Source organism: Globicephala melas, chromosome 13, assembly GCF_963455315.2.
Source record: "Globicephala melas chromosome 13, mGloMel1.2, whole genome shotgun sequence".
Taxonomy (NCBI): domain Eukaryota; kingdom Metazoa; phylum Chordata; class Mammalia; order Artiodactyla; family Delphinidae; genus Globicephala; species Globicephala melas.
In genome coordinates this window covers 78,001,931-78,145,424 of record NC_083326.1, presented here as the reverse complement: position 1 = coordinate 78,145,424, position 143,494 = coordinate 78,001,931, and the positions used below count along the sequence as shown (strand labels likewise).

At 49.2% G+C, this 143,494-nt stretch overlaps 1 protein-coding gene across 2 annotated transcripts; it reads left to right on the top strand.

The window, feature by feature from the left end:
* Positions 1 to 29,892: 29,892 nt before the first annotated feature.
* On the top strand, positions 29,893 to 142,898 carry NOS1 (nitric oxide synthase 1). 2 transcript variants are annotated; one of them, XM_060310405.1, is made up of 30 exons: positions 29,893 to 30,073; positions 55,020 to 56,161; positions 70,357 to 70,483; positions 89,782 to 89,910; positions 91,250 to 91,395; positions 92,603 to 92,765; positions 93,768 to 93,859; positions 96,836 to 96,977; positions 99,570 to 99,709; positions 101,929 to 102,103; positions 105,216 to 105,317; positions 107,154 to 107,348; positions 107,764 to 107,849; positions 110,131 to 110,275; positions 111,715 to 111,819; positions 112,357 to 112,415; positions 113,499 to 113,600; positions 115,809 to 115,925; positions 119,892 to 120,066; positions 122,688 to 122,826; positions 123,047 to 123,125; positions 129,691 to 129,884; positions 131,146 to 131,315; positions 133,744 to 133,954; positions 134,837 to 134,924; positions 136,341 to 136,462; positions 137,768 to 137,916; positions 139,342 to 139,536; positions 141,310 to 141,428; positions 142,403 to 142,898. In XM_060310405.1, the coding sequence occupies exons 2-30, from the start codon at positions 55,458 to 55,460 to the stop codon at positions 142,416 to 142,418; spliced, it is 4,386 nt and encodes a 1,461-aa protein (XP_060166388.1). In that variant the 5' UTR covers positions 29,893 to 30,073; positions 55,020 to 55,457; the 3' UTR covers positions 142,419 to 142,898. The 2 variants fall into 2 exon arrangements, with proteins under 2 accessions (XP_060166388.1, XP_030716271.1); XM_030860411.2 differs by lacking the exon at positions 113,499 to 113,600.
* The last annotated feature ends 596 nt before the right edge of the window (positions 142,899 to 143,494 follow it).

The window sequence follows — 143,494 nt, the reverse complement described above, 5'->3', positions numbered from 1 at the left end:
TCTCCTCACGGTCTTCCTTAATCTCAGATATGCCTCTTCTGTGAAAGCTTCCCCTCGTTTCTTAGGTGTAGCATCCGTTAGAACTGTATCAGGAACCTGAACTAGAAATTTGACAAAGTTTCTTCTGATTTCTTTTAATCCCTGCCTGCCATGAGGACGCATCGTCCCATGCTCTTGGATGCACGATCTCATGTTTAATATTGTTCCTCTGCTGGTACAATGTAGGGTATTGAGTTGGGCTTTTCTAAGATTAGGCATCCTATTGGTCCTTTCAGGCCCAGTGGAAGTGAGAAGGAGAAAACAGAGGTTGTTACAGAGCAGCATTTCTGGTTTGGAATTCCAGGCACCTAGGAGAGCAGAGTAGAGATTTGCACCATGGCCAACTTCATCAGGAAGCTCAGCTTCGGGTCAAATAGTGTCTTGTCTCTGATAATTGTGGAATCAGGGGAATAGCAAAGGCAATGCCCTTAACTCTCCGCTAAGCCTGGCTTCGCTCAGTGACAGCCAGCCGCGGCAATGCTCTCAGATGACTAGCTCCCCCTTGGGGTTCCCCACAGCATGGCAGCCCATACTACACCCAGGCACCAGCTGGATATAAATGAACTGCTTGTTACTCCCCACCCCTGACAGGTATGCTCTGGGGTCTTTTCCCCAGACTTTCACACATGACCTTCCATGAATCTGTTCAGGTATTCCTCCAATCTAATCCCATCTCCACACTATTTTGCATAATTATCTGAAGTTTGGGGCAATGTGGATGCCAACCGTCCCTAGTTTCTAGATCCAATAAAGGCTTTTCCCTGGTTTTTCTATGCCATTGGTAATTTCAACAGATATCCCAGAGAGAAACACAGAGAGACTTGCCTGCCAAAGGCGTCCTCTGCCCGGAAGTCTTTTCACCATTCCCTGAAGCCATATGAAGCCAGCATCTAATTAAATAGCGATCAGTCAGACCTCACCTGTTAACACACTCCTTGTATTTCATTACACCATCCGAGAACCTTCTTATTAACTGTAAATTGCACACATAGCTAAGTGTGCTGTAGAGGTGTAGTCATGGCCCAGGGCCTGTTTTACTGCTGAAACCAAGGTACTTTCAGGTTTTGAGAAAAGGGAAGAGGAGTTACACAAAAACCCAAAACCTTGGAAGGGTTTTTGTTTCTAAAGGAGGGGGGGGGGTCTGGGGCCGGCCTCTACCTCAGAAATAGTTTCCTTCTTCCCTGAGCACCTCGAAGTGAATGCTGAGTCCCCCCCAGCTACGTGAGCAGCCCAGGCTTTAGCAAAAGCATAGATCACAAGACCAGCCAACACTGATCTCCTTCCAGGCTTTGCTATGTGTTCCCAGCAGCTCCATCGAGTACGTGCATCGAATGTCCCATCCTACAGATGAGGAAACTGAGGCTCAGAATGGTCCAGGGAGGGCCACACAGCTAGTGAGAGGCAGAGCTGGGATTTGAATCCGTGTTTATCTCCTTTAATTCTCAGAGCAGACTGATGAGGTAGACATCATTATTTCTACTTGAAGTTAAAACAACTGAGGCCCCAGAGAGTAAAGTTGAGAGGCAGGTTCCCTTCCACCACACTCAGGTACAGTAGAGCCAGGACTCAGCCCAGGCAGGGGTCTAAGGACCTGCTGGGAGCCCAGGATGGAGGTGCGAGCTGATGGGAGACCTTGGGGACATGACAGCCTGTAGGTGACGGTTGAAGCTACTGGAGTGGGGAAGAGGCAGCTCAGGATGGAGAAAAGAAGAAGGACTGAGGGAAAACCCTGAGCAAAGAAACATGTGCAGGATGACACCAGAAGAGGCATCCACAGAGGGGATGGGACAGGGCAGTGGGTGAAAACCAAAGGAGGTTCTTCCCAAGGATGGGGGTCCTCAGAGGCCAAACTTCCTCTGGCAGGGGCTCAACATAGAGTTGCTGGTCCCATATGGTGGGGACCCTATGGAGGTCCCATATGGAGGGGGCGTCAGAATTACCCACAGGGCTTATGAAACTCAGATCCTTGGGCCCCGTTCCCGAGTCTCTAAGTCAGTACGTCTGGGGCAGGGGACGGGGGGCAGAGGGGGGCAGGAATTTGCATTTCTAACATGTTCCCACTTGACGTCCATCCACCTCATCCACATTCCAGAGGGCCAGCTTTTGTAAGAGGAGGGAACATTAGCATGGATGGGGTTCAAGGTGCTCAGCCAGGTCCCTGAGCTTTTCTTCTTCTCTCCCCTCGCTCAGTCCTTTCTGCAAACTCCCCCGACCCTCTATTTATCTACAGCTCTCTTTCTGAATGGAAGTATAAGTACACCCAGTAAAGTGCACGCATCTTAAAGGCACACACTGGATGGATATTTACATGGATGTACACCTGTGTGTCCACACCTGGACCAAGATGCAGAACATTTCCAGTGTACCTAGCAGTCTTCCTCATGTGTCCCCATAATCAGTACCCCACACCTAGAGGTATTCTAGGGAGGAACGGGGTCCTTCCTCTTGAACTTCATGAGATGCAATCACACAGTATGCTCTCTTTGTGCCAGAGGCCCCTTCTCGATAGTTGACAGGTTTATTTTTTATTCCTCACTCACTCCAAACATTCAGTCCAGAAAGTGCAAGTGACTACATCCATGAATACTTCCCTGTGCCTCTTCCTCTGTGTAAGGCGCGTTTTCCTCGAGATCCTCCTACTTCTTTTCAGTTCTCAAAACAGCCCTGTAAGGAAGGTGTTTATATTCCTGCCATTTTATGAGGTTCAGAGAGGTTAAGACATTTGCCCCAAATCCCATAGCCTATAAGAAGCAGCCTCGGGTAGTTTGAATCCAGAGCCTGCCTTTAACCATGAGACCATCCTGCCTCCCTCCCAGTGGAGCCTTATGACCCGGTAGACATGCATGTCAGTGTTTGTTGATTGACTGAATGAAGTGATGAAGTGACCTTCCCACCCCCAAAGCAGCTGTTCTGCTGATCTTTGGAGTTGCTACATTAAAAAGCAGCCTAGGATCACTTCCCAGGGCTCAAAGTCAGGCTAGCTTTGCTCGCGGGGTGAACAGTGGATTCACATCCCCAGTGGTCTAGCCTCAGCCTGACTCAAAACTGAGCTGGCCAGTTTGGGAGGCTGAGCCCCGGGACCTGGAGGTTGGGCTCAGTGAGACATGCCCCCCGGAGCCATCAAACGCCAAAGTCGACTGCACTGCCTCTCTTGAAGCATCCTAGCACCTTTCAGGGTCCCCAGCTGTGGTCCTTGTGTGGCATTTATACCAGCCAGAAGCACGACTGCTCTATTAAACCGCAGAAGGCAACCTCGAGACGGTTGAACAGCCGATAGCCTTTGCGCTAGCAAAAGAGATACAAAAAAGGAGTCACAAATGGATAGCTTTTTTCTTCCCTAATTTTTCAAAGTGGATAAAAAGAAAGAGAGCGAGAGGAAGAGGGGGGAAATGGGCCTAATTATAAACGAGTGGCGTGAAGTTAATGGTGACTCACATTTTAAATTGGTATTTGACAAGAACAAGAAAGAACCGAAGCCAGAACAATTAGGAAGTAATGAAGAGCTTACAAAACAGAGAGAAAAGCGGGTGAGGGAAGGACCCCTGAAGGCCATGCCTGGAAACGACTAAGTGTGTCTCAGGGCCAGACTGGGGGTGGGTGACCCATAGAGGGGCCACCGGCATGATTCTAAAGAGTTGGTACAGATGAGAGGGGCTCAGAAAGTCCAGCCAGACCACCAGCCTCAAATCTGCCCACTCCTTGTCATGTCCAGCTCCTCCACGCTGATCCAATCCCCTGACCTCTCTCCCTGGAGCCCAGGAATGACCACCTTGCTGGTGCCCTTCCTTCCCCTCTCTGCCTCTCTCCCAATCCATTCATCTCAGGAACCAGAGGAATCTGTCTAGAGAAAAGGTGACTGCCATTCCCTTGTTCCAGATCCTTCTGTAGCTTCTCAGTGCTTATCAGAGAAAATCTCAATGTCTCGCCTTGATCTCCAAGTTCTAATCTAAGTGGTGAGCTGATGTCTACCTGTCCAGCCTCATCTCAAGCCAGGTGGGCCCTCACCCTGTCCACATCAGGATTCTGGCATCCTCAAACATATCACATTTGTTCCAACCTCAGGGCCTTTGCACATACTCTCTCCTTTACTGGAAATACCCCACCTTCACATGAGGCGCAGAGGGACCCATTCAAGTTTAACTTCATGTCAGAATAAATGTTGCAGAATACCTAGCTGAAGGAAGTCTCCCCAGTCATTCTCTTTCACTACACCCTATGGCATTTCTTCATAGCCCTTATCATGGCTTGTAATGATAGCTTTTATTTGCTTGCTTTTATGTTGTCTAGCTCCTCCTCTGGACTATGAAGCCAGGGACTGTGGATGTTTTATTTACCAATGTATAACTCAGAATCGAACACAATGAACTACATGTAGTAAAAGAAATGAGAAAGCCATCTTATGCAATGATTCCAGTTCTGGCTTCAGGCACAGCTGGATCTAGGTGATCATTGTCATCAGGAATCTTTCTCTGTTTACCTAGATCTGCTCTCCTCTGTGCTGTCTTCATTCTCAGGTGAGGTCTCCTTGGGGCAGGCTTTAGCAACTCCAGTGGGAAAGGAGGCTCTCCTTTCAAATCGTTTCAGCCAGAGTTAAGTTGCCATTTATTCATTGGACAAGTCTTTCTCTATTGAGTGAGCACTTAACTATGTTTCAGGCACTATTCTAAAAATCAAAGAGTCATCAGTAAACAAATGGAGTCCTTGTCCTCTTGGGGTTTACATTCTAGTGGGGGAGACAGACAATAAACAAGTCAGGATGATGAGCCCCTTCAACCAATGATAACCGGGAGGGGGTTGGAGAGTAACGGGCAGGAGGTGGACAGGTGAGAATTCAGCTGATGTGTGGGACCTCTGACTGCCCCAGCTGCAGGTGCCTGCTCCTCAACCAATCTCATGGCAATGAGAGCAAGGGGAGAATTGTCCCAAAGGAAAATAATGAGATACTTCCAGAAAGGGGTGGGATGGAGACAGTCAGGCAAACCCAGGAGGTGTCCTCCTCAGACCATGGAGGGAATAGACTCAGGGACTCAGGACCCAGGATTGCTGACCCTACACCAAGTCTCATGCTATGTACCCCTCTGTGCCAGGCACTGTGGAAAACACTCTAGGCACTGGTGGAGAGAGGTCATTTCTGGCCTTGTAGCTTCTCACCTCCAGGGTGGGACAGTGGTGTGTCGGGATCAAGCAAGGGACCCTGGAGCACCTGAGCGTGGCAATGTCTGACTCAAATCAGAGCAGACTCTAGGAGGTCCCTGAGAAGCTTTCACAAGCAGGAGAGAAAGATCTGGAGGTACCACAGATGCATGAGGCTCGGCCCCCATTCTCCACCCCATTTGAGCCACACCATGCCTGACACCACGAGCCCCTGACTGGTTGGGGGTCGGTGGTCCTCGTGGTCATTGGCTATTGCACTGCTTTCCTTCTCTGCAAAATGTTTCTCTGGCCTTAAGATCAGGTATGCCCATGAGAGTGCACTGTCTCATCTGTTTTGTGGGTCTCAGAAAGTGAGAGCTGAGAATTGCAATTTAGTGGGACTGGGGTAATATTTTCTCCAGAAAGGGTAACTTCCAGAAACACTTGTGTCTGGGGAGGAGGCCAAGCTTCGGGTTGGGTTTGTTTTCAACAATCTTGGAAGGGTTTTCAGGTTGCCTCCATGTTATTGGGAAGTCATCTGAGGCCCTGAGATTAGTGTCCAAGGGATTAGAAATGTTGCCTTGTCCTCAAGATGACTGTCTCAGGCAGGGGTAAGACCTGGCTTTCATCTCAAATGCCATCTCAGAGGGGTCGGTAATGACTGCCTGGACCACCGTGTTGAGCACAGATACAGGCTCGGCAGGAAAGTGTGCCATGATCCACTAGTAATGTCTGCCAGGGATATAGGAAGAGTGGGTTGTGCACGCATGCCAGATATTTACCACACCTGATCAAATGGACAACATTGTGCTTCCTAGAGAAAAATGTCCCACTAGAAATAGAGGCAGGGTGAGAACGGGCATTGTCCCAAGGTCACATGTCACAGTAAAGAGCGGAGTCTGAGGTCAGACCACTCCTGGTTCCACCACTTGTATACTGTGTGACCTCGGGCCAGTTATCTACCTCTCTGAACCTCAGTTTCCTCTTCTCATTATTATAGCAATAACATCACTCCTATCACATAGGAGTTTTTAAAGATAAAATTGGATCACATATGCAATATGATTCAATAATCCCTGTTTCCCTTGTTTCCATCCTCTCCTGCTGTGGCCATCCATACCAAGGAGGTGAGAAGTCAGAAAGGGGAGGCAGAAGACCTCCTGGCATAACCGGCTAAGGAATGTGCAGAGGGGCTAACCTGGAAATGAACTAAAATTGGAATAATTAAGGAGCAATGGGAAGTTTAAAAAACCAACCCCAAAGCTTCCACTAGAGGTACAAGCTTGTCCGGCTGGCCCACTGCTTCCTGGAGAGGCTGTTGGGAGTGGTGGTTTGAGCCCGACCACACGGGTTAAAGCCCAGCTCTTCCTCCTACTGATTGTGTGATATCACCTCTCGTGTCTCAGTTTTCTCATCTGTAGAATGGGAGTGCTGGGAGCCCCTTCCCCCAGGTTGAGATGTCAATTAGGTGAGACCTAAGGAAAGTACTGGCACAGTGCCTAGCACATAGTAAATACTATTCGAATTATTTTTATTATTATTGTCTAGCAAGTAGACAAGGTTCCTCTGGAGCCTGGAAGCCTTATCACTAGGCTTCTTTCTTTCTGTCACATCATGACCACATGATAATGGGGGATGTTGAAGCAATCACCCCAGAGGAGAATTCCTCCAGCTCCGCCCAGGAGATGCACCCTTCCTGCGGTCTGGGGCTGGAGGACGTCCAAGGCCACTGGGTGACCACGCCATGCGGAGGCTTCTGAATCCCATCCGGGCAGATGGTGTCCCCCGGGTCCTTCACTAATTATCCTACAGCAGAACCTTGCTGCTTCCCACTCTAATGCCCAGTAATCGGCCAAGAAACCTCGCAATCCACTATTTGCAAACAATTAGCCCAGTTCACGGCCTCTGCAGCATCAATTAATGTGGACGTGAACATAATTTATGGGGAAGCAGGGACGGACACAGGGGGTTGAGGTCACAGCAACCGTAAACCTCTGGCTCAGATGAGGTTCCCTAGGAAGGGGGCTGACAGTGGGGATCCTTCACCCTTCAATTTTACAGGTGTGGGCCACTCCCCACCGGAGGCCTCCAGGGACCCAGAGTCAGAGGTCTGTGGCCAGGGCCTCAGAGCTCAGGTCCTGGTCATCCAGGACTCAGACAGTCTACCTCGGCCATCCCCCTGCCTCCACGCAGGCTGCCCCGGCACCTCTTCAACCTGAGAGGAAGATGCTGCAAACCCACTGATCTCTCGGTCTCTTGGGAACAGTCTCAGCTTTGGGGAACCCTTGAGGAAGACAACACAGATGCCCTTCACTGACCCCACCTCAGGCTAAGGGCAGTGCTTGGAGGGAGAAGGGGCTCCCCAGGCCCATTTCTCCGAAGGCCCAACCCAAATATGTCGGGAAGCAAAGGCTCAGAGGTGAGGCCAAGTCTGGCTTTAGTCCCAGCTTGGCCACAGATTGGCTGTGTGACCATGTACACGTCTCTTAACCTCTCCAAGCCTCAGTTTTAACATCTGCAAAATGGGGATTTAAAAAATCAAGTGGGCAAATGGGTTCAAGCCCTGTACTTTGGTCACTGGAGGCTTCTGTTGGTAGCTGCTGGAGTAATAGTTAACAGAGAAATAGCAAATCCCTTAGAGGGCTTCAGAGCTTCCAGAACACCTCAAAACCACAGTCCCCACGGATCCCCCTGAAGGGTGGGGAAAGGCAGTAGCCCAGTCATCTCGAGACTCCACCGCGGGAGGATCCACTTCCCAGCAAGTCACTGGCTCTCTGCAGCACGGGTCTCGCTGCCTGTTGCCAGGAGACATCAGCTTCTCACCACGTGGGCCTCTCCACAGTCGACTCCCAGCTTTCTCCCCAGCTTTCCCCAGGGCGAGGGGTCCGAGAGACTGCCAGGGTTAAACACTTTGCAGGCATCATCTTACCTGACCCACACTAAGGCAAGCGCAGGAGAAGGCAAGAAGAGAGAAGCCTCCATCTCTATTGGAACCAAATCTCGGAAGTGACATCCATCACTTGAGCTGTATTCTCTTCGTTAGAAGAAATCACTAGGTCCCAGCCACACTCTTGGGGGGAGGGATACAGGGATGACTCCGGGAGGCAGGGGTCACTGGGGGCACAGTGGAGGCTGCCTACCCCGAAGGGACAGATAGCGTCATTACTGAGCGCCAGGCACTGGATTAAATGCTTTGTGGCCATCACCTATTCAGTCCCCACTATGGCCCCGTGGGCTAAGTGTTACCCGCCCCTCAGCAAGGGCTGAGCAGAACAAATGATCATCCAACAGAGAAAGACAAATTGACCCCTTAAAAGATGCTGGTAGGAAAGGAAAATACATCCTAAGAGGCAAAAAAAGAAGTCTGCCAAATACTGTTACCATCCCTACTTTATGGGTGAGGAAGTTGAGGCTCAGAGGAGTTAGGTAACTTGCCCAGAAATTGGGAGGAGCTACTGGAATTCGAACCATGTTTTTATCGTTGGCCTCTCACTCCACAAAGGTCAGGCCACTATCCTTTGGGATCCAGCCACAGACTGGCTGGGCCACCCTGAACATGGGAAGTTGAATATCTGATTAATGGGGTCAGGAAACTGGCCTACTGGCGGGTCAAGGGAACTTTGCAAATGAACTGTAATCCAGTAATGTTATTTCCTTGCCTGGGGCAGACTGAGTGCTCTGGGCCAGCAGAAGCAAACTCCTTAGCTCATCTGGCTTGGTGCATTGGAGACTTGAAAGTTACTGGAGAATTGTAGCCAGCCAGCACTGCTTGCTCAGGTTAAAATTGGGAGAGCAGAGCTGATCCCACTGGAAAGAAACTGCCTTGAACTCCCAAAGGTGGCGAAGCACAGGAGCAGAACCCAGGAGGCCAAGAGAATGGTCTTATCCCTCCCTGACCCCAGCAAGCCAGCAGGCCAGCCTTCCAGAGCTCATACCCAGGAGGGATGGGGACTTGGGCCCCAGCCGGGCCTGGTTCCCTGTCCCAGCTCGGCCACCATCTGACTGTAGGGCCCTGAGCAAGCCACAGACACCTGTAAGCCCCAACTGCCAGGACTGGAAGCGATGGTGATCCAAACTCGCGGGACCACGGAGAGGATGAGAAGGCGTAAGACCTGCAAAACACCCCTCAGAGCGTGGGTGCCGAGCCCACACTGGCTCTTCTCGGCATGTGGGACGTGCCAGACAGAGGCATGTCATCGTTGTGCTTCTCTCCCTCGTGCTGGGCACAGACTTGGCTAATCAGTTAGACCAGCAAGGAAGAATGCAACTTCTGGACAGGGTGAGGGCTCGAAAGATGCAAATCCAGGAATTGGAAACATGCTCAATCATGGAGTCACTACGAAGTGGGTCATGGCGCTATTTCTAAAGAAAGCTTTGGTCCAAAGAGTTATTGATGGCAACTGGGTCTGTCTCGACACCTCAAAAGAACAGAGTGCCCCCGACACCTGGGAGGTAGCCAGGTACAAGGCAGATGGGGAGCAGTGCTTGTCACTCATTGCAGAGGGCTTCCTAAGACCCCACGGGGACGTGGATTGATCTGCGGTCTCTGCCGTATGCCAGCTCTACCCTGGACCCTTCTGCATGATCTGTGGCAATTCTCGACTTACTAGAAAACCGTGAAATGATGTACATGCTCTGTGATCTTGGGAGAGAGACCTAACCCCTCTGAGCTTCAGACAACAGGGTTCATATCAGAGCTGTCCTGAGGACTTGAAGGTGACACACGAATCGCAGTGCCTGGCGCCTGATATAAACCCTCCATCATTGGAGTCCCCACTGCTATTAAGGGATGTCCCTCTTTAGAATGACTCGTCTCAGGACCCGGGAGTCCCAAGGAGTGAAGCTGGTTGTATCTTCCCAGAAACGGATCAAGGGAGCAGAGTGCTGGCTGACAGCTCACAGGAGGGGAGGGGACCCGGCCTCTCTGAAGGCTTAGGGTGGGCCTGGGACAGGTGAGGGACACCGCCCCCTTGCCACTCACGAATGTCCCCCTTGGATGCAACCAGAAATCTTGGTGTTTTCCCTTCAGCTTGGCACAGGGGAAAAAGACCCCCTCCACCATAGCCCAGTGTCCACCAGGGTCCTAAGGAGTGGGGGGGGGGGCACGCATGTGACAGAGAGATGCATGGCTTCAGTGCCCAGCAGGGCTCCTGGCACCCGAGGGACAGAAGCTGTGTGTGTGTGTGCGCGCGCGCGTGCGTGCACACATGGCGTGTGAGACACTATATCTTCGGTGGTCGGGTCTTCTAGAACCAGCAGTGAAGTCCACAGGGTTGCCGGAAGACACTTCCATCCACCGGGAGGGCTGCCTGCAGAGTTTGGGGGCTGCTGGCTGCAGATGGTCAGATATTAAATTCCACTCGGCCTCCCATCTGGTGGTGGCTCTGGCCGGCCGGGAGAATTCCCTGCGGGCCAGCTCTGCGCTCTGGTAAGCCACTCTGCCCCAAGCCGACCCTCCGGTGACCCTCAGACAGGGCTGTGCTCAGCTAATCAGAGGGGTCCCCCACCTCCAGCCGAGCATCCCCTCATCTCCTGCCAAGGTAGCCGCCTCTGATCTCCCCTCCAAGTCTGCTCCCCCAGAGCTGGGGCTGAAAGAACACAGGATGGGGCATCACGTCTACCAGGGGTCACGTCCTGGCTCCTCTGGGCATTTTCCAGGACCTGAGCCTCCATTGCCTCCTCTGTTTTTCCTGCGTCCCAGGGCCATTGTGCGGATGAAGTAGGAGATCACACAGGTAGAGCAGCGTCTCTTGACCTTGGCTGGCCCTGTTTATATATTGGTCTGGATAATTCTTCGTGGTGGGGGGTTGCCCTGCAGGGCAATAGGCACCGTCCTTGACCTCCACCCACTAGATGCCAGTGGCACCCGTCCCCTAGTTGTGACAACAAAAGTTGCCACGCGTTCCATGGAGGTCCGGCTTCCCCACCACCCCTGCCGAGAATCGCTGGTGTGGAGTGCTCTGCGCCATGCCTGACACGTGGTCAACACTTGACAGACAGAGGCTGCATCAGACCAGTAGCCGCTGTCTGAGCTCAGAGCCGTGGCAGCTCAGAACACGGCAGGATGCGCAGTAAGCACTCAGATGTTCACGGCGCTTGTGGTTGTCTGGCCAAAGGCCCTTCTGACGCCTTGGAAAGGAGGTTGTGAAAGCTGTGGTTCGACAGTCACGCACCACGCATGTACGGAGAACTATAGGCCAGCTTGCGACAGACACATGTGTGGGCCCAGGTCTTTTTTTTCCTTCAATTTGTTTTATTGAAGTCTGGTTGATTTACAATGTTGTGCTAATTTCTGCCGTACAGCAAAGTGATTTGGTTATACAGATGCATACATTCCTTTTCATATTCTTTTCCATTATGATTTATTATAGGATATTGAATATAGTTCCCTGTGCTGTACCGTAGGACCTTGTTGTGTATCCATTATATATATAATAGTTTGCATCTGTTAATCCCATACTCCCAATCCATCCCTCCCCTACCCCCTTCCCCCTTGGCAACCACACGTCTGTTCTCTATGTCTGTGAGTCTGTTTCTGTTTCACAGATAAGTTCATTTGTGTCATATTTTAGATTCCAAATGTAAGTGATATCATATTGTATTTGCCTTTTTCTGACGTACTTCGCTTAGTATGATAATCTCTAGGTCCATCCACATTGCTGCAAATGGCATTATTTCATTCTTTTTTATGGCTGAGTAGTATTCCATTGTATACATGTATCACATCTTCTTTATCCATTCATCTGTTGATGGACATTTAGGTTGTTTCCATGTCTTGGCTGTCATAAGTAGTGCTGCTATGAACATGGGGTGCATGTATCTTTTTGAATTATAGTTTTGTCCAGATATATGCCCAGGAGTGGGACTGCAGGATCATATGGTAACTCTATTTTTAGTTTTCTGAGGAACCTCCATACTGGCTGCACCAATTTACATTCTGTGGGCCCAGTTCTTAAGTAGGTGAGAGAGAGGGACCAGGGGACAATGGGGGATTGTCCTGGTACCCCTAAAAGGTCGCTTCTCTTATGCGCCTGTTGTGTGGACAAGGAGACAGAGGCATCTCAGGAACTTGCCTGTGGGCACCAGCAACACGATGGAGGGATTTCCACGGGGTCCCGGAGGGGTTGTGTGCTGGGAGGGGTTACTGCTGCTCTTCCCAGAGCGCGGCCGCCCAGCCGGCAGGTCAAGAAACGGGCTGAGAGTTGAACTGGTTGTTGAGCCATGAGAAGGATTTCTTTTGAGGAAAGGAGGGGAGGGAGGGAGGTCCAGGCAGAGGGTACAGCCTGAACAGGCCTGCGGCTGGAAAAGTCTCAGCTTTCATTTTATAGGCTGTCTGACATTTGGGGGGAATTTATGCAAAAAGAGAAACAGCAGCGCCCTCCCCCTGCCGGCCCCCGGGGTGCTGAGAGCTGCTCCTCTGCCCGAGACCAGCAGCGCCAGGTGCGTAGCGTAGCCCATCCTGCGCCTCCAGTAGCCACATCCCGTTCTTTCTCAACCTCATTATCCCGGAAGTGTTATGGTCCTGTCCAGGGGATGTCTGCTGTGCCAGGGTGACCAAAAGTCCCAGGCCAGGTCTTCTGGATAAGCAGAATAATTTCCATTTCTATTTAAAGCCGAATAATGATTTTAAAAAAAAAAACAACTGAGGTTTATCCAGCTCTTCCTACACCCCAGCCCAGCACTGAATACTTGACTGGCCTCACAGCACTGAATGCCCATCCTGAGCCCAAAAGTTAATACTTTTCTTCTCAAAAGAAAAGAGGGGGAAACTGAAGCACAGAGAAGTTAAATGGCTTGGCCAAGGGCACCGAGCTGGGTCATAGTAGAGTCAAGATTCAATCCCAGGAAGTTGGACACCACAGTCAGGAAGTAACCACTGCACCACACAGCCTCATAGGAACAGCCTCTTACCCAGCACCCAGTGGCAATGCTGCTGACAAGTCTGACTTTGAGACCCTTGCAAAGTACTGGGGTGTGTAATGAACACAGACACACACAGACACACACACACAGACACACAGACACACACACACACACACACACACACATACACACACACACACCTTTCTGGGTCTTTTGTCCCATAGGATGCTCCCCTGACACCAAAAGTGTCACACACTTTTGTGGGGTCTCTACCTGAGGACCCCCGAGAAGGGGGCAATGCTTACATTTGATCGTGACTTGCTCGTGGTGGTGGTTCCTGCTCTGTGGTTGATTAGAGCTGTGGGGACATGGGGTCCCTTCCACAGCCTCTCACTCCCTACCTTGTGGAGGACCATGAACTCTCTCTGTAATTCACAGGGCCCTGAGGGATGGGAGAAGACGGGAAAGGAGAGATGGTATTCATTCAAAAGTCTTTACTGCAATTCCGTTAGGTATCAGAGAGCCAGCCAGTGCTGAACATGACACGGAGACAGAGACAGGCAGGGAGCCAAGAGCAGTGTGCTCTGTGCCGGGTTGGACGTGAGCCCAGGGGACTCAGGAAACACAGACTGGGGGACTTGACCCAGTCTCAGGAGGTAGGAGAGGACTCCTGGGGGTGGGGAGGTCTCAGCTGAGATGTGAAGGAGAAGTAGGATTATAGCCAGGTAAAGAGGGGGGTGGGGGACTTCCCTGGTGGCGCAGTGGTTAAGAATCCACCTGCCCAAGCAGGGGACAAGGGTTCGATTCCTGGTCCAGGAAGATCCCACATGCCGCGGAGCAGCTGAGCCCATGCGCCACAACTGCTGAGCCTGCGCGCTAGAGCCCACGAGCCACAACTACTGAGCCTGTGTGCCACAACTACTGAAGCCCGCCTGCCTAGAGCCCGTGCTCCGCAACAAGAGGAGCCACCGCAATGAGAAGCCTGTGCACCGCAACAAAGAGTAGCCCCTGCTCGCCGCAACTAGAGAAAACCTGCGCACAGCAACGAAGACCCAACGTAGCCATAAATAAATTTATGAAAAAATAAAAGAGGGGGTGGGAAGGTATTCCAGGCATAAAGAAGCACTTGTGCAAAGGCCCTGGGGTGAGCGCATGCTAACAACTGTGAGTCTCTGTGTTCAGCTGGAGGCTAGATCATGGGGTGGGGGAGGGGAGAGGCAGGGAAGGAGGAGTGGGCGGGGGCTGCATCGGGTGGGGGTCTGTAGCTCATTCTATTTCGAGGGCAATGGAAGGCCACTGATGGGCTTCTTTTGAGAAGCCAGAAGACCCAGTGATACTGGACTTGCATTCCACGTGGCAAGGATTGGCTGGAACCACGCTGTATCCAACCCTTTAGACAGGACCTGTTCTCTTCGATTCTCCAAGTCCCTATGTGACCCACTTCTTTGAGTCATTAACTGGCTGGTTCCTGCAGGTCCAGTCGGCCCTCCATGTCCGGTTCTGCCTCTGTGGATTCAACCAACTGCCAATCCAGGCCCTTCATATCCACCTGTTCCACATTTTTCCGTCTGTGGTTGGTGGAACACACGGATGCACAGATACTCAGGGCTGACCGTACTACACCATTTTATATAAGGTTGAGCATCTGCTGATTCTGGTATCACTGGGGAGGTCCTGGAACCAATCCCCCATGGATGCTGAGGGGCGACTGTATTTGCTTTTGCTACCCTTGGGTTAGAGGCCATTGGGTGAAAATGTCAGCTTGCCAAGGGGTTTCTTCCAAGCTTCCTCCCCAGTCTTCCCAGAAGACCTTCCCTATGCAGCAGCCCCTCCCGAACCCCATGGAGAAAAAGACCTATAGCCCAGGGAGAGAGACAAGTGGCCTCAATCAGAGGGAGGTGAAGCCCAGCCTTGCTTTTTCACACTCTGTTTTCACATCCTAGCCCATTAGGTGAAGCTGCTTGAGGGAATAAAAAACAGATACAAGTGGTTTTTATTGCATCAAAGATGAGTGTTTTCCTCGACATGGCATGAAGGCAGTTTTAAGCATCATAAGAATTACCTTCATTCAGGCTTTGAATAGCTTGATTCTCAAGCTTCTCTGAGCTCAGAGAGATTCTTCAATGGGCATAGGAGAGCCAAGCAAGGAGTAGGTAGTTCTTCACCTTGCTGCTGTGGTGGGGAGTTGGGGGGGGGGGTCATTCATCACTTTTGGATGATTTGCGCTCACTGACTTCCAAGAGCTGAGTAGAAATGAAGAAGAAATGACTCACATTCTGATTCAGAGAACGTTTATTGAGGACCTACTATGTACTTCAAACACTGTCTACAAGACAGCAAATCCCAAACTATGTCACCAGCTCAGACCTCTTCTGAATTCTTGTATTTAACTTTCTACTTAACGTCTCCATTCAAATGTGTCCCAGACATGGCAAACATCCTGTTCTAAACTCAACTCTTCACTCCCACAAAAATAGGGAAGGAAGAAAGAAAAAAAGAACTCTCTCCATCTTCCCCAGCTCAGGAAACATCAACTTCATCTCCACAATTGTTCAAGCTAAAACACAACAGTTATTCTTGACCACCTCCTTGCTCATCCACAACAGCCAATCCACCAGCGAGTCCTGTTGGTTCTTTCTTGTAACTGCTGCCCCCAGTGCTTAGTTGAGATAGTGCTAGCTGCTGTAACAGTTAGACCCTATAACCTCAGTGGCTCAGTAGAACAGAAATGTCTTCTTGGGTCAAATAAAGTCTAATTAGGGATCTAGAGGGTGATTCAGGGACCCAAGGGGCTCCCATCTTATGACTCCACCATGCCATAGGGCAGCGGTCCCCAACCTTTTTTGGGCACCAGGGACCAGTTTCATGGAAGACAATTTTTCCACAGACGGGGCAGGGAGGGGGGATGGTTCAGGCGGTAATGCGAGTGATGGGGAGCGACGGGGAGCAGCAGATGAAGCTTCACTCGCTCACCTGCCGCTCACGTCCTGCTGTGCAGCCCAGTCCCTAACAGGCCGTGTACCAGTACCGGCCGTGGCCTGGTCCTGCCATAGGGCTTTTGCTTCCAAACAATGGAAAGGAAAAGAAAAGGCAGGGAAGACACACCTGCTCTTAACTGCTTCTGCCCAGAAGTGACACCATCACTTCTGCTCTCACTTCATTGGTGAGAACAAGTCACATGACCTCATCCAGCCACAAGGGGCACTGGGAAGTGTAGTCTCTGGTGGGGCAGCTGCTTCCCAGCCACAGCGATACACTGTGGAAGTGGAGCTTTGGTGGAGAGCAGGCCATCTCTGCCTCAGTTCATTTCTTCCACCTTCACTGCCACTTCCCCAGTCTGAGCCAGTGTCCCATCTCACTTGGGCGACTGCAACAGTCCCTTTCTGGTTTCCTTGACTCCATTCCTGGCCCTTCTCTAGTCTGTTCTTCACACAACAGCCAGAGTGGTCCTTCAAACCATAAATCAGACCACCCATGTTCCTTCTCATGCTCAGAATGAAATACAAACCCGTCACTAAGGGATGCAAAGCTCTGATTAGCCTGGCCCCTGCCACCTCTTCCGCCATCGTCTGCTTCCCCCATCACTTGCAGCTCCTCCAATAACTACCTCCATCCCTGATGTGTCCTGTTGTCTTGGCTAACCTTTCAGCTGGTCTACCTCATCCTCCGAGACTCAACTTAAACACTAGCCGTTTCCTCAGAGAAGACTTTTCAATCCAATCAGGGCCCTTCGTAGGAGGGCTTTCACAGTGAATAACTGGATATCTATTTGTATGGTTCCTTGTTTATGTGCCTTTTCCCACATAGGCTGTGAGCTCCTGGAGGGTAAGAAACAGTATCTGTTCTCTTTACTGGTGTCCTGGCAACTGGTGAATGGCACAGTAGGGGCTCAATACATATTTGTTGAGTGAGTGAACGAATGAATGGATGAATAACATGATGTCATGGACTCCCCAGCACAACCCGATGCAGTAGGTTCTGTTATCATTCCCATTTTACAGCTGAGAAGATGGGGCTCAGAGACAGGCAGTGGTTTTCCTCAAGATCACGCAGCAGGGAGTGGTGCACCTACAGCTCTGAGCTCGTTCTAGCTGGGTCTCTTCTTAGCGCTCCCATTTTGGGGGTACTTTAGGAGATTCTCTTTGTCCTGTCCCAGGCCTTCCATCCCCATTGCTGTGCCCATGCTTTCCATTGGCTGAACCCCACTGGAAGCTGGATACAAGGGACTCGGCTAATTGGGTCAGCCTCCAAGGGGCAGGAGGGTCCAAGTGGGCCTGGGGAGACAATAGTCAGCTCACACCCCTTTCAGGCTGAAAGCTGAGAGGTGGTCCCATCCATCAGGGTTTCTTTGGTTTCAAGCACCATAAACTGACTCTGGCAAAACTCCCGCAAAACAAGGGATGTATTGGAGGGATGCAGAGTAGCTCCAAGATTTCAAGGAAAAGCTGAACTACTGAGCCTCAGGGAGGAACCAGAGTTCCAAGACTGCGTGTAAAAGGGGGGGCTCCCCAGAGAAAACAGTGGTGCCGTTGCCAGAAGAAGGGATGCAAATGCCGGACCCACAAAAACAAGAGATGTCCTCACAAGACTCACTCCTACCAAAGGGAAATACGGCCTAGTCAGTGGAGAAGCTGATGCCTCACCAGACCTCAGAAGGATCATTCATTGGTGCTCAGTCACCATTTGCGGGTTGGAAGAATTAATGAACCCAGGAATGCTAGAGAATCTGGGCTTCATCCAGAGGACACTGGAGACTTGGACGCGCGTCAAGCTCCAGAGGTGACGTGGTCAGATTTGCATTTTGGAAAGGTGAGTCTGATTTGGGTGGGAAGACTGAGTTGCAGGGGGCAGGAAGCCTCTTGGGGCTGATGGAGTGTCCCAGGTGAGGAAGATGGCAGCTCAGACTAGAGAGTGGTCGTAGAGAAGGGAAGATAGGGTTACGTCAGGCATTTGGGGGGCTGCGGGCACGGTCAGAACCTTTGAGACTCTATACACGTGACTGTTGGTCAAGCTGCTAAACGTAGCTCACAGCCCCCTCGGAGGGCCTGGGTTGGGGGCTGCAGCCCTGGGTATCAGTAGCAGCACATGCTGACAAACTCATCAGATGCTGTGGTCACGCCTAATCACTCGTCGCAGCTGTGGCCTCCCCAAGCTAACCCCGTGAACCAACACGAATAGCCCTCTACTTGCCGGGATGTTGGAGTCCAGTCACTGACCCCAGAGATCTTCCGTTCTGTTGGCCCAGGGAGATGGGCACAGGGATAACCTTGCCTCCTGAAAGAGGACATCACCCACAGTCACCCCGAAGGTTCCCTCCCCATCCACACAGCATTTCTGGAGAGTACCCGCCAGCCCAGAATTACACTGGCTCCAGAAGTGTGACCTCCATCCAGCTAAACCCCGAGCCACTCAAAATGAGGCAAGGGGTTAATTCCACCTTTGGCAAAATACAACCTCCCGGGGCTTCCTGAATGTGCCCTCACTTCCGGGGCTTTGCATACTTCTGGAAGGCTTTCCTCTCCCTCCTCCATGCCCACCTTTCCCGGACCCTCTCCAACCTTCTCCAGACCTCAACACAGAAATTATACCCAAAGGGATAGGAGTTCCTTTGCCCCAGGCTGGGTAGGCGTGCCTCCTTTGTGCTCCCACCATCCCCGCCCCTATTATCCCCCTTAACGTACTGCATTGTCATTGCGTGTCCTTGAGCAAGTGAAGTATTGATACTTACCCTTCTCTGAGCCTGCGTTTCCTCCCCCTGGAAAATGGGGTTATAATAGTAGCCGCCTCATAGGGTCATTGTGAGCCTTCAGTGGCTGTGGCCCATATAACGCCCTTAGCATGGTGCCCAGCACGGAGGAATCGGGCAGCCACCGCCTGCTTTGCCACGTCTTGGTTTTAGCCACTTCTTGGTCGTGAGACTTACTGCAGAATCTGCTCCAGACCTTGCTTTTCCAGCGCCGTGTGATTTCCCAAGACCTCAGAGACCCCCTCTTTGATTCGGGCCGCACCCCTGTTCGTATTGATCAAATATCAAGGCTGCCCTTCCTCTCAGGGGTGTTGATTGGCCCAAGTACTGTGTGCGTTGGGCACCTAACAGATTTCTGAACGAAGTCGTTGAAATCTTTCCTGTGGCATCGACTCAGACGGGGGTCAGCGGGGTTTGAAGTGCTTGGAAAAGTTTTCTGTGTTGAAGATGCTATTCTCATTGTGGTATTATTCATTGGCTGCAAAGCTAAAGATTTTACTTCCTGCGATCAACAACCGTTTCCTGAACACCAACGGTCTGCACATCCTCCAAGACACTCTCCCTGCCACATTATCTGAAAGTACCCCCTGCCCCAGACTCCTCTCTGCCCCATTGCCCTGCTGTCTTTGTCATTGTGTTTATTGCAGTTCGCTGTTATATTATTTATCTGTTTACTTGTGGATTTTTATATTACGTATGTCTTTACTTGTTTTTGGGTCAGCCTCCCCAACCAGAATGTCAGGACCCTTTTGCTCACTGCTGGCTGTGTCCGCACAGCCTAGAACATACCCTGAGCGCTCATTGAATATTTATTGGGTAAATGAACGCCAAGCACTGGGCTAGGCATTTTGCAGGGGGGAAGAAATGAACAAGAAGATGTGGATTCCGAGGAGTTCCCTGGTGGTTTACTGGTTGGGATTCCCCACTTTCACTGTCCTGGCCGAGGTTTAACCCCTGGTAGGGGAACTGAGATCCCACAAGCTACATGGAGTGGCCAAAAAAAAAAAAGGAATGCGTGGATTCTGGCCTCAAAATGCTTGTGCATTGGGTGATTAAGGAAAGACTTGAGAAGAATAATTGTGATTCTTGGATGTGTTCTAAGAAAGAGGCCTTAACATTCTGGAGGCTCACGCACTGACTGCAGTTAAAGCTTTACAGGCTTCCTTGTTTTCTGTCTGTTTCTCCAGTGGCCTGACCATATGTCCTGTGGTAACAGCAGGGACCCTGTCTGTCCAGTTAATCTAGGCACAGGATGGCATCCGGTGGCTGGCACATAGTAGTTTAGTCACTGTCTCAGTTTAGTTTGAGTTTGAGTTTCCTGGAAGTAGAAACTGAGGTGCTGGAATGCAAGGAATTTCTTCCGGAGCTAATCCCAGGAAACACCTAGAGGAGAGTGTGGGGCTGAGACAGGGAAGGGGAGGGGCCAGAAGAGGGTGCGATATCCAGCAAGTTGCAGCTGAAGCCTGTGGGGATGGCCTGGGCGCCAGTGTAGACCACGCATCTCAAAGTCACCCTACTCAGGGGTCAAGGGAGCTGGGGCCCTCCAGCTCCTGTCAGGCATTGGTTGAAGGTACTTCAAGGGGGAGATGTTAATTTCCTGATATTTCTTCTGCGAAAGAGCTGGAGGTGCTGCCAGCTGGAAGTTGGTTAGGCACGTATGGGCATGATGGGTGCCGGGGTGATACAGCTGCCACACTGCCAGAAGGTACTACGGTCAATATTTGTTGAATGAATGGCATTTGTAGTAGGACATTGGTTGAACGCCTACTACCCGCCAGGTGCCTTGTAGCTGTTTGTTAACGTGATTTTCAAAGCTTTTGGAAGGCAGGTAGTTACTGGGGCTCAGAGACATTAGGTAACTTTCCCAAGGTCACACAGCCAGCAAGAGGCAAAGCCAGGATTTGGCCCAGTCTTGCTTGGCTCCAGTGCCCACGCTCTCGCTCTTTTTCATAATGTCAGCTGGTGGGATACAACAATGACGTGGATTCTCTGGGCTAGAAAGTTTAGGAGGAGCCCAGATTTTCTCATTCACCCTCTTTGTCTCTCTGTCTTCTCTTTGGCTCCAAGGCTGGGTCAGCCCAACCCTGTCCCCAAGTCTAGTCAACACACCGCCTTGCCCTGAGGTCACTCCAACCCTCTAAGGCTTCACTTCAGCCAGAATTTCCCCTTAAGATTAATGGGCTTTGAAGTCCAACAAACCTAGGTTCAAATTCTGGAGCTGCCACTGCTTAGCTGTGTGTCCTTGAGCAAGTAATTCTACCTCTCTGTGACTCGGTTTCCCCAGAAAGTAGGCCAGTATTTGCAGAGTGACTGTGAAGATTAAGGAGGGTTAACATGGCCCATAGGAAGTGCTCTAGAAATGGTAACCATGGTGATCTTGAAGAAGTGATGCTTAGCTTATTTTTCAGTTGCTACCCCATCTTTCTAAGCCCCAAACTGCTGCCTCTCCCCACTTGCTTCTCAGTATCAGCGACCATCATGTTAATTACATAGACCCTGGAGCCGGTCTTCCTGGGTTCAAATCCTGGCTCTGCCACTTACCAAGTGGGTGAGAGGTAATATACGTGAAGTGCTGAGATGTAGTAAGTGCTAAGAGCTACTGAGTGTGTGGATGCGTGGATGAGTGGGTGGCTAGATGGGTGGGTAGGTGATGGGTAGGAGGATGAAAACTTGTAAGGCTGTGCTTTTTTTTTTTTTTTTTTTTTTTTTTTTTTCGGTACGCGGGCCTCTCACTGTTGCGGCCTCTCCTGTTGCGGAGCACAGGCTCAGCGGCCATGGCTCACAGGCCCAGCCGCTCTGCGGCATGTGGGATCTTCCCGGACCGGGGCACGAACCCGCGTCCCCTGCATCAGCAGGCGGGCTCTCAACCACTGCGCCACCAGGGAAGCCCAAGGCTGTGCTTTTTAAACTCTATTTCCAGAAGTCCTAAGTGCTTGGGGGCTCCCAGGAGGAGGACAGGCGGGCAGGGGTCTCGCCCTCACCCCATGATTCCTAAGTAGCTTCTCTTTCATCTATTTTATATCTTGGCTTCTGCATACAATTCCATTTGGAATTTTTGTTTTTAATATTGCTAAGTTTCAAAACAAGTTTGAAAATCATCAGTCTAGAGAAGTGATTCTCAAACTTAAAGGTGCATCAGAATCACTGGAGGCTTGTGGAAACCCAAGTTGCCAGACCACAGCCCCAGAGCTGCTGAGTCAGGAAGTCTGGGGTGGTTCCAGAAAACCTCCATTTCTAACTCCCAGGTGATGCTGATGCTGCTGGTCTGGGGACCAGACTCTGAGAACCACTGTAACAGAATCTATCCTGATTTCTCCATGCAATTAAATCTAGCTACTGAGCACCTGAGATGCGCCAGCCAACTGTAGGCATATTGGAGAACATCAAAACTAGATTCGGACATGGCCCATATCCCTCAAAGAGCTTCTGATCTCAAAACGGAGACGAGGGCTTCCCTGGTGGCACAGTGGTTGAGAGTCCGCCTGCCGATGCAGGGGACACGGGTTCGTGCCCCGGTCCGGGAAGATCCCACGTGCCGCGGAGCGGCTGGGCCCGTGAGCCATGGCCGCTGAGCCTGCACGTCCGGGGTCTGTGCTCCGCAATGGGAGAGGCCACAACAGTGAGAGGCCCGCATACCGCAAAACAAAACAAAACAAAACAAAAAACAGAGACGAGAACCCCACACAATTAATAATAATACCAAAGATAATAATAATTGTAAAAGGAGGAGGAGCTACCATTAATTGAGCATGTACTGTGTGCCAAAGACTGTGCTAAGTAAGGGCTTCACAAGCATGATCTCATTTAATCAGCACAAGCCTGTCAGGTAGGGACCATCATCATACCCAGTTTTAACAGCTAAGAGAGCAGAGGCTCCGAAAGGGTAATTAACCTGCCTCAGGTCACACAACCAGGAAGCAGCGAAACCCAAGACTGACTCTGAAGCTTTGAAATCACACCATAAACTTGCACACTCCTCGTTTCCCCACAATTAGAGAAGAGTATCAGACAGTTTGCTCGAGTGTCAGTTTGAATAAATCAAATGCCAAAACACATGACACTAATGAAACTCTGGGCTGTCAGGCTAGGGAGAAGGAAGTGGGTTCTCTCATTATGGCTTTAAAAGTCAGAGTGAGGCCAGCGGGATCCCTTTCTGGGGTTCGGGGAGGTATAGGCAGCGCAGTGCCAGCACGCCAGCAGGCTGGGTTGTCACCGCTCATGGCCTGGGAGCTTGTCTGATTTCCCCACTGGACTGAGTGTTCCAGGGGCCAGAAATCCTCCCTGGGGTCTCAGTTGCCCCAGCCCCTGGCCCACCAAAACAGAGGGGGCAGGGAATGTCTATTAAATGGACCATAGAAGATGCCATGGAAAGCGTCCAGACCCATCGCTCACATTTCTTTTTCAAATGAAAGCTAAATAAGGAAGCTAGATACATAGATTAGAAACAGATCAACTGGGAATGGAAGGGGAGTCCACAGCACCCTCCCCCCTCCACCTGCACAACTGGCAGCCCCCAAGACACTGCTGCAGAACCCCAGGGGGGTCAGAGAACAGAGGAGGGAGCTCTGCGCCAGTCCAACCCCTTTAATTTTATGCAAGGGGAAACAGCGCCCCAGAGAGGGGAGGGGCCTTGCCCAAGGTCACACACACAGGGGATGAGGACAGAGTCAGATGAGAGGTCACACACCTTGACCCCAGTTTTGGTAGCTCTCTGGAATACCGAGCTGGAACTGTACCTGCTCCTCTCCCTACAACTTCCCCGTTACCCTCTCCCAGGGACTGCTCTCAGAATTTTCCTTGATTCTTAGAAATAAGCCCAGGTGTGTCATCTTTTCTATGCATGTCTGCAGTATGGTGCGGAGGGGCAGAATTGTGAGAGAGGGCTGCTTCGGTGGGGGAGGGGCGTCACTGTTGCTGAGATGCTGTGTCATTGAACTCCAAGCATCTGCAGGCTGAGGACGAGGCCCCTACCCAGCTCACCGGAGCGGACGGACAGGCACAGGGTTGCCATCTTGGGACCAGAAGACTGCCTGCCTCAGCTTCCCCCAGGAGCTTGCTAAAAAATTACCACCACCCAAGACCTACAGATTCAAAAGCTGTGGAGGCAGAATCCAGGAAGCAGTAGTCCTCTTCTCAGGCGATTTTAATGTACCTGACAGCTTAAGGAGCTCTGCTTTTTTTGTTCTGATTAAGACCTCCCTTGCGCTGAAACACCTCCACTCAGGTGCTAAAGTTCATATTCTTGGTCAGAGTTCTCACGCTGCTGGCCATAGCAGTTTATTTTGGTGGAAGGTCGCTTTGAAAACATTTGTGTGTGAATGCCTTTAGTTGGGGCACTCACTCCAGTTAGCCCCAGGCCCCACTACTCCCTGCTGCCTGACCCAGCCCGCTTCATCGGTTCCCTGGTAGCATTGGCTTCTCCCTGCCATTGCTTCAAGATGCAGATATTTTAATTGGCCCCTTACACCCCAGGTGTGACAGGCCATCAGACACTCCAGGTTTAGAGGATTTTGAGATATGGTGCCTTGAGTTGGGATGGGGGAAGCACAGGTAGGAGGTCCTATATTGGCAGTGCAGGAGATATGAACAGCAAACTTCAGATTCCTGCCTATTTTTCAGTTGGTGCCCTCAGGTGCTGGAGACGTCCACCCCTCTGCTCCCCCCACCCCCTAATGCCCCTACCCCTCACATCCTTTTAGATGCCTCCTCTGTGGACAGACGCTGCAAGGTAGGGTGGCAACCAGAAGATACAAGCAGTCCCAGGGGTGGCCCAGCGCTCTCATCCCACTCAAGTCAGCCTCACGTACTCACGTATCAGGGACCCAGGCCCCAGGTCCCCAAAGCTGAGTAAACAGAAGCACGGACCTATCTGGCAGGTCTCCGGAAAACAGGAAAGCTACAGTGAAGGTTTAGCGCCATCTGTCGGCTTTTCGGGGAACTGCCGCTTTGCCAAATAGGCTGTGCAGGGCCAAGGCGCCAACAAACTTGCCCGCGGGGTTTCTCAGGCAAGAAGTTGCCTCCTTTTTGGCCACTAAAGCGCCCTGAGAGACCATTTGGTTCTGTTGCTCTTAACCTTTTCCAGGTCTCAGCCTTCTTTAAATAGCTACCGAATACTACATATCCTCTACCCCAGAAAAATACACTTGCACTTGATTTTGCATTTAATTCCAGGGAGTTGGCTATCCTTGGGTTTAAGATCACCTTCTGAGACCCAGAGATGCCAGGAGGTTTGCCCAAGCTCACACTGCCCGTTAGTGGCAAAGCCAGGTCTGAGAGGTAGATGTTCCGGTTTCAAATCTAGTGCTTCTTCTGCTCAGGCTACCTCTTTAAGCCTTAAAGGGCTGCTCCTTATTGCTTCCCCGTCAGAATCCTGCAAATGTCTACGAGGTGTTTGACCACTCGGCAGCCATCCCGGGGGCTGTGACACCCCCCATGCCTCCCGGGGGTTCCAGGCTCTCAGATAATCCTGTCTCTGTGCCCTGGCCCTGTTGGCCTGCCATCTCCCAGACACCCCCCCTCCCCAGGGCCGCAATGGTGACTCCTGAACTGGGAGCCATGACAGGGATCTGATGGGCCTCTGACAGGCTGTTGCCCTTGGATGAATTGCCAAACCTCCCTGGACCTTGACCTTCCTATGTGTAAAACGCCAGGGTTGGGGACAGCCATCTCCAAGGGCCCTGCCACAGTGCTTGGCCTCTCTAACTTTTCAAGACTGACCCACGGGCTCAATCCTTCACAAGCACATCTGACTGACTTCCCCAGCCAAGAACCCAGGGGCAGGATCGAAAGCTGAATTCTTTTCCAGAATCAGGAGCCCTGGGTGGGTAGGGTGCGCTAGGGTGGAGAGGGGTGAGGGACTACTTGGGGGAAGGGGAGCCATGTGCAGTGGGAGCAGGGGGGACACAGAAGAGGCACCCCTGGGTCTTCCAGCACCCCTGTGAGCCTTCAACTCAGGATGGAACAGCAGACCAAGGGGCATTGCTTGGGGATGGAGCTGTGTGTGGGATGACAAGGGGTGGACAAGGGCATATGGCCAGGAGGGTTTAATGACATAATGCACAGTTCGGTGTACAGCTGATGGCTAATAAGGGAGTTAAGGTCATCGCATAGCTGGGCCCCAGTAAGCTCTTCATCCATTTATTCACCAAACATTTTTTGGGTTTGGGGCTGGAGCAGAGGTTCTCACACTTGAGTGTGAATCAGGACCACCTAGAGAGTTTGTGCAAAACACAGATCGCTGGGCCCCAGTCTGAGTGTCTGGCTCAGCAGGTCTGGGGCAGGACCCAAGAAGTGGCACATTGAATACATTCTCAGGGCGATGCTGAGGCCTCTGGTCCAGGGGACACGCTCTGAGAAACACTGGCTTCCAGTGACAAATGAGACAGACCCGCCATGCCTTTGTGGAGCTCTTAACAGTCCAGCTGAAACAGTAAATATTCCGAAGTGTGTTGTGTTATGAAACACAACAGAGTGTGTGGGCAGGGCGCTGTGGGAGCTCAGAGCAGGGGCACCTCCAAAGAGGGGCTGTTTATGCTAAGACCTGAAGGCTGAGTAGAGCTGGCGGGGGAGTGCCGAGGTCTTGTTAAACACTTACTGAGTACATGCCAGGACCCGTCTCCCATTTCTCATCTATTCCTCCCAGTCAATGGGAGGGAGGCAGTATTAACCCCATTTGACAGATGAGGAAGTTGAGGCTCAGACAGGCAAAGGACCAGCCCAAGTTAATGGCGAGAAAGTAGCCCCAGTCTGTCTGTTCAGAGGACACCTGTCAGCTGCCACACCCCCTCTTCAGCTTCTGCCCCGCACCCCATGCCCCCCTCCCCTGGGGGAGCCCCCACCTTGACACAGATGCAGGGCCCGGCCAGCCGCCTTCTGCCCACTCACCCTGCCCAAGCCCTTCAAGTGTTTTCACTGCTGGGTGAATTCAGCAGATGCCTTTCGATCGCAGCCTATTGAATTAGCCCCTCTCTGCAGCCAAAAGAAGATAATTATGTTTTCATTAGCCCTGGATAATGTATTACCCCCTCGGTGGCAGCACATCGGCCAACCTCCTCCTTCCCTCCCCTCCCCGTGCCTGCGCCAGAGCCCTCTGCTCCCCTGGGCCCACCTCTAAGCTGCTGGGTGGGGACTGGTTAGGGTCCAGGGTGGCAGAGAGCGGGGAGAGGGGACCGCCTCTCTTCAGCTGGGAGAAGCCTTTTACGCACCCGCCGTCCACACAGGGATGGAGGGTGTGGGCCCGAGAGAAGATCCAAGAATGATTGTTATCATGGTGACCGTTTATGGAGCGCTTATTCTGGGCTGACCCCTGGATGGGTCTCAGCTGGTTGAGCTCAACAGCACTTTGTGGGGGGGGGGGGCATTATCAACATCTCCCCTGAACACCAAGGAGGTCCTAGTGGAATCAGGTTAGAGGCAAAGCCCGAGCAGCCTTTAAGCTGGAGAGACTTCAGAGGGTACCACGCCCGAGGAGCTTTCGGGGGACCATCCCTCCGCATAGTCCGAGGGCCACCACATAGCTATGAGGCTCTGGTCTTTTAGCACCAGTTTTTGAAGCCCTCTGGCACAAGCGAGGAGGGCTCCCAAACCCCAGACACTCCCCTACCCTCCCTGAAAGACAGCAACAACATCTTCACTCTTTCTCCACAAGGCAAAAGGGGAGTCGGGAAGAGCCCCACTTTGGGGTCAGTAGGACCGAGTTCTAATAGCTGTTTTTACCACCAATTAACTGGAGCAAGTCACTTTGCCTCTCAGAGCCTCCACTTTCCCGTCTGTAAAATGGGAATAAGTAAAAGCAATCATCCCTTACAATTTCTGTGATGAGTCAGTGCGGTATACCTATAAAATCCTTGGCTCAAGACTGGCAAAATGAAAGGTACTCAATACAAGATAGCCGTTATCCTTTCCGCTGCGACAACTAGTATGGTTACTAGTCCCCTTAATGCTAACGAAAGAACCAGAGTAAGCGAAGGGGAGTCTCTATCTGTCTTTCCCTCTTCCTTTCCCCTCTCTTTCTGCCTCTCTCTTCCTCTTTATCTCTCTCTGCTGATGTCTCTCTCTCTCTCTCTCTCTCTCTCTGTCTCTCTCTCTCTCTGACACACACACACACACACACACACACACACACACACACACACACACACACACACACACACACACACACACACACACAGGACTCCGGTTGTAACTGGCTCCTTCCCTGGTCTCAGAAGCCCATCTTCCCAAATCTCTGCCTCTGGAGAGCTGCATTACCGTGCTTTGCCCTCAATGGCGCCAGGACACCTGATGGCGAAGACAGAACTGGGGGAGTGGGGTTTCTGTCCCCCTCTCCCCAAACCCAGGCCAACTCTGCCTTCTGCGGGCACAGTCCAGCCTTGGCCCTGATCCCACCATCCTGTGGCTGCCCACCCCCTACGAGCCACCCTTCTCCCCATTAAGAGCTTTGGGATAGAAGGCACCCTGACCTGGGGCCGCCTCTGGCCCTGAGCCACACATGGGCAGGCACGCACAGGAGCTGTTTGGAGCAGGTGAACGGCCAGCCCAGTGGAAGAGCAGATTCTCTTCTTCTGGCTTCCTGATTTTCCCCAGTTGCCATGGTAATTGAGGGGAGCAGTGCTCTGAGTCTGACTCTGATACCACTGAAGCCCAGCGCTCAACTTTGAAATGTTTCAGGCAGGGGAAGCCGCGCCCAAGCTGGATGCTTCCCTGGGACGCCCCATCCAGCATGTATGTCCCTGTACTTGTTCTCATCATGGTTATTGTTACTTGGGGCTACTGTTTACTGAGCATTTACTATATGCCAGGCACTATGCCAAGAGCTTCACAGCATCACCTCATTGTTGGCATCTTCATAACGATCCCAGGCCCATTTCACTGCTGGGGAAACTGAGGCTCTGAACCTTGCACCGCGTGTCACAGTCAGGAGGTGGCAGAGCCCTGGGGCTGAGAGGGAATTTCTTGCGTCTTCCTTTCAGCGTGTTGAAGACAAACAGACCGCGGCACGCCCACTGCTCCAACAGCGGCTTCATTCTTTCCTCTCCCACCTCATCCCCCCACCCCTCTTCCTGCCCCCGAAGTCACACCCCCTTCTCCCGGTGCTTGGTGTGAAAGACAATTAGAAAAGCATTTATTAGTGACAGGAGGGGGGATTCCTCTTTGCCTCTTCTCTGCACTACTCAGCACCTGAGTGGGCTTGCTGCTGTACTCAGCAGGGCTGGGAGGGGGAAGATCAAGCCACCCAGAGCCAGGTGGGGGTGTGTGTGTGTGTGTGTGTGTGTGTGTGTGTGTGTGTGTGTGTGTGTGTGTGTGTGTGTGTGTGTGTGTGTGTGTGTGTGTGTGTGTGTGTGTGTGTGTGTGTGTGTGTGTGTGTGTGTGTGTGTGTGTGTGTGTGTGTCAATTCTCCTCTCTTTCCTTGGTTTTCCCCCACTTCCCCAAGAGTGTGTGAGCAGCAGCAACAGTGAAATGCAAAATCCTTTGCAATCTGCCCAGGAAAAGACAGCTTTTGAGCCGGGTTTATATGGTTACCCATATGTTAGGGCCCCTAAGAAAGGAAGGAGATCTTGCTTCCCTGCATCTTCCCCTCCTCCCAGCCCAGCCCTAGGCCTCTCTCACCTGCGGGTTTATCAGGCCACAGGTGAGCCTGTCCCCTCCATCCTTGCCCCTCTCCAGCTGCCAGGCCTAAGCGCTGCTCCAGGGAAGGACAGAACGAGGCAACATTCCCAGAACCGGCCGCCTCTCTCCCTGTCTGCCCACCCAAGAGCCGGGCTCAGATCTCAGGCTCATTGGGGCTTCCAGCGGCGCCGAGCGTGTCCCACTGTCCCATTAGGGAATGTTATCCCAGCACTGATGTAGAGGCAGAAATAACCAGCCCTGCCTCCTGTGGGGCCCTCTCTGCCCAAAGGGAGCTGCCCCCTCCAGGCTCCCAGAAATTGTCACGGGGTGTGTGTGTGTGTGTGTGTGTGTGTGTGTGTGTGTTTCCTGATAGAAAAAAAATGGAAATTGGGTTACATAAAAGATGTGTGCTTTGGAGCTCAGAGCGGCTCTTTTAATGAGGGTTGCGACGTCTCCCTCCCCACACCCATAAACCAGCCGGGTTGGACGTCACTGCTAATTTGTTTCAGCGATGATAGGATAAAGGAGGGACATTAAGAAATAAATTCCCCCTCGCGACCCTCGCTGAGCTCACGGCTCTGCCCCTACATATTTATGCCGCGTTTCCGGCCGCTGGGCGAGGAGCTACTTAGCCCCGCGGCTCCTCGGGGCAGCCAGGCGGCAAGCGGCTGCCGGGCGGACGGGGTGAGCCAGGGGCGCGCGCAGGGCGCCCGGCACTGCGCCGGGGAAGCCCAGGGCCTCCGTCCCGAACTTGGGTTCGCTGGGGCGGAGGGAGGGGAGGGGACCTGGGAGGGGTGGGGCTCGGGGAGAGGGGGCGGGAAGGGATCAGAGAGGCACAAAGCGGAGGGGAAGGGGGAGGGATGCGCGCGTCTCCTACCCAGAGGTGAGTGGGTGCGACTGGCGCCTTCCAGCCGCGCGGGGCGGCCGACCGGGAGGATCTGGAACCGGGAGCGCGGTGGCTGCGGACGCCCGGGGAAAGGAGGAGGAGGCGGCGGGCGGGCGGGTGCGCAGCGCAAGAGGCAGCCTCGGCGCTGCCCGGCTCGGCAGCAGGTGAGTTCTCGGCCCAGGCGTCCCGCATGCCCTCGCTGGCCGCTAGGGATCCCCCCGTGCTCGCGGGGAGGCGCAGGCTTTGCGCGCGTCCCAACTTGGTCCCGGCGGCCTCGATCTCCTCCCAGCAGGCAGCCCCAGGCCGGGGGCTCCGCTCCCGGCCGTTGTCGCGCCCGCCGCGCTCCAACTTTGCAGGGACCAGTGTCCCTCTTCCGCCGCGCGCTCGGCTCGGAGCTGCGGTAATGGCGGCCCCTTTGGGCACCCCGCGCTACCCCCTGCGGGCAGCCGGAGGCTGGGGGACGCCAGTCCCGGGGGATCGTTGCACCTGCCCAACCTCAACTTTCAGCTTTCCTCCGTGCCCGGCTCTCCTGAGGCACTGCCACCGCGAGCCCGCGGTAATGGCGGACTCTGGCATCGCTCGCCACCCTCGGTGGGGGGCCCGAGGCCGGGAGGGCTCCGCTCCTGGGAAACGTTGCTGCTCGCGCCTGGTTTCCAACTTTGCTAGGGCTCTTACTGCGCTCCCGGTAATGGCGGGACCGCCTGCACCTCTTACTTATTGCGTCCGGGCGGGATTGGGGTGCAAGAGCGCTGGCTCCTAGAACCTAGGAAAGTTGTGCCTGCTGCTCGAAGGAGGCTCTAGAGCTCCCGGACGGGCAAGGGGCACACTCTGCTGGAATTCGGGGCCGGACAGTGCACCACGAGTGGTGGGTTTACCGCCAGGTAGCCAAGGGTCGGAACAGGGTCCCCGTGAGATCCAACTTCCAGAGCCATCCGAGGGGTCCTTGGGCCCGAGAGTCCGGACGGGGTTCTCCGAACTGTGCTCTAGAGACCTCGAGACCCTCGCCTCCATCCCCAGGGCACTGCGGCCGGAGGGCTCCCTCAGACTGCGCCGTCTCGGGCGGCACGCAGAAAGGAGAGGCGCGCGCCCCGAAGGCAGTAGAGCGAGGGAAGGCAGCTCTGGAGTGATACCACTGGGTTCTAATCCTAGATTTACCGTTTACTTGCTATGTGGTCTTAAGTTAGTCCCTTTACTTCTCTAAGCCTCAGTTCTCTTGTCTGTAAAATGGGGGAAACAATACCTTTCTAGTGTGACTGTCATGGGGACCTCAAAAAATCACAAATGTGAAAGTACTCCCATAGCCCAGCTCAAACCCCAACTTCGGGCCCCAGAAGAGCACACGACTGTGAGAGACAGCATCCCTGGGCAGAGATGCGTGTGGCGCTGGGAGGGCACCCAGGACGCATCATCTGGCCTCTGGTGATCCAGAACCTTGGAAGAGAGAAGGAAGCAGCTGCCCCTCAGGCTGGTCCCCCAGAGGAATGAGGGAAAACTTCCCTCTTTCTTCCACGTTTCTCTAATTGGTATTGGGGCAAACATGTTGTGTTCACAAAGGTGCAAGGGAGCATTGATTTTCCTCATTGTTGTTTTATTTTATTAACATCTTTATTGGAGTATAATTGCTTTACAATGGTGTGTTAGTTTCTGCTGTATAACAAAGTGAATCAGCTATACATATACGTATATCCCCATTTCTCCTCCCTCTTGCGTCTCCCTCCCACCCTCCCTATCCCACTCCTCTCCCATTGTTATTTTGAACTTAAGATAAAACAAGGAAGGGGCCTCTTGTGCCCCAGCCCGAAGCAGTCATGTCCATTCTCCTCTGCCCTCAGGATCTCAGATTTGAGAAGCCTTGGCATGTAACCAAAGGGAGTCGTTCTGTCCCACCATTTCCACCACCACCATCCCAGTCCTTTCCACCCCAATCCTTTCCACCAATCCAGTTTCTGGGAGCCCCCGAAAGAGTGCACAACTTCGTGCCACCTCCAAGGTGCTGTTACACACAAGGTGTCCTTGGAACACCCCCAGGAATACTTTCAAACCTCCCCAGGTCACCAGCACAGCAATCTGAATCCCATTTTGCAACTTTGGAAACTGAGGCAGGGCAAGCCAAGCGACCCACTCATAGCCACCTACCTGGTAAGTGGCGCAACTGGAGACCTCAGTCCCAGTTTTTAGTTTCTTAATGTGGAGGGTTTTGCCACATCTGGGCACGGAAGCAGTCTGTGCTCCTGCTTCAGCACCCACAGCCTCATTTCCTGCTACGTCTGCACGGCTGGAGGCCACGCCAACAGTCAGGGACATGACTGTGTCTCCAGAAATTGTGAGTTCCCCCAAAGGCCCAGCCATGTAGGGAAAGAGCAGGCAGCATCATGGTAGAGAGATCTGGTAAGGACCCCTGCTTGAAGCCAAGCTTAGCTCACTCCATTGGCTGTGTGACCCCTGGCTGATCACTTAACCTATCTGAGCTTCAGTTCCATTATCTGCGAAACAATAACTTCCACAAGGGGTTGTTTTGAAGATTTTGTGATAACGTATGTGAAAGGTGGTCTGGGAACAATACTTTTATGCCAAGATTGGTGATTATAGAAGAAAGAGAACCCAGAAGGGAAGTCTTCTGTGGTACCATTTGGGGCCGGTAGTGTGGACGTGGTTTCTAGATCAGCCTGCCGTTTGCTTGCTCCTCCTGCCTCTTTGTTTTCCCCAAATGGCCAAAGCCAGCCCTCCCTACCCACCCCCAGCCCCCGCAAAGGCTCTATCTTCCCTGGGGAAGGACCTCACCAGAAAGGCTGAGAGGCTAGGGGTGGTATAGTTGGGTAGGCTGCTGTCTGAGGGTCTCTGCAGCTGAGCCACAGGGAGCTGTCCAAGGTACCAACTGGAGAGTTATCCAAAAACTTTCCCACCCACTGGTGGGGGTGTTAATTTCCTAGGATGCAGGAAGACTTGGGGGTCAGTTCATCTGCCTGTTGTGAACACACACAGGTCTGGCTGTGTTGCCTTCTTGGGTGTATGTTCTGGAATGTCTTATGACAAGACTCACTAGGTTGCCTGTCACTCAGGTTCTTCGGTCTGTGCATACCTTGGTGAGCCTTGGAATGTGGTTGAGAGGGGCAGGCAGCAATCATGACCATTAGAACTGGGGCTTTTTCCTGTGAGCAGTCAGAATACTCAGCAGTTGAATCTGGCGTTCCGAGAGCAATTTTCATCGGGTCAGTTTGCGTAAAGGGGCATGCTTCCCACCCCCGGTCAGTGTGGGTTTATGTAGTTAACAACACAAAAGCTGCAACCACCATCAACATGACCACTGCCCTCATTCTAATACAGGATAGCTTTGGGGTATATCTAATCTGGCAGATGCCAAACATCAGCCCAGTGGACCATCAACGTCAGAATCCACAAAGAACTGGTCAAAAGCAGAGGCACCAGGTCCTACCCCAGGGCTAATGAATCAGTGTCCCCAGGGGAGACTTGAAGTTTCTGTATTTTTAACAAGACTTCTGCATGAGATTCTAATGCCCTCAGCTCTTGTCCAGTACCCTTAGTTTACAGCAGGAGAACCCAAAGCCCAGAAAAGGTACATGACTTGCAGAAAGTCACGCAGCACGGTATTGTCAATGCTAGGACAGAACCTCAGTGTCCTGGCTCTTTGCCCAGTGCCTGTTTATGATAACGCCACATTTACTTCAGTGTAAAGAATCCCCATAGATTCTGTACTGAAAGGAAATTTAATTCCATCTCTTTCCTGGTTGTTATCATAGGTTGGAGAAACTGTTCAGGAAAGACTGAGCGTGATTCCACCCACCTTCACCTTGCCGCACATTAAGACCCGAGTCCTCATCTAATGTTGGGCATTAGCCCCTTTGATTGATCCGTCTGTCCTTTCAGAGAGGAAATTCCTTTTTAAATTGACCTAATGGGTATAACTTTAGGAACCAGGTAATCACAGGGGCTAATAAACCCTGTCTACTTATCATTGATTTCACCAAAGCCATTGGTTTGGGCTCATTTCAGCAGCCAAGTCAGCCCCCTCCCAACCTTTGCAAGCCCTACGTATGTTTATGCTGCTCTCATGTCCATTCCTAGGGAAGTAGAATGATGAGCAGGACCCTGCAATGCTGGAAAATTGAATCCACATGAGTCGATCAAACGAAAAGGATCTATCGACAGAAAATGCCCCTGAGTCCACAATAAAAGTGTAGCTGACAGGGTTCAGCAGACATGGGTCTCGGCATAGTTGTATTTACCAATGAGCGGCCAAAGATGAGCAGCAGTTATGTGTGGCTCTGCAGCAGACGTCAGCGCATTTGTCAAAGATGTGATGGTGAGTGTTAAATGGCAGACCCAGTGCCGGGCCCCCAGGGCAGGCGCTCGGATTAAAGTGTGAGCCCTGCTCTGAAAAGCCTGCAGCCTGGTCGGGTAGTGGGCGCCAAACAGACCCTATCCCAGGCTTGAAGTCTCGACAAGAGAGGTAGAGGCGAAATGTTGCTGCGGATGGGTGACTGGAGGTATCAGGGAAGACTTCACAGAGGAGGTGGCATCAGAACTGGTAGCCCTCTGATTTGTAGCACCCTCTCAGTGACAAGGTCTCCGATGCTGAACTGGGTCAAGTGCAGCCAGGTTGAAAGGCAGAGCACGCACCGGAAATCAAACGAGGATGTCCTCTGGGGAAGCATCTGACGCCAGGCTCGGGCACTTGTGGATTGTGACTCGGGGTGAGTGAGTGAACCTCTCTGAACCTCAGGCATGTCATCCACTAAACGGAGATTATAACTGCTGTATGGGGTTGCTAGAAGGATTCAGTGAGATAGTGGAAATGTGATTCTGGAAAGGAGACAGACAACATCAGGCCCGTGTCAGTGATCAGAACAAAGAAAAGAAATGCAAAAAAAGAGAGACCCGTTAGTTAGCCAGCTCATGTGGGCCATGCCCCTTCCCCTCAATCAGCCCTGATTTTCTATCTGTGAAATGAAGGAGCTGGCATTCAAGGGCAACTCCATTCGGAAATGTGCAGGTATGTTCTATCTCGCTGGTACAGGGTTTGCGTTTCAGTTTGGTTTGGTTTGGTTTGGTCGTTCTTCTTGTCTTTAGGTCACAGGCCCCCACCATTAAATACTGTTTGTCACTTGCCTACTTTGAGACATTTCAGTTTACAACCCCTGGACTCGCTTCCCTCCAAGGTTTTTTCCACCTTACATTCTATGCCTCGCCAGAGATAAACATTCGCCCCATTCTTGTCCATCAGCGGCATTCGTGATTTCTGCCGACAGTTCCTAAAGAAAAAAAAAAAAAAAGTTGCTCTGTTAGGATTGAAAACAGATGCCCTTTGCAGGGGCAAAGTCTCCATTTCCAGCCTGGGCAATGTTTTCTTTCTCCTCACCTCTGGTTTGCATATTCCGTCACCTACCATCATTAGACCACCTCTTCTCAAATGGGATCCCCAGAAAACACAGACCTTCTTTTTGGTCATGCAAGATGCTTCTGGAGTCCTGGGCTAAAGGCACCTGAAAGAAATTCCATAGATTTTCAGGGGTTCCTAAAAAGTGCCTCAGCTTCTGCCAGGAACCTTTGCCCACCAGCATTAAATAACACTCAGGAATTTCTTATTTATTCAAAGCCTGACAGCTAAATTGCTACCGTGGGGATTAAAGAAGTGAGCCTTTCTGGGACCCGTTTGCAGGTTGACATGAGGAAGGGAGCTTGTGAACTCAAAAAGCTTGCCCAACTGCAGATAGTATTGAGCAGACAGTGTTTCTCAGCTAAAGGATTTCTTGTCATGAACAAGGGTCAGGGCAGGGCTTCCCTGGTGGCGCAGTGGTTGAGAGTCCGCCTGCCGATGCAGGGGACACGGGTTCGTGTCCCGGTCCGGGAAGATCCCACATGCCGCGGAGCGGCTGGGCCTGTGAGCCATGGCCGCTGAGCCTGCGCGTCCGGAGCCTGCACTCCGCAACAGGAAAGGCCATAACAGTGAGAGGCCTGCGTACCGCAAACAAAAAAAGAGTCAGGGCAGCTGCTTCTTCATCTAACAAGAGCTCCTAGCTCTGGGCCAGAGCCCATAGGACAGGGTGGGGCAGAAAGAAGTGGAAGACACTGTCCTTACCCTCAAGCAGCTCCTGGCGTCCAAGAAAGGGATCAACTTGCCATGAGTAGAATGCAACGGGCAGGTGGTGTGAGCAACCCATCCTATTTGGTCATTGAAACAGCCATGTGGATCGCGTTGTGCTGTATTTCATTCCAGGAATTTTAAGCATAAAAACGTAACCAGGTAAATCAGAATATGGATAAATCAGAATCGTACTCTGTAGCCACTGACCTATTTTGGGCAGGTTTTTCTCTTTGATTTTTTTGAAGCAGTCTCTTCGCTCTGGAATATTTGGTAAGGAAAATGAAAAACAATTATATTCATGTACCAAGATTCAGGTAATGAAAAGAGTCAATAACATCTCTGCACTAGTTTATTAAGTTAAGTCTTAGTCGAAAAGACCTTCATTTGTCATTTCTCCCCGAATATCACGGTGGTAACTGAACTGAAATCCCTTGATTTCTCACAGTGTGTGCTCTTAAAGGATGAGACTGGTTGGATTTTGGGGCCTGATAGTTTTGTTTTTGTTGATTATTTTTAAACAAACATGCAGAACTCCTACGTGCACAAAAATGTTGTTTCTTTAACTGCTGTTTTCAATGCCCAGGGTTTCTTGGGGGTATCTTCTTTAAGACTTGCCTTCAGAGATTATATTTCTTTCTGAATCTCCCTACTGGTGCTATTTCATTGGACTTTTAAGAGTTCATTGGCTTTTCAGAAACAGCAAGAAGGCATTGGGAGCCATATTTTATGGTTAAAACTGGAGGTTACGTTGAATGAAATCACGTGGTGATTTTGTTCGGAGGAGGGCCCCTTTTAAGAACAATATTGTGTAATCAGACTGGATTTCTTGTCTGGTTCTAAACCGGTATCTAAGTCAAGCAGCCCTCTGCATTTCATCTTGGAAGTCTTATGACGGGAACCAGCCACAAAGCCAAAAATCTTCCCGTTCAAGAACCCCCTGACAGCCTGTTTCTGTGCAGTAGATTGAATTTTCTCTCCTGAGCGGTGGGGATTAGATTTACTACTTCAGTTGCCATTGTGCAAAACACAACCTTAGCTGAATAGTTGGTGAAATGTGCAAGAATCTTAGGTGTAATGATGGTGCTGTGAGTTTTGTTTAGGACATGCATGCTTAAGAATTTAGGGCTGAAGCATTATGATGTCTGCAAATTATTTTCAAATGGTTCAGTGCAAAGATGATAGATAGATAGATAGATAGATTCGTAGAGAGATGAGAGATAACAGAGGTAAATATATAGGTAGGTGGGTAGTTGGATAGATAGATAGATAGACAGGTAGATAGAGTCAAAGAGAGAGATTGTGGATGGATGGATGGATGGATGGATGGATGGATGGATGGAATGATGGATGGGTGGATGGATGGATGGATGGATGGATGGAATGATGGATGGGTGGATGGATGGATGGATGGATGGAATGATGGATGGGTGGATGGGTACAACAGACAGGGCAGATATGGCGAATGCTAATAACTGTTGAATATAGTTGGAAGTTTATAGATGTGATTGCATTATTCTGTTAAATTTTCTGTATTTAAATATTTCAAAATAAAAAGTTGGGTGGCAAGGATAGCTTTAGTTAGACTTTCTTCTGTATTAAAATTTCCCATGTTTCTTAAGAGAATAATATTCAGCCTCCCCATCTCTATCTCCCCTCCCCCCACACACATATACACACATGCACACGTACACGCCCACCCACACACTCATAAGCACCTCTTTTCCTGGAAGAAATAATCCAGCAGTTTAGCAGAATGTCACTGTTTTCCATGGCAGCCTTTCTTTACATTTTCCCCTCAGCATTTCAATTAGAGCTGTGAGTCACTGTGCTTTATGAAGGCTGGTGACAATGTCATTTACAGCTGTTTAGCATCCCAGTCGAGCCCTCTTCCACGGTGCTCATTACATCAGGGGCAGTGAGCAGTGAGCAGGTGACAGTTCCCTCTGTCAACAGCAGAGCAGGCTCCAGGCCTCTTGAGGAACTGAGAAATGAGCTTGAGGGTTTGTCCCTGGAATATCTTCCAAAGTTGCCTTTTCCACCACTGGCTTTGCAGCCGGGGCACACCTGAAGGTGTCTGAGCTCCGAAGGGTGACTCAGACCTGCAGCTTTGGCATCCTTCTTAGTGTCAGCAAACTTTCCTCCCAGGCACGGGGGTCTGACTTGCCATGACATCAGCTCTTGAACGTATCAGCTGCCTCTGGACGTGAGGGGATGCAAAGGAGGCAGGATGCTGGCCAAGCTGGATTCGAATCCAACCCCTAGCACTCGCCCTGTAACCTTGGGCAAGGTATTTAATCTCTCTCGAAATGTCCTTTTCCTCTTCTGTAAACAGGAGTATGACTCCACTTCACTGGGTTCTTGGAAACATTCAATGCTTGACTCATACTGGGTGCTCTGTACGTTTATTAGTAAGGATGAGGACGGCCAGTAGGGTAATTCACTTTAGACCTGCTATGCCCTTGACCGTAGCATCGCTTCTGATATTCCTCATCCCTAGAGCAGTGGGGATGAAGATTTATCAGACAGGGTAACAGGAAACAGAAGGTACCTGCAGCAGTGATACTTTATTCCAAGAGAATTTAATAAAGGAATTACTTAAGGACATGGTTTTAGGCCCCAAGAAGGGAGGGTGAAGTGTCCAGAAACTAGCAACAAGAGGAGTGAGGACCACCCCAGGCCTGATGAAGTGGGGGGAGGGTACAGTGTTCCTGAAGCCCTTTGGACCGTGGGATGGGGTTGCAGACACTGCGGGGGCGAGGGGTGTCCCAGCAGCAGCTGTGCTCACACAGAACTGCAGACCTCTCTGGACCACAGCACTAAGACGGGAGGGAGCAGCCTCCCTCTCCTCCTTCTGTCCCATCTTGCCGGTGCCTCAAATTGGAGGCCTCCAATCGAAAGCCAGAGGGCAAGGAACCTATTGATACCCATAGGGGCCAGCCTCCTCCTGGAGCCCAGATAAGTTTGGAGAAGAATGGAGAATAGATCTGGGAACAAAGGATGGAGAACAAGCAGCACAGACAAGGCAAAGAGGAAGAGCTTGCTGATAATCGTCAATAAAACCCAGCTCAAGGGCTTCCCTGGTGGCGCAGTGGTTGAGAGTCCGCCTGCCGATGCAGTGGACGTGGGTTCGTGCCCTGGTCCGGGAAGATCCCACATGCTGCGGAGCGGCTGGGCCCGTGAGCCATGGCCGCCGAGCCTGCGCGTCCGGAGCCTGTCCTCCGCAACGGGAGAGGCCACAACAGTGAGAGGGCCGCGTACCGCAAAAGGAAAAAAAAAAAAAGCTCAATTCATTAGCTCTGAACAGAAAGATGCTTCTCTGATCTGGGTTGTGCTGGAGTGTCTTCAGTTTTCTGTAGGATCCTTATGAAATCCTCAAAATGAATCAGGCATTTGCTTTCATTTCCAACATTGAAATATATCCCTAGGTACTTTGAGGAAATGGGACTGAGCATTAGAAAATCAAATGAACAGTGCCAGGGCACTGAGACTGAACCAGCAGATTGTAGGGTAGAGTCCTGGCTCAATAAAGCATCCGGTCTATCGAGGAGACTTGTTGAATAAGCTGCTGAAATAGGTTCAGTGTTCAGTCAACAAGTAACTGGTTTAGTGTCTGGTGAACTTTCATTCTGTGTTGTTCTGAGCGCATGTCTGGGGGCAGTGGGCGGCTGTGTCATATCAGCCAGATGTACATATTGTGAAAATAGGAGAAGTTTATGAATACCAAGCAAGGCATTCTAGTGGTGGTACCCCAGGGACCCTGAGATTTTTTTGCACCTTCAAGGACTGTAGTAGATTAAACACGGAGGAAGTTTCTTGGTGAAAGTAATGTGCTGTTGTTGAAAGAGTCCTGGGGTGAGAGCTGGGAGTGTCAGGTCGCTCCAGCAAAGATACTAACCCTGGCCAGCGTTCTTCACACATTTGTTGAGGACCAGGTACTATGTTAAGTGCTGGGGTCACATAAGCACAGATTTTCCAAAACGTGGTAGATACTCCACTGGTGGTACCCATGTATTTATTGAGGTAAAATTTATGTAACATAAAACTCGTCGTTTTAAAATATACAATTCAGTGGCAGTTAGTATGTTCACAATATTTTACAACCATCACCTCTATCTAGTTCCAAAACATCTCATCATCCCAATAGGAAACGCCGTACCCATTAAGAATTGAAAACAATTGTTCAAACAAAGCTTGAACACACATGTTCAAAGCAACGTTGTTCACAGTAGTCAAAAGGTGGAAACCACCCAAATGTCCATCAACGGATGAATGGATAAACAAAATGTGGTCCATGCATACAATGGAATATTATTCAACTGTAAAAAGGAATGAAGTACTGATACCTGCGACCACACAGATGAACCTTGAAAACATTGTGCTAAGTGAAAGAAGCTAGACAAAAAAGGCCACCTATTGTAGGCTTCCATTTATATGGAATGCCTGGAACAGGCAAATCCATAGAGACAGAAAGCAGATAGGGAGTTGCCAGGCACTGAAGAGAGGGGGCGAAAGAGAGAGACCGCTTCACTGGTACCCAGTTTTTTAAACGTTTTATTTGGAAGTAATTTTAGACTTATAGATAGAAAAATTGCAAAATAGTACAATGATTTTCTTTATTATCCCTTATCCAGCATCCCCTAATGTTATCATCATTCGTAGCCATAATGCAGTTATCGAGAGCAGGAAATTGACAATGGAATAAGAGTATTAACTAAACAACAGACGTTATTCGAATTTCACCACTTTTTCCACTAATGACCTTTTTCTGTTCCTGGGCCTTATCCAGGATTCCATGCCGCTTTTAGTGCGTTATTTCTCTTTAGTCTTCTCTGATCTGTGAGAGTTTGTGACTCTCTCCTTTCCTGTCATGCATTTGAGACTAGAAAAGATTACTGGTCAGTTACTTTCTAGAATGTCCCTAAATTGGAGTTTGTTCAGTGTTTTCTCATGATTGGAGCAGAGCGGTATCCATTTTTCAAATTTGCTCATTAAATATTGTCTTGGTAATAGAAAAATGTAGCTGGCACCTTCGTACCATGATTTCATGGGTGCTCTTCCTTTGGGTGAAGCCATGGTGTGTACTTAAGGGAAAAATGTGTCAACTTTAAGGAAAAATAGTAAATAAATAATTGCACAGTATGAGACCGGGGTACGGCACAAAGATATGAAGGTGGCAAGACCAGTTGGCGGAACATGATATTATTTCATGGAACCGTCACGAGAGCCCTGCAAGTAGATGCTATTAATATTTGCCATTTTCCATATGAAGAAATAGAGGTGCAGAGATGCTAAATGTCATGCCCAAAGCCACAGTCAATCACTGGCAGAGTCAGGATTTGAACTCAGGACCTACAGTCTTAACCATGACGTTCCCCCATAAGCCTTTCTTCCCACCTCTGTGATGCCAGCTAAGGTGCTGTTCACGGTGACATCCTTCTCTTTTTCTCTGTGATTTTATTTCAGGGGAAAATTTGCAGAGCTCTGTCCAGTAAGGCTGCATCAGGTGGGGTAAGGCTGAAGCAGGTGGGAATGTGTCACTCAGTGCCGAGGAAGGGATGCCTTCTAGGGGCTTACCAGGTGTACTGGGACAACAGGAGATAAAGACCCAGCCAGCTCAGGTAACCGAGGTGGAGTCACTAAGGAAAACCTGTAGGATCTGGGACTGTGTATTCCCTCCAATTGGAGGAAGGAGGCTGGTTTCCACTCAGATCTTGTTGGAATGAGTAGGCACAGACTGGCTTGACATAAAAAGCTCCATTTAGAGAAAAAGGTGTCACTCCAGGAAGGGTTTTTGTAAAAATACCAGGTTAAGAGAAGAAGCAGATACGGAGTTAAGGATGACTGTTGTGTGAAGCTCAGTAGCTTTAACCCGGAGAAATGAAGACAGGGTAAGGGTCAGCCAGAGGGCAAATGCTGGGACAGATGCAGAGAGCTCTCAGGAAGGTGGGCATCCCATCAGACACCTGGACCAACTGGGAGCACCCGTGACAGGACCCAAATCACTGAGCACATCTGCCCCTTCATTGAGCAGGTTCTAAATGTGACCTTCCTTGTCTCTCTTTAAAACTCACTATCTAGCAGGGTCCCACAGGTATTTAGGGTCCCACAAATACCTACAGGGTCCTGGCAAGAAACAAATGAGTGAGGGGGCTGCGTGGGGGCTGGGGGGAACTAGAGAGCTCATGCCCTATGGAAAGGGGGCATCACCTCTCACTCCAGCTGTTTGCTGACGTTGAGGAATGCAGACCATGTATGAATGCACCTTCCAATAACCTAAGAAAGCCAGAAATTTGTCTTTCATGTGAAACTTACAGTCATCTGTATGCCTGTGGGCTGTTGTTTGTAAAATCTGACCAGAGCCTTTTTGAAGCAAGTGATATTCTGGCTCTGAAGTAGACAATCTTGTGCAGAACGGTTTATAGTTGGGTGGAAATTGAAATTTCATTTGAAATTGCCATTTTTGTAGGTCACAGAATGGTTCAATATCTGCAGTTGTACATGGTTCAACCTGATATTACCACACTCCCTGGACTGAAGTGTTCTGGTTGAAGCTTCATTCGACTGCAAAAATGTAACACAGGCATTTAGCGGCAAACCGGACCAGTGTTTCACTCGGAGGTCTTCTTAAAAATGCAGGTTCTGATTTGTAGGTCTGGGGTGGGGACTGAGACTCTGCATTTCTAACCAGCTCTTAGGTGATGTCTGTGGTCCATGACCACACCTTACATAGCAAGCCATTAGACCATGGCCATCATTGGTGATTTTAGAAGCTCCACTGAGATCCCCCCTCTTCAGCTCTCCTTTTCCTAAATCCAAGTGCTGTTACCCAAATATGTGAAGCCTCATTTATTTCTTCTTTCATTTGTAGTGGGCTATTTATCACTTCTCTGCAATAGATAAGAAGTGAACCAATCCCAGCCCTGCCTTTCTTCCTGGCAACCACCAGCTGGAATGGCCCTCTAGATATGGCATGGGCTCTCCAGTTCCCCACCATCTCCACCAGTCCCTCTCACCTCCCGCCTGGGCTACTTCATTCAATAGCTCTAGACTTGGAGATTGAGACTTTGACATATTGAGCACCTACTGTGTGCCCAGCAGTTTGCTGTGCATTGAGGGTCCAACCGTAAACCAGGGAACTGTGATCTCTGTCTTCAAGGTGCGTACATTCTCATAGTTCATTAGAATAACCCTTTCTGAGAACAAAGTTGTTACTCGATAAAAGCTGGGTAAATGAAGGAGTTGTAGCAGGGGTCTCTAGTATGATAGTCTTAAGTTTTATTTTCTTTTAAGAACTACATTATCACTTATGGCTGCCTTTAAGCAACACTAAATAAACTAGCTTTTTATCCTAATTATGAAATTGATCTATAATATTTACCTTGACAAGCAACTAGTATGGGGTCTGTGGACCCCTACAGGTCTCTGGGATATCTGAAAATCCTAGAATTATATGCACATCTTTTATGACAATTTGCCCCTAACCCCCACCTATCGGGGTATCCTCAGACCCCCCGTTATCAATCCTGAAGAGGTGAATAGTAATTGGGGACGGTTCACCAGGAGGGGACGGATGAGGAGAGAGTTGACTCCTTGGGCTTATTTTGAATAATCAAGAAACGGTATAGCCAGACAGAAAGGGCATGTACCAAGAAGGCTGCAGCTGACATCCTGAGATTAGCACTGCTGTTGAAAACAGGTCCCTGAGAAACTTTCCTAATTTCACAGGGAAGGCAAGGAAAATGAGCATGTAACCTGAGTTTGAGAAGAAATCATGCAACAGACCTGAATCCTAGTTCTGACTCTAAGAACTTTGGGCAAGTTCTTCCCCATCTATGAGCCTCAAACTCCTCATCTGTAAAATTAAGATTAATCCAGTAACTTCTACTCTTATTGCTTATTGGGTCAAGGAGTGCTTAGAAAATCGTATTAATGCTATGGGCCCCCTCCCCATATAAATTCACATATGCACTAATTGTGTGCACTAAAAGTTTTGCACACAATTCCAGGATTTTCAGGGATTCCTGAGCCCTGTAGGGGGCCCATAGACTCCATATTATGAATCATTGGAATGGAAAACTCCTAGAGTCCCTTTCAACTTCCAATTACTAAAGTTATAGCTGGTGATCAGGCCAGCTGAAATAAAAATACACAGTAGTACCTGGAAAGTGATAAAAGCAAAGACTTTGAGTTGTCGTTATTTGTAGGTGAAGTGATTGCTTAAAAACTCTGAAACTGAACATTCTTGTGGCTAAAATAGAGTTTAATATTTCTTTTAAAGCAAAGATTTTTGAGTTCCCACACACTTGGTTTGAATCCCTGCCATTGACACTAGCTGGATAAACTTCTATGACTTAATTAACATCTTTGAGCCTCAGTTTCAACACCTATAAAATGGGAATAATAATGTCATGTCCTTCATATGGTTGTTGCAAGAATGAACTTAAATAGTTCAATAAAGTTCTTACATATAAAAATGTTCATAATATTAGGTTGAACTCTAGGAAAGTGGAGAATTTGATCATTTACAAAACTGCTAATTCCATATATTTCAACCTAATTAATAAAAATTTAGTAAAAGATATTGCTTTGATAGCTGATCATTTATTCAGTAAATATTTTTTCTGTGTTTACTAGGTGCTAACATATTCTAAGAAGAGAGTCAATTACATCTTTCAATTCAAAGCACACCTATCTGCCTTAGAGTTAAGTGACCAGCAGATGTATACCAAGCTCATACCTCCTTTGGTGAATTGTTTTCCCTCCTGTCCTTGACCCTTGGCCCTATGTCCATGCTAATACAGGGTAACTGCAAATGCATGTAGCCAATCTGAGAGTCTTGATCTTTTACTTAAGTTTAAACCATTTACATTTATTGTTATTACTGATGTATCCAACATATGTGAGTTATTCCTGCTATTGTAAGTTTGTGTTTTCTACTTAATGTATTCTCCCTTTGCTGAAATTCATTTTTAATTGATTCAAGCCTGTGTGGATGCTGTGATCTATTTACAAGGAACTTTTGAGTTAAGGGAGCGGATATTATCACTCCTCCCTTAAAATAATCATTCTTACTTCTTCTTCCTTCCATGAGCACCTTTTGCCCTCCTCTTGACCCAGCTTCCCTGCACCAGAGGCACCCAAAGATGCCAGGCATGAGGAGAAACTTGGTTGAGTGTCCATTACCAGTGAGTTGCTATTTGGAGGATACTGTTCTTGATGTCCTCCTAAAAATAAAGACTCAACATTACCATTGCAGTTGACATTTACAGTTTACAAAGCACTCTTTCCAGCATCCGTCTTGTTTAATCTTCACAAAAATCTTGGAAGCAGTTGTTATTACCTTTTCAATTTCACAAAATGAAATTGAGATTCAAAATATTAAAAATGACCTGCCCCAGATCAAATACCCAGTAAATGGCACAGCTGGGGAAATGAGCCAAGTCAAGTCTATTTGCTGTAATCCCCCTTAATTCTCAGAATTAAGGAAGTAATGGCATCAGGAAATGTTGACTCTTGAAATATACTAAACTAAATTATTTATTACTACTCAAGAAGGACAATTCTATCAAGTGAGTTTCATTCATTCTTATCCTTTCTTTCATCCCATCATGTTCTATCTGCTTGTAGAAACCAGAGCTGGAAAGTCCTTCTGGACTTTTCCTTCTTTCTAACCCCAGACATCAGTCACCAAATTTTGTTGACGCAACCTCCTAAATATCTCTTAAATCTACCCACTTTCCTCCTTCCTCCCTTTCACTACCCTAATTCTAACCACCATCATCTCTCATCTCTGGCCTGCAGCAGCCTCCTAACTGAGCTGCCAATAGCCAGCCTTGCTTTTCCATCCATTTTCCATCCAGCATCTTAATAAAATCTAAATCTAACCACAGAACTTCTTTTCTCAAATCCCTCCGGCATTTGCCATCGCTATAAGAATAAAGTCCAAAATCTTTAACTTGACTCTCAAGAGACTGTCATGATCTAGCTCCTGAAGATCTCTCCAGCTTTGAAAGATGTTGTCTTTCTTCTCCAACCACAGTGGACTTTGCCCAGTGCCTCAAACCTGCTCCCTCCCACCTCTAGTGCCTTCTCTCCTCCACTTTTGCACCCCTTCATCTGGCCAACTCTGTATCCTAACTCTTCTTCCAGGAAGCCTTCCTTGACCACCACCTCTCAGACTATGTTAAGTGTTCTGTCCATGCTCCCATTAGCACCCTGTATTTCCACTTTGTTCTACTCACTATACTTGTCACTAATATCTCTCTCTACTCCCTGCTTCACCCCTGGCTTGGGAGATCTGAGGGTAGGAATGCTGTCTGTATTGTCTATTCTTACTTCCCAGTGCCAAGCTCCTTGCCGACCCAGCTGGGAGCTATGTAAGGGTTAATGAATGAATAGGTGATGTGAATGAAAAAAAAAAGGAAAGAAGAGAGGAAGGGAAGGAGAGAAAAGGGGAAAGAAAAAGAAAGTAAAAGAGGGTAAGTTTTATCAGGGGTAGAATATATGTGCCATCTCCTTGTAATGACTCTTAAGAACTGTTTCAGAGACCGCTGGTAATATGTTTCCTTTTTATAGTAATGAGGCCACCCTCTTGGTCATGATTATGTTCACATATCTGGGCTGAGATACTTCATTTTCCTCGAGGTGTCATCTAAAAGTAATAGGAGCACCATGCACTTTACATGGATTATCCCATCAAATGTTTTCCCATTCACTTAGCCCCTGTAACTTATTGCTTCTGCTTGACAGATAAGGAGTCTGAGGCTAATACATGGTAGAGGAGGGTCACAAACCCTTGTCTTTCCAGCTTCAATGCACATGCCTTCAACCCCTACATGACACTTAAGGTGATGTGGTGTGTCTGTCAAGAGTGGGGGCAAAGGTACATCTGCGAGGATTTTTGTGCCACTGAGGGGGTCCGTGGATGGAAAGAACTTAAGAACCTTCACCCCAAACCCTGGAATTTTCTGTCTGTGGGATGGATATAGTGCTGTACAGCTAGCTGAACTAGTTCATAGAAATGAGCTTTGCAAAATGAAGATGAAATGAAGTTTTCATAATTCCCCAGATCTATTCCAACATAGGGATGACAGCCCTGTAGCTCTCTCCTGCTGATGGACTGGACCAGTAATACCCCCACCCCACCCTAGTGGTATTGACTCATCACCAACTTGCAGTGTCTGAGTTTCTGGCTGCTTCTGTTGAGTACGTTCCAACACACCAAATTCTGTTCTTTCAGGATTCTGAGGAGGAGCCGGTGACAGGCTCCCATTCCACTGAAAAGCAGGACCGATCTGTGTGTCCACAGCTCTTACCTGGTCCTTCTGCACAAAGTACTTGAAGCAACATATGTCCATTGGGCACTACAGACGGCCAGTAGGATAATGGCTGCTTGCGTTTTAATTATTAGTAACAGGAGTGGGGAGAGTACGATTTATTGAGCACTTACCATTGCATATGGTGCATAGTAAGAACTCAGGAAATACGAATTATTATCTCATTCCATCCTCACACACACACCTGAGGAGATACTATTATCATTCCCACTTTATAGATGCAAAAACTATGACTCAGAGACGCTAAGTGACTTGACCACCATCACAAAGCCACATGGAGAAGCTAGGGTTCAAATCCAAGATAGTCTGACTTCAAAGACCTTGTTCTTTTTTTAAAGGTGATACAAAAACATAGTACAAAATAAATGAACAATATGAAAGAATATGTAATAAAAGTGAGCTTCCTCCTCCAACCCCACCCTTAGCCTCCCAGTCCCCTTTCCCAGAAGCAACTTCTGTTACCAATATCTTGGGTGTTTTTCCAAAGATATTCAGTGGATCTCCAAGCTTCCATGGAAGTATAAACGAATACATACAATGGGTATGCAAATATATTTATATATTGGTGTTCTCCACCTTGCTTTTTAGAATTAACAGTGTGTCTTGAAAGATCATTCCCCACTGGTCCTTTTAGATCTAATCCCCCCGGTTTAATGCCTGCACTGTATTCCATTGCACAGATGTACCATAGTTTATGTAGCAGTTCTCTATTAATGGATACTCAGATTTTCTTAATCTCTTGATATTCTGAACAACCTGCAAGGAAGAGGGGTGTGTGTGTGTGTGTGTGTGTGTGTAAGAATGTTTTTCCAGTTTCTCTGTAGGGGAAAGTCCTAAAAATTGAATTGCCAGGTCAAAGATCTGTGCAGGGCTTCCCTGGTGGCGCAGTGGTTGAGAGTCCGCCTGCTGATGCAGGGGACACGGGTTCGTGCCCCGGTCCGGGAAGATCCCACATGCCGTGGAGCGGCTGGACCCGTGAGCCATGGCCGCTGAGCCTGCGCGTCCGGAGCCTGTACTCCGCAGCGGGAGAGGCCACAACAGTGAGAGGCCCGCGTACCGGGGGCCTGTGCATTTTCAATTTTGATGTGGATATTGTCAAACTGCCATTCAAAGAGGCTGTACAAAGCAGCGATCGAGGAGAGTGGGGATTTCCCAAAGCCACCTCTCAGGGTGTGCTTTCAAACGCTGAACAGTCCTTCATCCTCGCCCTCCTGACTCTGATGCTCCTTCCTGCCCCTGAGGTGTGGGCATTATTAGATCTGGGAAGATCACGGACAAACTGTAGCCATGAAACTGGGGGAATTATGTGGCTGGGGAGACCCCCTGGCAGCAGGGCGCCCGTGTCTCTGGGATCCCCAAGACACAGAGCACCAACTTAACCCCCTGGCTTAGAGAGGTTGGCGGGTTTGTAGCTGTGATTTGCTGGAGTGGGAGAAAGCACGTCAGTTTGATTCCCAGGTGGCGCTCTCTCTGGGGAAAGACTGCAAATTAGCAGTTGCGGGGATGTAAGGAAGTTGGTTGTTTTGCTGTGTTTTGTTGTTTGGTTTTTTTTAAAGAGCACAGTTGGGTTACAGTTTTGGTCTTTTGTTTTTATTGGGGGTGGTGATATTTTGGTTTTTAAGACATGGAGGGCTTGGGATTTGTTTTTAAATGAGATTGGAGGGAGATGGGAAACAGGGTCGTGACTCCATTAGAGATTTTGTGGGTGTTCGAACTGAAAACAGCCGGGAGTTCTTCACAGGCTGGTTGTTGTTTTCTTTAATATTTAGTGGTAATACACATTAAAATGGTAATACCTGTGATTTTAAAATAATAATTTAAATGATATTCAAATAGGGAAAAAAGGTAGTGCAAAGTCTGTCTCCGTCCTACTACTGATGTCCAATATTCCTCCTAAGATGCAGCCAGTGCTACCCGTTCCTTCCAGAATATTCTCTACATTTACATGTGCAGAATGTATGCATTTGCACCTTTCTTTTTTCACCTAATGATATATCTTGGAGCTCATTTCCTACCTGTAAATAGAGATCTGCATCATTTTTTAAATGAAACATTCACTATACAGATGGGTTAGATTTCAAACGACATTCAAACAGCAAGATGTTAGGTCCTGGACTATTAGCCTAGGTGATCCCCTACTATGACCTCTCTCTTCACATGGTTTGAGGTGGGTCTTCTCTCTCCCCCACTCCTACCCCCATCACACCTAAAATTCCCAGTGGTCAACCTCAAAAAGTGACGAGACGTTTGCTCACTGTCTGTGTCATTTTTCTGGCTTCTTTAGAAAGCAGGAGTATCTTCTGCCTGCCTAGGTTTTAGTAGATGCTCGAGGGGACCTGAGGGACAGTGGGGTGGCAGGGAGGAGCTCTGGTCCAGGAGCCACGACAGTCAGACTCGAGACCTCCATTGCCCAATGGCAGTGCAGTGTGAGCACGTGTGTGGTTTTTAACTGTATAGTAGTTGCATTTAAAAGCAGCAAAAGCAACAGGTGAAATTAATTTTCATAATTGTGCTTAATCCAATATACCGAAAACATGATCCTTTCAACATGTAGTCAACATTGGAAATTATTGAGATATCTGACATTCTTTTTTTCCTCCTAGTCTTTGAGACCCCATGTAGATTTCACTCTTTTTAAAATTTATTTATTTATTTATTTATTTATTTATTTTTGGCTGTGTTGGGTCTTCGTTGCTGCGTGTGGGCTTTCTCTAGTTGCGGCGAGCGGGGGCTACTCTTCGTTGCAGTGCGTGGGCTTCTCATTGTGGTGGCTTCTCTTGTTGTAGAGCACGGGCTCTAGGCTCACGGGCTTCAGTAGTTGTGGCACGCAGGCTCAGTAGTTGTGGCTCGCAGGCTCTAGAGCTCAGGCTCAGTAGTTGCGGCACATGGGCTTAGTTGCTCCGCGCCATGTGGGATCTTCCCGGACCAGGGCTCAAAGCCGTGTCCCCTGCATTGGCAGGTGGATTCTTAACCACTGCACCACCAGGGAAGTCGAGATTTCACTCTTACGTCACATCTCAAGGAACCAGTCACAATTCAGGGGCTCCATGGCCACATGTGGCTAGTGGCTGCCCTATTGGACAGACAGCTCTAGACACCCCCAGCTCTGGCTGATCCACGTTGAATGAGCACCCTCCCCCTCGCTTCTCCAGGCCTCTGCTTCCTTATTTTTGAGTAGGGGAGCTGGGCGATCTTTTGGATTTTAATGGCTGCTCATCATCCTAACATGGGCCGACTTTCAGCGCTAAGAATGAAAAGCCATGGGCAAGCCAGGACAAGCGGTTCTCCCTATTGTAGCTCAATGTCCACATCTGTAAAATGGGGATGATTGAACGTGATGAGTCAGGGTGAGGATAACACCAGGGCAGCTGATGCGGGTGTGTTTGGGGGGAGGTATCATCTTAGGGGATTGTCTTTAGGATTAGCATCAACCCTGGTGAGTGCCCAGCACCCACGTGCTTAGAGCCGGGGCTGCCCTCTAGTTTCCTCCTCTGAACCTCAGTCACCTTGTCCTTCTGTAAAGTGGGGATAAAAATGACACGTGCTTTACAGAGTCGCTGTCAGGATGAAATAAGACACACATGCAGAGGGCTCAGCGCTGTGCCTAGCACACGGTAAACTCTCCATCACTAGAAACTGCTGCTGTTACCATCCCTCCAGGTGCAGACACGGACCCAGGATGGGGAGTGCCACACCCAAGGTCACACAGCGAGACGGTAGTAGCAGATGCTGGTCTATTGTGGCTCCCTCCTCCCTGGCGGGCGTCCCCAAAAGTCAGCCGTGAATCTCTTCGCAGCAAGATAAATGAAATAAATACACCTGAAACCACTGAACTACTCCAGTAAGCCTGGGTCCAAGTACTGTTTCCATGGTATGTGCTGTGGCGCGCACATGCATGTGATGTGTTTAAAATCACGGCTCCAAAGGTCTGAGCTAGGTTGGCGGGATACCCAGTACCCGTCTTCCTGTATCCAGTGCCTCATACCATGACTGGCGTGAGATTCCGCTGTGTGCTTTCAAGCATAGGGCCCCCTTCTACATGGCACATGACGTACATTTGGAGAGGCTGTGACGGAGGAGAACGTGCACTGAATTAACAACCAGGAAACCCGAATCACTACATATTATGTAACGATAACAGGAAGCCATTTCTTCTGAGCATTTGCTCTGTGAAGTTACTGAAAGCCTTGCACTTACTATTTTATTTAATCCTCCCAGTTACCCAGGGAGGGAGGAATTACTTGACCCATTTTACAGGTAAGGAAGCAGAGTTTCCGAGAAAATAAAGAACTCCCCCAGAAACACACAGATAGAGCCAGAAAGGACCTTAAAAATCTTCCCTGTGGCAGAAGGGGGGACAACCACCCCGGGCGGCCCAGGATTGAGGCGGCTCCTGGATACTGGACATTTGCAAAGAAGGACAAGAGGCTCTCCTTCCAGCAGCATAGTGTATTCTTTGGGGATATCGAACCTGATCACGGTCAGCATGAGGATGAACACAGGGCAGCAGATGGAGGTGTGTTTGGGGTGGGGGAAGAGGGATAGTGTCGAGGGATTATTATTAAGATTAGGATTTTGCCCCTGGTGAAGGTTCAGAAGCCACTTGCTTAGGCAGAGAGCTTGTTCAGCCCCACCCTGTCTCTCAGCAGACGCTGAATATCACTGCCTCTCCTAAGCCCTGCCTCTCTCCAGTTCCTTCCAAAGATCAAGCTGTCTTTCTAGGGCCAAAGTCTGAGAAACAGCACTTCAGTTTCCCAAGCAGCAGCCAACAGCCTCCTCTGATTTAGAAAGTGGCTGAGAAAGAGAGAGGAAAAGCTGGGCGTGGCCAGGGAGGTTTGTGGGTTGCTTTATTTCTTTTTTCTTTTTTTTTTTAAATTAATTTATTTATTTTTGGCCACACTGGGTCTTTGTTGCTGCGCGCGGGCTTTCTCTAGTTGCGGTGAGCGGGGACTCCTCTTCGTTGCGGTGCGCGGGCTTCTCGTTGCGGTCGCTTCCCTTGTTGTGGAGCACGGGCTCTAAGTGCACACGGGCTCAGTTGTTGTGGCTCATGGGCCTAGTTGCTCCGCAGCGTGTGGGATCTTCCCGGACCAGAGCCGGAACCCGTGTCCCCTACATTGGCAGGCAGATTCTTAACCACTGCGCCACCAGGGAAGTCCCTATGTCTTTTTTCTTAAGCCAAGTCCTGGCTCTGTCTTTTGGTAAATTCTGGCCAAGCCAGTGTGGGGAAGAAGAGAACTGGGGGGCCCCGCCTCCCCAAGAGCTCACCTTCAAGTCCCTTCTTGAATTAAAGAACGGAGCCCAAATGCCAAACTTGGACACTCAGGAGAGATCTGGAGGTTCCAGCTGTCTCTGCCTGCAACTAAACAATGAGCATCCTGGGTTTGGTACCCAGAAAAATGGGGCTCCGGGAGAGTTAAGGAAGCAACAGCCGGGGCGGGGGCTGGGGCCCAGGTAGGGAGGTGGACCAGTCCTCCCCAGTGAGGAATGACATAGCGGTTCTGGATGGTTTTCTCTGCAAACCAGAACCCCGGCGGCAAGATGCTGAAAGACACTCCGCCTGTCAACACATGGGCCGCACACGCTCACACACACAGCAGAGAAATGACACAGCACGAGGGCGATGCATGAATATACAAAGAGAGAAACACACACACACGGCGACACCAGATGGAGGAGGCAGCCGGGCTGGGTCTGGGTGTTCATGATCTGCTCACCCACAGAGAGGGGCTGGCGGAGTTGCATAACGCAAGCTGCAAAAGGGGCAGGTTGAACTTGCTAACCACCACCCGCCTTGAGGGCGATCCAGGAGGCAGTGCCTCCTTCTCAGGGTGGCATCTGCACCCACCCCCTACTCTCAGAGGCAGCAGGAGTTTATCAGCTGCCCCAGCCCTGGGGCGACCCCGGGAAGTCGCTAAAAGGAAAATAAGGGAGTGTCACTTTGTTATAGTAGCAGGTGGGGGCTCCCTCCTTGTGCGAAGGAGTTTTGAGGATGCTGGCAGCAAGGGCTGCCAGGGTAGAGAGGAGACTGGGGCTCGGGCTGGGGGACAGGAAATGAGATGGAGGGATTCTCTTCCACCCCTACCCCCCAACCCCACCCACAAACCACAGATCACCTGCCCCCCCCCGACATGTAAGACACGCTTCCACAGCTGCCCGCTGTGCACGTGCCACAGGTGCACACACCTCACCTGGGCCACAGCATCTCCAGCTGGCCTCCCTATGGGCCTTTGTTATCCCATTTACTTCTCTGAGCCTGGGGGAGCTGGTGGGAGTTGCAAAAATCACTAGATTATAAACTTTTTTAAACTAGAGTATCAACTTAAAAGCTCCTGCTCAAGAGTGGGGCAGATTTGAGTTCAAATCCTCCCTTCTCCATCATTCTCCACATGACCTTGGACAAGTCACTGAACCTGCCCACGTTTCAGTCTCATCGGTTGAAGGGTTACTGTGAAAATCAAAGGAGAAAAAAACTTAAGAATGTACGTGCTCAGCAAGTGCCCACTGTCTTTAGTCTTTGGGGCTTTTTCTTCTTCATTCCACAAATATTCGCTGAGCACCAGCTGTGTGTTTATCTAACAGTCCACGCTTCCTAATGTTTCTCCGTTAGGGTTTCAGACAGTCTGTGGTACACAAGTGCTCTCCGGAGTTTGGTGTGGACCCCCGTCTTTGGTATTTATTATACCAATTTTGGCTTATCACGGTATGGAATGTGGCCACGTCTGTCCTTTTGAACCTGGATTGTCGATCATTACAAAAATGGTCATAAAATCCAGTTGACATCCCTCATCGGTGGTTGCATAGAAGGTGGCGTCATTCCCTGTCCCGTGGGTTTGTTGTGGGCGGGCTTTGGGAGCAGCCAGAATGGAGAGCCCAGTGATCTCTGTCGACCAAGCTCCTGACCTGAGAATGGAAAACGCTGCAAAACTCCGAGAGCCAAAGGCTGCATGACGGGTTGGAGTGGTGACTTCTTGCGGCGGGAAAGAGATAAGAGAGGTCTTCTGGTTCTTGCCATTTGATTTCTGGGGCTGACTGTCAGTGGTTTCCCCCAAGGAGCCCCTCGGTCTCACAGGGCTTCGATCCTGAGGTTGAAACCAGGCAATATGAAGCTACCTGCAAAGGTATGCCCCTCGAGGAAGAAGGATTTCATTTCTAGGTTGGCTTCAGAACTCCAGAGCATCTTATGGCTAGACTTCTCAGTTGGCTGCGTTTCCCATGTTAGTTTTGAAGGCGGTGTTGGACACTCCACATGCATCTCTCTCTTTTAATTCTTTTCTTCCCCTCCCTTTTTCCTCCTCTTGACCTCAGGAAGCCCCAGATTGGATCTGCGTCTGACGGGATGGCGATGCCCAGAGGATAGTGCCCGCTAGCATGCGTCACCTCTAGACACATCCACCAGACACGTTTGCTCCCCGGTCTGCCTGACCTGTTGCTTAGGGACATGTCCCGCTGCTTCCCCTGACGTCTGCCTGATCAACCATCGCTTCCTTGGAGAATAAGGAAGGAGGCAGACACAGGAAATCATGCCACCGACAGCCCAACGACAATGAGTGAGTGACGCTGAGTTGACGTCAAAGGCAGAGAAAACCAAGACCGAGAGCAGCTCGCTCTCCAGACTCGCCTTGGCCCCTGCAGCGCCGGCCCCCAGCTCCTCCTCTCGTCACAGCCAGAAGCCTGGCCGCTCCCGGCAACATCGTCTCGGCTTGACACATTTTGAGGTCTTCCGACCCTTGGACACTAGACACCATGGAGAATCACATGTTCAGCGTTAAGCAGATCCAACCCAATGTCATCTCTGTCCGCCTCTTCAAGCGCAAAGTGGGGGGCCTGGGGTTCCTGGTGAAGGAGAGGGTGAGCAAGCCACCTGTGATCATCTCCGACCTGATTCGAGGGGGTGCCGCGGAGCAGAGCGGCCTCATCCAGGCCGGGGACATCATTCTTGCCGTCAATGGCCAGCCCTTGGTGGACCTGAGCTATGACAGCGCCCTGGAGGTGCTCAGAGGTATCGCCTCCGAGACCCATGTGGTCCTCATTCTGAGGGGTCCCGAGGGCTTCACCACGCACCTGGAGACCACTTTCACTGGGGACGGGACCCCCAAGACCATCCGGGTGACACGGCCCCTGGGTCCGCCAACCACAGCCGTCGATCTGTCCCACCAGTCGTCAGCCAGCAAAGAGCAGACCCTGGCAGTGGACGGGGCCACGGGTCCTGACAATGGGCCGCAGCACGTGCCAGACCAGGGGCAGGAAGCTGGCTTGCTCTCCCACACCAATGGCCTGGCTCCCAGGCCCCCAAGCCAGGACCCTGCCAAGAAAAGTTCTGGGGAGAACAATAAACTGCTCAAAGAGATAGAGCCTGTGCTGAGTCTTCTCACCAGTGGGGGCAAAGGGGTCAATGGAGGGGGACCTGCCAAAGCGGAGACAAAGGACGCAGAAATCCAGGTGGACAGGTAAGCTCCACAGGTGCATGTGTGTGTGCGTGTGTTGTACGCGAGCAGGTATTGCGACTGTCTCACAGCCCAGAAGCTAACCTGAGTGTCTCAGTCTTCTGCACACGTACATCCACTCAACCATGCTTGCCTCTCGCCCTGAAAATTGCTGTTGCAGGAACGCAGTGGGCGTAACGTCTGGCACGTATCTCTTGCCGTGACACCCAGAGTTCATAATCCTGGTAGCTGAGGTCCTGTCTTCCAGCAACCCCACAAGGTGGGGATTTTTGCAATCCATATTTCACGAGTGGGGAGACAGAGGGTCAGAGAGGAGGGGCCTTTCCCGAGGTCACCCGGTGATGACAGGCACGTGTACACGGCAGGCTTGGGCGTGGGTGGATGCCGAGGCTCTGGGGAGAGAGAGGAAGCGCAGAGAGCTGAGAGCTGGGTAACCCTCAACCCAGACTAGCTCTCTCCTGGTAATGGCCGGTCCAGTGCAAGGAAGCTTTGAAAAGGAGGAAATGGAGGCAAAGTAGAGAATTGGCCCTGACGCCCCCCAAACGCTGGACTTGCTCAGGTTATATGGGAGCCAAGGCTAGCACTTGAAGAGCTGGGTACCAGCCCCTCTGTATTTGCCAGATTGCCATTTTCTGAGTCTCTGGGGAAGGAGAGCCGGCAACACAGTGGGTGATTCTAGCTCCTTCTCTGGCGAGGAGTCAGCAGCTGGACCAGGTGGTCGGGAACCAGTCAGGAGAGAGAGAAAAGTTTCTCTCCGCCTTCTTCCACTCCCATCTAAGGTCTAGCGCTGACCCTACAACCCGCGGTGTTACTAGGCGGACCCTTCTTACTTACAGAGGGAGGCTCAGGTCTGAGCCCCCCCCCCCGAGAAATCCAGGCCGAGATTTCTCAGCTCCCTCCTCAAGGACCCCCGAGTGTCCCAAGAGCATGTAGAGGTCACCAGGAAGTCCCTTGGGGGCCTGGATTAAAGCAGCTCCCCAAGCCCCTGAATGTATTCGTTTAACAAATGTTTGTTGAGGACCTACTGTGTGCCACACTGTTCTGGCACTGGGATAGAGCAATGAATAGACAAGTCCTCTGACCTTGAGAGTGAATGAAATTGACAAAACCCCTGACCTTTGGAAGCTTACAGTACAGTGGGGAAGATGAAGATGTAAACTACGTAGACCGTTCGTCATACGTGCTAAGTAGATAAATAGAGCGGGGAAGGGGTTAGGAAGTGTTGGGGAGGGTGACTTTTCAGATCGGAAGCTGGTGGGTCTCACTAGGAAGGCAACACGGGAGGACCCAGAGGAAGGGGGGGAGGGGAGGCTTGCAGCTTCATGGGGGAGGGGTGTTCCAGGCAGAGGGAGCGGCAGGTGCCAAGGTCCTGCGGTCAGGTGTGCCTGACACATTTGAGGAACTGCATGGGATCCAGTCCTCCTTCCTGGTGGGGTGGCCCCCAAACTACCCATTGGTGGGCGCCTCAGTCCGTGGAGCCCACCCCGGCCACCATTGCATCCTGGGGCTTTTCCAGCATCTGATACCAGGGCGAAAACTGAACCAGTGCCAGCGAGACCCCAAGTAGGAAGGTGGAGGCTCTGTCAGAAGGCTTGGGCAGAGGGGAGACAAAGGGCACCTGCTGCCCGCCCAGCCCCCGCCCTCCCAGCCGCCCCTTCTCACTCCTGTGAGTCCCCTGCACACACCCTGGAGCCTTTCCCACACCTTGGGTCCTGTCTCCACAAGAGACAGCGCGTCTTGGGCCCAAAACACAGGCCATGGTGTGGGCAGAGTTGGGCGCCCCCAGTGCCCTGCTGTCCGTTTCCAGAGCTGGGGGCCAGGATCAGTCCTCAGGGTTCTCCTGGTGGCAGGGACCTGGTGCCTGATTCTCCCTCAACTAGGGAGGTCCCCCAGGCTAGAATCCAGCCCTCAGAGCAGCCACCTCCCAGGGGGCCCCACAGCAACACACCCAGTGGAGATGACGTGCTGAGCCTTGAGATAGCTTCTGGGCAGCCAGCAGGCCCCCCAGGTCTCGCTCCGTGGACTGAAATTCTAAGGCAGCTGTATGGCCCAGAAGCAATCACTGGCCTTGTTTTCCAGGAGGCATTGGAAGTGTCTGTCCTCAGAGGCTCCTGGGCACGGCCTTGCCCCCCTAATCCTATACATGCCCCCCATCCTCAGCACCACCTCTCCCAGGAGGGGCAGCAGGGCAGTGAATGGGGCCATCGCACCACGTGGGGCAGCTGAGCCCCTGCACCAATGTCCCATGTACTTGCTTCTGATTCTCAGCGGGGCACAGGGTGGGCGTGAGGTGTGAGCCTCAGAAACCCCGGGGGCTCTATTTCCGTCCCACCCTGGCCCCGGGGGCCTGAATCGCCAGGTGTGATGTGGAGAAGTCCCTCCTGTCACTGGGAGCTGGGCCCTCCATCCAAGGAGCCAACGTGACCGCCTCTCCCAGCTGACAATCCGAAGACAGGACTGTCGGCTGCAAGAGGCCGGAGACAGGACACCAGACTGAGGTGAGATCATCGAGTGTGACGAACTTTAATGGGAGCCCTCTTTGTAGCCAAGCCCCAAGGGGCTTCTCCAAACACCATCTCAGGGAAGCAGCCTTGTGTCCCCAAGAGTGAGGGAGGGACACAGCGGTCTGCTGCGGGGCCCTGCTCCCGCCAGACCTATGTTACCACCTCAGGAGGTTACATCTGAGCTCTCAGCTGCCCTCGTCCATTCAGGGTCCTGCATCCAGGGAGCCCACATCAGTCTCACGTGCAGTGTGATTGACCAAAAGTAGCCGAAAAAACTGCTTTGGGGGAGGTATGATTTGGGAGAAAGTGACCCAGGGCAAGCGTATGTCTCCACGAAACCCACTAAGACAAATGGTTCTAAGGTTGAGTAATACTGTGTAATAGCATGTGTTCCCCCAGTTCAATGGCTAGATGCGAAGCTCCCCCGCCTTTTTTCTAACAAATATTTTTAAATGTCCCCTTCACTAACCAGAAGCTCATTCATGGAGCATAATACCTACCCGCACTTTACATTTTGTCAATCGATATAACGCCCTAACTATAAAACAAAGGAGATAGAGCATCAAAGTCATTTATAATGAAAGAGCCTATAATTTAATATATCAGTGTACAGGCGTGGCTCCACCGGAGTGTCACATGTTTGCACCTAAAGATAGACTTGCTGCAAACACGACGGCGTCAAATGCAGATTGACACAGGTGTGTTGTGCTGGCAACTCAAATGCCACCTACAGCGTCACCTTGGTGATGTGATTTTCCAAAATGGTGAATGATTCCTGATAAAACGATGTCCTGTCTTTCTTTGATTTACCCAACAGTTGCGTGCATGGAAAGTTCAGTGTAATTTAAAGCCAAATTTATACAGAAGCCCAAATTGAGATCTTGGCTGAGAAATTGAAGCATGCTTTTCTATCTTAGTGGGTGTCCAAAGTTTGTGTGGCAGTCTGGATCCTTCTTCCTTGAGTGGGTTTGTCGCTGGTATTGCAGGAGGCCCCTCACCACCCCCCACCATGCCACCTCCCTCCCGCTGATCACCGTAACGACCACAAAAGCGCTCCCACAGGTTGCCACACTGTCTGCTCACGGCTGAAATGTGTCTCGTTACGAATCAGTGTCCCAGTCCTCCCAGGGGCCTCTCCCTCCAGGCTGCTTTTCGGGGTGGGGTCAGACTGGCATCCCAGATGTTAGATGGCAATGAGGCCAGCTGCCTGCCAGGCCCAGAGCCCCACATCCGGGTCACACTCAGTGTCCGCGGCATCTGGGTCCGAGCAGAGGCTGGGCCGTCACTGGTTCTCAGCAGCGACCTTGACTCTTCTGCCCTCTTGGCCTCATTTCCTTCCTCCGTCCTTCTTTCCTCTTGTCTGTGGACTGATTCCCCTGCTCTGTCTAATCCCTTTCCCTCACGGGGCACCCCTAATCCTGTTGTGTGGCGTGCTGGCCCTTATCTGTGGAGAGAAGTGATATTTACTTCAGACACAGTCTCATCCCTTCATCCCAGGGGGGAGGTGGCCCTGGCAGGCGGTGGCAGCAGGTGAGGGATGGTCAGGAAGGAGGGTGGTGATTTGGGGACCTTCTGTGCTTGGGAGCAGTCACTTTAAAATGCTGCATGTCAGAGGATATCCAGGTTGCTCAGCTTGCTGCCCTGAAGGAGGGTTCTAAAGAGGCCAAGGTCTCCGGTCCAGCGTCCATCTGGACTAGCTGGTCAGCCTCGCCCTGTGCTCTGATAACTTCTCATCCACTCACAGGGCCCTTGGTTACTTACAAGAGTACCTTCAGAATAGTCAACTCTTCCGAGCCTGCACGAATTCAGCTCCCTAAGTAGCACCTGTAGTTTTAGCCCCCGTTTATATAAGAAGGAACTAAAGCTCAGAGAGGTGAAGCAGCTTGCCCAGGGTAACACAGCACTGGCCACAGGGTTCTATCCAGGTTCTACCTAGACGTCTTACAGTGAGCGTCTACAGTTAAAGAGAAACCAGACAAGAGAATGTGGCTGGAGGAACGGAAGTCAATTTCAACCCTATAGAATCAGCTTAACTGGGGGAGGTGGCCTCCTTCTATGACAAGCCTGAGTTTTATCATCATCATGTTGGTCAGCCTCTGCTGAGCACTCCAGATGGGGCTGGCCCCAGGCTATGGTCTTTACATCAAGTAATTCACTTTCTCTGCATAGCACCCCGTTTTCCTGATAAGGAAACCAAGACTCAGAGAGGTGCAGTCACTTGTGCCAGGTCACACAGCCAGCCCATGGCAAAGCCAGAACTCGACCCTAAACCCATACTCTTGACCTCTACTAACTTTGTAGATTGCACTGTTGGCCACAGCACCCTTGACCACTAGCCATCAAATTTCTGAGGACATCAGAATATTTTCTCAGTCTGAAGGGGAAACCGAGGCCCTGAGGTTGTCATCTACTAAAGACAGCCCCCCTGGAGCACTGATCTCAGACCGACCAATGACAGCATTGATTCCAGGACTGTCTGCATTAGAGAATCTCCTCCTAGGCTGCACTTGACATGCCTCATGGCTTTGAATCACTCTGGTGGCATTTTTCAACTAAGGCATTGACTCTGGTAACTTTGTCATCACGCTGAATCTGGGTTCAACTTTTCATTCTCACCCTGAACATTCGAGTGTGAGTGGCTTCCCCAGTCCATCCTTTCCTGGGCGGGGGACCGAGGTCCTATTTATAGCAGTTATTGCTCTTGTTCTGTGCCCTCCTCCCATCTGTATCCCTGCCACCTGGCCCAGTGGGCACCCAGACCCTCATTCTGGGGCAGAGCTATGGAAACAAGCCCGCCCACCTCAAACTGCATGTAACCAGAGGGCTTCTCTCCATCTTTCAGTTGCTGGGTATTTGTGGAGCGTCTATTCTGCCTCAGATACTGTCCTAAGAGCTGGGGATCCACTGATGATCCATTATAGAGTCATATCATAGGCAAGAAATGAATAATAAACAAATAGACACATGCAATCATTTCAGATAGTGACACATGATGTGAAGGAAGTAATACATTGACTTCAGGAGAAGTGGCTTGGGGTTGGGTAGCACATTAGATCGGAAGGTCAGGGAAGCCTTCTCTGAAGGCATTTATACCGAGGCCAGAAGGTGTGAACCATGTGAAATCTAGGGAAGTGTGTTCCTGGCAGAGGGTACAGCAGGAGCAAAGGTCCTGAGGCAGGGATGAGGTTGATATGTTCAAGGAACTGAAAGGAGGAGGCCCGTGGGGCTCGAGTTCAGCCAATAGGAGGAGAGTGGGAGGCGGTGAGGTTGGACACCTGGGCAGGGGCCATCAACCATCCCACCACCGGCCACCCCATCCCATCCCCGTCCCTGTCACCCCCCACTCCTTGTATCAGCCATCGTTCCTGTGGCTACTGTAACAAATGACCACAAACCTGGTGCCTTAAAACAACACATCTTTATTCTCTTACATTCTGGGGGTCTTAAGTCTGGAGGCTCTAGAGGAGATGATGTTTCCTGGCCTTTCCCAGGTTCTAGAGCTGTATCCCTTGCATCCCTTGGCTTATGGCCCCTTCCACCATCTTCAAAGCCAGCAGCACACCTACCATTTTGCTCCATGGTCACATGGCCTTCCTCTTCTGTGGTCAAATCTCCCTCTGCTTCCTTCTTTTTTTTTTTTCTTTTCCTTGCGGTACACGGGCCTCTCACCACTGCGGTCTCTCCCACCACGGAGCACAGGCTCCGGACGCGCAGGCCCAGTGGCCATGGCCCACAGGCCCAGCCGCTCCGCGGCATGTGGGATCCTCCCAGACCGGGGCACGAACCCGTGTCCCCTGCATCGGCAGGCGGACTCTCAACCACTGCACCACCAGGGAAGCCCTCTGCTTCCTTCTTATAAAGATAGTTGTAACAACTTTTAGGACCCAACCAGATAATCCAGGATAATCTTCCTATTTTCAAGATCCTTAATTTAAGCACAGCTGCAAAGATGCTTTGTCCGTGCGAGGTAACATATGGGTTCCAGGGACTAGAACTGGATATCTTTGGAGGCTGTTATTCAGCCTCCCGTGTTCATCCACCAAGCCCCCTCCCCAAGCAGTGCTGTGGCCAGGCCCTGGACTGGCCGATAGCTGTCCCAGCCACCATCACCGTCAAGTCTCACTGGACTGGGTTCAGTGGCCTTGCTCCTAGATCCACCCGCCGCCACTCCCCCCACCCCGCCCCCTTTGCCACTCACCAGCTACATATTTTAGGAAAACCCCTTGACCTCTCTGGGCCTAACTTAGTTCCTCCATCAGTAAAAATGGTACATGCACAAGACGAGCCCTCAGATTCCTTCCAGAACAACCGTTCAGGTTGTTCCTGAAGGTCAACGGTAGCCATGCTTATTGCAGGCCGAGTACCCGACCGGTCCACCTCCTGTACAGCCATGCCCGGAAGGTTTACTGCTGCCTTCGACCTCTCTGGAATACCACTCCAAGAGGAGGAACTGCGACATCCCTTTAGGTCAGAGGTCACATACTGGGGGTTGAAGGTCAGGAGTAGATCTCCCATGAGTTTTATCTGGCCTGCAGAGTTTACTGAAAAAGTGAATTTGTGGCAAAATAGATAAATCAAGAGATTTTACATTAAAACCGATTTCGAGCCTCTCAAAAAATAGATCAGAAGAGCTGTTAGCAAGAAGTCCACATCCTGGCGAGCCAATCAGCCATGGGAGCTGGGATCCAAACTCAGCCCCAACCCCCCAGCCTGGAGCCTATAGACACAAGCTGGAGAATCGTGCCCCGCTTTTTTTTTTTTTTAATAAATTTATTTATTTATTAATTTTGGCTGCGTTGGGTTTTCGTTGCTGTGTGCGGGCTTTCTCTAGTTGCAGCGAGCAGGGGCTACTCTTCATTGCGGTGGCTTCTCTTGCTGCAGAGCACGGGCTCTAGGTGCGCGGGCTTCAGTAGTTGTGGCACGTGGGCTCAGTAGTTGTGGCTCGCGGGCTCTAGAACGCAGGCTCAGTAGTTGTGGCGCTCGGGTTTAGTTGCTCCGCGGCATGTGGGATCTTCCCTGACCAGGGTTCGAACCCGTGTCCCCTGCATTGGCAGGCGGATTCTTAACCACTGCGCCACTGGGGAAGTCCCTGCCCAGCTTTGGTGACGTTAGGAATGAGAGTCATGGTTGTTCCTGAGCTCAGAGGCCCTCGCCTCACTTCTCAGCTACAGCACTTGCCATGGAATTCCCGCTCTGAAGAGCATACCTTTCTCTTTATCAAGAACTTCCCCCCCACCACCCCAGGGCTTCCCTGGTAGCGCAGTAGTTAAGAATCTGCCTGCCAAGGCAGGGGACACGGGTTTGAGCCCTGGTCCGGGAGGATCCCACATGCTGCAGAGCAGCTAAGCCCGTGGGCCACAACTACTGAGCCTACATGCCTATAGCCCGTGCTCCTCAACAAGAGAAGCCACCACAATGAGAAGCCCCCGCTCGCCGCAACTAAAGAAAGCCTGCACGCACCAACAGATACCCAACGCAGCCAAAAATAAAATAATTAAAAAAAAAAAAAAGAACTTCTCCCAAGTCCAGCCGGATGAAATCTAGCAGGAAAGCTGCAGAGCGACCCCACGCGCTCCCACCGCCCCCAAGTCTTCCAGCTTCAGCTCAGCTCCCATCATCCGCAACCAGGTAGAGGCGGAAGCCAAAGGCCGCTGGAGTGTGGAGGGCGAGAAGGGGGCTGCGGGAGAGCGTGGTGTCTGCCGAGAGATGCAGGCAGGGCTTCCTGCCAGGGCCAGCTGCTCCTTGGCGGCCTCCTCGCCTGCCTGGGCCGGAGCAGGCCGGCCCCACCTCCAGGCTGCGCCCCGCACACGGGCCGGGCCCACCTGCTTCCCATCCTGGGTCCTCGGGGCGGGTTAGCGGTCAGCGCTGGGCCGACCAGCATACGTGCAAACTCCCTGTGGAGTCAGGCCCAGGACCCCCATGCCCCCTGCATGAGAGATCAGGGGAGCCTCGGTTGGAAGGATCTGGCAAAGGTCCTTGGAAGGTTTAGAGATGCTAGACCAACTCTTGGCTTGAGTATGATGATCCAGGTAGTCAAGTGGAAGAAAAGGGCTTTAGCTTAGTCCTTGCCAAAAAGCACAAAAAATACTCACCAGGTAGGAGGGAGGGCATTCTACCTGATCTTAGGGGGGGAGGGTAAGGGGGGGAAGAGAGGAGCTGGGGGGAGGGTGACATTTCTAACCAGGAGGGGACCTTGCTGCTCACTACAAGAGTCTAGCTCAGAGCTCTCCAAGAAAAAAGGGTCTTCAAGGGTATCCCTGGCCGATGTGGGGTGCTTTTTTTTTTTGCGGTACGCGGGCCTCTCACTGCTGTGGCCTCTCCCGTTGCGGAGCACAGGCTCCGGACGCGCAGGCTCAGCGGCCATGGCTCACGGGCCCAGCCGCTCCGCGGCATGTGGGATCTTCCCGGACCGGGGCACGAACCCGTGTCCCCTGCATCGGCAGGCGGACTCTCAACCACTGCGCCACCAGGGAAGCCCATGGGGTACTTTTGACGATGCAGATTTCAGGCTTCCCACTATTCCAGACTCTCCAGGGAGTGGGCTCAGGGGAATTTTAACAAGCCCTTCAATGGATTCTGATGCCCCCTGAAGCTTGAGAACCACCAAACATGACCACATGATGGCTCTGGCCCCGCTGGTCTACCAGAATGCCAAGTCCACTGCAGGGTGGCCTTTCCAGGGGGATAAGGACACTGAGAGTACGTGGCAGCCACTTAGTGAAGGCAGGTTCCTCAGTCCCATCTGGAAACAAGGGACAACTAGTAAATAAATCCTCATAGACCCTTGGGTGGGCGTGGAGCAAGGAACTGGGAAGCATGGGATTGGGGTCCTCGCCTGCAGCTAAGCTGTGCTTCTCAACAGGGAGGAGTAAATTTCTCCCCCTGCCCACGGGGACATTGGGCAATGTCTAGACATTTTTGGTTGTCACAACTGGTGGTGGGGTGATGGGGGATGTTACTGGCATCTAGTGGGGAGAGACCAGGGGTGCTGCTAAACATCCTACAATGCACAGGACAGCCCTCACCACAAAGAATGATCTGACCCCCAATATCAAGAGCTCCGGGCTGAGAAACCCTGATCTAAATCAAGACCCCTCAGGCAGCTGGGCAGGACAGAGCCTCGAGAGTACTGGCAAAGGAGAGTCACCACCCAGGCTTCTCAGAAGTCAAGCCCGGCCCCACCCACTTCCATCTGTGGGCTCCCAGGGTGTTGACTTAAATGAAGCAATGATACATTGGAGTGACCAAAATTGCATTTAGCTGATAAATACAGTCACCACCTCCGCCTCATTTTGGGGGGGGATATTTGCTATCTAGATTTGAGGTTCTTCACGAGTGTGAGGTCCAATCAAATGGCTCCCCTTCCCCATAAGCCCTGTTCACAGCGAGTCTCAGCTGGGAGGACAGCGAGACGGAGACATTTGATTTCGAAGCTTCCTCCACTTCTCACTGGTGGTGTGATCTCTACAAGTTAATCTCTCTGGGCTTCAACTGCCTTAGCTGTAAATAAAGATAAATTTAGTTCATGTTTGGTTAGTGCTGACTATGTACTAGGCATTTTACAAGCATGACCTTGTGTAACCCCCAGGAGAGGTGGCATGTGAAACGGCCCTTGAAGGACGAATAGGAGTTGGCTCTCAGCAGAGGGAAATGAAAGGGCATCCTGGGGAGGGCAAGGATAAATGTAGGCGTGGACATAGTGTGCTCGTTGGGAAGAGAGGAGAGTGGAGATCAGGGCTAAGAGTGATGGGAGGTGTGAGTCTAGAAAGGAAGCAGAGAATTCCCAAATTTCTGGGCTCTGTGAACAAGACATGATATGCAATAGCTCAATGGAATATTACTCAGCCATAAAAAAGAATGAAATAGTGCCATTTGCAGCAGCATGGACGGACCTAGAGATTATCATACTAAGTGAAGTTAAATCAGAGAAAGACACATATCATATGATATCACTTATATGTGGAATCTAAAAAAATGATACAAATGAACTTATTTACAAACCAGAAATAGACTCACAGACATAGAAAAAAAACTTATGGCTACCAAAGGGGACAGTGGGAGAGGGGAGATAAATTAAGAGTTTGGGATTAACATATACACACTACTGTATATAAAATAGATAAAAACCAAGGTCCTGCTATATAGCACAGGCAACTATACTCAATATCTTGTAACAACCTATAATGGAAAGGAATCCGAAAAAGAATATATGTATGTATAACTGAATCCCTTTGCTGTACACTTGAAACTAACACAACATTGTAAATTAACTATACTTCAGTTAAAAAAAAAGAAATGTCTGAGTACAGACCTGCCTGGGCCCCCATAAGCCCCCGGGGAAGACGCCCCTTTCTCAGGTGGAAGCCTTATATCCCTTCAGTCTTTAGAGACATTAAGCCTTCGGCCAGCACTGCCCAATGCTATGCCGCTAGCTATAAAGTGAAATAAAATTAAAAATGCAACTCCTCAGTGACAGTAGGCTCATTTCAAGTATTCAGTTGCCTCATGTGGGCCGAGGCTAAAATACCGACAACACAGGCAGACACGGAATGTTTCCATTGACTCAGGAAGTTCTCCTAGACCATGCTGGCTTAGAGGAATCTTGACTGTTTTATAAAGAACTAGCATTTTCTTTTCTCTGTTTTCTGTCTGATCAGCCTGTAAGCAAATGAGTAGTCAAAGCAATAGAAGAGGCCACAGGCTAGGCGCCATAAGCTTTACCTCATTTAACCATTGCAGTAACCCCGTGAACTGGGTATTATTACTAACCCTACTTTGGAGATGAGTATACTGAGAATTAGAAAGGTTAAGTATCGAAAATATCCAAATTCACACAGCTTATGACCAGCAAAGCTAAGAGCTGAACCCAGCTCTACCCAATCCACAGCCCATGTCTTAACCAGTAGGCTGAACGGCCCTTACGAACCCAGCAAGCGGATACCTCCCAGGCTGAGCAAATTCATGGCCATAAACCCCATATTCCCCTCAGACCTGGTTATCACGGACAGACCTGGGGTGGGGGGTGGGAGCTGAGAATGTACCTAAATCTACTTCTGATTTCGTCCCGGGTGCAGGAAACAAAATGCCTCCATGTCAGACGCTAATGGGTGTTCCCTATGGTCCCATATTAAAGATATTCTTCCCCTGCTCATCCCAGGACTGTCAAATAAGTTTGTGTTGACAGAACACTTGAAATGCGTTATTTCAACAGAGGTGTTAAAGGCTTTTAAAAAAAAAAAAAAGGTTGATAAAAGGAATTCTCCCTGCAGATTCACACAAGACAAGCCATGTGAGCGGTTTCAGAGTTGTCCAGGTAATTTTAACCCTGTAATTTTTGCAGACTGACCGCATTCAGTGAGAGATGTTGGATTCCTTGCTCTTTAGCCCCTGGCTTAGCGTAAGCATCCTGACTCCTTTTTCCTGTCTCTGTTTAAAAAAAACAAAAGAAGGATCTGAGTCGAGCATCAGTTAGACCTAGTTTCAAATCCCAGCTCTGCTGTGTGCTTACTGCTGGACCCTGGGAAATTTACATAACCTCTCTGAGCTCAGTTTTTGCATCTGTAAAATAGGGCTTTTAGTATCTGTTGAGATTAAGTGAAATAACGTCTGTGCTGGCACCTGGTACATTACGGACACTCAAACGGTACTAACCTCCTCTCTTCTCTGCTGAATCCCCACTTATGGTCACGTGATATCCTAGGATCAGGAGTTTTAGAGCTGAGAGGGACTGGAGTGACATTTAGAGCAGCCATCTCAGCAGACAATTCCTCTGTTTATCACCATGTAGGTAAACCATTGACTTGGGAAATGTCTGTAATCAAGAACCACTCCTGGTGTGTTTTGGTGACATTTTAAAGAGGGTAAAACAGAACGTTCCCTCTGACGATTGCAGACCTCTCCAAGCAAGGTGAGCAGAAGTGGCTTTGACGTGGGCCACCAGAATGCTGTGAAACAAAGCAAGGAGGGGGTTCTGGTTAGCCCCCCGCTCCTTGTGAGCAGCCAGAGGGGCCACTTACGGCCTTGTACTCAGAGCTTGGGCCCTGGCTTCTGATTCATCCCAAGTGACTGTCAGCACCAGATTGGGGTTTGGAGGAGATTTTGGAGCTAGGACCAGGAGTCCCCAAAGCTGGGAACATGGAACAGAAGGCTGGATACGGCCAGCCTCGACACCTGGGACCAAAACTGAGATGGACCACAGAGCAAGCCACATCACCCAAAGTTGGGGAACAGACAGATACCATAGAGTGAAAGTGGACGGGAGGGTTAAAAAGAGGCAGATCGTTAGGAAGCTGGAGGGCAGTGCTCAGAGGACAGGAGAACAGAGATGAGGCAGGACTGATTGGGAGGTCTGGGTTTTGATGCAAAGTCGATCCCATTTCAGCCATGACTTCTCTCCATCTCTGAGGATGTTCAGCCTGTGGAATCTAGCCAAGATAGCCTCTTCTTGAACCTATCAGAGTTCAAGGGCAGAGAGCCAGGAAAGCTTCGTTGTTAAGAAGTCAACCTCCAGAGTCAGGAACAAGCCTGGGTTTGAATCCCAACTCCGTCATCCCTAGCTGTGAGGGTTAAGCCTAGTGATTTAAACTCTCTGAGCCTCAGTTTCCTCATCTGATAATGATTGTAAGGAAGATGATGGTGGTGATGAAGATGATGATGATGGTGATGATGTAAGGGGAGGATGATGATGAAGAAGATTCTGATCTGATGAAGGTGATGATGAGGAGAAGGGTGGGAATGATTTGGGCAATAGCGTTGGTGATAATGAGGCAAATGATACTGGTGCTGATGGGCATGGGGATGGTTGCTATGGTGACCATGGGGGTTATGCTGATAAGGAGAAGTTGGATGGTGATGATTACGATGGTGCAGATCATGACAATCATAAAGCTGATGGTGGATGGTGACGGGGGTGGGAACGATGATGAGAAGTGATGGTATCAGTAAGAGCCTCCACTTCAGAATAAATGTGGAGAGTCGGCTGGATACCGTGACCTCGAGCGACTTAGCTTCTGTCTCACTTCTGCCATCTTTAAAATAGTCATTAACATTCATACCTACCTCCTACGGTTGTCCCAAGGACTAAACTCACTAAGACGTATGAAAAGTGCTTGACACATAGTAAGTACTTAATAAACGCTGTCGTTATTAATAGTAGTATTATTTCTGTTGCTATGTTCCCCTTATTTTCAGAATCATTCCTGTTGATCCTGGGCTGCTATCACTAGTCTTGTGATCAGTGCTCTAGACGGCGCTTGTATGACTCATCACCTTGGCCCGCAGGACTGGTTTCCAACCCTATCCCTCTTGCTTCCTGTGTCTTCTATCATTAAGTTTCGGGGATGTTAAGCTGTCCAGGGGTTCTGCATAGGATTCTGCTAGGAGCAGGGCCCCCTGTGTTCCTAGAGGAGGAAATGAGGGAAGAGGGAGGGAAGAATAAAATCTATGTCGTGGTCATTCTAAAATGATGTCCACAAAATGGGTGTGTGCCAGCCGTCAGTGTCAAGCTGGATGAGCTCACCTTCATGCTTGATCCTACGAAGGGGCAGGCTGCAGGTCCAAAGCTCCCCGTCTCCGTGTAGAGTCAGATGGGTGAGCCCTGAAGGTTCTGCACTGACTCAGGACTTTCAGAGCAGGGTGGCCAGCCCGTCACTCCAGACGTCGAGTCTTCCTCACGTCCCCTGCCTTGCCTTTCAGGGATCTGGATGGCAAATCACACAGATCGCTGCCCCTCGGTGTGGAGAACGACCGAGTCTTCAATGACCTATGGGGGAAGGGCAACATGCCAGTCGTCCTCAACAACCCGTATTCAGAGAAGGAGCAGGTAAGTGGTGGTGCCAGCCTGGCACCCACACTCCATGGCTCCCTGAATCCTCTTGGGGAGACAAATCCCAAACCACGTGGGGGAGGAAACCAGCCAGTGTAGCTGGAGAGCTGGGGTGGGAGCTGAGGCCAGGAGTGCATATCCCGGGCTATGGATTTTGGCTTGAGTATGGTTGAGTTTACTTTGCGACCTTGCTAGTTTTCAAATTTTCCTTCTGTTTCTACCAGGAAAGACATTCACATGGTTTTAAATTTAAAAGATATAAAAGATACATGGTAAAACCTTTTGCTCTCTCCCGTCATCCCAGCCACACAGTTTCCCTCCCCAGAGGCGAGCAGTATTCATAAATCATCATTTTAGGGGTCCTTTTAGCAATATTTTATGCATAGACAAACAAATACACAAACATTATTTTCACGTTTTTTTTTAACATCTTTATTGGAGTATAATTGCTTTACATTGTTGTGTTAGTTGCTGCTGTATAACAAAGTGAATCAGCTATATGTATACATATATCCCCGTATCCCCTCCCTTTTGTGTCTCCCTCCCACCCTCCCTATCCCACCCCTCTAGGTGGTCACAGAGCACTGAGCTGATCTCCCTGTGCTATGCGGCTGCTTCCCACTAGCTATCTATTTTACATTTGGTAGTATATATATGTCCATGCCACTCTCTCACTTTGTCCCAGCTTACCCTTCCCCCTCCCCATATCCTCAAGTCCATTCTCTAGTAGGTCTGTGTCTTTATTCCTGTCTTACCCTTAGGTTCTTCATGACATTTTTTTTCTTAGATTCCATAAATACGTGTTAGCATACTGTATTTGTCTTTCTCTTTCTGACTTACTTCACTCTGTATGACAGACTCTAGGTCCATCCACCTCACTACAAATAACTGAATTTCGTTTCTTTTTATGGCCGAGTAATATTCCATTGTATATATGTGCCACATCTTCTTTATCCATTCGTCTGTCAATGGACAATTAGGTTGCTTCCATGTCCTGCCTATTGTAGGTAGAGCTGCAATGAACATTTTGGTACATGACTCATTTTGAATTATGGTTTTCTCAGGGTATATGCCCAGTAGTGGGACTGCTGTGTCATGGTAGTGCTATTTGTAGTTTTTTAAGGAACCTCCATACTGTTCTCCATGGTGGCTGTATCAATTTACATTCCCACCAACAGTGCAAGAGGGTTCCCTTTTCTCCATCTAATTGCTTTAGGGGTAAGCTTAGGTTGTTTATTTGAGATTTTTCTTGTTTCTTGAGGTAGGATTGTGTTGCTATAAACTTCCCTCTTAGAACTGCTTTTGCTGCATCCATAGGTTTTGGGTCATCATGTTTTCATTGTCATTTGTTTCTAGGTTTTTTTGATTTCCTCTTTGATTTCTTCAGTGATCTCTTGGTTATTTAGTAGCATATTGTTTAGCCTCCATGTGTTTGCATTTTTTACAGTTTTTTTCCTGTAATTGGTATCTAGTCTCATAGCGTTGTGGTCAGAAAAGATACTTGATATGATTTCAATTTTCCTAAATTTACCAAGGCTTGATTTGTGACCCAAGATATGATCTATTCTGGAGAATGTTCCATGAGCACTTGAGAAGAAAGTGTATTCTGTTGGTTTTGGATGAACTGTCCTATAAATATCAATTAAGTCCATCTTCTTTAATGTATCATTTAAAGCTTGTGTTTCCTTATTTATTTTCCTTTTAGTTGATTAGTCCAGCTTTGGTGAAAATGGGGTGTTAAAATCCCCTACTATGATTGTGTTACTGTCGATTTCCCCTTTTATGGCTGTTAGTATTTGCCTTATGTACTGAGGTGCTCCTATGTTGGGTGCATAAATATTTACAATTGTCATATCTTCTTCTTGAATTGATCCCTTGATCATTATGTAGTGTCCTTCTCTGTCTCTTGTAATAGTCTTTATTTTAAAGTCTATTTTGTGTGATATGAGAATTGCTACTCTAGCTTTCTTTTGATTTCCATTTGCATGGAATATCTTTTTCCATCCCCTCACTTTCAGTCTGTATGTGTCCCTAGGTCTTAAGTGGGTCTCTTGTAGACAGAATATATACGGGAGGTCTTGTTTTTGTATCCATTCAGCCAGTCTATGTCTTTTGGTGGGAGCATTTAATCCATTTACATTTAAGGTAGTTATCGATATGTATGTTCCTATTACCATTTTCTTAATTGTTTTGGGTTTGTTATTGTACGTCTTTTCCTTCTCTTGTGTTTCCTGCCTAGAGAAGTTCCTTTAGCATTTGTTGTAAAGCTGGTTTGGTGATGCTGAATTCTTTTAGCTTTTGCTTGTCTGTAAAGATTTTAATTTCTCTGTCGAATCTGAATGAGATCCTTGCTGGGGAGAGTAATCTTGGTTGTAGGTTTTTCCCTTTTATCACTTTAAATATGTCCTGCCACTCCCTTCTGGCTTGCAGAGTTTCTGCTGAAAGATCAGCTGTTAACCTTATGGGGATTCCCTTGTATGTTATTTGTTGCTTTCCCCTTGCTGCCTTTTTTTTTTTTTTTTTTTTTTTGCAGTACGCGGGCCTCTCACTGTTGTGGCCTCTCCCGTTGCGGAGCACAGGCTCTGGACGCGCAGGCTCAGCGTCCATGGCTCACAGGCCTAGCCGCTCCGCTGCATGTGGGATCTTCCCAGACCGGGGCACGAACCCGTGTCCTCTGCATCAGCAGATGGACTCTCAACCACTGCGCTACCAGGGAAACCCTCCCCTTGCTGCTTTTAATATTCTTTCTTTGTATTTAATTTTTGATAATTTGATTAATATGTGTCTTGGCGTGTTTCTCCTTGGTTTTATCCTGTATGGGACTCTCTGCACTTCCTGGACTTGATTGACTATTTCCTTTCCCATATTAGGGAAGTTTTCCACTATAATCTCTTCGAATATTTTCTCAGTCCCTTTCTTTTTCTCTTCTTCTTCTGGGACCCCTATAATTTGAATGTTGGTACATTTAATGTTGTCCCAGAGGTCTCTGAGACTGTCCTCAATTCTTTTCATTCTTTCTTCTTTATTCTGCTCTGTGGTAGTTATTTCCACTATTTTATCTTCCAGATCACTTATCTGTTCTTCTGCCTCAGTTATTCTGCTATTGATCCCTTCTAGAGAATTTTTAATTTCATTTATTGTGTTGTTCATCATCGTTCGTTTGCTCTTTAGTTCTTCTAGGTCCTTCTTAAACGTTTCTTGTATTTTCTCCATTCTGTTTCCAAGATTTTGGATCATCTTTACTGTCGTTACTCTGAATTCTTTTTCAGGTAGACTGCCTATTTCCTCTTCATTTGTTTAGTCCGGTGGGTTTTTATCTTGCTCCTTCATCTGCTGGGTATTTCTCTGTCTTCTCATTTTGCTTAACTTACTGTGTTTGGGGTCTCCTTTTCACAGGCTGCAGGTTTATAGTTCCCGTTGTTTTTGGTGTCTGCCCCCTGTGGGTAAGGTTGGTTCAGTGGGTTGTGTAGGCTTCCTGGTGGAGGGGACTGGTGCCTGTGCTCTGGTGGATGAGGCTGGATCTTGTCTTTCTGGTGGGCAGGACCACGTCTGGTGGTGTGTTTTGGGGTGTCTGTGACCTTAGTATGATTTTAGGCAGCCTCTCTGCTAATGGGTGGGGCTGTGTTCCTGTCTTGCTAGTTGTTTGGCATGGGGCGTCGAGCACTGGAGCTTGCTGGTCATTGAGTGGAGCTGGGTCTTAGCATTGAGACAGAGATCTCTGGGAGAGCTCTTGTTGATTGATATTACACGGGGCCAGGTAGTCTCTGGTGGTCCAATGTCCTGAACTCGGCTCTACTACCTCAGAGGCTCAGGCTTGACGCCTGGCCGGAGCACCAAGACCCTGTCAGCCACACGGTTGGAGTGCCTTCAGAGTTGGAGAAGCTGGCCGGCAGTGGCTCTCCTCTGTGCTGCACATTAGAATCACCTGCTTCTTCCTTGTTTTGCCCCAGAGGCAGTGTTCCACAGAGACATACAGTAGCCTTGAAAATAGTCCCAGCTCTGAGATGGCGTTTTTTTTCCTTTGTGCTTAGTCGGGTTTCACTTGCTCACAGGGGGCCACGTGCAGAGGCCTCACACCCATCTCTTCCGACCGGAGTTCCTAGTGCGGAATGGCTTCCGCCAGCACCTCAGCTCAGGCGGGCCGTGTGCGGAAGTGGGTCGGATGACACTGCAATCCAAGATGGCAGCCCAGGGCCATGTGCAGAGAGCAATTTTCACATGTTTTTACACAAATGAGAGCACATCATACAGGCAGACCTTGTTTCATTGCTTTTTTTGTTTGTTTGTTTTTACAAATTGAAGGTTTGTGGCAACCGTGCACTGAGCAAATCTATTGGTGCCATGTTTCCAGTAGCATTATTTTTAATTTAAATTATGTACATTTTTTAAGACACAAGGTTATTGCACACTTAGTTGGCTACAGTATAGTAGTATAGTACATATAGCATTTGTATGCACTGGGAAACCAAAACTTTAGTGTCACGTACTTTATTGTGGTATTTGCTGTATTATTATTGGTCTGGAAATGAACCCACAATATCTCCAACATATGACTGTATTGTTTTGTGCCTTGTCCTTTCACTTATCACCGTATCTTAGAGATTAGTCCTCATTAGTAGGTAAAGAGTCCTGGTTCTTTTTTCATGGCTGCATAATATTCCATTATATTGCTCTGCCATGTTTATTGAGCCAGTCCTCCAAAGTGGATACGTGGTCTATTGCCAATATTTTGCCGTGACATTGCTATAATGCATGACATTGTGCAAATACCTCATTCACAGATGGGTGGGCTTATCAAAAGAATAAATTCCTACTAGCAGAATTGTTGACTCAAAGGTCATATACATTTGTGACTTGGGCAGATATGGCCAAACTGCTCACCACAGGGGTTGCACCATTCCCACCTGCTAAGTAGGCGAATGACTGTTTCCCCACAGCCTCACCAGCTTGGTGTGTTATTAAACTCTTCAGTCTCTGCCAATTTTCTGAGAAATGTTTTAACAGCTGAGTCAATATGGTGAGAGTGGCTAGATCTGGCTAGAGATTAGCAGAGCCTTTTTCTCACCTAACAGACCAGACCAGAGCAACCCTGGCATGTGAATTTCCCACCCCTCCACTGTACCAGAGCAAAGTATGGGTGGAATGGCCACTCAGCAGGTCATCCTCTTCCTTCCCTCCACCTGTCCCAAGCCCTGGATGGCACAGGCCAGGTTGCCAAGCTCTTTCATTCATGATTAAATGAATGTTTAATCTATGGACAGCAACTTTCACCACTAGCCCGCATAAGCAATGACTCATAGCCTCTCTAAGTAGCTTCACAGGGGAGGATGAGACATTCCAGAGCCTCAGTGGGAATTGCTTTCTTTAGCTGCTGATGGTTGGGAAGATAAAGACATCAGGGATTCCACAGTAGGTCAGATCCATGATGCCACCGGCCAAGCACGCCCCCGCTTGCAGGGACACCTGGAAATGTTTGGTGGACAAGCACAACTGTAGCCTTCTCTTATGCTGTCCTCAAAAATCCAGGCCATACTGTGAGTGTAAGGACTATTATTATCCATTAATGATTAAATGAACAAATAGAGCTTAAATTTTCTTTACATTTTCTTTCTTAACTGAAAGGAAAGGGTGTTGCCATAATGCAAACCCTCCCAAGACAAAGGACAGAAAGAGGTAGCCTCAGGCCAGATCCAGGCTGTGGACATGATTTGTTAAGTCTGTACTATATTGTCCTAATTGACAATTTATGTTTGTACTTTGAGTTTATTGCCAGTGTTTCAAATTTTCATGTAATTATCACATTTACAACTTATCTTACAAATGTGGACAGTCTAGCTACATTGACCCTATATTCTTACGGGGCAATAATCTGCCTGGACTGAGTAACAGCTGTTCCCACTACACAGGGTGTGTGCTCTCCAGTTGGTCACAATTCCCACCACTCTCTATGGTGCCCCTCTCATTACTGCCAACTGTTCATTGTCATTTATCATAACATTAGTGCTGTTGGTTTTCTTATAATAGGATGAAAGTTAAATCTTTTCATATCCATGTCTTTATTATAAGTGGCAGGTAGAGATTGACCAAGAGGTTCACACATTTCAGGAAAGATGCGAAAGATTTCATGTTTGTGAGAATGAAGAATATTCTTATGTGTTTAATATGCAACCATGTGTTCTGTCTTGAGATTACCCAGCTGGCTTTACAGATTTGCCTTACCTACCTGCCCCCTCTATGTATCAGAGTTTGGGATTGCTGGTCTGCAGTAACCCCTGAGATCTGGGGTAGAGGGAAGAAGCAGAGGAGGCCTTGACCCCACCAGAAAGACCCTTAAAGTCCTGCTGAAATTTGAGTGATAGCACGATTATGGCTATTTCAGAGGGTCCATATTGGTTAGACAGTGACAGCTTGAAAAACATAAACTTGAACTTCAAGCCAGAGGAGTAGGGTTCAATACTGGGGACAGGACAGGGAGATTAATAGGACCAGAGAGGGACTTCCCTGGTGGTGCAGTGGTTGGGAGTCTGCCTGCCAATGCAGGGGACACGGGTTCGAGCCCTGGTCTGGGAAGATCCCACATGCCGCGGAGCAACTAGGCCCGTGAGCCACAACTACTGAGCCTGCGCGTCTGGAGCCTGTGCTCCCAACAAGAGAGTCCGCGATAGTGAGAGGCCCGTGCACCGTGATGAAGAGTGGCCCCCGCTTGCCGCAACTAGAGAAAGCCCTTACACAGAAACGAAGACCCAACACGGCCAAAAATAAATTAATTAATTAATTTTTTTTAAAAAAAGGACCAGAAACCTTCTTTGCAAGGCATCATGATGAAATGATCAGTATCTTAGTCTATTTGGGCTGCTATAACAGAATACCATAGACTGGGTGGTTATAAACAACAGAAATTTATTTCCCACAGTTTTGGAGGCTGAGAAATCCAAGATCAAGGCACTGGCAGATTCAACGTCTAGTGCAGGCCTGCTTCTTGGTTGATAGACAGCCATCTATGGCTGTGTCCTCACATGGCGGAAGGGGCAAGGGACCTCTCTGGGGTTTCTTTCATAAGGGCACTAATTCCATTCATGAGGGCTCCACCCTCATGACCTCATCACCTCCCAAAGGCCCCGCCTCCAAAAACATTACACAGAGGTTGGGTTTCAACAGATGAATTTGCAGGGGACATGAACATTCAGTCTATAGGAATCAGGGGGAGGTGCTGAGAACCTGCCTTAAGGCCTCCTCTAAAATGGAAGTTCCATTTCCTTGGAGGAGAAAGGGTGCTGGAGAAAGGGGAAAAGACACTCTTCCTGAGGTTAAGACAGCCAAACAGTTTTAGACATGGGAGCTCCTGGAAGCATGACATACAGACCAGCAGTGCTTGGATTTACACTCACTCCTTTATCATTATCAAGTCCTCACTGTAGTCCGTGACCCAAAAAAGGTTCAAAATCACTGGCCTGTGAGATTATCCAGGCTCTGCTGTCTAAGACTCAATTTTCCAAATGCCTCTCAGAAATAGAGCTGAAAAGAGCTGGAGACCCAAGCGCTCAGTTATATTGGAGTCCCAGTGCTAAAGAAACAGCCCAGCTACCTCCTGCTAGACACCCTCACAGCCACAGTGCTCAGAAGTGTTTCCCAGGCTGAGCAAATTAACAGAAAACCCAATGTGTTTCTTTCTGACCTGAAAGACCAGCTCCTATGCTTAGCCTCTTCTCTACCTGCTCAAAGCCACTTTACCTGGAGATCCTGGAATCAGCTTCCTTCCTCCCAGTTGTAACCCACATTTGCTGCCTTTTTAGGCAACGGTAGAGGGGGTAGCGTTGTTAATAACAAAGAGAGACCCAGCCACTACCTGCCTTCCTGAGTCACAAAGAGACAGGAGCTGGTGGAGAAGCAGCTGGTCTGCCTTTTCCCCAAGGACTGGGCAAAAGGCAACAGAGCCCAGGTGATGCAGGGCAGATGCAGGCTAGACATGAGAAAGAACTTCCTGACTCAGACGACTGTTAGGTCCCTGAAGGAGTAGTGTGGTCTGTCCTATCCTCTTTGATACTCTTGTTTGTCCAGACTCAAGGAAAATCGAGCCATAGAGGCAACTTCTCTTAAATTAGCCTCAGAAGGCTGAGATGTTAATCTTTACCTAGTGGTTATTTCTCTTGCTAATAGTTTGGGTCGGCAATAGGTAGAGCCAGTGAGACTCAAGTCCCTGGTCACTAGAACACAGTGTGTGAATGACTCTGTGATGCTTATCTTTAACATCCCCTTGCAAATTGTATCTGGCCTGGGCTGGTGGATGGAATGAATCGGTTCACCCATCACACAAAAAATAGTCACCCAATATCTGCCGCCTGCGCAGCTCGGGGTGGAAGCAAAGGTGAGCAAGCATCGCCCTCCCTGCCCTTGAGACCTTCATGGGTGAATGTGGGGAGACAGACACATGGACAGTGCAATTAATCCTAAAATAGAGAGGGACACAAGACACTGTGGGAACATAAATACCTCAGGTGGTATCAGGAAAGGTTTACTGGAAGAGGTGACATTTGATCTGGGTTTTGATGATCATGTAGGAGTTTGCCTAGAAGAAAGTGGGGAAAAGCATTACAGTTTTAAAAGGAACAGCGATGGCTGATAAACTATGTTTCTTTTTCTTGCTAAGGATTATTATTTGATTGCTGAGGTTGTCTTTGATGCTAATACCACCTGAGACACAAATTGAGTTTTGACACTTTCTAAAAGCCCCTTACATAATAACCCTCCTAAGTGGAAATGCTACCCTAGATTAAGGACATGAGAAAGTGCTGTTTGTTCATTCCCCCGCAAAACCTTAGGATTTGAAACAAGCCCTTCTCTGCTTCCCTTCTTATTAAGCATCTATTTTTCTTGCCTGTCTGATTTGCTTTCCTAAGGGGTAGGGGTAGAACCGTGCCCTGCTTGGGAGCAGAACGTCTATTTTCAGATACTAATTAAGCATCCATCCAATCCTTAGAGGGTGCAACGGGGGGCCTGGGCCTGGGGGAAGCGGCATTTCCATTTGGGTTTCTTCCTTCTTATTCAGCCCGCTGCCCCTCTCTCCAGCCTCTTACTGACAAAGGCAACAAGGTAGTCAGAGAGATGATTCTTATTTTGAAATCTCCCTCCCCACCCCATCCCCACCACCTCCTCAAGAACCTGGCATTTCCTCACCCCTGGGGACATAGGGCTTGCTAGCTTTCAAAATGTCAGAATCTGCTGAGAAGCTTTTCCCTATTTCCAGGTAAGTGTCAGCATCACCCCAGCCTCTCTGCACAGCTCCAAATTATAAGGCAAAAGGGGAGTGCTTATGGGCTCTCAATCTTCAGAGGTGTCCAGGGCCCCTCTGGGAGTAAACACCCCAACCGGCCAGCTGCTGCTGGCTTTGCTGATGACCAAAAGGGGCCAGCCAGACCCAGCCAGGCTGTGTCTGGATGAAGGCAAACCAGCACAGTCCTCTGCCTCTCAGCGACAGCCCAGCGTGCTGCAGGGAAATCTAAGTCAGCCCTGACTCACTGCATGTAATGATGTCGGGATAAAAATAACAATAACGCTGATAACAATACTACCCTGCAGGGGGTGTGGTCATTCTAGTCCCTGGACTCAAGAGCTCAGCCATGGGGTCAGCCTCGGTTTGGCTTCCTCCTCCTGGTGACCGTGGTCAGACAACTGATTAGCATCTGCGCTGAGGCTCATAGTGGCTTATGGGCTCGTGGAGTAGTGGGGAGGAAGAAATGAGATACTGTATGAAATGATAGCATCTGCTGTCACGATAAAAGCTAACATTTGTTGAGCAGAGGCAGGCACTGTGCCAAGCACTTTAGATCCACAGCCTCATTTCATCCCCAGCCCAACCGAATGGAGTACTGTTATCGTTCCCATTTTACAGATGAATAAACTGAGGCCCAAAGGGTTGAATAGCTTGAAGAAGGTCACTTGACTAGTAAGTGGGCAAGATGGGACTTGAACCCAGGCCATGGAGCCCTAGAGCCACTCTTAACTCTACAAGGCCTGGCACAGAATAAATGCTCCAAAAAAGTTCATTAGTGTCATTATTATTGTTGTTGTTGTGATTTGGCTAATTATTATATTGCTGATCTAGGCATCATATTGCTAATTTAGGTAAAGAGGTATTGCTAATGATTATATTGCTAATGTGAGGCAGATAGGGCAAGAAGCCCTGTCCCCATTTTGCAGATGACACCCTTGTGGCCCAGAAAGGGAATGCGACCACCCACTGAGTCTTGGTGACAAAGCCACTGTCTCTTTCCCTTTACAACGACATCGTCATCCCTGTCAGTCGTTCAAATCAATGATGTGTATGGCATTTACCTCCTGGGGCCAAGCTCTAGGAATACACAGAGCAGGGAGCAGTAAGACCTAGATGGAAAAAAAGGAAACTTCGAGGGCCTGGATTCCAGGCCCAGCTCTGCGGCCTATCAGTTGTTAATTTGGGGATAGTCAGTTTACTTCTCAGAGCCTCCATTTCCTCATCTGAAAAATGGGTTACCATGAGGAGTCCATGCACTAGTGGATATGCAGTGGCCTAGCTTGGGTGAGGCACAGAACAGGCATTTACTGAATGTCACTAGAAATGAAATTGAAATGATCACGGCCCTTGAGTTCAGAGCCTAGAAGTCATCTTTTCCTCGAGTATTTGCCTCAACCCCCAGAAACAACCGGTCTAAAGACAAGCTCCAGACACAGACACACACACAGCAGTGATAAGTTATCACACTGTGATAGTTGCGGTTTCGTAGACTCATGAGCAGATGTTCCCCGCAGAGCCCACCTGGCTGGCTCTAGCAGATTCCACTGGCTGCATTCAGGGTACCTTCCTGGGGGGGCCTGTCTCTAAGCACTTGAGAAACCTCTTACGTTTTGAGATTAGTTTCTCTCTGTGGGAAAGTGCCCCCAAATCCCTAATGTAAGTTGCAGTTGAACCCATTTCTGCCCCCAACTCTATCGGGCCAGGTATCCTTTGCCCTGATATGGCTCACGACCAAAGTGAGACACTCAGGTTGGATTTTCCCCAAAGCATTTTCAATACCCCCGTCCCGCTTCCTCGAGTTACCAGGGGTTCCTGGATTGCCCTCAAACAGGGCGCAAAGGGTGCTCTCCGGGAATTTATATTGAACAGAGTCCCTCGGAGTTCCCAGTGGCAGCGGAATCCAAATCTTGCTGATGTTTCACATCCCTCCGCCCAGACCATCACCTGCTCAGTGACCTCCAGGGTCTTCCTAGGTCACTTAGTCAAGGGACCAGCTTTCTATGACCTGCTGCCGTAGGTGGTCTGAGTCAGGGTGGAACCAGGAAGTGGGGCCTATATTGATGGGTGTTCGGGTTCAGCCCTGCTGGAATTTCCACATTTTTTTAAAAAATAAATTTATTTATTTATTTTTGGCTGCGTTGGGTCTTCGTTGCTGCACGCAGGCTTTCCCTAGTTGCGGCAAGCGGGGGCTACTCTTCATTGCAGTGCGTGGGTTTCTCCTTGCAGTGGCTTCTCTTGTTGCGGAGCACGGGCTCTAGGCACGCGGGCTTCAGTAGTTGTGACTTGAAAGCTCTAGAGCGCAGGCTCAGTAGTTGTGGCGCCCGGGCTTACTTGCTCCACAGCATGCGGGATCTTCCTGGACCAGGGCTCAAACCCGTGTCCCCTGCGTTGGCAGGTGGATTCCCAACCACTGCGCCACCAGGGAAGCCCTGCACGTATTTTGTTAACTGTTTGTTTTAATAGTGAATATATTCAATGCAAGCTGTTTGAGTGTTGTCCGTGTAGGACAATGACATTCTAGCTCAGGAAATCAGTGACTCCAATCTGTGTGCTCATTTATGGCATCAAACCGTATTCAGATTCTTTCCCCAGATAGGCCGAGTTGGGTCAGAGTCATTTTTTCCTCCTCTGTTTACAAATGGATATGAGCTGCCAAAGCCACCTTCACATGGAGATTCTCGGAGGTCCACAGGGCCCCACCCCACTTCTATTTTCTGAGGGTCCCAAGATGTTTAAGAGGTAAAAAGTCCAAAACATGATCACCAAGCTTGTTGTGCATTTTAAATATTTACATTTAGCAAGTTAATGCTTTTAATAAACACACACAGTACAATGCAATATAATAGGGATGGGCCACAAGATAATGACAGGGTTTCTCAAAATTAATTCATAGTGTACATTCTGGTCTGGCAATGGGACCAAGTTTAAAGTTGTCTAATATTCTGATCATCTTGTGAGATCATTGTGGCTACAAGCATCACCTCATTTGGAGAAAGCAACAACAAGCTAACTTCAAAACCCCTTGGGACTTCCCTGGTGGTCCAATGGTTAGGACTCCGTGATTCCACTGCAGGAGGTGCGGGTTCAATCCCTGGTCGGGGAACTAAGATCCCACATGCAGCCCTGCAGGGTCAAAAAAAAAACAAACAAAACCTCACCTCCAGAGGCCCTTGTCTGTGAACCCAAACTGTGATGAGTCTGACTCCCAAGCACCCCCTTCTGTAATCATCCTCCACAGACTATAGAACACGGACCATTGAATCAGGGGGAAAGAGAGAGAGTGGGGAAAGAATAAGCCATTTCAAGCTTCTGTGGAGTTATTATAAAGAATGAATCACTTTAGAAATCATGCTTTGAATACACTACAGGGAAATTATACTCCAAGGTACTTAACGCTGTTGGTTAAGTTTTATAAGTAGCAATTTTTTAATTGCACGGGTGGGTGCGTACTTGCTGGTTTGCGGGCCCGTGGTTCTAGAAACTGAGCTGCCACAGCTCCCAACCGGGTTATACCTGCTGCTCTGAGGGGTGGTACCCACAGATTGGAACAGTGCCGCCTGGGGCTGCAGCTAAGGGGCTGCAGCATGGTGTGTGGTATCCAGGCCCTGGTTTGGATGGCCCGCTGCCCGGCTCAGCCCCAGCGTGCTGCCCTCATTTTACAGCAAGCCAAGCAGGGCAAGTCGCTGAAGGCCTATGAGGGAGGAGCTGGCGCTGACACCAACAGTGAAAGAATGAGAACTTACTTGCTTTGTACAGGTTTGGGCCTCAGCTCCTAGATTCGTTTCCCAGAGCTGTTTTCAGGAGGAAGCACCAGAAACTGGGTGGCTTAAACAACAGGAATTTATTAGCTCAGAATCTGGAAACCAAAAGTCTGAGATCAAGGTGGCTACAGGGTTAGTTCCTTCTGAGGGCTGTGAGGGAAGGAGCTGCTCCAAGCCTCTGTCCTTGGCTTGTAGATGACGGTCTTCGTGTTCACATGGCGTTCTCCCTGTATACGTGTCTGCCTCCTAATTTCCCCTTTTTGTAAGGTCACCAGTCATATTGGATTAAGGCCACCTTAATGACCTCATTTTAACTTAATTTCCTCTTTAAAGACTCCAAATAAGGTCACATTTTGAGGTCCTGGGGTTAGGGCATCAAGGTATGAATTGGGAGAACACAGTTCAACTCCTAACAGTTCCTAATATGTCCCAGTTTCACTGTGAGCCTCCTGGCTGTGACAGCCCACAATCGGAGGAGGGCAGGGTGCCTGGCCTCTGTTTCTAGATCTGCCAGATTCTGATGTCTAGCATCTATCTTCCTGCCTCTAAATCCTCCCTCCACGTTCCCCCCACTTCCACTCCTTACTTCCCAACGTCTGCTAAAAGGCTCGCATCCTCCCACTTACCTAGACCGGAAGCCTCCAAGTCATTGTTGACTTTGTTCTTTTCCCTCCCATCCTCTCATGCTACAAGGCTCTTGTCCAGCTTCTGGCACCCCAGCTCCCATCTCCTGCCTTCCTGTCGTCTGCTCCTGCAGCTGTATTTTCCACCCTCCAGGCCCCTCCCCTGCACTGGTGCAGCAGCCCCCTCCTGGGTCTCTGAGCCTTCACCCTCTGCCTCCTGTAGTCCCAGCAGTCACATACTTCCTAAAATTCAGCTTCGATAATGCCACCCCCTCCATAAGGCAGCTTCTCCACTGTCTACTAAATCAAGGCCAAAGTCTTTGGCTTAGCATTTAAGGAACTCCACAGTTTTGAACTGCATTTATTTATTTATTTAAACATCTTTATTGGAGAATAATTGCTTTACAATTTGAAATGCATTTAGACCTTATATTAAATAGCTCAAGCTGCCAAAACAACAGCCACAGATTCAGCCGCGTAAACAACAGAAAGTTGTTTCTCACAGTTCTGGAGGGTGGTGCCAGCATGGTCGCATTTGGTGAGGGCTCTCTTCCTGGCTTGCAGACGGCCACCTTACACAGCCTGTGCACACAGGGAAAGAGAGAGCGCGCGATCTCTCTTCCTCTTCTTATGAGACCACTAATCCTATCAGATTGGGGTCCTGCCCTTATAACCTCATTTAACCTTAAGTACCTTCTAAAAGCCCTATCTCCAAATATGTCACACTGGGAATTAGAGTTTCAACATATGAATTCGAGAGGATACAATTCGGTCCATAGCAGACCTCAAATGAACATGTTGTTGAACACGTAGTGTGTGCTGGGCACCGGTCTAGAGACTGGCAAAAGAGCAAAGTGGATGGTGAGTAGGCAAAAAACTGTATCTATATCTAAACATCTATAAAGATATATGTAAATCTATATAAGATAAAGAGATATAACTACATACATTCATGTGCAAATACATACACACTCATAAACTACAGGCAGTGATAAGTGCTATGAATAAAAATAAAGCATGATAAAGGGGCAGAGAGTAACAAGGATGGGATGCTGTTTTAGAGAATGATCAGGAGTGATCTCTGACTCAGCAATGTTTAAGTGGATGGAGACATAAGTAAGATAGGTTAGCTTTCAGCCACTGGAATTTAATCCTTCAAATCAGGAGTCTGCAAACTTTTTCTGTAAAGGAGAGGATAGGACATATTTTTGGCTTTGTGGGCCATCCCATCTTAGTCTCCATCACAACTTCCCCACTCTGCCCTTGTATTGCAAAAGCAACCATAGACAATATGGAAACAAACAAGGTTGGCTGTGTGCCAAAAAACTTTATTCAGACACTGAAATTCAAACTTCATGTAACTTTCACCTGTCATGGGGCATTATCCTTCTTTTGACTTTTTTATTCAACAAGTTTAAAGTGGGAAAACCATCCTTAGTCCATGGGCTGTACCAAATTAGATGGTAGACCAAATTTGGCCCATGGGGCCACAGTTTGCAAACCCCTGCTTCAGAGCATGCAGCTAGAAGATGCTTCTCCCAAGAGAATGGGGATCACTGTAGGGCCTAGAACACAAGTCCCTGGCACATAGTACATATTCAGTGTGTATTTGTTGAAAGAGAGAAAGTAGGGAGGGAAGGAAAGGGGCAAGGAATGAGGGTGCCGGGGCTCCTACAAGCTGAATTCCTGGCTCAGGGCCCCAGGCTGACATGACCTCACCTGCTATCTCCTCTTGGGTTGCGAGATCATTTCCTTCCATTTCCTCAGGGCCTCTCTGCAGGCTCCCCAAGCAAAGAGGTGTTGACAAAGCCTTTGAAATGCCCAGGAGCTCAGAGCCTCCTTTGCAAATTTAGGAACAGGCATGGAGGAGCCCTCCCATAGAACCCACTGAAATCGAGTCAGTGTCTCCCGCGATCTGAAAAGCTTCCATTGTCTACCCCAGACACAAATCCAGAAACAAACACACAGCCGCAGCCCAAAGTCCACTTGTGCCCCATCCCCAGCTTAACAACCCACAAGGGCCACTAATCTGAATTTTTAGCTTAGGTTCCCACTCAGAAAAGTCATTTGCATCCCCCATGCAGACCCCTGACTGCTATATTAATCTCCCCATTTGTCCCCTCCTGCGTCATCTAATACTACTGCTGGCTAATTAAAACATCAAAGCCCAAGTACAGCAGCCCTGCCAGAGGCCTCCTAATGCCTGGTTTCAAGTGGGCAGTTCACACAGCCTGGGGTGCGGGATGGCACACCTCGCGCCTGAGCCCCCCGTTACTTGTCTCGTAATGACCACCCCTCGCACATCTGGACCCTCAGCACGTGGCCTCTTTTACTGCCTGTTATCTCACTCCCTCCACCCTGCCAATGATGGCTGCCTGCCCACCGGCCACACCCCACCCCTCTCTTCCTCCCTCCTTGTCAGGCTCCCCACCCTCCTGCCCTCCTGTCACCTCCACGGGTCCTGGGCCCGACCCCACCACCAACACCATGTCTGTTATCCCCACTGTGGGATTCCAGCTGCCCCTCAACCTCCAGGGTGTTAAGAGAGAGAGTTTCTAAACGGGCTAAGTGACGCCCTTGCCTAGGGAGGACGGCTGGGGTGCCTCCCACGCGGGAAAGGTAGGATTTTATTTTCTCAAGGATGCAGGTCATCGGCACAATCAGAGGAATTTGTCACCACAAAGGCCTGCCCAGAGGTGCCCTCCATCACCTGGACATCTGCTGGAAGACGCAGGAGTGGAAATAGAATCCGAAGTAAAGAAGTTTAGGTTGTCTGGACGGGCCTTCCAAGGAAGTGGAGTCTGGGCGTGGCTTCACGTGGGGACATGAGTAAAATAGCTTAAGAGTTTAGCAGGATAGAAGGGCAAGTAGGGAATCTGCCTGTTCCCTGTTAGGGAGTTCATCGACATCATTCTCCTGCTCCCGGGGTGGCACTACAGCAGTAACGCTTATAGCAGTAGTCGTTGTAACAGGACTACGAGTTTTACTAGTAGCAGAACAATGATACCAATAGTGATGAGGAATGGCTACCATATAGGAGGCTGTTGCAATCACCCCAGTGAAAGATGATGGAGGCTTGGACAGGGTGCTGGCCAGTAGATGGAGAGAAAGGGGACCAAATGGATTCTAGAGTTACTTAGAAGGCTAAAATGGATGGGAGTCTTGGATGGATGGGGGGGTGGGAGATAAAGAGGATGATGTCCAGGAAGCTCCTCCCTGTGGCATATGCACAGGTGGTGGATGGGTGGTGGTGCCCAACACTGAGATGGGAGCCACTGGGGATGACTGGGTCTGGCCAGAGCAGGGAGGTGTGGAAGATCCTGAGTCACAGTACCTTCCCGTTGTTCTCTGCCATGGCTCCCTGCACTGTTCTGGCATGATCTCTAACAGTGACATGCTGTCACCTGCCTCCTGTTCCCCAAACTCCAACATGGCAGCATGGACGTTTTAGCACAGAGCTCCTCTTCCTTGGCCGGAAAGGTGGCCATGCCTCTCACTTCTCTGCCAGCAAGACTGTGCTCCCACTTCTTTGTCTGGTGAACACCTACTTATCCTTTGGGTCTTGACTTAGAAGTCAAATACTCTGGGTCAGGCGCCTCTTCTGTGTGCTTCCGCAGCCCCCTACCCGCTGCCAACGTCCCGTGTTATGACACCCAGTTCAGTCAGTTATAGTGGTTCATTAAATCCCCATCCCCATTGGACTGTGAACTCCGTGAGGGCACAGATCCCATCTGTATGTTTGTCACTGTAGCCCTGGCCCTTACTGACTTGCCTGGCACATAGGAGATATTCAATAAACACGTGTTGAATGAATGAATGAGTGAGTTGTGCATGATCGTCAAGAGGCAGGATAGTCGAACAGTTCAGGGCATGGTTTCAAAGGCCAGACTGCCAGGCTTTGACTCCTGGCTCCAGCTTACTAGCTCTGTGGTCTTAGACAACTTAGTTAACCTCTCTGTGCCTCAGTTTCCTCATCTGTAAAATGGGGATGATGTTGCTTGGAACATAGCAAGTGCACATTGAATGCTGGTTTTCAGTAGTTGTCCTTCAGAGTTCCCTGTGATTTCTGTCCTAGGCTTAACCTGATTTAATCCTAATTCACAGCTCCCTGCCAGCCTGAGCACCTCCAGGCTGATGAGCCGTGGACCCTGCCTCCTTTCTGACTTCATCTCCTTGTACTCATCCTCACTCATCCACTCCAGCCACACTGGCCTCCTTGCTGGTCCTTTGAACTGAGCAAACTCATCCCTACCTCAGGGTCTTTGCACTTGCCTCTTTCCCCTCCACTTTGTCACCATTACCTCCCTCTATATTATATTCTTATCACCACCTGAAATTGTATCATCCACATATTAGTTTACTTATTATTTACCTCTGCTTCTCCCAAAACGATGCTCCAGAAGGACAAGGATCCTGACTGCCTTGTTCACCTCAGTGTCCCCAATGCCTAACGGTGTCTAGCACATAGAAGGGGCTCAGTAAATACAATTTGAATGTGTGAATGCCCTGCCTCAAGGTCACTGCCCACTGCTCTACTCTTTGGCCTGAGTGACGCAACATTGTCTCATCTTCTCCCCTCCGTTGCTCGGCCATTGCACCAGGGTGTGCCTGCTGCCTGTCCCTTAGAGCTGCTGATGCTTGTCTGATGCACGAGCACACCTCTGCCCAGGCAGGTAGACAACCACTCAGAAACCCAAGACAGAATATGATCCTTATCGATGAAGTTCATAATGAATGGGCCAACATTTGTCAGCCCAGGCTTATCCCCGCTCACCTACTGGACAGTTTGCTTACAGAGGTGAAGATAAATGGAGCACTGAAGACATTCAAGATGGAGAGAACAGGGGCTTCCCTGGTGGCGCAGTGGTTGGGAGTCCGCCTGCCGATGCAGGGGACACGGGTTCGTGCCCCGGTCCGGGAGGATCCCACATGCCGCGGAGCGGCTGGGTCCGTGAGCCATGGCCGCTGAGCCTGCGCGTCCGGAGCCTGTGCTCTGCGACGGGAGAGGCCGCAGCGGTGAGAGGCCCGCGTACCGCAAAAAAAAAAAAAAAAAAAAAGATGGAGAGAAGAGTAACTGCAAAGGCCTGAGGCAGGGACATGTTTGGCCTTTTTGAAAAGCAGAAATCTGAAATCGGGGGAAAGTATTCTATGCTTCAAACCTTTCTCACATAAACTTTTTGTTTTCCCAGTACTTGCCCGGAATGGTGAGTTCAGGCTATGGCAGGAAGGCCCAGAAACCCAAGTAACTTGACCCAGCCTCAGGTTTGACTCCTCCGCCCTGAGGGCTGTCATCATTTGAAGACACTGACGGTGTTCTTTCAGTCACTTATTCATTCCACAAACTTTCATTAAGTCCCTGCTCATGTGCCAGACCCCGTGCTAGACTCCAGAGAGACCACCTTTGAGTTCCTGACCCCTCTCCCCAGAACAGAACCTGAACCATTCTTCCACGGTGCCTCCTTCAGCACAGGTAGAGGGACCAAGTTCCCAGCTACCTTGTACGTGTCCATCCCAGAGAGTCACGGACAGTTGGTGACTGGCGACAGATTCCAGGAAGAGCATCACCTCTCCCCATCCCAATGGAAACAATCTTCCAGTGCCCTCAAATGCATAATATCTCATCTTTATTCTCTCCTCCAGCCCCCCGCCTCGGGAAAACAGTCTCCCATAAAGAATGGCAGCCCCTCCAAGTGCCCTCGTTTCCTCAAGGTCAAGAACTGGGAGACCGATGTGGTTCTCTCTGACACCCTCCACCTTAAGAGCACGTTGGTGAGTACCCCAGCAAGGGGGAGACCAGGGTTTCTCAACCCCAGTGATATCCACACATGGGACTGGGTAATTCTTATCGTGGGGACCAACCTGTGCATTATAAGATGTTGAGCATCACCCCTGACCTGTGCCAGCCAGATGCCAGTACCCCCCACACCAAGTTGTGACAACCAAATATGTCTTCAGACATTACCAGATGTCCCCTGGGTGGGAAATTCACCCCCATTTGAGAACCACTGGTGGATACTTACTTGTGCAAATGCTTTTTATTTGTGTCCCCTTGTACTCAAAAGGGGAGTCGCTGGTTCTAAGTACATTCTTTTTCTCTCACACAGTCTGACCACTGATGGAGTTTTGGACAAACCCTTGTTGGTTTTCAGTCTGTCCTCTAAATTTTATATATTTTCCAGTCAATCAACCAATCTGTTGTTTTACATTGTTCTGGAAAATGGGCCTCTTGGAGGAATGTTGTATCAGTTAGCTATCGGAGCGTAACAAACTTCCCCCAAAATTAGTGACCTGAAACAACCACCACTTATTATTTTCCAAAAGCCTACAGATGGGCTGTGTGGTTCTGCTGATCTCATGCTTCTGCGATCATCTGAGGGGTCAGCTCTCGGCAGGCTGGTCTAGGATGGCCCTGGCTGGGATAACTCAGCTCTGCTCCATGCGGCCTCTCATCTTCCAGCAAGCTGGCTTGGTCTCCTTCACATGCTGGTTGCAGTGTCCTGAGAGAAAGAGCAGAAACGTGTAAGATCTCTTGAGGTCGAGACTCAGGATGGGCACAGTGTCACTTCTGCCATGTTCTATTGGCCCAAACAAGCCCAGATTCAAAAGGAGATTCAAAAGGAGATTGATTCAAAAGGAGAGGGAAGAGGCTTTACCTCTTGATGAGAATTGCTGTAAAGTCACATAGCAAAGGCTGTGACTACAGGGAGGGGAAGAATTAGGGCTATGTTCTGCAATCAACATCCCACAGACATATTCTAACAAGTTACTATAATCACTGTACTAGCTCCTTCTTGATCAACATGGGATCAAAACATATTGGGGGATTCAGCACCAATGGTTCTGCTTCCCAGGGAATGACAGTCACAAAGCCCCTCTCCCCCCAGTTAAGTAGAGCAAACACATTCAGGACCTTAAAGTGATGCTTGCCCTTTCCTTACCTGGGCTGATAACCAGGTCCAACAGTGATTAGAAGCTGGTATGTGAGAAATCCGCGTTGGGAATTAAAGCCGGGGAAGCCCCACCATGAATGTCAGATCCAGGTCCACAACACCACACGTGCCACAGTTGGGTGAAATGAAGCAATAGCCCAAATCTCTTCTCCTTCCAGGGAACGGGATGCACTGAGCACATCTGTATGGGGTCCATCATGCTTCCTTCTCAGCAAATACGAAGGCCTGAAGACGTCCGCACAAAAGAACAGCTCTTCCCTCTTGCCAAAGAGTTTATTGATCAGTACTTCTCATCAATTAAAAGGCAAGTTCATGTCTACACTGGGAAGACCGGGTACTGGGTACAAAGACTTCAGGTCCAAATGTGCAGACAGTTGAACCAAGATCTGAGCATAAGGCCTCTGCCTGCCATGCACAGAGGTCAAAAACTGGTGGCCCAAGGGCCAGATCTGGCCCCTAGAAGTGTTTTTGTTTAGCCTGCAAATTGTTGCTTAAATTTGAAACTTTTCAAGCAATTCCACGCCTGGGTATATTCCCTAAAGAAACTCTCACACTTGTTCACAAGAAGGCCTGCCTAAGAATGTTCACTGAAACATTGTTAGAATAGGAAAAAAAATTAAAGAGCCAACTGGAAACAATCTCAACTCCATTGATAGGAGAATGTGTAAGTAAACTGTGGCATTTTCTGTAATGGAATACTATACAGCTGTAAACATGAACAGGTTAAAACTCTGCGTGTTCATGGAAATGAAGCTCCTAAATAACTTTGAGCAAAGGAAGAAGAAGGCAGGCTGTAGAAGGATACGTTCAGGACAGCCCCATTTACATAAACTTTCTAAACATGCAGAAAAATACTATACGTGGTTGAGGGGATAGATACACAAGTGGCAAAAATATAAACAAAAGCATGAGAATGCTAAATGCCACATTCAAAACAGCAGGCACTCCTGGAAAGAAAGTGGGCTACGGTGCAGAGTAGTCCCCAAGGAACTATAATATATTTTCTTATTTATTTATCATCTCTTAGGCTTGGGACATGGGTATCCATTACCCATTACCCATTATTCTCTATACCTTTTTGTAAGCCTGAACCTTTTCATAAGAACTTTTTAACTTTCTAAAATTCAGTTTATTGCCACCATTTAAAAATTAGAAGAGTTGCCTTTAAAAATCAGATTTCCAGTTTCTCTTGAAAGAAGATCTGGCAGTACCAGGCCCCCATTCCTATCAGGCAACAGCAGGCTAGAGCAGAGTTGGGGCTGCCCCCTTTGGACCAGGCGTAGGCTCACCTGTTTGCTGCAGTCCCCATCCAGCCAGTTCAGTCCTATGTACACTGCCGGGCCTTTGTAGGCATTTGAGTTTGCCAGTCTCTGCTTTATGTTGAAACTGTTGTGTCCAGATATCAGTCCAGACTCTGTGGCTTCTGGCCTCCTGTAATAGCTCACTCCTTCCACCAACCTCTAATTTAGTAGAGAGGGTGATGCTCCCATGTCTCTTTTCTCTTCCCTCAGATTCGGCTCCAAAGCTCATATGGAGAGGCTGGAAGAGGTGAGCAAAGAGATCGAAACCACCAGCACCTACCAGCTCAAGGACACAGAGCTCATCTACGGGGCCAAGCACGCCTGGAGGAATGCCTCCCGCTGCGTCGGCCGGATCCAGTGGTCCAAGCTGCAGGTGAGCAGTCAGGCTCAGATACTAGGAAGAGCCCTTTGGTGGGGTTGCCGGGGGAGGAATGAGCTTTGAAAAGGGTCAGCTCCTAGCAAGGGCACTTGGTGGCTGTGGTGAACTCTCAGATGGTGATCATGGGGTCCCAAATTCTCAGATCATGACTGTATCTGGCTTATATCTTATTTAGCCCAAACAATCTTTTTGAAAAATTGAATCTGATGTCTCTAGGTAGGGCTTATACTCTCCAGTTTACTGCAGACCCCACTTGCCCCTTTTGTCTCCTCTCTTTCCTTATTTCCATTATCTGCCTACTCCCTAAAAGCATTAGATTCTGCGTCCCCTGGTGTGATTTCTTTTCCTCTAGGGAATAGTTTCATTTTGGAAGTAGATTAGTTATCAATCTTGGGGTGGGGGGCGTGGGGGTGGGGTGTCTGGTTTTTTTGTGGTTGTTTTATTTATTTTTTATTTTTTATATATTTTTTGTGGTACGCGGGCCTCTCACTGTTGTGGCCTCTCCCGTTGCGGAGCACAGGCTCCGGACGCGCAGGCTCAGCGGCCATGGCTCACGGGCCCAGCCGCTCCGCGGCACGTGGGATCTTCCCGGACCGGGGCACAAACCCGTGTCCCCTGTATCGGCAGGCGGACTCTCAACCACTGCGCCACCAGGGAAGCCCCTGGTTGTTTTATGTTTAAGTCCCTCATCTCTAGGAACCTCATAGGAGGTACAGGCAGCCCATTTAAAGTCCCTCCTTTGCTCAGCATCTCTTTCCTACATTCGCTTACACTCCATGCCTACTTTTAGGGAATTTTTCCTGGTTTGATTGGCCATAGTTATTAGGGTAGAAAAAAAAGATAAAATCCAGCCCGGGGCTCAGTAATGAGATGCTCACTACTCTAGGGGCGCAGCAGCCGGGGTGGGCTCTGGGCGCTCCTCTGTTGGGAGGGCTGCCCTGGGGGTGACGAATGGGGAAGGAGGGGGTGATCACTCCCACGATATACCCCTTGCAGGTGTTCGATGCCCGCGACTGTACCACGGCTCACGGGATGTTCAACTACATCTGTAACCATATCAAGTATGCCACCAACAAAGGGAACCTCAGGTGAGCTGACCCGCTTAGGGGCGCGGAGTCCGATGTACCCCCATTGTTGACCCTTGGGTCTGGCGTTCACCCCCCTGTGAAGGAAATGCTCCCCCTCTTTTCCCGGGGACAGGTGTCAAGCCGAGAGAGGTAGCCTGGCATCCTCGTTCTAACCAGCATGTGCCTTCTCTCCCGGGAGAAACAGATTCCCATGTGGTTTGCAAGACTACAGCGACCAGAATCATGTTTATCCCACAGTTCGGTATCACCCAGGGAGGAAACAGGAAGGGATGTTTCAGATCCCCAGGAACAGGCAAATCCCATTGCCGGTGGTGACCTGCTTTTACCAGCTCCTGCTCTGTTGCCTGGAGCCGCCTCTGAGCCTCCCTGGGTTTAAAAGGCAATTTCTCTCCACGCTGCCGTTCGGACCACCGTTTCTGGTTCCACCAAGCCGAGCCGCACCTGGGACTCCTCTTGCCCTCCGTGAAGAACAAAGCCACAGGATACAGGCCAAGGCAGGAAGGCGCCAATGTGAGCTGCTGGCTTCCACACTGGCAAGTCTCAGCTGGGAGAGGAGCAGCTAGAAGGGAACAGCTGGGGCCCCCCCGCAGACAGGAGGTGACAGTTGTTAATCCTACTCCCTCAGTCCTGCCCCTGCATCTGTTCCCAGCAGCTGAGGACCAGCCCCATCTTGGGGCCATGCAGGACCACTGCAGGGATATTCCCACAAGCCCTCAGGCTACACTGAACTCATCCCCAAAGTGACCTATTGGCATTAAGCATGGGCTTTCTTGGACGAGTCTCTTCCTTGAGAAGGAAATGGTGTTTGCCAGCTGAGCCCACCAATAGGAAAAGACCCTGTAATTTAAGCCCAGGGCCTGCTTGGGAAATTAGTATTCAGATCTTTTTCCTAAAAGACCTCACCCCTCAGAAAACAATAAAGAGGCCTCCTGCATATCCTAACATTAAAGGAGGGCCCAGTCAAGGTCTTGGCCTCAAGGAGTTTATGGGTTATTTTGGTAGTTTTCAAATGGTGCTGTGATGGGGTAATATGGGGCAGGGATCGCCAAAGGGTAGGCAGTGCACCTTTACTTTTTTCAATTCTGTATTGGGAGAGTGGGTCTAAATGAGGTATTCTATTGATGAAATGTTTGGCTAATTTTTTTTTTTTTACAAGTTTGAAACTACACATCTGGACACGATGAGAGGCCATAAGAGAATGAACACCATGTATAGAAACTATCTAAGCATAAAGGAGGAAGGTGGACAAGGGAGATGAAGGGAGGGAGAGAGATGTAATTCAAATAGTACAGGGCAGTAGACTTGCCATTTTGCGACATTATGCTTAGCAGGATTGGGAGATGGGAGGTGTAAACCTGTTCCATGTCTTCCATTGGGCTCATTCCCAGACACAGAGTAAGCATCCCACCCCACTGTGTGAGATTCTGGAGTTTCTAAACACACTTTTTAAATATATATAAACAAACACAAACAGGCTTTATCTGCTGCTCAACCAGAGAAACAGCCGTGTGGTTTAATGCTGGAGGGAAATGCTCACAATTTTACTCAGTCTGTGTTCATCTCCAATATGGCACCTTCGCTAAGAGATGTTTAAGAGCATCTTTGGCTCTATATGACTTCCGCCTTCAGCCTGGGTCCTAGACTCACCCCGAGGTGTGACACACCACTCCCTGCAGTATTAAATGCAATATTGTCTTGTGCAGACAGTATGACCTAAATGCTAAAAGGGAGGCCCTGGGAACTAGATAAGACAGGGGATGCTGTGTGGAGAAAGCAAATTTGAATCGGGCCTTGAAATTGGGTACATGACAGCAGAAACAGACTCCAACCAAGGGAGCAGCAGGGCAGGATTCCAGGGGCAGGATGTGAATGGGAGCAGATCTGTGAGCTTTGGGTTGGACCTATGATGTCATCCCCGTGTTGACACAAGCCAGGATGTGGTTTCCATAGCCTAGGATTTGGTCCGTGGATGGAACTGATGGGTCCAGGTAACAGGAGCTCCTGGAAGGAGATAATATCAAACCACTTCGTGAAAAAATTACTCTCCTTTCCATTTGTTCCAATCCTTCTGATGGTACCAAAGAGGATAAGGCATCATTATAACACCTCTCCAAAACACCGATTTCCCTTTTTTTTTTTTTTTTTTTTCTTCTTCGGTACACGGGCCTCTCACTGTTGTGGCCTCTCCCGTTGCGGAGCACAGGCTCCGGACGCGCAGGCTCAGCGACCATGGCTCACGGACCCAGCCGCTCCGCAGCATGTGGGGTCTTCCCGGACCGGGGCACGAACCCGTGTCCCCTGCATTGGCAGGCGGACTCTCAACCACTGCGCCACCAGGGAAGCCCTGATTTCCCTTTTAACAGAAAGGGAGCAGGGCTCCAGTGAGGTGCCTTCCGTAGGCAACCACATCTTTCTACAATTTAATAACAGTACACGGTCTCACGGTTGCCTGTTTAGGTGGGCAAGGCCAGGGGTGATCTTCAGTTTTCTTTCAAAGTAAATGAATATGAGTGCAAATGGAAGTTGATTTCTTATTCATTGTACGTCTGTAGACTTTGCTGTGGTACAGGGGGTGAGCAAATGGGACAATAAATAATGATGGTGGTAAAAGAAAGACTAAAACTGGGAATCAGTGGTGAGCTCTTAAAAGGAAACAGGATCTGATGTTTTTTTCCCTGAGGATTACCTGCTGCAAAAGAACTTTCTGGAAAACTGGCGCAAGTCAAGATTGTTTGAAAGTCTCCAGTTAGAGGAGCATTCTCTTTCCTTCAGTGAGCTGACACCAGGCCTCCTATCCTCCACCCTTCCTCACCCAGCGGTCCAGTGGAGAGACAGAGCAAGGTCCCTCCCCTTCCAACAGCTGCACCGTGGGCCCTGAGCCTTATGCACTCATTGGCCTGGGCGACACTTTTTCCAGTATGTCCCCAAAGTGCAAGCCCAGCCCTGGTGCCAAACGTCCCCCTCTCTCCGCCACAGATCTGCCATCACCATATTTCCCCAGAGGACCGACGGCAAGCATGACTTTCGAGTCTGGAACTCCCAGCTCATCCGCTATGCTGGCTACAAGCAGCCTGACGGCTCCATCCTGGGGGATCCAGCCAGCGTGGAGCTCACAGAGGTGCGTGCCCCCACTCCTCCCCCAGCTGGTCTCTCATCCTCCCAAACTGTCTTTATCCACAGACTTTTCTTAGTTTAATATTATCGTAGGGAGAGTGGTCGGTGAGGTACAGCTTACTCATCTCCAGAGCTCCTGCTCTGTTTACCTCCAGTCTTGCTGGTTCTGCTACAGCTGGTCATTTGGTCATTTTCAGGCCATTACCTTGCCCGACCCTCATGATGGGAACTGTTGCCCCATTTCACAGATGAGTAGACTGAGTCTCGCCAAGGCCAAACACATTATCCAAGGCCACTAAAGGAGCAGAAGAAAAGCTAGGAGTACAGTTCCAATCTCCTGCCTTCCCCTGGGAGGAGAGGAACTGACATGTGGAAGCCATGTCTGGCATCATCTTTTCTGAGTTGGGTAATATGTCAGACTCATACCCTTCATTCATTCATTCATTTCCTTGTACAACATTTCTACCTACCCAACCCCTCTCTGGACAGACTGGACTCTCCAGTATCACCACGGTTGCTGGCAGCCCAAGTCAGTTCATAAAAGCCACTAGGAACACGAATACCACCTTCTCCCCATCCAGGGCTCCTTCCAGGTGGTGATGTGGACAGATAGCACAGGTAAGGCCTGGAAGCTTCCACCGGCTATGCCCACAGGAGACATAATAGGCAGAGCACACGCCTGGAATATCTCACACACACAGACCTGGTACCTCCTTTATTTGTCACCCACTCAGCCACCATTCTGCTTTATCTTCGTTCTTTCCTCAAACCCCCCTCAAACTCCACCCCACGAGGGAGCTGCTTAGACCAAGGGCTACCGCACACCCTCATGGCTGCTGACTTCATTTGCAAGTGGCTTTTCTTACTAAAATATTATTATCCTGGGGAGGGGGCTATAACCAGGGCGACCAGGAGTCAGACCTGTGTCTTCTAGCCTCAGCCAGACTCTCTGCTCCACTTGGCTGACCTCTAACTGTATACTTGGCTGACCTTGTCCTTGTGGCCGCCGGAACAGAAACACCATGGCCTCTCCCTCTCCTTCTGTCTCCCGAAACCTCACTGACACAACATGTTCTAAACCCACGCTTCTGTGCTTCCTCTGTCTACTAACTCAGCAGAAAGAGTCACCCCAAACATAACCACAGAATCGTAACTTTCAAAACCCCTCACCCAGTACGGCAGCCACTGGCTGCATGTAGCTAGTGACCACTTGAAATGTGGCGAGTCCAAACTGAGACATGCCCTCAGTGTAGATAACACGGTCTCAGAGACAGAGAACAAAAAAAGAGTGGAAAAGATCTCATTAGTAATTTGTATCTTGATTACCTATTGAAAAATAATATTGTGGATAATATCGGGCTAATCTATTTCTATTTGTTAATAAATTAATACATTTATTGTATTAATAAGTATAGTTAATTTTATGTTAAACATCTTTAAATATATTAATTTTAATAATTTATTATTAAATGGTTGGTGTTTAATTAGGTTATATATTATAAATTTTTATATTTTATTGGATTAATAAATGAATTACATATTTAATTTTAATGTCAAATATACTATTAATATATTAATATTATTACTATTAATATATGCCATATATATTATATATATGCCATATATAATAATATATTAATACATAATGATATGAATATTTGATATAGTAATGCTTTTAGCACAGTATTAATAAATTACTGTTACTATAATTAATTACTATTACTATAATTAATATCGTGCTATAATTCATAATTATTTAATTTTTTTTTTTTTTTTTTTTTTTGCGGTACGCGGGCCTCTCACTGCTGTGGCCTCTCCCGTTGTGGAGCACAGGCTCCGGACGCGCAGGCTCAGCGGCCATGGCTCACGGGCCCGGCCGCTCCGCGGCATGTGGGATCTTCCCGGACCGGGGCACGAACCCGTGTCCCCTGCATCAGCAGGCAGACTCTCAACCACTGCGCCACCAGGGAAGCCCCATAATTATTTAATTTAATTAAATATTATTGAAAATAAAACTTTTGTAAATGATATATTACTTAAATTATTTTCACTGGGTTTTGCTCTGGGTTTGTTTTTTTTTTAATTTTTAAAATGTGGCTGCTAGAAAATTTTAAATTACTATGTGGCTCGCTTTATATTTCGATAGGATAGCTGCTCTAACAGATGCATTCTATGTGGTCATTCTGAGACATCCGCCCTCATCAAATCTGGTAGATTTTCTTCATGTCTTAGGCACCGGATGCAAACACTTCCGGAGCAAGTGCGTAGGCGTGCCCAGCCCTGTGCGAGGGCACCACAGATGCGAGAGTCAGTTAAGCCCTTGCTCCCGGAGTTCCCAGTTGGCAGGGAAGACCTGGAAAACATAACCAAGTGAGGGGCTGGAGGACACGTTTGCTTTCTGTCCCGTGGGACCACAGACAGTTATACTAGTTACGTGATGATGGCAGGGAGAGCTTCATAAAGAAGGTGGCCGTGACCCAGAGCCTCCAGGGGGGCTGCTGGCAGGCTTGCACTGGGACCTCTACCCCTCCCCCCATTGCTGTTGTGTCTGGAGGGTCTGGGGCATGGTGGCCTGACCTGGCGGGTCTGGTTGCAGATCTGCATCCAGCAGGGCTGGAAACCCCCAAGGAGCCGCTTCGATGTCCTGCCACTCCTGCTCCAGGCCAACGGCAATGACCCTGAGCTCTTCCAGATTCCTCCAGAGCTGGTGCTGGAAGTGCCCATCAGGCACCCCAAGTAAGAGGGACTGGCATGGGGTGGGTGAGGGTGGTTGGATTTACCCAGTGCCCCTCTCTACCCAACCCTGCACCCCCGGCTCTCTCTGCAGCCCAGACAGAGGCTGAAAGGGGGTCTTGGTTCCTACCCTCATCACGGGCCAGGGCAAGGTGGGCTCCCTCAACATCAATAATTCCTCCTTCACCAGCCTAGGGACCACCATCTTTTCTGAATCAAAATCTCCCTCCTTGTAAGTCAGATAGAGAAAGACAAATACTGTATGATATCACTTATATGTAGACTCTAAAAAATACAACAAACTAGTGAATATAACAAAAAAGAAGCAGACTCACAGATATAGAGAATAAACTAGTGGTTTCCGGAGGGGAGAGGGGCAATATAGGGGTAGGGGATTAAGAGGTACAAACTATTATGTATAAAATAAATAAACCTCAAGGAGATATAGTAAAACATAGGGAAGATAACCAGTATTTTATAATAACTATAAATGGAATATAACCTTTAAAAATTGTGAATCACTATATTGTACACCTGTAACTTATATAATATTGTACATCAACTATACTTCAATTAAAAAAAAAAACATCTCCCTCCTTACCCCACTCCTAAGCCATCAACCTGGACCTGCCCTTTTTCCAACCCTAAGGGCTGAAAGAGCAGAAGCCCCTCCTGTGTCGTTGTGGGCACAAATTTTAAATAGAGGGAGCCATTTAAAACTCTATGTGACCTGACGCAGCTCAAGGTCAAAAGCAATTTGGGTCCAGGATGGGGCTGTGAGGGCTGTGGCCAGCAGCACAAATAGAATTTACACTTTTCGAGAGTAAAGAAACTCCACAGTAAGACCCTGGCCTCAGGGGCAAAATTGATGGGGGAAGCACCAAAAAAAAAAAAAAAATCAATCATCAAGATAAATAGTATTTTAATGTAATATTTTTTAAAATAAAAATTAACTTTTTAAATATATCAAAACTTTAAACAAAGACCAGGTTAGGGCTGAAATTAGGGGGAAACAAGTGAGGCGAGTTAGGGCAAGGTGGGAGCTTGTCTTTATTTAAAGTTTTTATTTTTGTGGGTTTTTTTTTTTGCGATATGCGGGCCTCTCACTGCTGTGGCCTCTCCCGTTGCAGAGCACAGGCTATGGACGCACAGGCTCAGCAGCCATGGCTCACGGGCCCAGCCGCTCCGCGGCATGTGGGATCTTCCCAGACCAGGGCACGAACCCATGTCCCTTGCATTGGCAAGCGGACTCCCAACCACTGCGCCACCAGGGAAGCCCTATTTAAAGTTTTGATATTTTGTTTGTCATGGATTTTTTTTGCATTAATTTTGATTTTTTAAAAAAAATTTGAATTAATTTGGAATATTGTGTAAATAAATTAATAATATTGATATTGATCCCTGGGTTTGTTGGTGCCTCCTTAAATTTTGCACCCAAGGCTAGTGCCTTACTTGCCTCACCCTAGTCCAGGCCCTGGAGAGGGAGCAAGTGTCCTGAAGCTCCTGACACTGCCCAATATCTGTAAACTTACCCAGTCTCCCTGGTGAAACTTGGCCTTCATTCGTTCATTCACTCATTCAATACTATTCATTATTCCCAGTCTGGGCCAGGCATTGTGCTGGGTTTTGTAGGTGACTTGGTCCCTGCCTCCATGGTGCTTTCAGTCTCAAGGAGGAGATCAGTTACCCAAATAACCACTTAATTCCAATAAAGTGCTGCAAAATAAATTTTATGGTACCTAGAGGCATAAAGCTTCCTGACCCAACCCAGATCAGGCATAAGGGAAGGCTTCCCAGAGTCAATAGCATTTTAGCTGAGAATGAAAGGTGGGTAAGAGCTGAACAGGCACAGAAGGAAAAGAGAAGGAAGGAACTGCCGTGCAAAGGTCCTGAGGTCAGAAGGAACTCAGCAATGCTCACTTTCTCCTGGATTCACCTTCAGGGTGGGTTTAGGAGATAAACAGCAGCCCAAGGCAATGGTTCCCAGGCCTGGATGTCCATCCAAATCACCTGGGAAACATGTTAAAGTGCATATTCTCAGGCCCCAGCTGTGGACGCTGTGATCCCACAGGTCTCACATGAGCCCAGGAATTAGACTCTGGCATAGCAAGTCCCAGTCACTCACTGGCATTTCAGCATCCCCAGACTAAGGATATCCCGCCTGTGTGTCTTCCCATGAGGCTCCTGCCCCATGGTGAGCTGGGCTGTATTGCTCTCTGCAGGTTGGAGTGGTTCAAGGACCTTGGGCTGAAGTGGTACGGCCTCCCCGCTGTGTCAAACATGCTCCTGGAGATCGGCGGCCTGGAGTTCAGCGCCTGTCCCTTCAGCGGCTGGTACATGGGCACAGAGATTGGCGTCCGCGACTACTGTGACAGCTCCCGATACAACATCCTGGAGGTGAAGTCCCTTCTTGGTCATCATGATGCAGAAGCAGAAGGCAAAGGGGATGGGCTCAGCTGTCCTTTCCCACAGCTGAGCTTTGGGACTTGGAAACTAGAAGAGGTTAAAACAGAATCTGCAATTCTGGGGATCCCCCTGGCCTTTCTGAAGGCTTCCGTGGCATTAAGAGTATGTGTACTACAAAAAAAGAGAAGAGTACGTGTACTATGTGCTCGGCAGCACTCCAAGCACTTTGCGTGTATTAGGTGCTCATTTAATCCTTACCACAACCTCCAGGTGTGATAATTCCCCTTTCACAGATGAAGAGACTGAGGCCTTTGGGAGCGTTAAAATGAGGACGGGCTCAAGATCATACAGCTAGGGAGTGGCAGAGCTGGGATGTGAACCCAGTCTGGCTTTTTTTTCTGCCCCCGCCCCGGCAGTCTGGCTTTATGATCCGAGTTCATACGCATTCTACTGCACTGCCTGTCAGTGTCAAGCCTTGTTAGAAGGTTTTGAGAACGACCCATGAACATGGGACATTTTTGGTCTCTTTTCTTAAAACACAAGGCTTGACAGTGATTCCCCACCATGTACATTTCTGGGTGGAGGTTCTGATTCTCTCCAGGGCTGAGTCATCCTGATCCACAAAAGAGTGCTGAGGCGGACTGCTCCCTGGAGCTCCACTTTGGTGAAAGCGTCAGGATTGCTGTGGTTTTGTCAGCAAATGTTGTCTGGAACCACAGTCTGCTGTGATTGGCCTTGTTTCAAAAGAGGACGCTGAGAAACAGAAGTTAAATGCTGAGCCTACGTCACACAGTAAATAAAGCACAGGGCAAAATTCGAACTCGGAAACGAGCATTAGGTTTATACTGTTAAAATCCATGGGTGTTCGCCTGGGTGGACCTTAAGGGCATTATGCTAAGTGAGATAAGTCAGACAGAGAAAGACAAATACTACGTGATCTCACGTATATGTGGAATCTAAAAAAGCCAAACTCCCCAAAACAGAGAGTAGAGTGGTGATTACCAGGGGCTGGGGAGGCGGGGCAGGAGAACTGGGGAAGATGTTGTGGACGTGTACAAACCTGCAGCTAGCAGATAAATAATTCCTGGAGATTTAATGCACAGTATAGTGATTATGCTCAACAGTGATACTGTTATAAATTTCAGAGTTGCTAAGAGACTAGATCTTAATTGTTCTCACCACAAAAAAGAAATGGTAATTATGCGATTGGATGAAGGTGTTAACTAACCCGACAGCAGTAATCATATTGCAATATATAAACGTATCAAACCAATATCTCTCACACCTGAAATACACATAACGTTATATGTCAATTTTATCTCAATTTTTAAAAATTCCATGGGTGCTGGCCTGGAAAACAGAACCAGGGGTCCTCAGCCTCGCCACACACTGGAATTAACCTAGGGAGTTTTATTATGCTGGGGTCCCACTCCCCAGAATTTGGATGAAAGTGCTCCAGGGTGGAGCCTGGGCACCAGTAATTTTCAAAGCTCCCCAGAAGATTCTACTGGGAAGCCAGTGATTTATACAAACTCCTGGCAGGAAAGGAAAAAACATTTCCAGGCAATTTCCAGAACTGTGGCTCAAGTAATATTTGGGAATTTTTCAAGTCATATATATATTTTTTTGCACTTTCTTGCAACTAATTTCTATTCTTTTAACCAAAATAATGCTTTGAAGTAACAATAGCAGCATGACTGGCTGTACACACTCTCTTCTTTTATAAAATAACTCAAGTTTTATATGTATTTGTGTAAAGCAGCGAATTTCTTACTCTCTGTGTTTGTATCATCGCTAAAAGACCCCAAACAGACCCTAACACCTCAGCCTCAAAAGAGTAAATTAATGTCTGCTTTCGTGATCCCTGCTTACATTTCAATTGCAAAGAGTAGTCACTGGGTAACTTAAATGAGACACGCTCCCACCCCAGCCTTCCAGTTCTAACTGCCATTATGTACAAATGTTGACATCTGGGGCTGGGAAGCGATTTACCCAAACTTGAGAAATTGTCACATTCTAACCCCGTAATGAGACCTAGGTTCCCACAAGTGACTAGAATTGACAGAGGAAGTGAGAAGCCAGGCTCTAATTAATGGATGTGCTATTGGGTCTTCCCTACTCCTGACATCAGCTTATCTGGAGCTGTAACCTAAATGTCAGGAGTTGTTTTCTCCAAGTAGTTTTGCCAAAGGAATCTTCTGGCTGGGGAGCCGCTCCCAGGTCTTGGGCGTTAGGCATCTCCCTGGGCTCCAGCCCCGAGGCCAACTGGCTCTGTGGCCTGTGAGCAAGTCTCTGCAGCTCTCTGAGCCTCAGTTTCCTCATCTGTCAAGTGGAGTAGGCAGGCATCCCCATGAACTCAAAATACCCATGATCTAGATTCCAGGCAGTAGCCACTCTGGAGGTGGAACAGGATGGGTGGAGAGCTTTTCCTACTAGAAAGCAGCTCATGTCACTCCCAGACCCACATCTCTCCTTAAAGTCCCCCAAAGACCCTCCTCATCATATTTGGAATAAAATCCTCACTCCTTAGCACATCTAGCGTAACCAGTCCTGCATCTCTCTCTCACCAACTCCCCCTGGCTCCCTACCCTCCAAATACACTGACCTTCTTTCTGTACCTCAGCGCAAGCCTGATCCCACCCCAGGGTCTTTGCATATGCTGTTCTCTCTGCATAGAACATTCCCTCCCAAGATTTACAAATGTCTTGCTTCTTCTCATCATTTGGGACTCACCTGTATGCCACCTCTGCAGTGGTCCTTCCCTGACTCTCCTGGTTCAATTCATCCTGCCCCCATATCCCTCTTTATCCCATTTCCTCACCTTATTTTCTTCCTAGGAATTAGCACTCATCACAATATTAACTATTTCTCTCCCCCACTAGAAGGTAAGCTCAATAATAAAAGGGCCAGCCAAGTCCCTCTAGTCTCTTGATACTACCAGTGGGTCCTCAATAAAAAAAAAAAAATTTGAGTAAGTGAATTAGTCTGCATATGAGTTGATGAATTAATTAAGAATTTCATTGGTGACACTAGCCCTGTCCCTCTTTAGTCTGAAATCCAGAGGTGCCCCAGCCTATGAGTCTGTGTTTCCTTCCCCTTTCAGGAAGTGGCCAAGAAGATGAACTTGGACATGAGGAAGACATCCTCCCTGTGGAAGGACCAGGCGCTGGTGGAGATCAACATCGCAGTGCTGTACAGCTTCCAGGTAGTGCCAGGGCACACCTCCTGGCTACCAAGCCTCAAAGGGGAACTAAAACCTTTCAGAGTCTCGGGGCAGAAGGTCAAGAGCCCAGCTTCCAGGAACCATCCTTGCAGGGATCTGCCTACCAGTGAGGTGTACTTCCCATCATGCACGCCTTTCTCCCCATGATGCATCTTGGGTGGGGACCATTTGAGAAAGAGGCAAAAAGATAGGGGTTTTGTGACTTGTTGCTTATGATTTATTTTTTTATTTTTATTTTTTTGTGTGTGTGGTACGCAGCCCTCTCACTGTTGTGGCCTCTCCCGTTGCGGAGCACAGGCTCCGGATGTGCAGGCTCAGCAGCCATGGCTCACGGGCCCAGCCGCTCCGCGGCACGCGGGATCCTCCCGGACCGGGGCACGAACCCATGTCCCCTGCATCGGCAGGTGGACTCTCAACCACTGCGCCACCAGAGAAGCCCTGCTTATGATTTTTTAGAATTGAAATGACAAACATCTGGGACTTCCCTGGTGGTCCAGTGGTTAAGACCCCACACTTCCACCGCAGGGGCCATGGGTTCCATCCCTGGTAGGGAAACTAAAATCCTGCAGGATGCGTGGCGCGGCCAAAAAAAAAAAAATAGAAATGGCAAGCATCATGTGTGTCTTGCCACTTCTTAGGCATTCAGCCTTTCACCTAACAGAAACAGATACTCATCATCATCATCAGAAGCATAGGTCCCCCAATGCATGTGGCTCCGTGATAAATGCTATTACATACAGTATGATAGCTTTAAAAATTATCGGCTAGACCGTGACACTTTTGAGAGCAAATGGGGGGCACCACTAATCATTGTAACAGTACAAAGACATAATCTGGGATTCTCCTGGGCAAACCAGGAGGCCCACAGAATAGAGGTCACTCTCTGTAGCAGAGACCAGCTCTGTCCTCTGAGGGTGATGGTTTGGGAAGCTAGACCCTCATAGACATACATGGGAGGCCTCCACAGGCAGTAGAATGAACATATCAAATCATGTATAGACATGAATATAAACCATAGGTCCCCATGTCAGGAATAGGGAGACTGGGTATACTGGGGAATGTATATCCCAGGGAAGAGACCAGTTGAGATGGGATGAGGGAGAAGGAGGCCCCCTCCCTTCCCTCTCTACCTTGGAGGCGTGAAGTTTTAGGAACTGTTGAAAATGAAGGAGGGCTTTGGTGGACTGGTACGAAGATTGGCGAGCCAGAGGCAGCAGAGGTATGCGTGAGATGAATGATTGGGAAAGAGAAGTGCAGGAAAGGGACAGAGTTTTGTGGGCAGAAAGGGAAGACACTGCCTGGGCAAGGTGAGAATCCAAGCCAGCCGACTACAACGGGCCCTGCAGCTGGGTTACGCAGACATTCAGTCCGCCCAGCTCTGCTGTGATTGACTTGTTTTCATTTTAATAAACTCATCCTTATTACTTAAAATTGTTTATTTTAAGAGGATTTTGTGTCACCATCATAAATGGAGAGCCAGTACCATTTGCCATAAATAGAAGAGAATTGTAAATTTAAATAAATATATAAACAAATACACACAGGGAAACAACACAAAGTTGTTGGATTCTAGTTGCCTGAGCTTCCGCTCTCATTAAAAAAAAAAAAGAGAGAGAGAAGGAGGAAGGACAGAGGAAGATTGGCAAGAGAGGTGTTTCTCCTGGGTCTAATCAGGATTGAAAGAACAATGCAGAGGATCACCTGCCTAGAATCATCTCCAGGACCAGCCTTTGGGAAACACTGCTCTATGGGCAGGGGAGTCCCAAAATACCCCAGCTGCTCTTTCCTCCTGACTCCTTGTCCCCTCTCCTCCCACAGAGTGACAAAGTGACCATCGTTGACCACCACTCTGCCACCGAGTCCTTCATTAAGCACATGGAGAATGAATACCACTGCCGGGGAGGCTGCCCCGCTGACTGGGTGTGGATCGTGCCCCCCATGTCTGGCAGCATCACCCCCGTCTTCCACCAAGAGATGCTCAACTACCGACTCACCCCCTCCTTCGAATACCAGGTCCTGCCCCTCCCCACCTCTTTCGTGCTAAGTCTTCAATATCCGGTGTGTGTGTTATGATTAGAGCACGTCTCAACTCAGACTTGCATTTCGGATGCTCAAGTGTGGCCCCCATGTTGACCAGCACAGCTCAAGCTGAAAGGCGAATGGAGATGAAATGAGTAGTCCGGGGTCACGAGGAGAGTGTTTGAGAGGGATTCTGAGGGATGAGCGGGAAGGTCTAGCCGGACAGTGCAGGGAGGCTGGACCAGCCACTCTGTGCCAGGACCCCTGGGGTCACCACTGACAGAATCGTTCCCTTCAAGGGCTAAGGGTTGGACGTAGCTGGACAGCCACAAGCCCCCAGGGAGCCCTGAGCAACTCCCAAGAGGAGCCAGGGTCCCTCACTGCAGTGACCATAGTCCTCTCTTCCCAGCCTGACCCTTGGAACACCCACATCTGGAAAGGTACCAACGGGACCCCCACAAAGCGGCGAGCCATTGGCTTCAAGAAGCTGGCAGAGTAAGTCTCCTAAAGTAGGTGGGGGTGGGGGATGGATGTGCCCCCGCATTCAGAGAGCCCCAGCAAAGAAGGCTGGAAACATGCTTGCACCCCTGCCCTCTTGTGTGACATGATTTCTCCATTTTCTCCAACCCCCTCGTGCCTCCGAGTCTGGGATGCAAACATCACCATGACTCTACTCTTTCCCAACCTCACTTTCCTCCCCCCACTTTCCTAAATTCTTGTCCTGGAGACAGAGTTGTGTTGATAAACCAGCTCTCCAATTAGTAAAGTTGGCCATAATAATGATAATAGATTTGTAACCTTTGCCCATTTCCGTGGTGTAAATACTCCCACTGTGGCCAATTTCAAGCTCTCAACAGGAAGTCACTGAAGCCAGAGTCGGGAGGAGCTAGGACAAGCTGGCTCCAGCCCACCGCTGCCTAGAGGCCTCTCGCCCAGGGCTGGGTCTCATTTCACTCGCTCATTCACTCATTCAGCCAACAAATGGATACTAAGTGCCTACTCGGTGCCCGGCACTGTACTGGGCTCCAGAGATGCCATGATGAGCCAGATAATGTGGTCCCGCCCTCATGAAGCTCACAGCTACCACCAAGGAACGATTCATGGGGCCATAAAATAGACGTCAGCCAGTTTGGGAGGTCAAAAGGGGCTTCCCGCAGGAGATGACAATTGAGCTGAAGAATGAAATGAATAAGACTTCACTGAGAAAAGGAGGGAGGGAAGCGGGTTAGGGACCAAGGCTTTTGAAGAGTAATTGTCCTGAAGAACTCGTGGTCAGCCAGGGGACCGACTGACAAGTGGGGTGGGGTTCACAGATGGTTTAATGGGGATGCCAGCTTTCTGTCTAAAGATAGAGAACTCCCTGATCCACTCAGCAGAGACCCTCTATTTCGAGCTCACTTTTTGGCAGAGGGGCTAGTATGCACCGAGCTGCTTAGTCACTTTCCTCAGCCCCTTGGGTCCAGCTCTCAACAGGTGACTGGCAGATCTTGCAGGGACTGAAACCTGGATCCTGGCTCCACTAATATGGTCCACAGGATCTCTCCCTTCTCTCCCTCCCTCCCCTTTCTTCTTCCACCTAACTTTATCTGCGGCCAGGCGAGAATGCATCAGCAGCCATTCTTTCCCTAACAAGAGCATCACAAATTCTCAGGAACAGCAGCCTTTGGCTTCAGTTCAGTTCAAACTGTTTCTGAGGGAGGGAAAAATCTAAAGAATTAATTGTGCTGTTAAGTTCGGGGTAGAAACAATGGGAGTTAATTATAGATGCTTTTTTACAATCCGATCATTCAAAGGGAACCCTCCAGGCACCTTTTATTCTCTTCTGTTTCTCCCCCTTTAGCTCCGCAGTGTGGGTGGTTTCCCTGATTCTAAAAAATGATGAATTTATCACCGATAATCCCCAGGTGGGGGTAACTAGCAATTTGTCTACTCAGAGATTCCTAGTTAGAACAGGGATGCTTGCTCGGAAGGTGAACCCAGGCATTCATAGATGGGAAGGAAGAAACTCTGGTTCTGAATTCTCCATTTAACTAGAAAGAGCCTCGACTTGACATTTAAACTCCCCAGGGCTTTGGTGGTAGCAGTATGTTTAAAATCCATTCCTTCTTTTGATAGATACATATTTAGTGCCTGGTGAGTTTCAGCCTCTGCAAGACCCTGGATGTGCATGGCTGCTTCAACCAGACTTGGTCCTTCCTTTGTGGATTTATGAACCTCTAAAATCCCTTCTAGCTCAATACCTGCTGATTTATTAGTGATCCGTTCTCTCTCTCTCTCTCTCTCTCTCTCCCTCCCCCCACCCTCTCCCCCTCTGTCCCTCTCTCTCTCTCTCTCTCACACACACACACACACACGCACGCGCTCACACACACACGAACGTAAGCCCCATGACAGCCATTTCTCTGTTTCCATTCCTATAACAATACCTGGCACATAGCTAGGCACTCAACAAACACTTGATGAATGAACAAGTGAGTGAAGGAATGACTCCTCATCTTTTGGGGCAGTGCTTGGCAAACCAAGGTTCTCAAGACCGGGATCAATTAATCAAGTAACAAACTAATAAAACTAACCATGTTAGCTCATGACCAGTTGGTCTGGAGTGACTTAAGAAAGGGATCAATATGGCACCTAAACTTGCACTTTGAGTATCCCTGAAGGCATCAAAGATTAGGAGAGAAAGTTCATGGATCATGGTTCTTGCCCAAAAGTCCCAGTGTGGCATCCTCCCTCCTTTCTGCATTTCCCATTTTTCTCTCCATCCTCTCCCCTCCAGAGCCGTCAAGTTCTCAGCCAAGCTGATGGGACAAGCCATGGCCAAGAGGGTCAAAGCTACCATCCTGTACGCCACAGAGACGGGCAAATCGCGGGCTTATGCCAAAACCCTGTGTGAGATCTTCAAACATGCCTTTGACGCCAAGGTGGGTAGGGGGCAGTGCCAGCTCTCTGACCCTTCATGGTAAAGTTGGGGAGGGGAGAGAAGGAATTCAGCAAAGAAGAATCCTTTGAGAATGGGTGATAGCACATCTGAAGGTGCCCATCAACTCACTCACGCACATTTGCATATATTTCAGCGGACTCTGATGCTCCTCTCCCTGGGAACCCTCCAGGAGTCCGGGAATCATAACCCCCATCCCAAGAGCAAAATACTAGAAAGTTTATGAAAGACAATTCTGGAGTCAGTTTGGGAAGCTCTGCCTTTAATACAATTCAGTGGGTTTCTTTGCTGCAGGAATTCTCAGAGCCTTTAATCTGCACGTACGTGTTATCATTCCCAGAAGAGGAGAGAAGAGAATATAAATGTTTCCCGAAGATCTTTGCTTATGGATCACTTACTTTTTCTTTTTTCTTTTTTTGCAGTACGTGGGGCTCTCACCGCTGTGGCCTCTCCCGTCGCGGAGCACACGCTCCGGACGCGCAGGCTCAGCAGCCATGGCCCATGGACCCCGCCGCTCCGCGGCACGTGGGATCCTCCCGGACCGGGGCACGAACCCGCATCCCCTGCATCAGCAGGCGGACTCCCAACCACTGCGCCACCAGGGAAGCCCGGATCACTTACTTTTAAAGAGCATCTCAGGAGACTAGCCTTCCCTAGAACCTACTTTGAGAAATGTTGCTCAAGTAATGCTAAGATATAGGGCAAAACAATCTTTCCCTGAGGCGGGGATCTCAGACCTGTTTGGCCCAGGTCCTCCACACTGCTGTACGGAGGATTAGAAAGGAAGCGGAGCAGACAATTGGTCAAATCCAGCTGGGTCGTTCCCAGCCTAAATGTGATCAAGAAGATTCCAGCATCCTTTGGTTGTAAGAAGCCCAGGAGTCTTAATCAAGATCTGTATTTACGGGGACTTCCCTGGTGGTGCAGTGGTTGAGAGTCCGCCTGCCGATGCAGGGGACGTGGGTTCGTGCCCCGGTCCGGGAGGATTCCACATGCCGCGGAGCTGCCGGGCCCGTGAGCCGTGGCCGCTGAGCCTGCGCGTCCGGAGCCTGTGCTCTGCAACGGGAGAGGCCACAACAGTGAGAGGCCCGCGTACCGCAAAAAAAAAAAAAAAAAAAAAAAAAAAAAAGATCTGTCTTTACTGACAGCCAACCCATTGCCCCAGACTCTCTGTAGTCCTTCAGGCCACAGGTGACCACAGAAAGGTCCCACACTGCCAACAAGCTATTAGTTCTACCCACTTGAGCCCATGGAAATAGTGGCACCCAGAACCTTTGGATCTCCTTCCAGAGGAGATGGCTCAAGATGACTCATCTTCTTCCTCTCTCTCTTCTCTTCCCCCATCACTTTGTTCTCTCCTACCCCTTCTCTCTTCTCATCACCTTCTTCCTTCCTCTCCCCACCCCTCATTCTGCCACGTAGGTGATGTCCATGGAAGAATATGACATTGTACACCTGGAGCATGAAACTCTGGCCCTGGTGGTTACCAGCACCTTTGGAAATGGAGACCCCCCTGAGAATGGGGAGGTGAGATGAGCTTCTACCTGTTCTGGCACGTGTTTCCATCAGCAGAAAAGAGGGGCATCGGTTACACCTGCTATTCAGTAGCAAATCCTCCAAAGCCTCAAAGCCAGTGACCTCAGTTTGGGTCCAAGTTCTGCCAAGATTGGACAATTCCAAGTCTTCAGTCTATGGGTGTCCACTGACTAGCCGATCCCTAGTGAAAACGCTGTCCCCTGAGTGAGCTCCCTCTTTGGAATGGATGCTGCGATCAAGAGCTTGGTGTCCCCTGCTCCAGATGAAAGAAGCAGGGACAGTATTTTTGTAGAAAGCCACAAAGGGGATTTGTGTGCTGGGGGGAGGTGAGGGGAGTCCACACCTGCAGCCCTTTATAAACAGCCCTCTTCCACATGCAGCACTGCTGCCCAGCCTGAGCCCCTGACGCCCTGGCCCCCGGACATCAGGCTCCCCGTTTGCCGGTTAGGTCCCCAGAGCCTCTCCCCAACACCGTTCCAGGTTTAATCACGCCTGCCTCACGTTTTGCTTGTCTCTTTCGGCCTCCAGAAATTTGGCTGTGCCTTGATGGAAATGAGGCACCCCAACTCTGTGCACGAGGAACGGAAGTAAGTGAAAGACCCGTCAGTGTCACATGACACCCCGTGAGGGTAACTGAAAATTGTCTTTTGGCATCTGGGGCTCACATCTGAGTTCTGGGTAGTTTTGTGACCTGAAGTTCATTTGTGACTGATTTTAGCCGATGGGCGTCTATCGTCCTCTGGGGCGGATTATTTGGTCTTTGGTCACTTCACAGCCCTGTGCCTCAGTTTCTTTTTCCATCACCCTGGGTTTATTCCACCTGCATGAATTTTCTAATCTGTAAGAATCAAATTAGAAAACAGATGTCAGCGTCCTATGAAAAGTTGTGCACTGTGTAAATACCAGTTCTTACCATGGCCGCCCTTTGGAAACGTACATTCAGAATCAGTGAGTTTGTTTCCCTAGAACTTTTCCATCTGATGGAGTTGCATCCACTAACGTGGAGGCTGACCTCAAAAGATAGCTCGAGAATTCCCTGGCTGTCTAGTGGTTAGGACTTGGCGCTTTCACTGCTGAGGGCCTGGGTTCAATTCCTGGTTAGGAACTATAGGATCCCACAAGCTACACAGTGCAGGCAAAAAAAAAAAAAGGATATCTCATAAGGTGAAAAATGCCTGAGGTCAAAAGATGTTCCTGGTAGAACGGCATCTAACATGGGGTTCGGTTCTAAAGATATTTCATAAGGTGACAAACACCCGTAACCAAAATTACCCTTGAAAAACCCTTAAATCCCCCCGAAGTAGAGGACATAAGGCATGTGCATACAGAGCTGCCTTTCTGTGAGAGCATCTCAGTGTTTCCTCCACCACGGAACAGGTCTTAAGTTGAGCATTGGATGCCATGGCTGGCTGGTGGTTAGAGGCTGTGTTCTGCACAGCATCCCTCTTGGTTTTCTTTCAGCCAAGCGCACGTTGCCAAACTTGCCTACATTCCATATCCAGGGGACAGCTGAGTCCCTGGTGGTCAGCCTTCCTTCTGTGCTCAAGGCCAACATCTTAGTCCTCCCTCTCCCTGCCTCTCTCCTTCCCACCCTATCCTGGTGGCCTCCGGTAGGTCCCCCTCACCCCTCCTTCAGGGAGGGGTAGGGCACCATCCATTCTCCCCTCTAGGTACCCGAAACCCTTGCGTTTATTTCCCCGTAAAGGGCCTCCCCTCCCCCGAGGTGACACAGAAGTCCACGGTCTGGCTGCAGCCCGTGACAGCCAGCGCAGGTAGAACATGTGTGTGCGCGCACTCGCCTATGCGTGTGCGTGCACACGAATGTGTGCACGTGTATGCCTTGCGTTCACGTGTGTGCATAAGTGGTGTGAGCGCTTGTGTGCATGCCCAATGCTGCAGCATCCGAGGCCACACCCAGGTCTCAAGGAGACCTGAGTTCTAACCCAGGCCGTGACACTAACACGCTGAGTAACCTTGGGCAAGCTGCTTGACCTCTCTGGGCCTCGTCTTTCTCATCTGCCAAATGGGGAGAAACTACCTCTGCCCCAACCACCTCTGGGAGCTGTTGCAAGGATCGAAGGATAATAACAAAGAGGAAAGCATTTGGAAAAACCTCAAGCCTCATACAAACACAAGTGCTGTTATTTTTACCCCACAACCGTCAACCATCCTTCCCACACTAACAACACAGCCACCCCCTGATATGTTACAGGACTTATTTGGAGAAGTGACTCAATGTGAGACTATTTTTAGGGCAGCAAATACACTTACATATATTTAGAACTTTCCTGATGCTGGAGCGAAAACTTTGAAGAACATCCAGCTTAGGAACCCTGCTGCCAGAACGTGCAATTTCTTTTTTTGTCTTTTGCACTCAGATCTGTGTGTTGAGCTTTCGTGTTTGGGGTTTTGATTTGAGAGTTTTGTGGGGTTTTTTAGTTTGGGGGTTTATTTTGTTTTGTTGCTCTTGGAGACATTTTTGGTTTGGTTTGGTTAGGTTTGGTCTTTGCCTTATCCGAGAACAAGACTTACCACTTTTAAAGGAAAACTGGAAAACCATTCATGGTTGTTTTTTTTTTTAAATCTTGAGGCTCCTGAGCCTCTGGTGCTGAGGTCCCAATGACACCCTTCTTCCCCTTTGAAACAACTTCATAAGAAATCCATTCTCTTTTCAGGCTGTGTCAGTGCTGAACATTTTTCGGTTTACTTGAAATGTGAAATGTGAGAGACCCTTGAAATGTCTAAAGACCAAAACTTTATTGAAAGAGAATGTTGTGATGGTTACCAGTGGGGAGAGGGAAGGGGGAGGTGCAAGATAGGGATAGGGGATTAAGAGGTACAAACTATTGTGTATGAAATAAGCTACAATGTTATATTGTACAACACAGGGAATATGGTCAATATTTTATAATAATTAAAAAATGAGTATATAACATTTAAAAATGGTGAATCACTATATCACACACCTGTAACTTAATATCGTACATCAGCTATACTTCAATTTTTAAAAATGGAAAAAAATTTTTAAAAAGAAAGAGAATGTTGAATGGGGTAGTCCTGCACCATCCAATAAACCTTTCTACAGGCATATAAATGTTCTGTATCTGTACCATCCTGTACGGCAGCCACTAGCCACTCATGGCCGTTGAGAACTTGACACGAGGCTAGAGCACGTGGGGAACAGAATGGTTCATTGTATTGAATCTGAGTGAATTTAACTTTAAATAGCCACACACAGCCAATGGCTACTGTAGTAGACAGCACGAGTGTAGTTCTTGGCTACTCAGTGTGAGGAGAGGAGACCAGCAGCATCTCCTGTTAGAAATGCAGAATCTGAGGCCCTACCCTGGACCTACTGAATTGGGATGTGCTGCTTAACAAGACCTCAGAATGATTCCTGTACTCATTAAAATTGGGGAAGCAAGGAAACGTGGTCTGATGGGCTAAGGCATGGACTGTTCTTTCTTTCAAGTGTGGTCCGAAACTTTTCTCTTTTTTGTTCAGTTTTAATTTTTTTTTATCGAAGTATAGTTGATTTACAATGTTGTGTTAATTTCTGCTGTACAGCAAAGTGATTCAGTTATACATATATATACATTATTTTTCATATTCTTTTCCATTATGGTTTATCATAGGATATGGAATATAGTTCTCTGTGCTGATACAGTAGGACCTTGTGGTTTATCAATTCCGTATATAAAAGCTTACATCTGCTCCCCCCAACCTCCCACTCCATCCCTCCCCCCACCCCCTCCCCTTGGCAACCACCAACAGGTAGCATCCAATGATGTCTAGGTGTCATTTTTGGCAGGCAAGGGTGAGTTGATACATTCCAGACAAAGCCATAGGTGTGTTATGGTCTCACTCAAGACCCAAAGGAAGGCCCTAGAACCAGGACTGGTGATTTGGAGAGCCGTCGGGTGTTGACCCCAGGAGGGGGCTCCAAGCCAGAGCTCACAGACTCTCTTTCATCTTGGCAGGAGCTACAAGGTTCGTTTCAACAGTGTTTCCTCCTACTCCGACTCCCGCAAATCATCGGGCGATGGGCCGGACCTCAGAGACAACTTTGAGAGCGCGGGACCCCTGGCGAATGTGAGGTGAGCGAGGGGCCCAGGGTGTCAGGGACGACGAAGGCTCTCGTGGAGCTGGACTGAGTTACAAAGTGGGCTCTTTCTTGGAGGCCGGGGGGGGTCTCCCTTCCATGTCTTGTTTATCCCTTGAATAACCAGCTGCACTCTGGCTCTTTGGGGACATCCTGCCCCCGTTAAAGCATACTGCCTGGACCCCTCCTGTGACCTCTTCCTATCACACTACTTCAGAGCCCCTGTCACCCAAGTTTCACCCCATCACACAAATTTCACATCATTTGTGCTGAAGGATGTTAGTGCCCCGCACGTCACTCAGCGAGCTCCCTTAGTAAGTGCTGTTACTGGAGAATGAACTTGCGTTGGTGTCCAGGAGTCTCAGAGTTCAAGTGAAAGTTAACATAGGTTAATATCTACTCCTTTTAAATCTACATTCATGCTTTTCATCTCATTCTCCTCTCTTCTGGGGACACATTACCATGACCCAGTGGTTCCCACCCTTGGGTGCTCATCAAAATCACCTGGAGGTGTTTGCAGTATACAGATAACCACGCCCCACTTCCAGAGATTCTGATGTAGTTGGTCTAAAATTGGACCCAAGCATTGCTTTTTCTCTTTTTTTAAATCTCCCTAATTGCCTCCAATGTGCAGTCAGATTCAAAAAAATACTGTCCTGACCCCGTGTCACCCTAAAGCATAGTCACGTCCCATGAGAGCGTTTTAGATGGTACATGGACAGAGGTTTTATATTTCAATGGTTGTGAATATGATTTAATGGGTATTTGGAAAGAAAGAAAACTGGATGTCAAGCCCTTGGTTTGACAGACATTGGTCAAGATGAGGCTTGATGTAAGCAGTGTTGTTCAGGCCCGGCCACGAATCTCTTAGACCTTCACCAACTGAACCTTCTCCACACTGACTCAGGACAGTGCTTAGCAGACGATAGAGATCACAGGGTTCCTAGATATTCAAGTATTGTTTTCATCAGTACCCTATTTTTTTTTTTTTTTTTTTTTTTTGCTGAGTCACGCGGCTTTCGGGATCTTAGCTCCCTGACCAGGGATCGAACCCGGGGCCTCCTCTACCATCAGCATCCCCCACCACGGTGGTGCATTTACACAACTGATGAAGCTACACTGACACACCATTGTCACCCAGGGCCCATAGTTTACATTAGGGTTCACCCTTGTTTCACCCTTGAACTGATGGGTTTCGACATCAGTTCATTTTCTTTAGCTTGACGTTGAAACATCCATGGTTTGTCGGTCAGACCTATTTTTCCCTTACTAAATCTATCATGGCTTAGAGCAGGGGTGGGCAAACTACAGCCCATGGGCCAAATTCAGCCTGGCCACTGTATGCTTTTGTACAGACCATGAGCTCAGACTGGTTTTTACAGAAGAACAATTACAATTTATTTGATGATAGAAAACATTACCTTTGAACCCCAATTAAGCAAAATGCTATCCCCCCAAAAGAGAATTCCATTCTTCTCATTAGTAGACATATATAACTAAAAAATTGTACCCTGGGCTTCCCTGGTGGCGCAGTGGTTGAGAGTCCGCCTGCCGATTCAGGGGACGCGGGTTCGTACCCCGGTCTGGGAAGATCCCATATGCCGCGGAGCGGCTAGGCCCGTGACCCATGGCCGCTGAGCCTGCGCATCCGGAGCCTGTGCTCCACAACGGGAGAGGCCACAACAGTGAGAGGCCCGCGTACTGCAAAAAAAAAAAAAAAATTGTACCCAGCAACTATTATTATTGTATTTTTAATTTTGTCCAAAATCATGCAGGAATATATTTTCTTTTTTGTCATATGGGTATCTACATAATAGCTTTGATTTTCCTTCTTGTCCTACAAGCCTGAAAATATTTACTGTCTGGCCCCATGTATAATAAGTTTGCCAACTTCTGTTTTGGAAGCTTAAAATAGGAATTTTGAAACCATGAGATGAAGACTGTGATGAAATGTGAACCTAGGAAGTGGCTGTGACACAGGCCTTCAGGTGCATCAGGAAGCTTGTTAATGAGTGAATCACCCAGACCAACTCTTAGTGAACACCAGTGGGTTTGAATAGCCAGTGAGTGCAAATTAAAAGCAAAGTAAACAACACTACTAAGTAAATAATAGTATGGGTGGTAGTCAAGTATGGCGGATGTCTCGAACGTAGTAACTATTGGAGGTTCGGGGAACAACCAATAGTTGCATGGTTGACTAGCAAGGCATGACTAGCGCGAAGAGTTTCCAAATCTGTGTTAGGCTAAGGGATGGCTGGGAGGCAGAAGTGCTGCTTTCTGCATCCTTTAACCAGTCCTCTCCTGGCCACCTGCTCCTTCCACCTGTCAGGCCACTGCCCTGCGGGGAAAAGGTGAGGAATCCAGCTAAAGGAGGATTGTGGGTGAAGGACTGCTGGGGAAACATGCTACCTAATCCCACATCCTTCCCTTGGAAAGGTTCTGGAACCCCGGGGAAATAAGGGCAGGAGAGGAGAGGAGAATGAGATGAAAAGCATAAATGTAGATTTAAAAGGAGTAGATATTAACCTATGTTAACCTTCACTTCACTTCTGAGACTCCTGGACCCCAACTCAAATTCATTCTCCAATAACAGAGGGTCCCTTCCCAACTTGCCCCACCTCCTTCCCTCATCCTCCATCGCAATCTTTCACCACCCTGGCTCCATCATTCTAAAAAAGAGATTCGAGAGCAGAGCCAGACCCTGTAAGGAGTAGGCTTGTCTGAACTGGCAGTCACCACGGAACCCTCCAACATGGGAAAGAAGCAGGTTGGGGTGTTGTTCGTATCCCACTTATAAACCTGTCCATCCAGTCCCAGTGAGGTCAAGACCCACAGCCAGGACCAAGTCCTGGAAATGTGACATCAAGTCTCTGCAGGACTGAGGGGCCACCTGGGACACAGCCCTCCACTGCCCAGACTTCAGAAAAATCTCATTAACTTGACGCCCATTGATTCAAACACCGACACTTTCTTGGTGGTATCTATGCCAAGAGATTTTGTGAAGCAAATCGATTTCACAGATATTGCAAGGGGTGGAGCCAGCACGTTTATAAACCTTTCAATCCCTTTTAGAAGAACCTGTTTACACACCAACACTGGATGAGTTAATGACAAGTCCTGATCTCCCCGTTAACACAGGTCCCCTAGAACTGCGATGCTAGGGTTTTCATTCTCTTTGTACTTAAAACTAACCTGATTGTATCATGTGTAGAGTCAAGTCTTCCTCTAATGTAGACTCATTTCCCCAATTAGTCCAGCTTAGAAGTGGACACACAAGAAACAGCCAATTGTTCTGGGTCACCACTGTCCCCAACTCATCCTCCTTAGGACCAACTGGGACTTTTCTCCTGAGGACAGTAATACCTAACAGAGACCAGAAGGAAGGGAGAGCAGGGCTGGGGGCTCCCAGGCTTAAAGACGGCCTTCCCCAGATGGGCTTGGGGTAGTCTGACCATCACGGGCTAAACACCATCCTTCTGGAGATACCAGAGGTCTTTGTCTGCTTGGGCAGCCATAACAAAATACCATGCACTGGGGGACTTCAACAGTAGAAATTTATTTTCTCACAGTTCTGGAGGCTAAAAGTCCAAGATCAAGGTACCAGTAGGATTGGTTTCTGGTGAGCCATCTCTTCCTGGCTTGCAGACAGCCACCTTCTTGCTGTGTCCTCACATGGCCTTTCCTCTGTGAGCGTGTGGTGGGGGGAGAGAAAAAGAGAGAGCTCTCTGGTGCCTCTCCCTCTTCTTAAAGGACACCAGTCCTATTGGATTAGGGCCCCACCCTTATGACCTCATTTGACCTCAGTTACCTCCTTGAAGGCCCCATCTGCAAATATAGTCACATTGAGAGAGAGTGCTTCAACATATGAATTTGGGGGGACATAACAGTCCATAACCCCAGACACCCCCCCACAACGCCGCCCTAGTCCCCTAGCCTGGAACTTCTGTTGTCTTTTTGGCAGGTTCTCCGTGTTTGGCCTTGGCTCGCGGGCGTACCCTCACTTCTGCGCCTTTGGACACGCCGTGGACACCCTCCTGGAAGAGCTGGGTGGGGAGAGGATCCTGAAGATGAGGGAGGGGGATGAGCTCTGTGGGCAGGAAGAGGCTTTCAGGACCTGGGCCAAGAAGGTCTTCAAGGTAACCATCTACCCAGATCTCAGAGACCCAGGGGGAGAAATCATGTCCCCAGTGACCCCCAAGGACAGAGTACCTAAACCATCAGAGATAGAAGAAACTTGAGAAAATCCTTGGTACTTCCCTCACGTATCCAACCAGGAGACAGCTTCAAACAATTCAGATGAGTTTGGGTGGTCCTAAGATACACAATTTCCAACCAGAATCCAACCTCCTGCATTAAGGGTAAAGAGTTGGTCTATAAAAAATTATAGTCTTGGAATTTCAGGGCTGGGAGGAATCCATCCCTCACTCACATTTGGTAGACAAGTAAACAAAAAACCATAGTGTTGGTTAACCAAACCAGGGGGCCATGCCTCAGGCTGGATCTCGGATCTCACTCGTTTGTCTGCTTCGACAATCTTATTCCTCTTGCGCTAAATCTTCAATGACCTATACGGTAGCCACTAGCAACAAGTGATCATTTAAATTTCAATGTAGACTAAGTAACATTAAATATGATGAATGGATACATTAAATGTTGTGTGTCCGTACAATGGAATATTATTTGGACATAACAAGGAATGGAGTGCTGATGCACGCTACAAGGATGAACCTTGAAAACACGCGCTAAGGGAAAGACCCCAGACACAAGGGACACTTACTGTATGATTCCATTTACATGAAATGTCCAGCATAGGCAAATCCATAGAGACAGAAAGTAGATTCGTGGTTGCCAGGGGTTTGGTGGCGGGAGTGGAGAATGGGTGTGGCTGCTAACGGGTACAGGGTTTCTTCTGGGTTGAGGGAAATGTTCTGAAACTGGATAGTGGTGGTGATTGTACAACCTTGTAAATAACATATATACAACTGGATGTACATTAAGTAGAATTTAAAATTCCACTCCTCGGCTGCACAGGCCACATTTCATGTGCTCAACAGCCACTAGTGGCTAGTGGTTACCATATGAGACAATTAGAATGTTTCCATCACGATAGGACATCCTATTGGAGAGCGTTATTCTAGATATGAGGTCGAGAATAAACGAGCAATGGTCTCCATGTGCATGTGGGGCGTGGTGCAATTGGCCATCCTGGGGAAAACAAAAAAGCAATGAATGTGGACCCACCTTTACCTGCTCCTTCTTTGGCCCTGGAATGTCTTGTTATCAGCAGCCCCAGAAGAAAGGGGACTGTGCAACCTTCTGCCAGTCAGTTGACACTTTTCATCCTCACAAAGGAGCAAAAGGGGAAACTGAGGCCCCTGAGCTATAAGGATATGTGAGTGAGGAGGCTGTGTTGATAAACTTGTGCCAGCGTTTCTTCCTAGGCAAAGAGAACCAAGATAACTTGGCTCTGTTTATACCTGGAGATAATTGTGTTGTTCTTGACTTCAATCGGGCGACATTGGGCATCCCAGATGCAGGGCCTGTTATAAGCTATCATACCCTTTAAGCTATCGCATCCCTCATCCTCCCAGCCAGCTCCCAGCCCTACCAACCACTAAATCTACTTTGTGTCTCTATGAAATTGCCTATTCTGGACACTTGATATGAATGGAATCATAACACGTGGTCTGTTATAACTGACTTCTTTCACTTAGCTTAATGCTTTCCTGGTACATCCACATTATAGCATATATCAGGACTTCATTCCTTTTTACAGCCAAAATAATATTCCATTTTATAGATATACCATATTTTATTTCTCCACTCATCAGCAAATGGACATTTGGATTATTTTAAAATCAACATGAGGCCCAACAATGGTATTAAAAAAACCTACCTTTGAAAACCTTTGGAATTATCCATGGTTTTTAACCTCCAAAAATCTGAATTCTGAACAGTAATTCTTAGAATCAGTAAAGTTGGGGAACTTATGAACTTGGCAAAAAAAGAAAGAGAAAAACTTTATACGCAGGTATCCAAACATGTAATATATTCTGCCTTCACTATAATTTTTAAATCTTTAGAGGAAGATAGGAAATTTCTAAGGTTTTTACTTTCTTGTTTAATGTTAAGCCTCTGCAAAAGTTGGTTTTAGAAATAAATGACATAAGAGAGTGACATATTAAATAGAGGTTAGGTCCCAAAGTCAATAGTAAATGTGGTATGTCCAGCCCATCAAAGGCACTCAAAAAGGGTGGATTGGTTGACGAGTGGATAAATGGATGGAGAGAAGGATGGACGGATGGAGGGAAGGAAGGGAGGAAGAGAGGATGGAGGGAGGATGGGTAGATGGATGGAGGAATGGATGGATGGGTGGATGAATAGAAGGATGGATGGATGGATGGAAGGAGGGAGGGAAGGAAAGGAGGAAGGGAGAAAGGAAGGAAGGGAGGAAAGGAGGATGGATGGATGGATGGATAGGTGGATGAATGGATGGAAGGGAGGAATGGAGGGAGGGAGGGAGGGTGGGTAGATGAGTGGGTGGATGGGTGGATGGGTGAATGGGTGGAGGGATGGATGGATAGGAGGATGAACGGAAGGAAGGAAGGAATGGAGGGAGGAGGAGGGTGGGTGGATGAGTCGGTGGATGGGTTGATGGGTGGACGGATGGATGGATGGATACATGCTATGACTTGGAGCTGTTGGGAGGCACGCTGCTGGCTGAAAGAGGTCACTGAAAGCCCCGTGTGTGCCACAGGCAGCCTGTGATGTGTTCTGCGTGGGAGATGACGTCAACATTGAGAAGGCAAACAACTCCCTCATCAGCAATGACCGCAGTTGGAAGAGGAACAAGTTCCGCCTCACCTACGTGGCCGAAGCTCCAGAACTCACACAAGGTACCTCCCACCACGCACCTGGGGAGACGTTCCTGACAGCGGGGGGAAAGGAGGACAGGAGTTCTCACGTCCGAAAGGTCCTTAGCGAAGGTGGGCTTCACTGCTTTGGTCTCCCTTAGTTCAGTCCTCCCGGTGAAGAGAGGGTCAGGAGAAGCTGGAGACCTTTTACTGACAGCTGTTTAACTCCATCACAGGAAGACCGTTGTTCTTCTCCCCCCAGGTCTATCCAGTGTCCACAAAAAGCGGGTCTCAGCCGCTCGACTCCTCAGCCGTCAAAACCTTCAGAGTCCTAAATCCAGGTAGGAACACCTTGGCCCCTTGGGGTTCCCCACCTGTGCCCCAGATACCACCCACAACAAGGAAGGAGGACTCCAAGGACTGGCTTCCTATTACCATTCTAAGGGTCCTCGAGACCCCCTTGCCACCAGCATCTTGGTTTCCTGCTTTCCCTTTGCCAAGCTCCAACCTGCAGGGATGAAAAAAGTAAATGGTGACGATCCTTGTGGAAAGGGGAAAGAGAAAGGTTTTTTGAGGACTTTTTAATAGAGACCACGCCCTTTTCAGACTACTAGTGTTCATTGTAATGTGCATCTTAGTCAGAAATCACTTAGTGCTGACATCTCCCTGTGGGTAATTCTTCTCTGCTGTCCTGAGAAATGCCTGCTCAGTCTCTGTTTAAATTCCTCTGGGATGACGGGAGGTTTATTAACCTGTAAAACAGCCCCGTCTGTGTTTTGAGGTCCTGATGGTTAGAAATTATCTTCCTATTCCTTATAACCAAAGCAAATGTTCCTAGCACTTCATTTTGATCCTAAATTGCACTCCCCAGTGACACCCAAAACAGAGTCAGTTCTTCCAAATGAGAGAGCTGCCAATAGCCAAGGACAGTGACCAATCTCTCCCTGGTCCTCATTCCTTCCAACTGTTCTTCCTGAGACCTGGTTTCCCAAACCTTTTGCTTTAGTAAAAAGACACACTCTGGGGCTTCCCTGGTGGCACAGTGGCTGAGAGTCCGCCTGCCGATGCAGGGGACGCGGGTTCGTGCCCCGGTCCGGGAAGATCCCACATGCCGCGGAGTGGCTGGGCCCGTGAGCCACGGCCGCTGAGCCTGCGCGTCTGGAGCCTGTGCTCCGCAACGGGAGAAGCCACAACAGTGAGAGGCCCGCGTACTGCAAAAAAAAAAAAAAAAAAAAAAAAAAGGACACACTCTGTCCTGCTGGAAATGTCATTCCCAGCCCTGGTCACAGTGCAGTGGAGGTCCTGTGATCACTACCAAGTGCACTAAGGCTATTATTACCATCCCCGATCTGGATAGGATGCTCTAATGCCGCCCAGGATTGCAGGTGTTGTCCTAACAGCCATGCTGCTCTCCCATTAAGCTTACGTCCTTGCTACTCGTGGACTTGAAGTCTTTTCAGAATGATCAGGCCAGGTCTCTGCATCCCTCTACTTGTATAAGTAAATTTTTTGGCAGTAAAGAAAGTCTTTGCATTGATCCCTGTTGAATGGAATCCTTTTCACTTTGCAGTTTGGGCCCATGAAGATCTTTTGAGATCTTGATTCTTTGCCTGGCACAGTACAAAGGGTGGGCTCTCCAGCTGGACAGCCATGGGTTCTGACCCCAGTGCTGCCACATGTCAGCTGTGTGACCTTGGGCAAGTCCCCTGGGTCTTCTGGACCCCTGTCTCCTTACCTAAAATGAGATCGATGGCTATAAAGATTGCCAGTGTTTATCTAGTACTTTCTGTGTTCCAAGCACTGTTTTGAGTCCTCTCTGTGCAGGATCTCCCAGAGTTCTGACCAGCCCAGAAGTAAGTACTAGTATCATCCACGTTTTAAATATGAAAAATGACAATGAGAAAATGCAAGTGACCTTTCAAGGCCACACAGGCTCAGTTCTCTGACTCCAAGGTCAAAATGCCAAATGGCTATACCTATGGCCTCACCAGCATCACAAGGCTGCTGTGAGTATTAGAAGCAACACACACAAAGCAACTAGCGTATCCCTCATTCCCGTTACTATTCCTTACCCGTCCCAGCTTCATACACCTGCAAATTTAGTATGTGTGCTTTCTACGTGGACTTAAAACCTTTTTTTAAAATTGAAGTATAGTTGATTTACACTGTTGTGTTAATTTCTGCTGTACAGCAAAGTGATTCAGTTATACATACACATACATTCTTTTTTTTAATATTCTTTTCCATTGTGGTTTATCATAGGATATCGAATATAATTCCCTGTGCTATACAGTAGGACCTTATTGTTTATCCATTCTATATATAAAAGCTTACGTCTGCCAAACCCAACCTCCCACTCCATCCCTCCCCCACCCCCCTTCCCCTTGGCAACCACAAGTCTGTTTCTCTGTGCCTGGACGTAAAACTTTTGATAAAGTGGTCAACAGGATGGAGCCCCAGGGCTCTCATGTTCTCTCCCAGATCCTCAAACACTAAAGAAATGGATTGGGAAATTAATCCATTTGAATAATTAGTTAAATGCAATATTCAGAGCATACTGATCTCTGATACAGAAAGGGACTCATTTGAAATACGCATCGTACTCCCCATTTCCATCCTGTGGAAAAGTACAACTTCAGTAGCATTGGAAGAGAAGGGACTAAGAATCTACTGGAAATTTCTTTCAGTGACAAACCGTGAAAGCCTAGATCACAAAAATTACTCCCCAAACCACAGTACATAAAAAGCAAGGTAATTTGCAAATGTTTTGATGCTGAGTTGGACTGAAGTCCCAGAATAACCCCCAATCCACCTCTGGAAAGGACAGTTAACTCTGAGTGACTTACAAGAAGATATTTCAACAAGGTTAAGAACCAGAAGACAGTATTAACATCAGTTATGGATTAGCTCAAAAAGACCAAATGGTGTCTAGACGTTTAACTCTTTAAAAGCGCACTCCATAGCACTGCCTATTTTCAGGCTTACTACCATTTCCAGCTTTATACGGTTGTTGTTTTGTTTTTGTTTTTAAGAATAACTGAGCAAAAAAGCATGACTCTCCTGTTTTCCCCTGCCCAAGGCCAAAGTCGAGCTGTTTGAGCCAGGAGACCATAGCAAGATATCATGGATCACACACCCACCACTCCCACCCCCAACAAGAGACCCTTAATTGCGAGCAAAGTGCTTAAGAGGAAATAAGCCACCTTTTGAAGGTGATCCTTGCAACTCTAAAGAGAAAAGTGACTACAGTTACTGCCTGGCCAGGAAATAAGTTTTCTACATACGGCAATTAGCAAACAATACAGAAAAGAGTATAATGGAGCACTAATGGGTGGGGTGTGGATCATAGGTCCTAGAAGTCAGAAGGAGGAGGGGGAACGCCTGGTAGGCTTTAGATAGGCTAGTGAATAGAGGGGGGACATCTAGGAAGAGAGAATAGGAGCAAAGATGCTGAAGGGGCCCTGAGAGCTGGGATCTCAGAGAAAGATGGGACATTATAACAGAGAGTTCTTGATGGGAGAACTCTTAATTCCCAGCTACCCTCTGATAAAATTGCTTCTCTCCAGCCTTCACCATCTCAACAGAAGACATCAACATCTGGCTTAAGCCCAAGACTTAAGCATCCTCCCCGCCGCCTCGCTTTCCCTCCCACCGTCCATCCAACTCTCAGCTGGTCCTGTGGGTCATGTGTTTCAGCTACATCTCAGATCTGCATCCACCACCTTAAAGCAAGGTCACGATCGTCTGTGATCTGAGGGCCTGCCATAGATCCCTAACTTGTCTCCCTGTTTCTTGACATTTCTCTCAAAGATCCATTTTCCAAATAGCAGGCAGACTGATCTTTTAAGAATGTGAATGGAAGCCTGTCCATCCACAGCTTCACATCCTCCAATAGCTTCCCACTGGACTTAGGAAACCTTCAAACTCCTTTGCCATGACAGGTCATGACAAGACCCTCATGATCTGGCCTCTGCCTAGCTCTCTGATCTCCTCTGTACCACCCACCCCTGTGTTGACCCCTCTTCCAAACACTCCAGGCTTCTTTCCCTTCCTCAAACGTGCCACACTTTTTCCAACCTCAGGGCCTTTGCACATTCTGCTTCCCCTTTCGGGAACACTCTTCCCCCAGATCTTTGCATGTCCGTTCCTTCTCATTCTTCAGATCTCTGCTTAAATGTCAAATCACCAGAGAGGCCTCCTTGACCACACTTATCTGCCAGGCACTTAGCCCACTGCCCCCACCCATCAGCCTCCACCCATCCTCATCCCCAGCCCCATCTGAGATCTTTTTAAGTTACCTCTCAATGAGAATCAGACCCTTTGTTATCTTTAGCCATCCCTCTCTCACCAGTGCCTAGAACAGTGCCTGACACTCAATACAGATTTGTTGAAGGTATGAACCTTATTCACTCAAACTGCTCACAACAGACACTGTTTCCTCTTTTCCTTGAAGAATGAACATGAGCTAATTTTTTTTTTCCATTTAATGCTGGACGTTAGCAGACTGTTCTTTCGTCTGCGAACCTGTCATTGAACCATTGCCAAGTGTGTGTGTGAGTGTGTGTGTGTGTGTGTGTGTGTGTTATGCTCCTGGAGGTGAATATAAATACATCACAGGCAGGGGATACTCTGGGGGAAAAAGGGCTCAAATGGCTCTGCCTTCCCAATGTTGCCCTTTTTCCCTCCCCTAAAACTTTTCAATGGTCCATATGTGTCCCAAGCTTTTTTTTTTTTTTTTTTTTTTTTTAAGGCTTAGAAAATCCTATACTTAGAAACCCCCAGCAGAACTGAGATGTAGGACAATTAGTCTCCAGGCTACCGCTACCCACTGGGGGATCAGCTTCCTACAAAGCTTCAAGGACCAGCCCACTGCCCACCACATGGTCCTAGGGCCATGCAGCCATTCACTGCCGGGATTCTCCACATGCCATGCCTTGGTCAGCGGCTTGCAAAGTGTCCGTGGTCAAATTCCCAGCAGAGCCGGGGCCCACCTTGTGGCCCACCTGCCAGCTCCATTCCCATCCCTGCCTCTTATCCGCCAGACCACCTTCGGCCACGGTCAAGAGGACTTCGGGGAAATGGCTGTGCGTGTGAGCCAGCTCACCGAGTTCGGGTCCTCCGCATTTCTATTTTGTGCTGGCCAAAGGAACAGAGGCAAATATACTTCTGAAAGAAATCATGATGATCTGGGAGAAAGTAGGAACTGATCTGTGGGCCTTTCAAAGGCTTCCCCTGGTAGGCGCCGGAGGCTCCCAAATTAGCAACCCCACAGCGCCCTCTGCTGGTTGTCAGCCTCTGCCGCTCCCCTTCCTGGAGCTGGCAGGGCGTGATGATTGATGCCTTGCTCTCCAGGAACCAAAAAATTGGTATGAGCTCAGAACAGAATCAGTCGCGCAAGCGCATTTAATGGGTAAGATCAGTGCCCCAGAGAGAACAAAATCTTCCCCGGGGAAGGAGAGTGGTACCCCACACCCCACCACCATCATTCACAATTTCAGTTACCAAGTTCCCCCCCCCATACTAAGGACAGGGGTGCCATGCAAAATATGCCAGCACAACTATTTTTAATAATGGCGGCTATTTGCAGCACAAAAGGGCCCTTGGCTGTGCCAAAAACTCCTTTAAATAGCGAGTCCCATTGGTCTATTCAAGTGCTGATTTACATACCGCGGAGAATGTAGAAACTTCACGTTGAATATCAAGTGTCTCTGTCAACCAAAAACCAGTTGGCAAGGAAGAAAACAGCGGATCTGAAAATGCGAATGTAACTCAAAGAATACAAAAACGATTTGATTTACCAAAGCGCGGTCATCCATCCCAGAGTTTTCAGGTATAAAAACGTGGTATATCTGTACTAAAACTTTAAAGAGGACCCGAATAATCCTAGTCTGAGCATTCATTCTTAGCACAGAGCTCCTGCACTTGAAATCCAAAAATCAAAAGAAACGGCATGACCTGGCAGGCATCAACGCGTTTCTCTCTGGGTTTTCTCCTTAGTTCCGTAAATTTTATAATACCATGGGATTTGTGCACAACGAGAACCTGAGTTTAAGGCCAAGTTCTTTTCCCTTTTCCATGACAAGATGAGGACCCTGGTTGCAAAAGCGGGTGGAGCTTGGGATTTCTAGGAGAGATGGAATTTCACAGAATGGGGACATCATTGCCTGTGGCTCCAATGGGCTAGTGGTTCCTGGCAGAACTCTGATTGGTACAGAGAACAGAGCCTATTCCAGTAGCTGGTTAATCCTGAGGGTCTGAGGTTCCTACAAACAACAAATGTTTTTTGAACACCTACTATGTGCCATGCACTGTCCTAGGTGCCAGAATAGAACAGTGGGGAAAAAAAACAAATTCCTTGCCCTCTAGAGTTTACATTGTCCTGGGGGCCAGGGGGCAGGCAGGGGGGACAGACCACAAAGCATGTAAAGGAGTAAACTCTGCTGGAGGTCAGTTGATGGTAAGTGCTATGGAGGAAAGAAAAGCAGGGGCAGGGAGCCAGGAAAGCAAAGATGTCTGGGAACTGAACCCTGGGGTGCTCCAGTTAGGGAAGATGAGGAGGAACTGGCAAAGGAGACTGAAGAGGAGCAGCCAGAGAGAAGATCAGGAGAGCCTGGGATGCTCAAGAGAAGGGTATTGAGGAGGAGGAAGTGGGCAGCTGCGTCCAGTGCTGGTCGGATACGACCACAGTGAGCGCTGGGAGCTGGCGCTCGGATTTGCCACGAGGAGCCCGTGGGTGACCTTGCTGAAAGCCGCGGCGTGCAGTGATGGGGCCAGGAGTCTGATTGGCCTGAGCCCCAAAGAGAATGGAAGGAGGGGAGTTGCAGCCGCAAGGACAGACAAAGCAGCCGAGGAGGTGGGCAGAAGCTGGTGGCCCTCATCCCTCTGTTCCACTGCTCTACCCTGCAGCCGATCAACCATCTTCGTGCGTCTCCACACCAACGGGAATCAGGAGCTGCAGTACCAGCCTGGGGACCACCTGGGCGTCTTCCCCGGCAACCACGAGGACCTCGTGAATGCCCTGATCGAGCGGCTGGAGGACGCACCCCCGGTCAACCAGCTGGTGAAGGTGGAGCTGCTAGAGGAGCGAAACACGGCTTTGGGTAACTATGGCTGGGCTACACCCAAGGGTGCTTCCCTTCTCCAGGGAGTCCCAAAGGCAGTGGGTATCTGGGGAAGAGGAGACTTGTCTTCTCAATCACCATTCCAGGTAGGAGAGTGGGTCTCTGTCACCCCCAGCTTACGAGACTGAAGACTCCTCCTTTCTCATGGTTAAATAACCTTGGCCCAACTGGCTAAGCAAATGAATGTCCATGAAGCCAGGACGCTGATGGTTCATCTTCGAGCCAAAGGGGCTTCTACCTTCCTTCATCAGCTAGACACTGATCTTAGCAGAGGCTACCCGTCTAACTTCCTTCATCACCCCTGCCTCACTGCCACCAAGTAAAGAGCAACTGGAGTCCGCCCATGCCTCCTCTTAGGATCCAAAGGCACCCTATAAAGCTCAGTGGTCCGTTGGGATTGAACCATATTTCTGACCAAATTAGATCAAGTCCCAACCTGTTTCAGGGACCATCCTTGACATTCCTATTAAATAACTTTCCAAGGTAAATGGGTCTCCGTGCTTCATCTCAGTAGCCGCAGGTGAGCTCAGAACTCAGGTACAAGGAACTGCAGTGACCATACATGGTAGCCCGGGCTACAGTGACACATCCCCTCTGCCAGGGAGCTAGGACACAAAGTCAGGGCAGAATGTGAAAACAGTTTGTAGCCAAAGCCTTATTGAAAATCCCTTAGGAAGGTACCACTTTAGAGAGACATACCTTCTCTTAATAAATCCAACCCAGACAGTTCTTTCTCCATGTTGGAACAGTACTTTTTATCTTGAAGTAGAGGCTTGTGTGTAGGGGCTGTACTGGAGTAAAGTAAATAGAAGCAGTATTGCATAGTAGTTAAAACATGGTCTGGAGCAATACTGTCTGACTTTATGCATTTGTGCTGTGTGACCTTGGGCAAATTCCTTAACCTTTCTGTGCTTCCATTTTTCTCAACTGCAAAATGGAGATAATAATAGCACCCACCACATAGGATTGTGATGAGGATTAAATGAGTTAATAATATCGATTGATTTTGGACAAGCTCCTTGCATACAGGAGGTGATCACAGGGTCCCCAGGACCCTGGGTATAGATGAGGGACACGGGAGGTGGACAGCCGAGGGGTTACTTGGCTCTGGGGCAGTCCGGCTCTCCAGACCCCATCCTCAGTCCCAGAAGCAGGTCTGGCCTCCCTAACTTGGACCTAAGCCCTCGGAGCCCAGACTCTCCTCCCCGACCCGTCTCTCACCTTCTCTGTGCCTCCACAGGGGTTATCAGTAACTGGACCGATGAGCATCGCCTCCCACCCTGCACCATCTTCCAGGCCTTCAAGTACTACTTGGATATCACCACGCCTCCAACGCCACTGCAGCTGCAGCAGTTTGCCTCTCTGGCCACCAGTGAGAAAGAGAAGCAGCGTCTGCTGGTCCTCAGCAAGGTGGGTCCCTGGCCACATACATACAACCTTACCTCCTCCTCGTTGGAGAATTGTATAGTTATTGCAACAGTTGTCCAGCAGATGGCAGTCTTGAGCGAGGGCTGCCATAGTCTAGTTTGCAGGTCACCACACTGGCTAGTCCATTTTGGCTAATCTTGCCCATCTCCCTTCCTTCTAACTAAGGTCTAAAAGAACGAGAGAGCGACCCCGTTGAATCTCAGAGTTCTCTGGCTACAGTCGAAATTGCTGTTCTAACTCTTTTTCCTCCTGCCTTTGGAACCCTTGAGCCTCCATTAGTTCCATCAGAGCCCATGCTTAGAAGAAAAAGAACTTGAGAGAATCCCCCAGTGCCCTGTTTTAAAAATCAGCTTTTTCAGTGCTGAAGAGCTATAGGTATGACTTCAAGATAGAAGAGACCTCTGATGGTAAGGTAAACCCAAAAGCACAGCTTCTACCGCCCTCGCTTAGACACAAAGTTGCAAAAACAATCCTAGCTGGGGGGCTTCCCTGGTGGTGCAGTGGTTGAGAGTCCGCCTGCCGATGCAGGGGACACGGGTTCGTGCCCCGGTCCGGGAGGATCCCACATGCCGCGGAGCGGCTGGGTCCGTGAGCCATGGCCGCTGAGCCTGCACGTCCGGAGCCTGTGCTCCACAACGGGAGAGGCCACAACAGTGAGAGGCCCGCGTACCGCAAAAAAAAAAAAAAATCCTAGCTGGGAGGACCACTCAGATTTCTCCCAGTGGGGCTCCTCCCCAGTAAGCAAGCCACCAGAAAATGATGGTTTCGCTTTCTTCTGCTGTGCAGGAGAGGGCATCAAATGGTGGCACAGGAAGTGCTGTTTTTAATTCAGGGAGTGCATCTTACTTAGAAATATGAAAATAAGCACCAGAAAAAAACACTTAAAAGAACTGTACGTGGTTACCTCTAGGGAGTTGGAGAGCATTATCTTTAATCGTAAGTTTTGAAGAGCTATTTAACTTTTTAAACTCTGTACACACATAACTTTGATTTAAAATGTTAAGTAACGGAAGGGGGATAATCTGAAGAGGGAACAGAGCTTGCGCTCTTTGCACAGGATTATTTAAAGTCAAATTTGATGTAGCTGTATGTATTAATCCGCTTCTTCCAAAAAGCGCAAACTCCATTAAAAGAGCGGGGATATTTTTATTAGGGGAAACACCTGAGTGAGAGAAAATGGAAACAGAGTCAGATAAGACTGAGAGAACCATCAGACCTCAAAACAAGCCTGACCCCAAGTGAAGGAGAGGGCAGAAAGTTTGAGTGGAAGCGTGTAGGATCAGATCCGTGTCAGTTTTCAGGGGATATCAGTTTCAGTGAGCAGCTGCTGGGGCTTTTGGTCAATTGAGCCCCAGCAGCTCGAAGTCAATGAGGCTGGGGGTCTGGAAAGCACGTTCTCCAGAATGCCATACCCTATCAGTAGAGCAAGGATGGGTTTTAGGAACATGGGGAAAAGCTTGGTTATACAATGCACTGGTAATAGGCTTTACCCCTCCTTAAAATCTGAGCCTCCTATAAGCTAAGGGCAGCTTCTAAGATGTAGGAAAAATAACTCCAGAGCCCCAGAGAGTTCCTGTGCTCCCTAGTAACACCTGGGCTTTGCTGTCAACATGCCCCTGAACATGGTCCTCCACACCCCAACCTGTTCCTTCGGGGCTGTCTTTTACCATCTTGCGTGTGACCCATACGCTCCGAGGATACACCTCCAGCCTTGCAGACCCACAAACCACACGCCTGCAAGTCATGACTCCCTCCACAGCGCATTTCTCTTGACCTTCGCAAATGGCAGGAGAGTCTAATACTAGAACCACAGATTCTGGAGCCAGACTGCCTAGAACAGGGGTCGGCAAACTTTTTCTGTAGAAGGCCAGGTAGTAAATATTTTAGACTCATGCTCTGTGTGTCTCTGTTGCAACCATTCAACTCTGCCATTGTAGCACGACAGCATAGACAATCCTTAAATGAGTGGGCGTGGCTGGGTTCCAATCAAACTTTATTTGTGGACACCAAAATTTGAATTTCATGTCATAGCCTAGGGTCATGAAATAGTATTGTTCTTTTGATTCCCCCCTCGTACCCCCAACCATTTAAACATGTAAAAACAACTCTTAGCTCACGGGCCGCACGAGCAGGTGGTGAGCCAGATCTGGTTTTCGGGCTGAAGTCTGCCACCACCTTGTAGCCATTGGACCTCTACATCCCTCAGTTTCCTCATCAATAAAATAGGGATAACAGTCAGACTTATAAGGTCCTTGCAAAAATGAAAACCTGGCCCAGAGTAATTCCTAGGCACGAGTTAACTGTTATTATTTGTTAATTGGCCTTCTTCCCTGGACCTCCTCAAGCGTTCCTTGGAAGTTTGCTCCAGGGTCCGGCTGCGAGTTCTTTTCTGCCCCTCTCCTTGGTGCAGGGTTTGCAGGAGTACGAGGAATGGAAATGGGGCAGGAACCCGAACATCGTGGAGGTGCTGGAGGAGTTCCCATCCATCCAGATGCCCGCCACCCTGCTCCTGACCCAGCTGTCGCTGCTGCAACCTCGCTACTATTCCATCAGCTCCTCCCCGGACATGTACCCCGACGAGGTGCACCTCACCGTGGCCGTTGTCTCCTACCGCACCCGAGGTGGGCAGAGGCGCTGGGAGAGCCCCCGGGTCTGCGTTTCCCCCCCCCCTCCAGGGGCCTCTGCACACCTGCCTAAGCTTCTGCCACGTCCCAAATCCTGGGGAGGTGACCCACCCCCCAAGACCAGGAAACTTGGAAAAGAAGTAGAGCAGCAAACCGTCCCCTTAGGCAGAGCCAGCTCTGTGCAGAATTAGGGAGGAAATGAGATGTGCATCTGGAGGCTCTCCAAAAGCCTGAGACCTCCTTCTACTCCCTTCCTCCCCTCATACCCCCAACGCAGCAGCTAGAACAAGCCACCACCACCCCTTCCCTCCGAGGGGGGAGCCCTCTGCTGCCTGATGTCCAGCTGGCTGTAGGTCAGCCGGATAACCTGACCTCTGCACCCGTGTTTTCCTCCTTGGTTATAGCAATTAAAATGCACGGTGCCTGGGAATTCCCAGGCGGTCCAGTGGCTAGGACTTGGTGCTCTCACTGCTGGGGCCCGGGTTCAATACCTGATTGGGGAACTAAGATCCTGCAAGCTGTGCAGTGTGGCCAAAAAAAAAAAATACAAACAAAGAAACAAACAAAAAACGCATGGTGCCTGAAAGAGCTCTGAGACCACGGTCCTGACAGGCCACCGAGAGCACATCGATCAAGGCCCTTTCAGTGGGCACGATTGGAATACCAGCCACCCCTAACCACCAGTTTCACGGCCATGAGCCCACCCCAGCTTTACCATTTCCTCTTCCCCGTCAGAGGAAGGGATCTACATGGGGAACTCCAAGGCAGAAACTTGGTGTGGGGGCTGTGAGCCTTCTGCACTGGAGGATGGGGGGAAGCCGGGGCCGGGGGAGCATGAGGGACAGTAAATGAGCCAGATCACCTCGGTTATCCTGTTAGATGGAGAAGGACCAATTCACCACGGCGTGTGCTCCTCCTGGCTCAACCGGATCCAGGCTGACGAAGTGGTACCCTGTTTCGTGAGAGGGTGAGTGGCGCATGAAAAGAAGCAGCATCCCAGATCTGCATCCTCATGTCCTGAGATGGGGCGGGTGGACCAGCCTGAAGGGTTCTAGAGAGATGGCTGAGTCCGATGGGATTGAGATCAACGCTCAGCATCGCTCCAAGCTGTTAAGGAAACAGGATCGTGGGGGCAGAGCAACATAGCAGAAGCTAAGCAAGTCCTCTAGTCAAGTTCAGGTCAGTGCATCAGATATTTATCAAGTGCATGTCCTGTGCTAGATGGGGCTACAGTAGACGACCAGGCAAAATGCAGTTTCAGCCTTCATGGAATTTGCAGACTAGTGAAACTTCTATCCACAGTCTGCTGGCCACCCCCTGTGTTCCCAGTTTCTTAGAGACCGGGAAGATTTAATTCCCTTCCCTGTCAACCATCTTCCCCTTCCAAGCTCAGTTTTAAAGGATATGTCTGCCCATAGCTAACAATACCGTATTGTGCTCTTTAAAGTGTGTTAAGAGGATAGGTTTCACGTTAAACACATTTTTAATCGGAGATGTATTACGGCCAGAGGTGTTAGTTTGTGTAAAAATCCCCTGGTCAATATGTGTTAAGTGTTCCTACCTCAATCAGTCAATCAAATAAAATAATATAGCTCTAAAAACATAAAAATAAAAAAATAAGGGATATGTCTGAGCTTAGGCCCACTGTAGTTACCTTCTTTATCAACTGATAACTTCCCTACCTAAACGGTGGGCTCGGCCAGCCATTTTTCTCAGCTGTTAAGGGTAGAATGGTCATGATACGGTCCACGTACCATCAGCATCAGAATCCCGTGGGGTGCTTCAAAAATGCCGAGTCCTGAGCCTAGACTTACCGCATTGCCCAGGAATCTACACCCTCTTTGAACGTCCCCACATGATTCTTTTGTACATTGAAGTTTGCAACTCCCTGATTTGGGAAGATCTCATGGACGGTTAATTCAGTGGTTCTCAACCTGGGGTGATTTTGCCCCCCAGGGGCCCTTGGCAATGTCTGGGGATATTTTTGGTTGTCACAGCTGGAGGGTGCTCCTGGCATCTAATAGATAGAGGCCTGGGTACTACTCAGCATCCTGCAATGCACAGGACAGCCCTCATCACCGAGAGATATGCTGCCCCCACTGTCAGGAGTGCTGAGGCAGGGAAACTCTGGGTTAAATCAACCCCACACCCTTTGTGGCTTAGCTCAGCAATGGGGATAGTTGGGAAATGGAGTGATAGCCAGACCCTGAGGACCCAAATTAATGGGACCTCCCACCCTGATAAGGGCCACCTGACCCCAGCTGAAGAGCTTTAAGCCCCGTTGTAGGTCTACCCAAGACGGCCATCTGGTTTACCTAAGACCCAATAGTTCTTGATCAGATTTGAGCTCAGCAAGGCTTCTGACTCTCTCTTCCTTGTCCAGAGCGCCCAGCTTCCACCTGCCCCGAAATCCCCAAGTGCCCTGTATCCTGGTCGGCCCGGGCACAGGCATTGCCCCTTTCCGAAGCTTCTGGCAGCAACGGCAATTCGATATCCAGCACAAAGGTGAGTCATGGTCTAGCAGGCACATGGTTGCTACCCCCTGGACCTGGGGAGGCCCGCCTGTGTCCCAGCATCCCGGAGGCGTGGTGATGTTTTCTCTGCTTTGTGTCACTACCCGGGGACGGAGGGGGAGCATAGTAGTGACCAGACCCATGGGTGAAGTTTACAGTGTAATTCAAAGGACCTGTCCAAACAAATCGTCCACACAGCTTGTTCCAAGGCCCGAATTCCATCCCCAGAAGACATTTCTTGGACTGTTAAGATAAGACCCCCATCTTAAAATGTAAGCAGCCCTAGAAGGGGTAAGCGTTAAGCCTTATCCAACGGCTGTGTGTTCACGGGATGGTTCCAAAGACTGTCATTCAGGAGCAGGGTTTGCTGTGTGAGAAACATAACAGATCAGCTTTGGGAGGAGAGAGAGAAAGAAACCCACATTTCTGACATGCATTTAACAGGGATTTACTGAGCATCTCATGAATGCCAAACACTATTGTAGGCACTAGAGGCGCAGCAATGAACAAGACAGAGAAACAATTTAAAAAAAAAAACTTGCTCCGGTGGAACTGTCATTCTAGTGGAATAGCTAACATTTACAAAGTACAGTTGACCCTTGAACGACATGGGTTTGAACTGCATGGTCCACTTATACGCAAGCTTTTTTCATTAAATACATATGTATAGTACTACACCATCCGAGGCTGGTTGAGAATCCGCAGATGTGGAACCTTGGATACAGAGGACTCGCGGATACAGGGGGCCAACTATAGAGGACTCGAGCATCAGTGGATTTGGGTATCCAGGGCGGGTCCTGGAACTGATGCCCTAGGATACCGAGGGACAAGTGTACTCACTGTGTACCAGGCACAGGTCTAATGTTTTCCATTTTCTTCTTACAATAACCCTATGAGGTTAGACACTATTATTATTTCCATTTTGTACTTGGGGACATGGAGACATAGAAGTTATGTAAGTTCCTCAGCTTCACACAGAAGCTGGAATCTGAATCCAGGCAGTCTAGTTTCAGAGCTTGGGGGTTTAGCAGTACCCAGTGGTGGGGGCTTTCCCAGAGGAAAGACTGAGACCCAGAGAAGAGAGGTCTGCTGAAGTCTGAACACACTTCACCTACTCCCCTCAGCGTGTGCGCATGTGCGTGTGTGTGTGTGCGAGTACCTATACCGCCTGCCCCAGGGTCCGTGCACCTCTACCCCTGTAGCACGTGCTAAGGTTCTGAGCACCCCTGGCACCACCAGCCACCCCCGAAATCAGGCATCAGAGCTGTCGGTGACAGGAGGTCTTCCCGGTCCCCAGGAATGAGTCCCTGCCCCATGGTCCTGGTCTTCGGGTGCCGGCAGTCCAAGATAGACCACATCTACAGGGAGGAGACCCTACAGGCCAAGAGCAAGGGGGTCTTCAGAGAACTGTACACAGCCTACTCCCGGGAGCCAGACAAACCAAAGGTAACCCCCAGCCTGTTCATGGCCCCCCCACCCCAGCCCAGCACACACACGCGCTCGTCCACCCATGCAAATCCCGTTCCCAGAAACCCCTCACCCTTTCTGCATTCCCCTCCGTGACATTGCTCTGAACTTCAGGAAGCCTGGAGCCTAAACATTTGACTTAAAATATTGAACAGCCCACGTTCTATGATGCCACTTCCATGAAATAGCCACAACAGCCAACTCCATAGAGACAGAAGAGCTGATGCGTGGTTGCCAGGGGCTGTGGGAAGGGGGGATGCGGAGGGTACGGGGTTCCTTCTGGGGGTGATGAAAAGGTGCTGGAACCAGGTAGAGGGGATGGTTGCACAGCACCGTGAATGTGCTTGGTGCCCCTGCGCTGTATTATACACTTGAAAACACGCATCTGTTTTATGTTATGTGTGTTTTATCACAATAGAAAAGATTTTAAAAATTAAACAGGGAATTCCCTGGCGGTTCAGTGGTTAGGACTCCGCACTCCCATTGCCGAGGGCCCAGGTTCAATCCCTGGTCGGGGAACTAAGATCCCACAAGGCATGTAGAGCAGCCAAAAAAAAAAAAAAAATTAAACAGCCCATGAGAGGCACTCCAAGTCAGAATGGGCACAGGCCGCAGGACTGGAGCATGCCCCTGCTGGATCTTGGGGTTCTCAACTGGACCCCCAGGGGTGTCCCAGGAAAGGAGCCAGGATAGCGGGGGGGGGGCACTCAGAGGGTCTGGGCAGCAGCTACGTGACCTCTGGCATGGAAGTTCATCAGTGTTTCGGTAGCAGGTACAGCTGTTGAACGTACCAGCTGAATGTCGGGCTCGCCTGGGGGGAAGCTTCCTGGACAAACCAAATTCCCTGGAGGCTGCATTGTACACTCCTTGTGTCCACCTGACATTCTCTTAGCCCCCCTGTTATTCCAGCAATTCCTGCAGCAGCTGGCTTGGCCCAGGTGTAACCTGACAGCCCCTTCCTGACCCCCATTTCTTGCTGTCTGTCCTGGGGCTTCTCTGGCACCCCGGCATAGTACGCCTGCAGTACCAGCCCCGCACCTAGAAGTGTACGGGAGTTAACACCCCCTGGGTGACCACAGGCCATCGAAGAGAGGAGCGGGGAGACGATGCCCCCCTCTACACCCCTCCAGGGGATGGCTCTGGGGGGCGTGCTGCATGATTCCAAAGAGGGTTCTCAGCAGAGGTGAGCTCCAGAGTGGGGAGCAACTCATCACACCCTCTGATCGGCTTTCCCTCCTCTCCTGCTTCACTCTTCCCAGTGCCCTGCGTCACTGCACAAAACATAGACCTGCACACGAGCCCCTGTGTCTGACTCGGCTCCTGGGGTAGTGGGGCCCGGGAGGGAGCTACACAGGATTGTCCTGCAGCCCAGCTCCTTCTCACTGGTCCCCCTTCTCCCTGCAGAAGTACGTGCAGGACATCCTACAGGAGCAGCTGGCAGAACCCGTGTACCGAGCCCTGAAGGAGCAAGGGGGCCACATTTACGTCTGCGGGGACGTCACCATGGCGGCCGATGTCCTCAAAGCCATGCAGCGCATCATGACCCAGCAGGGGAAGCTCTCGGTGGAGGACGCCGGCATGTTCATCAGCAGGCTGAGGGTGAGTGATGGGCCAGCTCCTGGGATTCCTCTTCTGGCATCCAGCTTCCTGTCTCCTCTTCCTCACCCTTCCTGTCTCAATGACTAGGGGACCCATGATGACATTCCTGCTCCCATTTTCCCATTTATGACTGGGGGTAGAGGATACAGGTGGTCCCAAACCATAGTTGAGAGAGAAGGAAGGATGGTGGGACATGCAGGTGTGTGTATTAAATATAGTAGGGAGCTATGATGTGTGAAAATAACAAGTGGGTGGACCACTGGGTAGCTAGATAGAAACCATCCTAACCCAACTTTTCCCGTCCCCAGAAACAAGCTGCAGCACTGCTCTGTGCAGTTGTGCAGGTTGGGCACTGCACAAAAAGGTTTGTCCAAGGTGGGCAAGTGGGGGATGAAAGCAACCCCATGCTTGGCTTCCCAAGCAGTGCACCTTGGGAGGAGGGTTGCCTTTTCCTAATTTGCACAAAGGCTAGTAGCAGCCCAGTAAGCAAAGTCCTAACTGTGGCCAACTGCCCCAAATAGAATAAACTGAGTCCCAGGCCTCCGCAGAGCTCCAGGGGTGATCCCATTCTTCTCCCTGCTTCCCTAAATGAACAGCAATCAAACATGTTTGCAGAAGAAGCCCTTGCTCTAATTCTGATAATAAACCCTACTAGGTTAAAAACAACAACAACAACTTTCTGGTAGAAACGCCAGAGCTCCAAGGAGAGCTGCAGAGCCCTCACCACTCTGTCTCTTTGGTATGAGTCTTGAGAGACGCTTTCATAGATTCTGCAAAACTCTACAGAATGAGGTTGAAAACCACCCCAACTTAAAATGAATCCACTCTACAGATGGGCAACTTTCTTCAAAACCTTTGGGACCAAGGATGCCAGAACTTAACTCTTCTGCATGCGTGTTCCCCAACCACTGCCTCTCCTCAGCAGGGAGGTACCTTTTCCCCTTGTTTAATGCTCAGCGACACTGCCCTCTGGGATAGTCTTAATGCCCATCCCTCAGTCCTGCCTCAGGAGCTCCAATGGCTCCAGAAACTCCCAGATGCCACAAGTTCATCCTCACTCGTGCTGTTTCTTGAGTTGTCTTTTTTGTTTGTCTGTTTCTGGGAAAGGCTGAGCTAAGATGCTCGCCGTCAGAAGAACTCCTCTGTTCAGAGAAGTCTCCACTTTGCCAACCATGGTATTCCCTGAGTGCTAAGTGGGCACTTTGTCTTTTCTCCCATCTCTGCTGGTCTCTACAGGCTGTGATGTTTACACTAAACCCAGCCATGCCCAGATCTGAACTTGCAGGAACAAGGAGGAGGGAGGAAAGGGGGAAATGGAGAAGTTTCCACTGGACCCCCTCAGCTCTTCTATCCGGAGAATCCACAAAGCAGCAGCATGGTTCTGGATGGGAACAAAAGGGTTCTTTGCCAACTGGGCTTAGAGGCCCTGCGCCCTAGAAGGCAGAGGGTCTTGCTGAAACAGAGTCTTGGAGACCAAAGGGGTCTCTGGGGGCCCTGCGTTACACCTCGTTTCTTTTTTCTTTCTTTCTTTTTCTGGCCGTGCCGCAGGGCTTGCAGGATCTCTTAGTCCCCCAACCAGGGATTGAACCCAGGGCTACGGCAGTTAAAGCACCGAGCCCTAACCACTGGACCACCAGGGAACTCCCTACACCTCGTTTCTTAAGGAACCGTCTTCTCTAGGAATATTCCATTCCAGGGTATCAACGTGTCTGCCCTTCTCCGTGCCCTTGGCTGGCATTTGAGGTCTGTTTCCTGGTTGTTTCTGTCCCCTAGGATGACAACCGGTACCATGAGGATATTTTCGGGGTCACCCTGCGCACATATGAAGTGACCAACCGCCTTAGATCTGAATCCATTGCCTTCATTGAGGAGAGCAAAAAGGGCACTGATGAGTAAGCTGTCTCCACCCCATGGGCGGGGTGGGCAGAGCCCTGACAAGCAGGGATGTCTGATTTCATTGACCATGGCTTTCCCACAGTGGGGTCCCCAGACCAGCAGCATAAGCACTTCCTGGGAACGTGTTAGAAATGCAGATTCCCAGGCCGCCCCAGCCCTGATGAATCTGAAGCTCTGGGGTCAGGGCACCGAATGGTTTGTGTTTTTATGACCCCTGGAGGGGATTCTGAGTTCCCCTCAAGTGTGGGTACCCCAGCTTTGGATGTTAACTTCCGCCGGGGTGCCCCCAGTTGAGTGATGGCTCTCACCACCGCAACATTTGTATTCCTATTCACCGTTCCTAGCATTTACACCACCTCCCTCACCCACAGAGCGCCGCTAGCATTCTCACTGACACAAATTCCGATTGCTATTAATTTGACAATTCCACTTGTCCTCTAGAAATTGCTGGAAATGGTCTGAGGTACCACAAAACTGGGACTGAGTCTCACTATTTTAACCTTACATTAATGCCATGACATGTCACCCTTGATTGTGATCTCACTCCCCCCATTCTCTGCCACAGAGCATCTCGAAACCACCACCGTGTGCCCCTTAAATTAGGTGGGAATTCAGCTTCTTCGTTTTCGGTAGCCTAGGGCACACACACTCCATTTCTTAAGCATCCCCATTTTTTTTCCCCTTACAACAACACAGCGGTCTCGGAAACATACTTGGTGTCCAGCAGGCTGACATTATTGCCTCGAAGATCACATCTCGTCCTGGTTTGTTGTGTGGGTGAGCAAGCGTTCATTCATCTGTTCATTCATTCACTCAAGATGAGCCAGGTCCTGTCCAAGGCACTGGGGCTGACGAGGAAGTGAAAGAGACAAAGCCCAGAGCTCAGGTGCTTTTCCCTGGGTCTGTGTAAGGAAACAGAGCAGCCTTTGCTCCTCTGGCACTAACTCCCTCCCCACTTCTCCTCCTACAGGGTTTTCAGCTCCTAACTGGACCCTCTTGCCCAGGTGGACGGCAGGGTGACCACACCACTGCACTCGGCCAGGATGGCTGCAGGTTTTGTAAGCACGGACACTGCTGAACCTTTCCTTGGGGCCCGCACATGGCCCCCGCTCTGCCTCTTGTCCTGTCTCACCTCTCAGTGGTTTCCTGGCCCTCTTGGGTTTTCTCCTTGAGTTTTCCTGCTGCAGTGCAATGCCTTCATAATCCGCAGTGGCTCTTACAAAACTGTTTCCCTCTCTCTCTCTTTCTGACAAGGGCAAATCACCGCTGCATGAAACCACTGGAACATGGCTGTGGTTCGTGTTAGGGTGTTTTCTGGGGTTTGCCCTGGAGAGGCTGCAGGGACCAGACGGAGGAGTTTTTTGAGCTAGTCCCTCAGCCGTTCAAATGCCCCTTGTCCTTTTCTATGATGACGTTCTGGTTGTGTATGTGTGAACGTGTGTTGGGCCTGGGTCTCCCTCCGTCCTCTTGCTCATGCAGGCATGTCGCCTGCAGACCCTCCGTGCCAAGAAATGTGCCCCAGCCCCTACTGGGGCCTCACACATCCATAATTAAGGGTCTGTGCTAGCACGCCTGAAACGCTTGGAAGCATCCTAACTGTCCTGGTTATATAGGGTCAGGGCACGGAGATGGGGCGTGATGATCAAGGGGGAAATCTCCAATGAAAGGGGAAATCACTGAATTAGATGCATTTAGATGCTGGCCCCAGTTAGTGGAGCCCTTACTGGGAAATTAACCCATCTGATGGATTGGGCAAACCTGCTCCCCAACCCCACGCACCCCAGGATCCAATCAGGATCGCCTGATTTGGCACTCCCACCCATAAGACCAGAAGTAATGTCGTCCAAGGGAATGAGCTGGAAATAAGAATCTTCCCGTCTTTGCCACTGGCTAACTTTGGACAACATCACTTGTCCTTAGTTTCCACTAATTGTAATGTTATGAAGCCAAAAAGTATGAATGGATCAAACTTTAAAGTTGTGTAGATTGAAAACGGTATCAAGGAAGAATATCACTGTTATTTTTTTATTCCCCCAAATGGGGCTTACTGCTTCACCCCTGG

Excerpts from the sequence above, each read along its gene's own strand:
- NOS1 (XM_060310405.1), top strand. The coding sequence starts at position 55,458 with ATGGAGAATCACATGTTCAGCGTTAAGCAGATCCAACCCAATGTCATC. Across the intron at positions 56,162-70,356 it reads GCAGAAATCCAGGTGGACAG|GGATCTGGATGGCAAATCAC; the intron begins GTAAGCTCCACA and ends CTTGCCTTTCAG. Across the intron at positions 107,850-110,130 it reads GGCTTCAAGAAGCTGGCAGA|AGCCGTCAAGTTCTCAGCCA; the intron begins GTAAGTCTCCTA and ends TCTCCCCTCCAG.